This window comes from Cyrtonyx montezumae, unplaced genomic scaffold (assembly GCF_038088225.1).
Source record: "Cyrtonyx montezumae isolate F1298 unplaced genomic scaffold, pur_monq_1.0 scaffold_8, whole genome shotgun sequence".
Taxonomy (NCBI): domain Eukaryota; kingdom Metazoa; phylum Chordata; class Aves; order Galliformes; family Odontophoridae; genus Cyrtonyx; species Cyrtonyx montezumae.
This window is the reverse complement of record NW_027072089.1, coordinates 51,347,363-51,491,541: the sequence shown is the minus strand read 5'-3', so window position 1 is coordinate 51,491,541 and position 144,179 is coordinate 51,347,363. Positions and strand designations below refer to the sequence as shown.

At 35.1% G+C, this 144,179-nt stretch overlaps 1 protein-coding gene across 3 annotated transcripts; it reads left to right on the top strand.

Annotated features, from left to right (window-relative positions):
* The first annotated feature begins 30,940 nt into the window (after nucleotides 1–30,940).
* CDH19 (cadherin 19) lies at nucleotides 30,941–136,775 on the top strand. Of its 3 annotated transcripts, none has more exons than XM_065751933.1 (12): nucleotides 30,941–31,013; nucleotides 103,373–103,599; nucleotides 107,535–107,826; nucleotides 116,936–117,055; nucleotides 117,642–117,806; nucleotides 118,616–118,800; nucleotides 119,927–120,180; nucleotides 122,901–123,037; nucleotides 127,163–127,284; nucleotides 129,407–129,524; nucleotides 131,491–131,742; nucleotides 136,198–136,775. In XM_065751933.1, exons 2-12 carry the CDS (start codon nucleotides 103,402–103,404, stop codon nucleotides 136,686–136,688), a joined length of 2,334 nt encoding a protein of 777 aa, XP_065608005.1. In that variant the 5' UTR covers nucleotides 30,941–31,013; nucleotides 103,373–103,401; the 3' UTR covers nucleotides 136,689–136,775. The 3 variants fall into 3 exon arrangements, with proteins under 3 accessions (XP_065608005.1, XP_065608007.1, XP_065608006.1); XM_065751934.1 differs by lacking the exon at nucleotides 30,941–31,013 and adding an exon at nucleotides 79,546–79,643; XM_065751935.1 differs by lacking the exons at nucleotides 127,163–127,284; nucleotides 129,407–129,524.
* Nucleotides 136,776–144,179: the final 7,404 nt, after the last annotated feature.

Below are 144,179 nucleotides of genomic sequence, written 5' to 3'. Positions count from 1 at the left end.
CTGACTGTTCAAAATAATAGAATGAAATGAACATTGAAAGATTGAGATACTTTTTTTTTTTGATAGTCTATGAGTAGAGATAAGGTTCATTTGCTTCTGAGCTTTTCCATTGTCTTTATTGTTTTGCTTGCTTGTGTTTGCAGATCAAATATCCTCAACTGTTTTAGTTTCCAACTAGGTGATACTGAATTCCTGATGGTACTCACTCATCTCAGGTGACCTTTGATAGTTTCTCTTTCCTTGCTCAGCACTTCTGTGAATTTTTCAGTATATCAAATTTCATTCAAATTGTTACCAGATCTTTCTTGGCAAGGATCATTTTATCTACCACTGCTGTACTAAAATATGAAATTAATGGAAGAAGCTTTGCCAAATAAATTTTACTTTGATATTCTGTATCCTCTGTCTTGGATTAAAATTAATGTATTGAACCACTTCCTGCCAAGGATAAGGGTCATCATCTCTAACCATCTGATTTATATATTAAAATCCTTACCAATTTTGAAAGTAATAGACTTTTAATCCTTCATTCTTCATTGATTCTCTGTAAAGATATATCCAATCTTTCTCACAAATGATGTCTGTTAGTTATTTTTAGCCATTCTCAGTGCTTTTTGGTATATTAAGTAAATGTATAGGATTTTATTTGTTGTTTTTTTTTCTCAGTTCTGCACAATGTTCCTGCAGGTAGATGAGTGCAGGTAGATGGGTGCTGACAGAGGTCCTGCAAGAGGCGACCTCTTTGTGTAGAAGCTGGGGCTGCTCTTACCAGGCACAGCAAGGTCCAGTCAATTCCAGAGGCCTCTCTGTGGGGCACTGCAGGGCTGAGACAACAGCCATCTCAAATTAATCTTATCATAAAACAAATCAGTGCATCATTAGAAATTTATATTTTTCAGCATAGTAAAATTCTATCCGCGTATCTGAGAGTCACAGCACAGATAACAATATTGAAGGAAAAAGAACATATTGCTTTTTATCAGAGAACCAACTGTAACTTTTTATATAATAGGACAATAACATGTATAACTGTAAAATGTCTTTTACAAAATTATCCTCAAAGCAAATTCAGTTGGAGAAGCAAAGGTTGATGCACAGGGTTCTGAGGCTGTTTTAATTCAAATACTTTATTGAAATACATGAAAATAGTAATTAATAATCACTCTGTTATTAGCTATTCCACTTCAAAAACACATGAACATGCTTTCATTATGATTGCTGCTTACAATTCATCTCTTATATTATTTGATTGAAGAAGGAAATGTTTTCCCAAATGCTGCAAGAAATATTCTATGTGAACTATGCAAGAAAGGAATACCTAAGAATGTAGTTTATTTTCTTTTTTTTTTTCTTTTACTAATAGGTAATTACAGAAAAAAATAGAAAAGTAAAATAATCTTTGATATCAATTTCTTGTAGATTATTAGCAGGGCTTTCTTGTCCCATTCATTTGTGTTCTGTGTTGTCACCTGATACTGAAGTTCAAGAACTTCTGTAAATCACCCTTATAACCTGTCTGTTTGTACCTTCAGGCTGCAAAGTGATTAGCCGAGTGCCTAGAGAGTAATGCCAAATCAGAAATATCTTCTAGGACTGATAACTACAACACACTTGTTCCCACTCCTAGAGGAATACTTAAATGTTGCAAAAAGGCACTATATTTATTTATTTTATTTTTTCCAGAGCAACAAAGAAGTTCTTAGATAGTTGAAATTCTAGTTATAAACAAGTACTGAAAAATGGTTAGGTATCTAAACACTCTAAAATTTATGGAAGTTGTGGATTCGTTCGTGTCAAAACTTGTAAGCAAAGTGATGCAACGTACATTTCAAATGTCCAGCCTAGCAAAATTATTAACAAATGAAGGTAACCAGAACTGAATGCAATAGCCAGACTGCACTCTATCTGTCAATATCTACTCCAATTATAATTACAATTTATAGAATATAAATTTTATACCACTAGGAGTTATGTGACCTTCTAGATGCCTTTGCTAAATCCAGTCATTTACATATTTTGTCCTTCACACACCCACAAATATGACTGTTATTTTGAGCACTCTGATATTAACTAGGGCCAAGATATGTACTGAGAAAAACCATTCATAATGTCAAATGCTTTTCTTCAGTTTTTGCTGAATATTTCAGACAGAAAGGAATCATTTGCCTGAGATAATGGTTTTGAATTTTTTGTATTTTTTGAAATTTTGACTATATTCATAGACTCCAGTAGTATTCTAATACATACAAGGGGTAATGATTTAGGAAAATTGAAAAGTATGATACTGATCAGGCAAATATAAAAAGTCAAAAATAAATGAGTCATTACCAGAAGTTTTGATAATGTATTTGAAGTGTTATTCATGGACAGACTTTTAGTCATGGATGTTTAGATTGATAAGAACAAGCAGAACTCATAACTGTATAAAAGCAGTGTTAAGTATCATACTAATACCATAATTTTGTAAATAAACCTTTGATCTTGCTATTTCACTGATGTGGATAACCCTTTCATTGAACGAAGATTGTGTTTATGCTAAAAATGCTGTCAGTAACAAAGACTAAAATGAAGGATAAAACTCTTTCCATTTTGGGTGTAACCTCACTGGAGTAAACATATTTCTCACCCTTGCTGTCGGTAGTTCACATGCTACCTAGTCATTTGCAGATAACTGGAAGATACAAAATCTCATGTAGATACTTGACTGCTTGATGAAGAACGGATAGATAAAAGTGTTGGTGTATCATGTGACCAATTTCTTCAACTGTGGACAGTACTGCAGTAAACTTTTTCTTGACAGATCCTAAGAATCAGAGTGATGAAGCACTATAGAATATGGTAGGACAGGAAAAGGATAGCTTAGCATAGCATAGCATATAATGGGGTAGCATAACATAGGAAGTATACCTTCTAAGGAGTAATATATTCCTACAATAGACATGGAGAGGAGAACAAATCCTGCAAATCAGGAAAATAATTCTTCAAAGAAAAGCAGTAGGAAGTCTAAAGAATCAGTGAGCCACTTTCAGGATAATACAATTAGTCAGTATAAGCTTTTAGAAGAAAAAAAACCCATGACTAACCAATAACACTAGTAGTAACATATCTTTATTAATTACGTGAATTTATCTTTGAAATCTATTGGTAATACCAGGCTAATGCAAGCATAATATTTTTTATCAGCTCATCTTCTGTAAGATTCAAAAAAAATTAGTATTGCTACATATAGCTTATATTTTCTAGCCTCAGGCATACCATACCTAACCAACTCTGTGGGAAAAAGAAAAAACTGTTTCTTTTGAAATCATGGCTTTGTGAGTCATTGGCAGTGCTGTTTCATTGCAAACTACTGAGGGAAAGTTATATTGCTGTATCAGAAGTACTTTTTTAGGGTTTATTTCTGAAGAGGTGTTTCATTATGGCAGGATGACAGCTTAGAATAAAGGAAGGGGTGCAGAGTGTAGGCATTCCCACAACTCATTATCCTGTAAATACATGGATTACCACAGTGCAAAAGAAGCAACTGTATTCAGGAGCAGTCAACAAATCTCTGTGTGAATAGTTACTGTAAGAGGCTTGAAATGAGGAAAGTTGAAAGCGACTTTTGTGTTGCTCAAAGACTCATTCAGGCATGCAGGGGGTGAAGCTTCATTTCCCCAGCTTAATAAAGTGGTTCATTTTTAATTAAGAAATAAGATATGGTAGGATGTAAACAGTAACTGCATTAATTCATAGTTAGTGTGCTGTGGCTAACCATGAGGCTGAAGGATAACTCAACATCAGTGAAACTAGGCATGAATTAACACAACTGAGTGTTCATTTCAGAATGTCTTACAGCCATTGTAAATATGAAAATATTTATATTGGTAATTAAAGGTGTGCAGAAATACATTTTTGTTTCAAAACACACCGTTTATTTATTTATTTGTGTTCATTTATTTAGTAGGAGAGAATTTCACCTGCACAAAGCACATTTACAAAGAGAAAGTTGTGCAGGGGAAGAGAATAATTGCTCAGTTACATTCTGCTATTCCAGCATCTTCAGTATCTTCCTGAAGGTTTGAATGAAGAATTATCAGAAATGGAATAAAAAGGCAGTGACAGTAAAACCATTTAGATAAATTATGGAAGCTGAAGAGGTTTTGAAGGTTAAATTCAAATAGGAAAAGATCTCGACCTAATATATATTTAAATCTATAGGGTATTTACCTTCTCCTCATAACCTTGCCTACTGCAGATTTCAGTTGTACAATGTAATAGATTGTGAACACACCTAAACTCCCACTGTGCCTACTCTAAGTTAGACCTCAGACAGCTTTTTCCAATAGTACTATAGTCCTGTCACTGCAATGCAAGATTTTATCCCATACATGAAGGAACAACAATTAATAATACAGAAGAAAGCAAATTATTCTTAGTATTCTTTCACTGAAAGCCATATATTTTATTTTAAAATATAGACATAGTTTACTAAAACAATAAATTTAATGTAGTTTAATGATATAGGTGGGCATATAAAATACCAACAAGGCACACAAATAAAACTATGAAATAAATATTTCGGGTTTTTTCATGCCCTCTTGCAAGTTCTGTAGTAATTAAAGTTCCTTTCAATACCACTGTTCCTTTCCTTCTCTCATTTTTATCAGGTTAGTACCCAAAGAAAGAATTTCTGGCTTATTCTTCATTTCAGAGAGGGCATGCTAGTGCTGAGATGGGTTCTAATAATATAAGTTGGCAACTTGTTCTGTATATAATATCATAAAATGTCTATTTCTGTGATAATATGAGACCAAATGTATGGAGATACAGTGCATTTGGAGCACACTGCATGATTAGGTTTCTTTATGTTTCTGAAAACCAATTAAAAACACAATGAGATATTGTATAATACAACCACCCAATCCGGTAACAAAATAATTACTGTGACTCTTCCAAATATCATTTCAGGATTTTCTTTTCCATATGGTATATGAAAGAAAGTCATTGGCAGCATTGAGTTGCTACATATGACAAAAATGCTATTTTTTGTTAAGCTGTAATTCAAGTAGCAAATAAGCTTTATGTATAATTAGCTTACTGAATGACCATGTAAAATACGTGAAATTTATTGTTGATGAATAATTCATACCTGTGAATATATATTACTAGTAGTTTTGTTTAAAGTTAACCGTCTTTGAGCTAGTTAAGAAAGATAGGTATAATTTTTAATAATTGTGTCAAAGTGAGGAAGTGAATATAGAAGTGCAACGATATCTATTAGAATCACCAAGGTTTCGAGTGCCATGAAAACTGCACACTGTGTTGAATGCTCTGAGGATTTAATGCTTTATCTTCACAGGACACAGGAACATCTAGAAGTAGGAATGTCATTAAAAGGAGCAATTGTATGCTTTTTCATGATTATTTACATTGTGTCATTCACAACTAGAGCTCTTCTTCATAGGGTGTTGGATTGTAGGCCCAGTTTTAGATAAACATCATGTTTAAACTAAGTCACAAATACAATGGACTTTTAAATGGTTAAATGCACTTTCAGAAACTTCAGTAAGAATGATGTTAATGATTCTATTCAGTCTTCATAGAATTTGGAAACAAGAAAAAAATTCTTCATAGCACGGATATTATATGAAATTAGATTCACTACATGTAATCTTAGGAAACAGTTGAGTTTTACTCAGTAAGAAAGCTAATTTAGCTTCTAATATTTTATGAATATTCTTACTGCACAGTGAAAGGGATCAGTACATCTCAATGTTTCTCTCCCAAATAATCAAAATGCTAATTAATGGCAGTTGTTCCTAGTAATAAAGAGAATATACCAGGATTAATTTTCCAGCCAAACCTTAAAATTATCATTGTTTGAATCCCCGACTTTCACATTTTTTAATTAATCATATAAACTGCCAGAGCCATACATGAAGAAATTAGACCAGCTAACAGTCAAATTCAGACCTGGACTGGAATGTTTTTTCCCCAGTGGTGACCTTTATTAAAAGAAATAAATGAAAGATGGTCTGTAGCAGTACCAAATGCTACCAGTTCTCATATCTGACATGTTCAGGTCTAAAATAAATTCATTTTATTGACAGGAAATTCAGTGTCAGCTTAACAATTTCAAATGAATGGGTTTATTTTCAAGGGAAATATACTTTGAGCTAAAATTGATATATGATTTATAAAGGAAGCATATCAGCAAACATATATAATACCCAGTTAAGTATGCTAAAGCATAACATTTTCTTCCTGATATTCTGATATTCCTGTTATCCCTGATATTCCCATATTCTTCCTGAGATATTTAAGACTCTTCAAATTTAAAAGGTTAAAAAAAGGGAATAAAAGAAAAAGAAGTTGGTATATATATGTTTGAAAAGTAGATCAATAGTGTCTAGTTATGCCTACTGCTCTGGTTCATATCTCATTGAAGGACTGTTTATCAAATTCTGTTCCCTGTGTTACTAACATGATGCCAGAAGAATTTTTTAAGAATACTTTTGTGCCATTTTCACACAATTATATGAGAGTAGGACCAGTTCTACCATTATCTCTGTACTTCTAGCCTTGTGAATCTTTAACAGTCTTGACTGGTGCTCAGGCTATTTGTAATTATAACAAAGTCTGACTTGTTTTCCTTGTTTGAGAAGCCAAACAATGTGGAGTAAAATGATAATTCATAACCAGCCTTGCAATAACAGCAACCTAAATGGATATTTTAAAATTGTCCCTTCTGTTTATTGTACATGGTCATTTTATACATTAAACATAAATTCTTTATGAGATAATAATAGATTGATCATAGCTTGTAGTAACAAGAAGAGAAAAGTGGGGAAGAAGAGACAGAACTGCAAAAAAATAAACCAATCAGAAGCAATCACGTGAATTTTAATAAAGATGAGTACAGTCTAATGTGGCATTGATACTTCATAGACATTTTAACTTTCAAGTTAGCTATTACATGCAGCACAGTATCCTTCTCTAAGGCTGCAGAGTAGTCACATTAATGTCTCAACATCTTTAAAATAAAAAATCTGCAAAATTATTCACTTGCCATGCAGATTGAATATTAATGACTTTTAATACTGCAGTTTATTAACCTTTTACATCTGTGGTCAAAAATGAAACATGCTGGGGACAAATGTATGACAGAAGGGAAAAATGTTTCTGACGTCTATTGGGCTTCATTTGACAGTTAATAAAAGTCATCAAGTCCATATTATGTTAGATTAACCAAGATCTGGATTCCACTTGACAAGTCATTATTATTAAAGGCAAGTGGAGGGTATTTTCAAATACACCCTGGAGTGGTGCATGTTAAAATATGTATGGCAAACTCTTGAATGTCAAGGACATTTTGTGCAGTGTATAATGGAAAACTGCATGTAATGTGCAGTTTGGGAACTATTTTATGTACCTCTGAAGAACTCAAAGCATCACAATGAATGTTTTATTGAAAACTGTCATGCTCTGTTCTGGGACTGAGTATTGCCAGTATTTATGATCAGCCATCCATTTGCTAACGTGGCAGTTCTGCTAAAGAAGAGAAGGAACCAAATGTGACTGAATGGTACATCTCTGACTCTATGTTTTCTGTTAATTGCATCACCTTTGTTATCCTGACATGTCAATTTAAGACTGATTTTCACCTTTATATTGTGTACATTTGTAAATACAACTAAAGCTTACCAGTATTACCATTCGTGTTGCACACATACTACAATTTTCAAAAGTTTGGTGGGCTAATCACCCCTTTTTATGAGTACCAAGGTTTATGTTATTGAAGAAAATTACTCATGTACCACTCTTTTCTAATTTTAGGATTTTGGGAGATTTTACTTGCTCAATCTAAAATTAAAGAGTAGAGAATATGTTGCAGTAGTCTAGGAACTTAAATTTTATACAGAAAAGATTCAGTTTTCTAGTCAGTGTCTTCAAAAGAGAATCTCCCTCTTTTCACTACAGGAGAAAACACCATGCTGAATGCCAACTCTTCACTCGAGAAATTCACTGAAATTTCATTTGCTGTGAAAAAGTCGCTGAAATTCATTCATGAAGGGTCTAATTCTTACTCAGTAAGAAATGAGATAGCTTCATTGAAATACATGTGATTGTATCAATTCAACACCAATTGAAAACATCGCACTTTATATAGAATTCTTATAAAATTGATGGAAATAGTATAGAATACAGAGTATTCTCATACTGAGTAACCTTTGTCGGTCTAAATTTCTCATTGTATGAAAATAAGGCCTGTATGAGAATCTGATTTGCTCTGACAGAAGTTAAACACAGCAGTTATCAGCTAGTCTAAATTACATCTTTCCTCTGACTTTGCTATTGCCAAGGTCTAAGAAATGATTGAAGAGCAAACTAGTTATGATAGGCACTCATTGTGCCATTCTAACCAGATTTCATTTATTTTTACAAAGCAGAATTGTCTGAAATGTGGAACACTTTAATTTGTTAATATTTCTAGGTAAATACTGTCAAAATTCAGATTGAGATAGCAAAACTTCTAAAAAGAAGTGTTTGAAGAAGAGCTATAATTACCCCTTAGCTAATCTTTGTCATCCCAGAAAATTCATTTTCAAGGTTAAGACTGTAGTTATAGGTAGAGAGACGCATCTAGTTCGACACATTATATCCCACAATGGCTCATAATAAGATTATTAGAGAAAAAAATAAATAAAGGGAAAGCTGAGAGAAACTCTAGAGATCCCTTTTCAAGTTTTCTTTTGATCATATAGGAACTTCATCAGTAACATATTTCATCTGGACAATTATATGTAATGTCACTTATCAGTGAGGTCTATAATTTAATTACAAATTCTGTAAATGACAACAAATGTATATATATATATATATATATATATATATATAATTTCTTATGGCTTAGTTTCTCAGTTATGAGAAACAAAAAGTGATCATTCTGTCTTAGTTTCAGCCTAGACAGAATTATTTTTCTTCCTAGTGTCTGATATGATGCTATATTTTGGTTTTAGGAGAAAAACTGTGTGGATAACACACTGATATTTCTAGTTGTTGCTGAGTAGTGCTATAACAGCCAAGGACACTCAGTTTTTCCTACTGTCCTACCAATGAAGGGGGTACCCAAGGAGCTGGGAGGGGACAGAATCAGGACAGCTGACTTAAACTGACCAAAGGGATATTCCATGATACATGACATCATGCAGAAGGAAAGTTTTGAATAGGGTTGGAGTTCATCTCTTTTCTGATACTCAGGGGCTAGCTAGGCATTGGTTGGAGGATGGTGAGCAATTGCTTGTTCATAACTTGCAATATACATTTATGTATCTATGTATCTATTTATCCATGTATCTATGTATCTATAATCTATCTATCATCTATCTATCTATCTATCTGTCTATCTATCTATCTGTCTATCTGTCTGTCTGTCTATCATCTAAGTCATAACTATTATCCTTTTTCTTTTCTCTATCTTAATAAATAGCTTTTTCTCAACCCATGAGATCTTTGTTCTTTCTCAACTCTCTCCCCCATCCCAATGGGAAGGAGTGAGTCAGCAGACAGCTGCATGTGTAGCAACCTGCTGGGTTAACCTGCAACACATTCCTATCCATTTTTTGCAGACACGCAAAACCATCCTAAGTTAATTGTTTTTTTAGGAAAAAGAAAACTTTTCTTTTGAAATTTACACTATACTTCTAAGGATATGTCTTGCTCTTCTCTGTTCCTCACTTATTCTACTTCAGTGTCTTTAATAGGAGGTGATGAGCATTATGTATCACTTTCAAGTGTGAGCACGATATGAATTTATAAGTGATAATATGGTAATTTCTAACAATCTTTATGATCGTTGTTTGGATCTTAACAGTACTTTTTTCATAGACCTATAGACAACAGTTCTAAGAGTTATATCCTGAGTCAAAATAGAATCATATCATAAAATAATAGAATTAATTGGGTTGAAAGTTCCCTTAAAGATCATCTGATTCCAACTACTTTGTCATGGGCAGAGTTACCACAGGTTGCCAAGAGCCCCATACAACATGGCCTTGAACACCTCTAGGGATGGGGAATCCACTGTATCTCTGGGCAATTTGTTCCAGTGCCTCATTACTCTGAGTAAATAGTTATATTCCATCATCTAAACTGAATCAGAAGCCACTGACAACAACTTTGGCTGTTGTCATCTAGAGAATTACTTATCCACTGAGTAGTTCACCTTTTAAATTTCCAATTTATAGACAGGACCTTGTCAAAGACTTTACAGAAGTACAGGTAGATGGCATCAGTCAGTCTTCCCTGGTTGACTGGTGCAGTCACTTTATCTTAGAAAAACAGCAAATGGTCAGGCACAATTCGTCCTTGCTGAAGTCATGCTGCTTGTCTCAGTTAGTATCCTTGTCATACGTGTGCCTTAATATTGATTCCCGTAGGATCTGTTGTATGATTTTCCCAGGCACAGAGTTGAGGCTCACCAGCCCATTGTTTTCCAGATCTTATCTTTCCTTCTAAAAAAACTGGAGTGATATTTCTCTGTTTCCAGTCACTGGGGATTCACCTGACAGCCACAACTTTTTGAATATGATGGAGATTGGCTTGTCAGCTATATCAGCCAGTTCTTCCAGGACCCTGGAATGCCTGCATGACATCAGGCCCCAGAGACTTGAATGTATTCAGTTTTGTCAGGTCATTTTCAATCTGTGCTTCACTTGAATGGGAGAGACTTTGACCTGTTTTGTCTGCAAAGTTACTTAGTATGCATTCAAGTCCTGTGTCCAGATCATTTGTCAAATCACTGAAAAGAACTGGCCTAAAACTGAGACTTGAAGTTATGTTAAATTAAAATTATTTTCATATATATTATTTATATATTTATTTATTTATCATTAGAAAATATTTAATAGCTATTTCTAAATTTATGTATCTGGAATAATTCCAGTCTTTCTGAATTAAATACTAGAGATGTATGAAATAAATAGTTAGGTGAAATTGAAGATCAAGATTTCCAGTTTCCCTCTATATATTTGAAGCATCTAACATGAACTGACAAGTTCAATATTTTCGAAGGATTTGCTCTTTTGTTGTTGTTGTTGTTGTTGAAAAGTAATAGTCTGTAAGCATGGAAGTAGTAAATAGCAATAAAAGAGATTGAAATATATGACTTTCAGTTACACTGTGTTCTGTGTGAACACACAGACTACATATCTAGAATGTGATTTAACCTTCTTTAATGCTACTACAGCTTTAATTAATTAGCATAAATAGTGTCTAATCTCTTTCCCTTTATGTTCAGGTCTCTTTTCAGGAAGACATTATTGGCCTTTAAATCAAATCCCTCTTTCTCTCTCTCAAATTGTTTTTAGATTTTAAAATTTTATCTCAGTGGAGAACATGTGCTTTTGCATGCTGTTTTTCTTAGAAGTCACCAAAGTACCCTCATTCTTCACTTGTTATTTGTTCTCATTAAATATTTAATGTTTTCTCATAGCATTTCAAAATATCATTTCCATCTCTTTTATATATTGTAGTCATAGTATTCAAAAAGTATTAGAAGTCGACAGGGGGCTATGTAAATATATAGACACATGCAAACATTTTACTTCACCATTCCATCTCTGGGTTACTTAGAAATAAACTCTGATCTCCTGAAGGTTTTAACTGGAAAATGGAATTCTTTTTTCTTAATCCAAAGATCAGAATAAATGTGTTCTGTCAAACCATGTATCTATCAATTTGGAATGTTTTCCTGTGTCGGCATCCAATTATTGTCAGCATCTACTTTTATTTAATATTAACATTTATGAAGATAATAGACCTTGTTTATTAGCACATATTGTCATATTAACATCACATATTAACATAATATATTAGACTGTGATGTTAGATATCGAAATAACTGCAACAGTAAGATTGTATTAAAGCACCTCCTTTGCCTGTCCTTCAAATTATCCTTGCTGCCTCTCAGATTGTGCATAGACCTAGATTTGAGGGTGTAGCTGCAGTTATGCACACTGCTGTTAAATACCTTTTTTTCCATGAGTTCTTCATTGAATAGTGACCTTTGTAATAAAATTCTTAAATAAGAAATGTAGCACATATTGGTATGATAGAGCTGTTATTTGCAACACTTACCATATTCATAGATTTTTAAAAAGCATAATAGCCCTTACATGGTCCAGCATGATTAAACAACACAAAAAATACTGAAATATAGAAAAACTGAAAGAAAGGCTATTCTTTGCGGTTGGTGACTTGATATTTTACTTCCATTAAATTCAAATACAAATCTAAAAGCCTTGAACTTTAAAGTTATTATAAATAGAACAGAAATTAAGGTAAATTTAAAGGAATTAGAAATATAAAGACGTGTCAACAAAAAGAAAACTATGAAAAGTTTTAAGACTGAGTTCTCATAACCATTTCTTATTCCATGGTTAAAAGGATGGCAATTTCATTGCAGAAATAAACAGATTAATTTAGCATACTCAGTACTCTCACAATGTTGAATAATAGCCTACTCTAGGCATCATTAAAATTCTTTTAATGAAGGGAAAGAGATGCATTTCCTTCTGCAATTTAAAGGACTTAATTAAAATACTTTACATGTTATGTAATGGGCTTTTTTTTTAATTCCGACAAGAAATTTTTTTTAAACAAGCACTTAAATGTCAGTACTCCATCTTCAGAGACTGAGACTTCTTAATTAGTAACTTGTCTGAAAAATGGGGGAAAGTAGCATGAAACCATAGCAGAATGTACAAATCTGAAAATATTTCTGGATCAGTATGAGACTAGATACCAGAGGAGACTCTTTGCTTTTGAATTCAGTAGTATCGATGACACTTAATCAGTGCCCTCTGCTTGTCTTGAGCATACTTCATGTACACTCTTTCAGATAGGAGTACATGCCTAGAATGAATAAAAATCGTACCAATAACTCTTTCTATTTCACACTAAAAAAACTGTAGAAGAATACAATGTAGATGCATTTTCTTTTTTAGATACAAGCTTCACAGAATCACAGAATTGTAGGGGTTGGAAGGGACCTCAAGAGATCATCGAGTCCAAGTCCCCTGCCAAAGCAGGTTCCCTACACCAGGTCGCACAGGTAGGCGTCCAGGCGGGTCTTGAATATCTCCAGAGAAGGAGACTCTATAACTCCCCTGTGCAGCTGTGCCAGTGCTCTGTCTGTAAAGTTCTTGTGCACATTATGCAGAACTTCCTATACATTCATCTACAAGAAGGGCCATAAGAAGGATCCAGGGAACTACAGGCCTATCAGCCTGACCTCAGTACCAGGGAAAGTTTTGAGCAAATCATCTTGGATCAGATCATGTGGCATGTGTGTGGTATCCAGGGGATCAGACCCAGCCAGCATGGGTTCATGAAGGGCAGATTGTGCTTGACCAAAATTATCTCCTTCTATAACTGGGTGTCTAGTCTGGTAGATGAGGGAAAGGTTGTTGATGTAGTGTACTTAGACTTCAGCAGAGCATTTTACATGGTCTCTAACAGTGTGCTCCTGGGGAAGTTGATTGCCCATGGCCTGGACAGGTATACCCTTCTTTGAGTAGGGTACTGGTTAGAAGGCTGTGCCTAACCGGTAGTGATGAATGAAGTTAAGTCCAGCTGGTGACATAAAGATAGTAAACATGATGGGCCCCAGTATCAACCCCTGTGGGACCACCTTACAAGTGGTCACACAGGGGTTGATACTGGGACCCATCTTGTTTAATATCTTTATCGATGACCTAGATGAGGGGATTGAGTGTACCCTCAGTAAGTTTGCAGATGACACCAAGTTAGGAGGTGGTGTCAATCTGCCTGAGGGTAGGGAGGCCCTCTAGATGGATCTAGATAAGCTGGATCACTGGGCTGAGGTAAATGGGATGAAGTTCAACAAGGCCAAGTGCCGGGTCCTGCACTGTGGCCACAATAACCCCATGCAGTGCTATAGGCTTGGGGATGAGTGTCTGGATGAGGGTGAAGAAGAAAGGGACCTGGGGGTGTTGGTTGATGCTCAGCTGAGCATGAGCCAACAGCGTGCACACGTGGCAAAGAGAGCCAACGGCATCTTGGCCTGCATTAGAAATAGTGTGGCCATCAGGAGCAGGGAGGCAATCATCCCCCTCTACTCAGCACTGGTGAGGCTGCACCTCAAGTATTGTATACAGTTTTGGGCTCCTCACTACAAGAAAGACATTGAGGCCATGGAACATGTAGAGAGAAGGGCAAATAAACTAGTGAGGGGTCTGGAGTAGAGCCTTATGAGGAGCAGCTGAGGGAGCTGGGATTGTTTAGTCTGGAGGAGTCTTAAGGGAGACCTCATTGCACTCTACAACTTCTGTAAGGGAGGCTGTGATGAGGAGGGGTCGGCCTCTTCTCCCATGCAACAAACAGAACCCAAGGAAATGGTGACAAGTTGTACCAGAGGAGGTTTAGATTGGACATACAGAAGAACTTTTTCTCTCAGACTGTGGTCAGGCACTGGAATGCCCTGCCCAGGGAGGTGGTGGAGTCACTGTCACTGAGAGTGTTCGAGAGGTGTCTGGATGAGGAGCTATGTGAAATGGTTTAGTAGCCTGTGGTAGCCATGCTAATGGGTGGATGATTGGACTAGATGATCTTGTAGGCCCTTTCCAGCCTTTGATTCTATGATTCTAAGCGAGATATAAAAGTTTATATTTATCCATATATTAATTTTATAGACATTCTTTTTTTTTAGTTTTTTAGATGGTGTTGTAAAACCAAGGAAAAGCCCTGTGATAAAGCAAACAAGCAACAACAACAACACCAAACCACTGGTATTTCAAATACAGCATTTTCAGATGAAATTGGATGAAAATATGAATAACTGTGATCAAGACTGGTAGTATGCTTTTGTTGTGAAACTGTCTCAATTACAATCTCCTGTAATGCTAATTTAAATATTTATACTTTTAATTCCTCTACTGCATAATAGGCAAAAATAAACAAAACAGAGGTGAACTCAGGCCAGTTTTTTTGAATATTTTTCACACATTTGAGATAAGAGAGATGTTTTCTCTAGAGGTTTAGGGTTTAGACTTTATTTATTAAAGTTTGTTCTTTTATGGGTGATTTTAAATCACTGTGATTAACATGTTCTACATACAGTGTACATTAAATTGTGAAAAATCTTTTAATTGGTTTCTTATGCAGACGCAGAGATAAGATAGGTGACTGATCTTAAAAGTGATGGAGATGAAAGAGTATGCTGAATTCAATGTTTCTTACCATTTGCAGTTCAATTAGAGATGCTTTCTTCCTTTTGCTATTCAGAAGAAAGTCAAGGAAAATAGAAACAGAGCTTACTTTTTAGGTTTTTCTTGTGTTTATTTATTTATTTATATATATTTCTTTCCAGTTAAATAATTCCAGATAAATTCTGTCTACAAGTTATTTTTAAGATCTAATGCTCTGGTTTGATCAGAAGCTCTGGCAATGTAAAAGAAAAAGCTCAGGACATCCTAAAGAACATTAAAATCTTTGTTTCCTCTCTATACTTAGCTTTTCTGTCCTGCCACCAGGATTTCTTTAGACTGTCGGTACTCACTTGTCAATGCAAATCATTCTCCATGTACTCACTTGGAGACACACAGGATATCAAGAATGAAGACATGTGACAGATAAGCCTTTCTTCTGCCTTCCAGTCTCACATGCTTGGTTACACTTTTCAGCAATAGACACTATTAATTTTTTTGGCCAGAAATTTTCACTACCAGAAAATCTCTTGCTGTGTAAGGGCTGTCACTGTTAACTCACTAGGGATAGACACTTGGTTGCTTTTGCCAGTGCAGCGAGCACTCAATAGGAGAATATATGCTGCATGGCAGATAAAACAAGAATTACTGAAAATCAAGGAAACTGACAGATCTTGGCTTCATGCTGTTCCTGCTGAAAAGACATGGCACTAATTCTTGTTTTGATACCAGACATTTCAGTAAGTTAGATGCAAAATATATCTTGCTGCTACTTGTATTAGTGTTACTGATGTAGTGCTTCTACAGATCTAAATGAAAGGAATCATAATTTAATAACCAGATCTTTAGAGAACAAGTTGGTTACCAGTATAATACAGTATGAACCTCCAAAGTTTCCGTGAGAGTTACCGAAGCTGTGCCATTTCAGAAAATCTTATATGTACGGTGCTAAAAGTAACAGTGTTGAACATTAAAAAAATAGCTTTTTGTCACTGCTAACAATAGAATAAGGGAGGATGGTGGGTTTTTTATTATTATTTTTTAATTTCTATTCATTTTTCATAGCATTTACATGAAGGAGGAGTAGGAGAGCAGGGAAGGGCTGATAAGATTGTTCCAGAAACCAAAATGTCTCCTAAGGAGCTCTGACAGAAGACATGTTTGTAGATATTTGTTGCAGTGCACTTCCTTGTTCAGCAGACCATGTAAGTCTGTAAATACGGAAACATATGACAGCTGGAGGAAAGCTGCTAGCAGTTTTTACTTGAGAAAAATATAAACAGCATTTTATTTTTTGGTTAAAAAATAAATAAAAGAAATGTTAACACAGGCTTTCTGGTTTCTAAAATTCATGACCTCTGATAGCAGTTTTCAAGTGATGCTACAGATAAAAAGCAAAATTAATGTGATTTCAGCTGAACTGCACAGAATCTGAATCTAATCCAGTAGTCACATGCACTATATTGAAGATGCATTAGCACAACCCAACAGCCAAATTCAGCACTTTCTTGCTACACTGCTCTGTAGTTCCACTTTCAGAAGTAAGTATCATAACGGTGGCTGTATTAAAATAGTGCTTTTACAGATGAAATTATGTCAGCAGCCTACTAACAGTGTTTCAGTATGTCTGGACCCTACCATGCTCCCTACCATGCATAGAAATATTGCAGCACTGGTAGCAAATGGACCATTTAGAATAATAGAATCATAGAATTGCTCAGGTTGGAAAAGACCTTATTTTGACTCTGTCACGCCATGGTGCTTTATCTGACTCTGCCATAGTTCTTTCCTTCTGTTTTCCAGGTGATGTATCCTGACATGAGTGAGAAAAGACATTGGTAGCTGTTCTTTTATTAGCTTTCAGAATGTCCTGAATCTGTACCCTCAGGTACAGATATACCCCCATGTCTGTATTGTGGTGAGACCTCTGGCAGCGATTGGAAGCCGTAGGACCCATGGGGCAGGTGATGTTAACTGAAACCACCTGTCAGGAGAAGTGTTCCAAGATAAACACCATTTCTGGTCTTCTGCAGAAAAAGTGGAGGCCTAAATTCATAAAAGCCATTGCTTGTAGCATCACCGAATAGTTGAAGATGGACTGACAGATAACAAGGAGCTATCTACTATCATAGGTAACCTACTATCATAGGTTACTACTGGATGCTTGAATCTCACAGAAGAGTCATCTGGATATGTTTTGTTCCTTTCCTAGTTGACATAAATGCATCAACTTTTTTGATGTGATCAGAAGACAGTTGCTGAGATGAACTAAATCTTACTGGCCTATAGCTTATATTCTATGTGTTTTAACAAAGTCTATTCTACTAGTATCCATTAGTGACTTTCAAGATATCTCTTGCTTTAATTTTAGATGATCCTTTCAGATCTTGAATGACTTTCATGGTTATTTTTAGTTTGAGTAATCCAAATGATTAATGGGCAGCCAGAAAAATAAAAGTAGACATTCTCAAACCTTTTCTTACTCCAAGGATAAAAGAATACTGGAGTTCATATCTGTATGTGACCAAATCGCATCTGAAAACTGAATTGGGTTGCATAGTATTTAATATGCGAAATTGAGTATAGGATTGTATATAATAATCACACTTGAACCAATTCAGGAATTCAGCAAAGCCATTGTAATTGATAAATATTTGTAAGAACTGAAAACTCATTGATAAGTTTCTCACCATATGAATAATGGCAGTTAGAAGGCAACTATCTTTTCACATATCCTTTGTTAATGAATTAAAAAAAAACAAACATTATTAAGTCTTCCATAATCACAAATATATTAGTAATATTTTTAGCAATTTGAAGATATCTAAATAAGCCTTTTATGGAGATAATGATTTTTCAAAGCAAGATGCCATTTTCAGTATTATATATTGTATTAGAACAAATAATGGAGGAAAAAAATATTTAAGAAGTCCCTCTCCTGTAATCCTTACATGTCCCTCAAATATTTCTATTCTTTTGCATTAGCAAGTTTAAACTTGTTGATATTCTTTCTTTTTTTTCATTGTGACTCGAGCTATTGTTTGTTTGTTCTTTCCTTTCATTTTAGCATTTCATTTTATTTATCTTTCATATTCTGTCTCTCTTCTTTAATTTTTTTCCCCCAATTTTTCCTTTTTTTCTTTCTATTTTGGATGAGCATGGTGGTTGGGATTGGTGTTATTAAAATCAATCTGGAATTGTGATATAGCTTAGTTCCCATTGAGTATGACACTGGGAATAAAGTTTTATGTAACAGGAAAGCTAACATTTCTCTGATTGCATTGAAAAATTTGTCAACTACACTTTGCAAGGTAGACCAAGTCTCGAAGTCTCATAAATGTATAATTTATAAGTTTAATAGAAGCTTAGGAATAAGGCCTAATACTTAAGTGTGTTACTGTTAAGTTCTAAATGATTATGACGTGCAACATTTTAAATGCATTGGTATACATAACTGTATGCATATAAATATACGCATACAAACTTTTCAGAATTTAAAACTTATTTCATGGGGAAATAGTTGTTTAGAATATAAGTCAATGAGAGAGATAAATGCTTCTGGATATAAACAACCAAATTTTTTAATCTATTTTGTCCCAGTTCATTTGACAATGATATTCTCTTTCTGTGTCCACTAGGGTCTCCTAACCTGCATATTGCTTTAATATAAACTTTCTGTATTTTTTTCTGTTGATTGCCTTTTGATGAGAAAAAAAAAATCTCAAAGCTGAAATCCAAACAGATATATAATTTACCTTTTTTACTGTAAGTTTGTTCAATTTTTTCTAACTTCAGTCTTTCCTGTATGTGTGAAAATATATAAATAAGTAAATAAGGAAAGTCTGATCTCTTGAAAGATTTATTTTACAAGGATTTTAAATCGTTGTGCCTGTGATTAGCCCACTTTATAAAAATAGTACTGCTCCCACTACTATCATTCCTTTGGGCTTTGGCTTGTGGACACTGAAATTTTGTAATGTACAAAGAATCATTTATCAGGTTTAAGAACAGAGTGGCTTCCAAACATTATTGTAAAAGAAATGGGGTCACTACCATAAACTCTAAGACCTTATTTGATTTTTAAAATGGCTCTATATTTAATTTTATTGTTGAAATTTTCTTGCCCATACTTTCTGATTATTACAAAGAATAAATACCTGCCCTCTTGAGGTTGTATTTTTTTTTTTTTATCCATTGTGCCAATTTTCCTCTTTCTAGCATGGTCATCTGAGAACTTAAAGCAAGGACAGAGTGCCACATTTTCAAGCCTTTTTTCCCCATCGATCTAAATCCCTTTTTCCCCGCAGTTAAGGAAGACTGCAGATTATCTATTGGTACTTAAAACCTTCAAAAAGCTCCCAATACATTTATCCTCATTAACGGTTACCTCCGTTATTCTCATTCTTAGAGATGGCCCACTAGGGGATCTTTCCCTCCAACTGGCAAGTTCAGTTAGAAAAAATGTCAGCTTTATCATTTTTATTCCGAACTCTACACATTTTATTTATGAATAGTTCTCACAGAAGTCATTTACAAATGGTATTGCCTATGGGACATATATCCCACTGATGTTTTTTAAGACTCACAAATGGCTTAAAGGGATCCTATTTTTTACTGCATTTCCCAGCAATTTTCATGTCAAACATTCTCAAAGAGCAGACAAAAATCTGTTTAAACTGTTTGTCTCCTGCCAGCTATACCTGAGTTCTGAGAGCTGAGCTGCAGTTCCTTTTTATTTATTAGTACTCACAAATAATAAAATGGTAACAGTTTTGCTTCACAAATTATTTGCTAAATGTAATTATCATGGTCATGTTTATTGATTCGAAAATGGTACTAAGGTCCTTATTGTTCACACAGTGTACTTGTATCTGTGTCTTTCATAGATGGATTTCATTCTAATTCTAAAGCAGGACACTACTTAAAACTAATTTAACAAACAGAAGGGAAATATAATAAGAAGCAAGGAAAGGAAATAATATTGATAAGGAAATTCTAAGGAATAAAACAATAAGGAAAAAGTAAAGGAAGATTCTGTGCTATTTCTGAATCACAGAGAAAGAAAATTAAGATGCCAGAGTTGCTGTTCAAGTGCTTTTCAGCAAGTAAGGAAACGCAGCCACAGCTCCTGGATGACACAGAATTAGGAAAAGAGCATTAAGAGATTAAGAGCTCTACCTCTCCCTCAAACTGGTTTTCACTTAATCAATGAGTTCGAATGTTATTGAAATATGAGTGGTGAGAGTACAGGTGGCTCATGTTGACTGTGTACTGGGTTAGTCTTATTTCCACAGAAAATTAGGTTCATAAAATAGTAGAATCATTTGCTGGTCCAGTGAAAATCAAGACTTCCCCAGGAGGCATCTGTTCTTGTATTGAAGAAAATGGTGGTAGTCCATTGCATGTACTTGACAAAGAAAAGGAAATCTATTGATGTTTACTTCAGAAATATCAATTAGTTATTAACAGTAAGTCACAAACATATTTCATCACCTGGCTATCTCTTATGAGTTTAGGTGTGCAGTACTATTTATTTTGAAAGTAAAACTCTTGCCATTTATTTAATAAAAAACCTTCGGCAATGTGACTCTTTGGAAAAATAGTGGTACTTTTTGAGAATTATAGAGGGGGTTGGAGGCAATCTTGTCTTAAACAAGATGAGAAACTCTACAGCATGACATCAAGCTTTTTTCTATAAGAATATAAGACTAAGTTTCTTCCAGCTTTCACTAAATAAGAAGTTTCAGGTTCATGTTGGGAATAATAAACAAACAAAAAATCAAATCAATAAACAAACAAATAAACAAAACACTATGATGACAGTAACATTTTCTATAAAATTACATCAGGCCAGCACATCGCTGTCTGAGTAAAAAAAAAAGAAAGAAAAGAGGTTGTGAAGCTCCATAAGGAGTTTCTACATTTTTTCTGTCTTCTTAAGTCCTCGTTTTGGTCAAATTATTTTTCTCCTCTCTGAAATTACTTTCCCACCTTCCTCTTACTGCAGCTAAATCTACCTAGTCTCAGTTGCAGTAGATAACTTCCTAATCTACTTTTTCCTGACAACAGAATTTCATTGAGCTGACTCTGAAAGCTCTTACAGAGCTATAACTGGAAAAATCAGTTTGAGTAAAAGGGAGCTTTGCTCTTGTGAAGGACCCTGAAACCTCATGGCTTTAGAGAACTATACACAGGCCACTCTATGTTCTATAAAACCCACAACATTCTTATGCTCTGAAGAACTTGCAGTTACAAAACGAAGGTCAAATTCAGCATCAAGTTTAAACTCATAAATTTAAGTGTCTACACAGAATTTCCCATATATGCCCTAAAAATTATAGTTGCTATATTTTCCAGTTTTTTGAGTTTTTTTAGGTAATGGAAATATGTAATCCACTGGTAAGAGTAAATTATAGGTATCCATCAGAACCTTCAGACATTGGAAATAAATTCCCATAGTTCCCAGTAATAGTCTGTTGAATATTTTGATAGAAATATAAGTTTATGCATTTAGTTCTGAAACTCATTGACTCAGTTCCTATTATATCTGCCAATAAAACTGCTGCCATACCTGTATGTTTAATGTATACATCAATTTTACACTAAAATTCTGTGAGATTACTTAAACACTTTAAAGATAAATTTTATCTAAAAGAAGAATCTTACAGTTTACTGAAAATGCACAAAATTATTAGCATGCAATCTTCCTGATTAACAGTTAGTTTAGGTATCCTAAAACTTCAGATTTGAGTGTGGGAAGGGAATATATTATAGTAAATTTTAAAGTAAGGCATTTAAAAAATAGGAGCAAAACAAAGAAGAAAGAAAAGGAGACTCATTTGTGGAAAAATAAAAATATAAATTAAACATCCAGGATGATTTTTGCTTCCATCTTCTCTCAATCATTGTATTTTCTGGATTAAGAAATATATATATATATATATATATATATATATATATATATATATATAATAAGTTTCTAATTAAGTCTAAGAAATATTTGGAAGGTTAAAATCTTAATTAATTGTTTGAGTAATCTCAGCTAAATACAAGTAAATATTTGCATATAGAGAATTTTTTCAAACAGTTGAGCTTCATTCTTCACAGTCTGAGAGTTATCCAGCCTTGAAGTCTTCACAGTATGCAAGATGATAGTCTAGTATAAAAAAAACTGAAGCACAATATTTTCCAAGGAAAGCCCAGAAAGTGAGAATACCACAAGCATTTTAAGAAACAAGTTTTCTTAATGGAGCTGGAACAGCCTATGATATAGTCAGAAGAAAAAGACCAAACATTTAGCAAGATTTATTAAATTATAGAAGCCCATATTTATGCTTAATGATTATAAAATATATATTATTTGCACATATCTTTACAATGTTTTGCTTATAATAGTTTTATCAATGCATATTAATATTACTTTATAATCAACAATTAAAGAAAACAATCACTTCTAAATAGCAGTCTACAATATTTCATACTGAAGTCTAATTACACAGTTAGAATACCAGTACACTCTTTTATGAGACTGTAATTTTGTTATAGAATAAACCATAAGACTAAGGGACAAATAGGCTCACATGTTGAAGTAATAACAATGATTTCCTAGTAGAGAAACACAGTGAAGTTGGTCTGCCTACTGCACTGAGAGATTGTATCTTTTAATAATGCATAACCCTGACATTCTTCATTTCTGGTTCTGTACTAAGGTGACCTACGTATTTCCTGTCTCAGCTTTGGTGCAAATACAAGGACACTGCGTTGTTTTTTCTTACTGTCTGAAGAAGAAAGTCTGAGAGTTTACAAATCTCTTTGATCTCCCCCCACCTCCAGTGCTGTCAAATGGTTTAATATCTTTCCCTTCAAAGGTGAACAAAATACACTGAAGTTATAGCATCAGCAAATCACAAGTTTGGTTTATTTTAGGCTTGATAATAAAAAGAACTGGCATTGATTACCATCTTTATTTTAAAAACTAAGATCATTTATATACATTCTGTTGCTGCTGCAATTTGAAAACCACAAGAAAGAGACAAAGAAGGGTGGAGAACTGAAAAAAAGTATAATCTGATCTTTCACTGTATTTGCACCCTGAAGAATTATGGCATTCAGGGCACACCTTTCTATTTTCTTTTTTGTTTGTTGCTCATAGTTCTTTTCATCTACTTCAGCATTCTTATGAAATAAAGCATCTTACAAATATTTTAATCATCTAAAATTTTGTATCTTAGGAAGGATTGGAACCTCACTTTCTACTTACATTCTGTTCAATGAAGAAACATGATAAGTTGCTTTATGGGTACACTGAAAATACAAGGAAAAATGATCTGACATGGAATACTGCTGGCTGTGATTATTCTGTGTCTTTAGACAGCTTAGTTGCTCAAACAAACGTTTGTAGGATGCAAAATTGTTTTCTAGCAGGAGGAAGTGAATTAATATCTTGGGACAATTTATAAACAAAACATTCTGATCACCAAAAATGTTTTCACTGTTCCACTCCCATTAACTTTATGCTAAATGTGTCACGAGTAAAAATAAATTTATAAGAAAGGACACAAGATGTATTTGCAATCATAAGTTCACATTTTCTGAAGTTCATCTGCAGGAAATTTTGCATGACACTTCCTAGCTTTTCTGTTTTATGTGAGGAGAAAATTATAGGTGATTTTCCTTTTATCTAGCTGGAAACCTCAAACTTCAGAAAACTATTGAAATACTTGACAGTAGGGACTATAGGGCTCATATGAGGTTCACCTTGCTCTGCATTTGTTAGTATTTTTTCCCTCTAAAAATCTACACAGAACTTTGGCCAATTTTGAGCATCACAGTACTTAGGCAAAACACTTCTACAGGGTTCCTATTTCTTTTATAGAGCATACACAAATGGTATAACTGTTGAGATGTTGAGATCCTTAATGCACCTTTTAAGTTCCACTAGGGCTGAGTGAAAATTCAGTGGGTGTTTACAATGAAATTTAAAACAATAAAAGGCCTCCAGAGAATGCAATCTAATGTAACTACAGCAGTGAACTGCAATTCTTAATTAACATAAATAAACGGATGTGAGATAAAACAAGAACTGTTCATTTCATGCTAACTCCTCAGTGCTTGGAAACTGAGGGACTATTAAAAGGTATTTAATTACTTTCACACTTTACCATCAACTAGAGAATGCTTACTCTGAAAAATTCCAGGACGACCTGTATGTAACCTGTGCTGACCTGAGCTGGAACTAGAAGGAATATAATGGAAAATTCTAGGATGCTTAAAATATTGCTTCCATATAACTGATATTACAGACACGTGCCTCCTATCACTGGAGCGTCTAAGAGGTACGTAATCAGCATCTGAAGGAATTACCTTTTATATGTAGTTGTATGAAGACTTATTCACTACTAGGAAACATTATCCTTCATGACTAAAACAAAATAAAATCCATCACTAACTTAGGATTTTCAAAGTATTTTATAAATCATTGCACTTGTTCTGAAAATTTCATAAAATAAATGGAATTGCAGAGCTAGGTAAAGTCTGATGTGCTTGAAATCTTACCACATTTGAGAAAATGTAGCGTAGGAAAGAGAAATGAGAACATTTCACCTTTATTGTTTCTCTTTCGGATAAATCAGAAGAAAGCACTTTTAAAACATTTTTTTACAGATAGATACTCAAAAGCAATAAAGTACTTATGCCCCATCAAGCTAAGTTCTCTTTGTTCAGAGTATCTGAGCTGACTAATTACTGTTTCTGAGATTGTCACTAGCAGCCTAACTTACCAATAAACTGAGCACAGAAAAGAGATTGCTTTTTACCTTGAAAACTACATAAAATTAGTGGTGAAGAGGAATGTAAAATGAAAGCATTATACGTCTAGTATGAAGACTTTCCTGACTGTCAAATAGAAAATGCTGATAATTGCCTCTAAATATATTTAGGCGATAGATTCATTGTCCACCTTCATCTACCAGTCATCGTATATTTCGTATATTATCGTATATAATATATACCAGTCATTGAGTGATTAAAAAAGTAAAAGAACAAAACAGGATGTTTTAAGAGGCTGAGAGAACTGGGACTGATCAGTCTTGAGAAATCTATGATCTATCTTGAGAAATCATAATTGCAGCCTTTCAATACTTGGAGGGGGCTAGTACAGAGGGAGGGATACTTTTTTCAAGGGCCTACAATGACAGAGCAAGTTAAAGTTTTTAAAATATAAGAAGCTAGATATCAAATATTAAGAATAAATTCTTCACTATGGGGAACTGGAACAGTTTCCCCTAGAATCTGTGGATGCTCCATCCCTGCAGGTTTTACAGACCAGAGTGGATGGAGTTTTGAGTAACCTGGTATAGTGGGAAGGCAGGGGCATTTGTTCCTTTCAACTTGAATAATTCAATAATTTTATGAAACATAAGATCCCAAGAACCCATCATTTTGCATTAGCATAGAGTGGATGCAGAACCTGAGTAATCTGGTATATCTGAATGATAAAACAAATAAAAGAAAACAAAAATCCATGAACCATTAAGTCCAAGGAAAGGACTAGAAAGTTTAGGTACTAAGTGCTGTTCTTTAACCCAGTAGGCAGCTAAACACCACACAACTGTTTGCTCACACTCCATCAAATAGAATGAGAGAGATAATTGAAAACAAAATAGAACTGGTGGGTTGTGATATAAAGTATTTAATGAGACAGAAAAAGAAAACAAACACCTCAATGTTTCTTCTCTCTCTCTCTCTCTCTCTCTCTGTATATATATATATATATTTATTTATTTATTTTCATCATGCATCTACTTGCCATTTGCTGGCCCAATACCTTGCTAATGATACAACTTTTGCAATCACAGATAAATGTGCAGCCTGGGAGAAGAACTTGAGAGCAACCAAAAGGAACGGTGCAGCAAAGAAGAGACTGCTGCAGGGAAAGGGAGGTGAATGTCCCCCTCTACTCTACTCTTGTAAGGCTCCATCTGGAGCACTACGTCCAGGCCTGGGGCATTCAGCCCAAGAAGAATGTGGAACTGTTGGAGCTGGTCTAGAGGAGGGCCACAAAGATGATCACTGGACTGAAGCACTTCTACAAAAAATGGCTGAGGGAGCTGGGCTTGTTCAGCCTGGATACAAGACAGCTCTGTGGGACACCACTGTGTTTTCCAGTACTTGAAGGGAGATTATTGACAGGAAGAAAATCAGCTTTCTAGGCGGATAGTGATAAGATTAGGGGGAATGTTTTAAACTAAAAGTGAGGAGATTTAGATTAGATGTCAGGAAAAAATTTTTCACTCAGAGGTTGGTGAGGCAGAGGCACAGGCTGCCCAGAGAAGCTGTGGGTGCCCCATCCATGGTTCAAGGACAGGTTGAATGAGGTTTCTGGCAGCTTGATGTGGTGGGTGGTAGCCTTATTTATGGTAGGGTGTTGAAAGTAGATAATCTTCGAGGTCCTTTCCAATCTAAGCCATTCTGTGAACTAATCACCCAGCTAACAGTACAGTATTTCACCAATACTTGAACAGCAGCCCACCCAGTCAACTTTCCCCACAGCTTCATGGCCTGCTACATGATGTCATGAGGTGTCTCATGGCCTAATTCAGGGCAACTGTCCTGTCTTTTACTCTCCCTACAGCATTATGAAGGCACTTGCTCTTCTACACTGAGTAACTTGTCCTAGCCCTGAGTGTGCCTGTTATTTAGCAACAACCAAAACATTGGTGTTGCTAATAAGACTGTCTCAGCTTGAAACAGGACAACTACTTATCATTTCTACATCCAAGTTAGCATTAGCTATGATGACAGCAGCTGTTTGCTGCTCTTTAGTTTTTTATTGTGTTAAAAGTGATTGTAGGAGCAAGTCTCGCAGACACTATGATACGTAAAACTGAAATCTTTTCCAGTACTTTAAATATAATGTAGTAGAGTAAATGGGCTTGGGAAAATAAATAAATAAATAGATAAATAGATCCTCATACATAGCAAAAGGAAATGAGTATTTCAGTGTTCACTGTGCCTTTAAATACAGCATACTCCCCTCTAGGACAACTTGCATTTAGTGTTTCACTCTGGTAGAAGCAGGTTGTAATTTCTCTTCTTTTGCTTAATGCTTCTTTTGGTTTAGTTTGCTTGCTTGCTTCTTTATTAGTTTCCCTCAATGTAAAGTAAGAATAAATAAGCCTGGGAAAAAAAAAAAAAAAAAGTTTAGCAATATATGTATAGTAACTTAGCCATGACAAGGAGATTGATGTCTCTATTAAAGAAATAAGTGAAGGAAATCATAGCTTAGTTTTGCTAATGCTGTGCTTAGTCTTCTGTTCCTAAACATTTCACAGAACAATTTTGGGTTTGAACAATAAAATAGGGAAAAAAAATGACTCCTTCACCTGACAGTGCAAATTTAAAGCCACAAGCAGCTGAAGCAATTGTTTAGCTTTAAAGATCATAAAGAAAGCAGGAAAGTATTCATGTTGATACCAAGTCTCCCCACAGACTTTAGCTTCAATGATCAGAATCTTTTCATGTGATTACCTGTGATTCCCTTTTAGGCACTGCAGAGGATAAAAATAGCTCCTGGTTGGCTGATTGGTTGGTTGAAGCAAAAAAAATCCAAACAGCAAAACATCTTCTTTATACTGATAACTACACAGACAGCTACACCTACCGTGTTAAACAAACGTAATCTGAGTAACAGGAGTTTTATTAAATTGCTGATAAAAATGTGAAGAAACTGTCAGCAGTGCATTTCAGACCTTTGCTTACAGATAACCTCTCCTCTTTTTACCAGTGCTTCTGTTTTGCTATGGCCACTGAAATGAATTCATTGAAACCAACATTAACTTATAGAAGCACAGAGCTGCTCTGCAGTGAAACCGTTAGCATTTGCCTCTTACCATTCAAACTCCTCCAAATTGATGGACTTAAAACCCATTCTGAATCTGAAATGAATCTCTTACCTCTGAAAAGAAGAATTAAAAAATACTTCTAACTAAGCTAACCCTGTTGCAACTTTATAAATGAAAACAATCTTCAGAACGGAAGCAATAAATTGCAAGTAAGCATTTGTTAGTTATCACTGGAGTAGTCCCTCTGTCAATCAGACTGCAGACACTTCAGAAACTGAAGATCAGTGAGGAACTCTACGTCTCAGTCATTGTTTATAATTTGAGGAAAAGTAAAGTTGTGTATATGATTAGACTGCCTACCCGAGCCCATATTTTTGAATGTATTGGCCGATAGTCATAATGTGCTTTCAAACATATTCAGGACTTAAATACAAACTGAGGCATACAGTTAACATTTAAACATGTTTCTAGTTCTACTGTGTCCCTTATTAGTTTAAGGAATTGTGATTACAGAGCACGGAAATTGATTGCCTTATATGTGAGACAAGTCTCTTAGGTATTTTCATTTGTTTGTGTATCAGCAATCATTCAGCAATCGAAGCCACATGGTTCCACTGCAGGTTTAAGTGCAATTGAAATTCCTTTCTGAGTCAGTAACACCTTGTGGTTCAGGAATATTACTTCCAAAATAAAATTTAAAATATTTTTGTTTTGAGTTTTTGACTTTATGGGTATTTTTATGGATATTTATCATATCATTTTTGAAAAGAAAATATATATTATAATCTGTCTTGTCCATTTTTATTCTTCAAACTGCCGAAAGCGACAATGTACCTTCCTATCTGTATGAACATTTTTCACTCTGATAGTTATGGCTTACATTGCTTTACTTCTTATTATATAAATATGTTTTAGAGATACTTGGTCAATACTCACAATAAAAAAAAAAAGCTAATATAAATGGTGTAAAATATAAAAGTAAATGCTAAATGTATATGCTTAATTCATACAGACAAATTGAAGTTTAAATAAAACAAATCATTCAGGCTAGAATAGATAAAGGATGACTATCACCTCTATTGTATTCAGAGGAAAGAGAAAAAAAATCTGGCCTCATTCTTCCAGAAGAATTTTCTTAGAGGGTAAATCCAAGGTCCAGAATCTTTGTAAGCCATTTCCAAAGGCAGTAACTTTTAAAAACAAACTGAACTGTATCTCTGGAATAAGCTGGAAATATCCATATCCACAAACCAATAATGGGTGTGGATAAACAAATAATTATGTTTGAAAAGACTTTTTCCTTCCTCTTATTACCACTGATGTCAAAAGAATGATGTCATGTAATAAATGGTCATCTGACTAAACAATCTGATCTGAACCATGCAATGTTTACTTTTATTTTTATTTTTATTTTCCACATACAGGTAATAAAAATATATATTTTGCAGAAGTTCTCAATATCTACACCCTCTGTAAAAAAACTAAAAATCGTTAAACTCAATAAAGAAGTGCTGGAAGTAAATAATCTGCACTTGAGTGAAAATCAGAGAAATAACATGCTGTAAAAATAATTGTGTTCACCATTCTTGTTAGGCTTTTTAAGAGAGCACATGCACCCCCAAAAACATGTTTCTCTATGTTCTGAATTAGTGCAGTGCCTGAGAATGGACAGTAAACTACTCATCTATCCTATCCACTAATATCAATGCCTGCCAAGTTAGAAAAGTTGTTTTACTGTGCAAAAATATGTGTATTAGGAAGTACTACTAGATATGTGCAGGATTAAATAAGGATGGTGAATGGCAATAAAGCTTCAAAACAAGACATATGGTGGAAAGTGGATAACTATTTTAATAATTGGATATAAAGTCTACATCTTAATTGTATGGATAGTCACCAAATCCATGTTGGGGTTAAATTGGTCTGTATAGAAGCACATTCTTAACACATGCAATGACAGGGTGATTGTGAGCATCTAATTTTAGGAATTATTCCTCACAACTCTGTGTTCTTGTCTTCCAAAAAAAAAAGTTAATTTCCTATCTAAGAAAGGCTCCAAAAACTCCTAGTGTCAAGGACAGAATAGAAACTGAGGAATTACTCTGCTCTCTTGGTTTGGAATGCGTGTGACTCCCAAACAGGGAACACAGAGATCCTCAGGCAGTCTCCTTCTTATAGATCTCAGATGTTTTTCTTGTTGTCACAGCAGCCACAGACAGCTTGCTTGGACAGCATAGTGAGAGAAGAGTCAGAGCTCCCCACGCTTCAGGAAGTTTCCTCATGCCCAACACTTTTTAAGATTACATGATGCAGATTTGCACCAGAGATGCTGTAATAATGGGGTGCAATTTTGAAGGAAAAAATTGCTTCCACAGAAGGACAGCATGAACTGTTGTCTGCAGTGTATCTACAATGTGAGAACCTCTTGATTATGAGCCCTCAAGCCTGAATTCAAACTTGTCCACGTAGTACAGCAATAACTGGAATCAGAAGTGCCTAACTCTTTCTACTGGAGTTTAGGATAAAAGTGGTGTTTACTTAAATACTTTCTGTCAGTTAATAAAGTAAGCTTCTAATTTTGACACTCAAATTAAACAATGTTAAAACTTTACAATGTTTAAAATACAAATCCGCGTAAAGATTATATATAGAAGTAAGTCTGCAGTCTGCCTAATGTTTATTCAAAACCCTTTCTCGCTGCAGCCAGCAGAGTTGCTTCTAACTACCAAAGGCGATAGCAGAATGATGGGGTTTTAGAACAATTGGCATTGTTAAAGATAACAGGGAGGCCTTTCATTCAACACGCACTACATATTGCACAGATGCTGGTGTAGCTCCCAGTGCTGATAGTGGTAAGTGATGTACAAAGGGAGTAAATGCTGAGACACGACCACGCCTAGAGAAAAGGAATTATGAGAAGTTCCCTGACAGTGGGACACAGCTGATTTTACAAAGGGAGCAGGTATGACATTTATTTTTCACTTGAGCATCTACCCTCTAATCTTCAGCACTTGTTTTTGACTCCCTTAGGATATTATACTTAAAGAGAGATGGTTGGTCATGACAGCAGCACAACCTTAACTTCCTTGTGTGTAGGATGGGATTGTATGGAAGAAGTTGATCATCAGGAGTACATTATATGTAAAAGTGTCCAGCACCTCTGAAAAAGTGCTGTACATATTTATAGGATAAGTTTGATAGTTGGAAAGTAGCTGTGATTCACTGAACCTTCCTGTCACTTCATCATAATAGCTAGTGTAAACTGAGTTTTCCTCTTCTCACGTGTATTGTGAATGTATTTTCCTCAGCTTCAAATACTCTAGATTGCCCTAAAGACTGTTGTTTGAAAGGTAGTGTGGGTTTTGCAAACTAATGTGTATCATGTATTGATCTGTATAAAGAACATTTAGCAACGTTGAAAACACACATACACATCTCTCATTATCTTCAATTATGAATCTTGACTACTTCTATTCTTCAACATCTGATTTTGAAAACATCTTCTAATCTTGACTATAAAAGGTCCAGTAGTTGATGTAAGAACTTCAGGGTTTGTTTTTTTGAATAATGTCAGATCATAGTTATGATGAAACTTAAGTATTATAGTGTACACTAACTACAATAAGGCAAACATTAATTTAGAAAATTCATAATTGGCTCTGAAGCACAAGAGTGTGAAAGAAGGAGTCAAAATAGGTTGCAATATCTTGTATCAGGCTCTGATCTCATACCAGGAAGACTGGAAGAACTTTTGAAGGATATCATGGACCTTTATCAATCCTATTCTCCAGTTCTGAACCAGAAAATTCTCAGTATTAAAGTGTGACTCACTGAGACTGATGCAGGAGTCATAAGGACATTTAACAGTCATTTCAGTGCAGATTTGATTGATCCTTTTTATCAGAAGTGACAGCCTTCAACCTTGAGGATACACAGATTTTAAACATTTAAAAAAATGTGTTTTTAAAACATTCTTAGATTCATAGACTCATAGGTACATCAGGTTGGAAAGTACCTACAAGATCATCTAGTCCAACCATCCTCCTATCACTATCCCTACCCAAGTACTAAATCAAATCCCTTAGCATCTCATCTAAATGCTTCTTGAACAGCACTAGGGATGGTGCCTCAACCACCTCCCTAGGCAGGCCATTCCAGTGCCTGACCACTCTTTCAGAGGAAAAATGTTTCCTCAAATCTAATCTAAATCTTCCCCGGCGCAACTTGTGGCCATTCCCATGGTCATATTTTTACATTTTGTACAAAACTGTTTACACAATTGGTATCAACTAGCTTGAAATTTTCTAAACAATATTTTTTGAGGAAAAAAAAATAAAAGCAAGATGAATAGATATTTCTGTGCTATAAATGAAAAAAAAAGACTTTAATGTCATTAAAGTAACTAATTAAAGATTTTGAAGTTTTAGTTACTTGTTACAGATTAGGTTGTTTGATTAAAATGACCTTCCTCGCTGTAATTTTTTTCATTTTTGAAAAAAAAGACAGATCTACATTTTAAAATCAAAAGTTAATTAAAATTGTTAGATTACAAATCTTCTTGAGCATGGGTGTGTGTGCTTAATTTTTTTTTTTTTTAGAATTCATTTTTTTTATAACCAAGGATTGTGTTTTTTTAACATCTTAAAGCTAAGAATACGAAAGTGAATAAATTAATCAATATTGTTTCTACTTTTTGTCATATACTTTATTGCTTAGCTTAGCTTTATAATAAATAAACAAAAAGTATTACAATTCATATTATGCCTTCTCTGTTCATTAACAATACATGCAGTTTAAAACAGCAAAAGTATAAACTGCCCAGAAAGCAATTTGTCTGTTTACTGGAAGAAGGATACTAATAATCAGAAGATAGTCTATGTGTAGGGAATTTGGCAACAGCAAAATCTTTACTGCCTCACGAAGCATGAAGTCTTACTATACAGACAGCTGCAGGGTGGGGAGGGCTTTTTGCATATCCTCCTGTGTTATGATATTGCTAGTCTCACAGGATGAGCAACAAACACTGTATAATTCAGTCTAGTAACTGGTTTTCCATAATCTGAACATAGTACAGCCCTTCTGATGGAAGCAAAGTTTCATTTTCCGTAATAATAGCAGGCTTTTTCACATTACCTGCCTAGCTATGCATAGTCTTCAAATGACTCAATTTGCTTACTTATGTGTAAGTATGTACTTATGTGTACTTATGCTTACTTATAGCATATACTACCCACAAATATTTATTTTTTTCATCAACAATTTATTTGTGAAATCAACTGCTTATACAGTTGATAGACCTGGTGTGATATCTTACCATAGTAAAACATCATTGAGAAGAATGTTCATTGATCTTTCATATAATAAAAACCAATCTTAACTGATACCATTTACTATATGAATCCCTGATAACTTCTATTATTTAAGTTAACCATAAAATTACATTTCTGTATTAGAAGTGCTTTTCTTTGTATAAATTTCCATATTCATCCTTCCCAGTCTGTACTTTAATCAAAACTTACCAATTCATTGTTAATTCACATAGACTCTGTGGAGATAATGTGACAAATATGACAAAAAGAATAGAAGACCTAAATGATACAGTAAGTACCTTTTCCAAGGAAAAGGATTACTAAAATAAGGATTAGCAACATACTAAATTGCCTAAAAGGTGTCTTTTATTGGCTTAGAAAATGCATTGCTTTGTCAAAGGACAAAGCTTCAATTTTGTTATCTGAAGTAACATTTAAGAATACTGGTTTTGTTTGCTCAAAACTGTGAGAGTAAATTTGCATCTTTATGAAAGTGTATGTGCATGCATTACTTAATGTTAGTAGTATCTAACTGATACACTAAGCAGTACTGCTTGAATTTAATGTAATGTCAGAAGGGGAAGAAAAGTACAGCACTACCTCTCCCAGTTTGTTTCATTCTTGCAAACTGTAATTTTTGAGTAAAAAACATTGATCTTCAGGCTACTAGTGAAACAAATGTAATCAACACCAACATTTGTTTTTTTATTTTTTATTTTTTTGTAAAATTCATGGTTTGTGTAGGAAAATGGAAAACCAAAATCACATTAGCAAATAAGATGCCAAGCCTTTCAATACCTAGCATAGGTATAGAGAATATTATAATGAATTAAACAGTTTGCAGTCTGAACTTTTCCTTTAATGAAGAGAGCAATCTTTGCTTTTTCAATGTAAAGTTTAGTTTTCTAAAAGTGTTACCAGTATCTCCTGCAGAGGCAGGCAAGAACTATATAATTCCACAGCGTTCTTAGGCTGAGTAGGTGTACATTCTGTATGTAAAATACTCTTTTCACCTGAAAGATTGCTTTAATGCAGTAGTCAGAATTAATCTATACTTAACCCTTCAACATATGAAATATATATATATACTATAAATACTTTTCTTTGCCATTTCAGCCTACCCAGATTTACCAGATTGCTGCCTGGAACACTTCTGAGATTCTAGGTTTCAAAGATGCTGTCATGTTTGTTTTCTCTCTACACTGGATTGATAAACGGTCTCATTATCATTTGTCACATTCCACTGACCAAAAATAAGGAATAGCATAGTCTTGAAGATACTTGTATGTACCAACTTCAGTAATGAAAAGGGGTTCCTTATATTCTCAGTGTTCCCTTCTGTGAAGTTTCAAATATGACATGAATAACCAAAAGCTGTGTCAGGTGGAGTCCAAACATTCATGAAACACTCATTAAAGATGCAGAAAATCCAGCTATGATTTCCTGCAAGTCGACATAATTTAACCGATTTCGTCTTTCTGTATTTAAGGCTTTATGTGAAAATTTTACTTCTTTTTAAAGAATGATAAAAAGTGAAGGAAGAAGGCTGAAGTTTGTAGGATTGATTGTCAGTACAGTTTTAAGTATGTGAAACCTGGTGGTCTTTCATTCAACGCCTAAAGAAGCATTAAGCTGCAGGAAAATAATACTGATGATACGGCTTACCTGTTGTAGGCCACTTACGATCTGATTGCAAAGGTTGTTGTTGCATATACCCTGGAAACTTAAAATTACTAACATTTCACATAAGTCTGAAAGAAAAAATGAGCAGAAGATAAATATGCATTAGAAGACTGAAGAGGCAGTAAACAATTCTGAGGCCGTTTTTCTTCAGTGAATTATAAAATACAATTTAAGTGTATTGTGTGTAGTTGATTTTATCATTCTTTGCATGCTTTACAATGTTTCTGTTTGAATTTTTTATACTAGATATAATTTGGGCTGCTGAGCATAAATATCAGTTAACAGTCTGGGCTGGTGGCTGTAACTGTAAGATATGGTCAGATCAAAGATATAAATACAGCACGTAAGATAATATACAAATAATATACAAAAAATACAATTTATGGAATAATTCTAGAGTATAGAAAATATTTTCATATGGTGCTGGGAGATAATATTTTATAAAAATTATTAATCATTTTATTAACAATTTCACATTTGATATGTGTAGCTGCATGAAAAATGCAGATTTCCTGCAACTTCTGTGATTCAAACAAAGCCAATACTGACATAGTTCTTTTTTTATTTTCATTTGGGAATCCCATATTCACTATTTACTCTTGTTTATTTTCTCTAATCATCATTATTGAAGAAAATCTCAGACTTAGATCCCTGTAAAAATCAGACTTCTGCATGTACCTCCAACTGGTTGAAGAAGATTCCACAACCCCCCTGTGCAGCTGTGCCAGTGCTCCATCACTCTCACCATAAAGAAGTTTTTGCGCACATTCACGCAGAACCTCCTGTGCTGCAGTTTCTGTCCATAAGTATGAGTAACACTGCTAGCTACGTGTACTACACCTTACACTTGCAGCAGTACCATTTTAGCTTTGTACCAGAATTGTTCCAAAACAATAAAATTTTATTCACAATCAGCCAAGAATTATACTGAAGAGAAAAACAAGCTTGACAGCCTTGTAGTCAGCATATCACCAGTTCTAATCACTACATTTTGCCACAATACCACCAAATCACTTTGTGTGTGAGTTCGATTTGTGTGTGTGGGTTTGATTTGTGTGTGTGGGTTTGATTTTTATGCATTATTTTTTTGAAAGGCATCTCTGTGTACCTGTGATAAACCAGAAGACAGTGTCCATCTTTTACATGGTAGTTTTCTGAAAGTCTATATCATAACCGGTGTATGAAGCAGGACACGTAAGTAAAACTTACTACAACAACAAACCCAGACATAGGTGTTCAGGCCTTCTAAGCAGAAACAGGCAGCTGTTTCCCAGCAATCTGAATGCTGTTAATGCTAAATTGACATTAAGCTATACAATTTAAAGTAAATTTGGATATAGCCATGTCACTTATATTGCAATATATAAAAAAAAAATACAGTGAGCTATGGCTATTGCTATTAATACTCTGTTAATGCCTATTCATTGCTTGTTTGACTCAGGCTTTTTATTGGAGATAAAAATAGAGAAAATTGACCAACTATGATTAGCTGTTGAAAAAAGAAATATTAGCATCGTATAAGTTTACTCAAACTTTGAATAAAGGCATAGGTAACTATATAAGCCATAAAGAAATAAATGTACTGTGGCTTTAATTTAGTCTCTTTTTATTTATTTGTTATGTATTTTTTCTTTCCTCTTTGCTTAGAATACAAAATACTGAAATGTCAGTACATACCATGACTATGAAAGTGCACACCTATATAATATAAGGGAAAGTTTCTATAGTAAATATTTCTACACTTCCTGTAGCATAATTTTAGTTACATAAGAGAGATTACTAAGTTTGCTTTGACATTTGAGTTCAGTTATTGCCATGGTAGAAGACAAGCCGGTTAGGTCATTTGCATCATTTAAATGGAATTCTCAGTAATGTCACCATTCAGTGAGTAACTCAGAACAGAAAAGTGATTGTATTCCATCAAACCAGAATTTATAATCAAGCAAGTAGTACTTGGAATGTGTCATTAGTCAGTGCAGACAATAAGTTGGATTGGTTGATTTTTAGATAAAAGATAGACTTCAAATTTCACAAGGATGATTAAAGGAAATTAAGGAAAAAAAAAGGAGAAAAACTTCTCTCAAATGAACTACATTTACAGCTGAAGTTACCCTTAGAGTGATTTGAGATTAAATATTCTGTGATAAAGCCAAATTATATGTAAATATACATATACGCATCAATAATTTCACTTTGCAGATGTTACAGTTGTTTCTATCTGATGAAGACAGTGCAGTGGGTGCTTTTGATATACACTGGAAATTAAAAAAGTATACATTTTGTGCAAAGTTGCAACTTCTTTCTCCTTATCTAATTGAATTGCATTCATACTGTTACAGCTATGAATACATATCAATACATCCCACAAATCAATAACACACCTCAAAAGACCTCAACAATTGTTTCCATATGTTTTCTGCTGCAAAAATATTCAAAACATATATATTTCAAGTAGAGTAGTAGGACACACTATTCAAAACAGCTTTAAAAAAAACTTATTCAGGTACAGAAATATTTAACTTTGTCTGCCTGAAGCTCTTGACATTCAATCGGATCCAAATGGCTCAAGGTAGTCCAAGCTGTAAAATACACTTTCATTTAAAATGTATACTGGCACTAGAGATGTGTTGAATCTGTTGAATATTAAATCAGCCTTTGTCAGCAGAATATGGCAGGGATTTAAAAAATGTGTGTTAACAAATTACCTTAATTCAGAACACCAGCTTGACCTGAATCTCTTGAGTTATGAAATTCAGCATGATCAAAAAAAAAAAAAAAAAAGAAAGAAGAATGACAGGCTCAGTGAGATTCTTTTGGAATCGTAATATCCCCACTTTCAGTAGAACTGGCAAGAGTTATAAGTAGCAAGAGAATGTCTTTTACTGAATTGAATATGGAGTAATCCTGAGAATAATACTCTATTTAACCTCCCAACTATAAAGAACATGTATTCATACATCTCTGTATATCTTGCCTTAGGCCAGTGTTGAAGATGAGAGGGAGTTCAGTCCTGCAAGGTACTGAGCTCTGTGGTCACTGGCTGCAATCCAGCAAAGCACTCAACTGTGAGTTTAAGTATATGGGTCATGGCACTTATTTCAATGGGACTCTGCTTAAAGATAAACTAACCTTAAGTGCTTTGCTGGATCACGGCCAGAGTGTTCAGTGCTGGGTGAATGCAGAAGGATCAACCTCAGAGGATCATCTTCCTCTCTGTGTTTTCAGACAAAACTCACAAACCACATACAAGCTCTTTTCAGGAAGCAATGTTCATGTAATAGCCAGATCAAGTAGACTCAGAAGGCTGGAATGACTTACAAAACTTAGAATAACTGTACTGAACAACTAAAAAAAAAGCAGCCTGATCAAAACCAAACCAAACCAAATCAAACTAAACTAAAATAAAATAAACTAAAATGAACTAAAATAAAAAAGACAATGCTCTTTGACTTCCTTAGGTTTGGATATTTACTTATGCATGTAACATAAAAACTGAGTACAGTTATGGTATAGATAAAGCAGAAAAAATCAAGTGAAAGAGTAGAGATGGAATCAGTTTTCCCTATTTTTCTTTGCCAAATTTCTGTCTTGATTTTAGCTGTGGCCTTTGTTACTTCTGCAGCTGAAAAGAACAAGAAGTCTCTAAGTTTAACAGTGTATGTGTTCTCCTCAGAGAACACATGCCAATTGAAATCAGATAACGCAGTCTATTTAATTACACATAAGTGGTATGTCGAGTCTGCTTCTGTTCCATTTGAAAACAACAGGAAAGAGAGCTTAGGAAAAAAGGAAAAGCAAAGCCGTGTATTATATATTAAGATTATTATCTTCATAGTCTAATACAGAAATTTTGAATTTCCCTTTGCTCCTACTAGTGAAAACACCCAGTTAGTATTTACTGAAAAAAAAGATGAAGGACCCAAGTTTGCTGCCTTCCAAAAAGGGAAGGAAGTGAGACAAGGAAGAACAAACCATGTTTACAGTCACCTGTTCTCAGTGGCATCAAGAGGTGTTTTATTTTGGTCATTATTTTTAGGCCAGCTTGCTAACTCATTGAACTAATATCAAACTAGTAATTTTCTCTTCTGTCCCAACCTAAATATGTTGAAAATGAGCTGTGAAAGGCTCTATTTTCAGACTGGTGATAAGACTTGAACAAAAAAATAGATAATAGTGGCTCATAGACATCTTGATTACCAAAAGAAGATCAAGCCATATGAATTTTTCTGTAAAAAGAAGAGAAAATGTCCCCTGAAATAGCATGCAAAAACCTAGAACTGCCTCAGCTAAACTTGGCCCCATGTGGTTTTCTTGGAGGCTCGAGAGTCTTATTTAAAAATAATATGCAATACACACAATAGGGCACCATATTTCAAGGGAAATAATTAAAGACAGCATCACACTTTCTAGCTAACAGCTCTCATTGAAGCAATGGGCAGCTCTGGCAAAAGTCTGCCACAGTGCACCCTGCAGTAAGATCAAATCAAAGTGATAAAGAATTCTATCAGAGGTTAGTGAACATGAGACACTTTCGAAATATAAAGTGCCCAAGCAGCTCAGCATGTGTACTTTCCACTCCTCCCCACCCCCCAGGTTTATCTTATTCCCACATTTCAACTTACCTTTTCATCATATCCATCAATCTCTTCCTTGTTGAGAAACAATTGTGTCCTAGAAATCTCTTGAACTCATTTGTACTCTTTCCTTTATTCTCATTTCCTTGTATCTTGTTCTGCAGTTTTATTATCTTTTATATGAGCCATGCTCCAATTTTCTATTTACTCCTATGCTGTTAATGCTGTTAATGGTGGAAAATGTTCTTCAGATTCAAAATCTGTCACCAACACGTATCACTTCCTTTTGTAAGCTGCAATGCTAGATTTTGATTCACCTCTTGAAATTTGAAGAACGGTCGGTAGTCACGCAGGCACATTTCATGTTTTTGTCAAATATTCATAACAATATCCAGAGCAGGAATGTGTTTTCTCAACTATATTCTATAAACCTACTTTTCTAGATGCATAACTACACATAGTTTGGTTATAAACAGTGAACAGTAAACTGACAAATATCCTCTTACCTTTGTACACAGATTTTAGCCTTCAACTTATGCAACAAGTGATGTAATAGAAAAGAAGCTACTAGCTGCATTCAATATTAGAAACTCAATATGTAATTTTTTGTAAGGTCTTTGCAAATTAAGTTAATTTGATTTGAATGAAAATTTTGGTTGTCTGCAACATGTGGAAAGATTTGAAGTTGCAGATTGAGAGAAGTTAATTTTTCCACATTTAGTATCCCTTCCATAACACACATAAAATGACTGCAGCGATTGTAACAGCTGATGTCATAGGATGTATTAGGAAAACCACTGCTAGAATTAGCACTGTTTGGGAACTTCATCAATGGCACAGAGAATTAAATCCATTCATAAAAACAAATTTATTCTGTAGTTAGGCTTGAGTCTGGATTAAGGCATTTTGATAGAAGTTATCTAGAGGTCAATAGCTATTGCAGTGCCCTACTGAAGCCCACAGCAGCTCCCAGTTAAGGGCAATCTCAAAATTAGTCATTTACTTATCTTAATACTTCTTTTCAGTATGATGGCAATCAAAGCATTATACACTTTAGCCAACTCCTTTGCAAAGCCAAATAATAATTGTAATAGCAATACACAGTAACTTAGTTCTTGATTTTGAATCCAGAACATCACATGGGACAGCTAACTCCAGCTGAGGGTGCTCGTTAATTCTAGTGAGGTGTCTCCAGCTGTGAATATGCATAAAGATGAGATCAAAGATAAAGCCTGAGTTTACACTTCAGGAAGGAAAGGGAAAGGGAAAGGGAAAGGGAAAGGGAAAGGGAAAGGGAAAGGGAAAGGGAAAGGGAAAGGGAAAGGGAAAGGGAAAGCCCCTTCAAATTTCTCTCAGTTAAACTAAATCATAGGGGAATGAACAAAGCAAATCTCACACAGAGAAGTGAAGTTTTTTTCGGCAGCAAAATGAAGCTTTTTTTCCTACTTTACTGGTATATGGCTATGATAAAAATATGCTTGCTGTCAGTCTCATTGGGTTAGGGGTCTGTGTAATCCTAGTAACACAACTGAACTAAAACTCAGTTTTCAGTAAAACTAGAAAATTCCATTAATTTGGGAAGCAGTGGAACATTTATTTTTAAGTGCTGTTATTTAGAGTTAGTAACTAAACATGAGCGCAATGCAGACATCTTTCTAATATCAGATTCGAGTTTTAAGAACTGGGAAATTGGAACTCTAAATAGAAAATCTGATTTGTTCTTGTGTAGTTATTTAACAAAAATTACCTCATATAACTGAATTACCCCATGTTACCCCTTAATTGAAATTGAGGAAAGAAACAGTAAGCTATTTTGACATCCAAAAAGAGTTAATCCCTTCTCAGGATGCAGATCAAAGAGACAACAGATAAGACCTAACTGTTCTCTCTGCTGCAAGAATATATTTCTTCTCCCCCTCCTTTTCAACTCCTCTCTCACCATTTCATATGTTCTCCCATCTTTCTGTTGTCCTGCATTATCTCTCACCTGCCTTTCTCCTGAAGGCAAATTCTCATGAGTCTGAGGAAGAAAAGGGTGGATAAATCCATCTTACTTTTACTCCAACTTGCTTTTACAACAGAAAATTACTCGCTTTTCTTGTCTTTTGTTTTCTCTTTTTTTTTTTCTTCCCAGATTTAGTTAATCAAATTGGTCTACAACACAGAAAGTGCTTGCGATGTCTCAAGGTTGGGTGGAGCTGTGTGGGCAGGAGTGTGGTAGAAGCTGATGTTGGGAAACAGGATGTTGCAGTTTCCTTTTCAGAGGTAGCAAGTTATTAATATCTCAGTTTCTTGTATTGGTGCAACATGAGGAGTAGGTCTGCTGTAGCTCTGATACTCTGGTAAAGGTAATAGGGAAATTTAATGTGACTCTACCACATACAGATCTAAAACAAGGTCTAACTTTATACATCCAGCTTAAGCACCTCAAATAGAGCCAGCTCTCTAAGTACATTAACAAATTTGTCAAAAGATGACTCAATACTCAGTAAGGAACATACTAGCCTGCCAACTCCTAAATCAGATGACCGAAGTTAAATAGGGTTAGTGCATGAATATTCATTATAAACCTGATGGCCCAGTGAAGAAACAGGGATCTTCAGATTTCCCACAGGGCCGTTGTTTTTTAGTATATGAAGAAGCCATAGGGATCATTTTTGACCTTGCAGAAAACAGAATTGCAGAGGTAGGAGTCTAAAAATGCTATGCCAGCAACCGATATACTTTTGCTGAGAGGTGAACTCTTGCTGCAAGCAAAATGTAATACAGCCAGCTGACTATCTGTACGCTACAATAATGTAGGATTCTAGCGGAGCTTTGCTGACGCAAAACTGGAATAATGCAGTGCAAAACAACCCTCTACTAAAAACCAGGTCGAACCTATAATAAAACATCTCCTTATATGATTTTCTACCCCTTCATAATGGAATAGAAGAAATATTAGCTTTTTTGACCGCTTCTTAGCTTTAGAAGTCAAGTTTATTGTGCTGCTTGTGCCATTACACAAATCTTTTTCCTGCTAGGTGAAAACTAATTTGAAATACATTATTTCACATGGACTTGTTTTTCTCCTCTTTGTAGGTACATTGTGTTGCTCTAGACTACAATGAATATTATCTAGCATGCTTCTTAATTTTTGTTTCCAGGCAGTCCCCCTGCTTTTTGTTATCATCTGCCCATGTTAAGCTTTTGACAGTCTATTTGATTTTAACTCACTTTCCCTAAGCTTCCTAACTCTCTTTGCTTTCTGCTTTTGTTGTGGAGTTCCTCAAAAATGCATTTTTTTTAACTCGCCTGTAGCTAAAAGAGATCCTATCCATTCCCTTTAGCTTTATTGGTGTAATTGCTGGGTAGAACTATGAGTTGCCTCTCAGCAAGAACCTTTGAATGTTTTGTACAAACCTGGGTTGCCTTTGTTAGACATCTCCCACTGTGGTTATATTTCAGGGTCCAGCCTTTACATTCTTACCTCTTCCTTGCACTTGTTAAGGCCCAGTAGGATGGCTATTGTAAATGTTACATATTGCAATTTTATCTACAAGAAAAGGAATTCTGGTTTATATTTTGATATTTTATAATTTTAGGGTGTGTTGACTCTAATTTGGAAATAGACTGGTATTCAGTCTACTTCTTAATGAGTAAATTGATGTATGTTTGTTTGTAAGAGCACAGATATTTATGATTTGAGAGTACAAAAGATATGATCTGTAGTGTGATCTAAAGCCTACTGAATCAGTGAAAAGACTTTCACAGGAAGCAACTAATTCTGTATAAGATCCTGCATGCAGTATCTGTCCTCTCCTACTTATAGATGCCTTGTCTTGTGATATCTTTCTTAACAGCCAATATAGGATGCATCTCTACTAATTCAAAAATAAATAATAGCATTTCAGCAGTAGATGTAAATGTATTTGTAAAAGCAAAAGCAAAACTACAGACCTTTGAAATTAATTTATCAATATTTGCAGATTTCAGTCCATAGCAAAAGAAATGACAAATATTGAGCAAATGAAAGTATGTAAAGCATTTTAATAACTGTTTAAAAGAAAAGCAGCACAAATCTCTTGACTCTGGATGGTACCTTTTATCTTCCCTTTCTGTCTTTGATTGATGTTGTTGGTGCTGTTTAGCTTACAGTAACAAGCAGGTTTTTAATTTTTCTATCTTCTGCCTCTCTAGTGACAGTCTGTGATGGATGATATGACAGAAAGATTCATCAGAAAATTCTAAATCATGAATACAAAATAAATTAGCAATATAAGAAATAGATTTGCATTCTCCATTGACAACACTCCAACTGCATCAACTGCTCTCTCATTTTTTGCTCTTGTTTAAATGTGATGAAAATACTAGCTCAGCATATGGATATCTTGCATTTTTAAAATATGTGAGTGTAGAATACTGTCTTGATTTACTTTGTGTTATTATCTGAATTGCAGTATTTGGGTTTTGTTTTGAAGATTTAGCAGTTGAGAGCAATCTCAGAATCAAGAACTGGATTTCAAACCATCTGCATGCCACCAGCTTGTTCAAGCATTGTTATACATTGTGATTCTGATTTGCCAGTTAACATATTTTTCCTAAAAATTAATCACTCTTAACTTATGGATTATTTGCATTCCATCTATTTTTCTTCGCTTTAACTCTCCTAAGAGGCAACATTCACATTTTTTTTCCCCTCAGATTTAGGGAAATAAGGGTCTTTGAGGATAGCCAAAATGACCAGCAAAACCAATGATGAGGGTGTTGAGTACAAATGTGAACTCTCTTTCCAATGTAAAGATATTTTCTCTTGCATAAAAATTTTTTGTTGTTCTTTTTTGTTTTTTTTTTATCAAGGATAATCCTTTGCAGAATGAACTAGTATTTTAATTAGTTACTCTTGTATGAGACCTATGTTAGGCACAAACACATACGGAAAGGACACATACACAGACAAAACTGTGATACCTTCCTGAAGGAAGAAATCCCTATTCACAAACTTAAAAATAGGTACTTATGGAAGTTATGAAGGACTAAGATAAATTTATGCAACTAAAAATTGTAACAAGCTAAAAATCAATAGTGGAAAGAAATTGGGATGAATTTAAAACATTCCTTCTTACATAGACTGTATTTTCAGTAACAATATCTCAGCATTACAGTTATTAGTCTTGCTATAAATCTGCTTCAATCTCAGTAGCAGCTTGGATTCCCACTAAATAAAGGTTTCTTTTTGTGGTGTGTACAGCTTCTTCTGCAGTTGTTTTATGGCTCTTATAAAAAGTAAGACCAGGTTAAAAGGAGATAGCAAGGCATCTTATTCTGTCATCAATTTCCAGCTGCCGGATTAGAATTTGTAGTCACTTAATCTAACCTTTTGAATTGCAAAGGTGACAGATTTTCTCCCACAATTCTTATATACATCTTAGAGCTTTACACTGTCACTTAGTGTTATAGTATGTGAACATAGATAGCATCTGGTGGAGCTATAACATTTATTTTGGAAAGATTCTTAGTCTTAATTTAAAGAGTTGCAGAGACAGAGTTCAACAGAACATCGATTATAGGATTTCTGTGTTTAATTATTGTCAGTTTAAAAAATGAGACTCTAATTTCTAGCATTAAGTTTCTTTTCCAGCTAGTGGATTTTATGATAAATCATTGAATGTTTCTGCAAATCTGTAAGCCCTTATTGGCAGAGAGAATCTGAAACATACCTTTTTTGGCCCAGGAACAAAGAAACCAGCATGCACGTGTTCCCATCAGATAGTGGTTTATGACCTTGAGTGTCAGTTTGCTTCCAAAGGGATTATTACAACATCTGTCTCGGAGGAAATACATCTTTTGTAAGGCTAGAACTTGAGAAGTGAAAATCTATAGGACACAGAACGGCAGAAAAAAAAACAAAAAAAAAAACCAAACAAGCACATATTACTGTAGATTGAGGGATTGATAAGATTGAGTCAAAATTCACCATCTTTAGTTATAAAATAAAGTGATTGATTTGTGTGTCTTGGAAGCCATATTCTTGATGTAGAGAGAATGCTACTCTGGTTTAGCTGTAAGACCGGACATAACAAGAGAGAGAGTACAGTTACAAGCAATGATTCTTTGAAAACTCCTGAAATACAGAGGATATATCAGTTTATTTTGCTGAAAATATCCTGGAGCACTTCAGAGGAACAGGATCACTAAGGCAATGAAGTGTGATTTGTTACATACTGCTTTTGTCCTCTCTTCATGTAGTCTGACAGTAAGGTCTGACCATATGTATAATACGCATATCTGCCACATACTCTTGAAATCATAAAATGTGAAGATGAAAAAATTTAATCCTCAGCCAGAGTCACTTAAAATGCCTGGGGAAGGTAATAAACCTTGTTTCCAAAACATGGGGGGCGTGGACATCAGAACCATCAGAGTCACTGGCAGAAGCTTGCATGCTATGCACCTCAAGCAGAGAGAGAACATGTCTATATGCAGTACTGGAAAACTCACTGTTTATGAGATTAAACTATAAAACCTTGCATAGTGGTCCTGGAGTGTTCAAGAATCAGTGATCAATTAGATCTATGACATTTTTTCATTCTTGTGCCAAAAGCCATCTCCATAGCTGAGAATTTAACCTACTTTGAATAAAACTTTCAGATAAAATGTGTTAAGATCAAGTTTATGCACTCCTTGTTAATAGAATTAAAACCCATATGCATTCTTCATTAATTTAGCATATATGTGATACAGATAGAAAAAGGGCCATCCAGACAGCTCTTGTTTTTCTGTTTTTTCTTTTTTCTTTTTCCTTTTTTCCTTTTTTCTTTTCTTGGAATTTAATCTTTTTTCCCTCTGAGATACAATGCAGGCCAGATTATCCATCTTTCAGGGGTATTTCTCAGTTCCTAAAGCTAGCTATCATATAGCTTCTACATATCACTATCACATAGCTTCAACTCTATATGTTCATCTCTAATTCGTTCTGATAGTCTTCAATACAAGTGAGGAAACTGCAATACTGTATTTTAAAAGTCATTCAGATGTTCAGTGGGAAACAGACATTGTATGAAGTGATTTGTGGAAAAAAAAAACCAAACAACAACACCTGTTTGTTTCACAGCAATTCCAAAGATTAAGCATGAATTGTAGCTATAAATAACATCTGTGGACTACATTCCAAATGCTTTTGAATTAGCTATATAAAAGGAAATATGAATATGCAAAAAACATGCTAAGTAATTTGAAAAAGAGGTTAAGCTAAAAAAAATTTTAGAAATGGAGAAGAGAGAAAAACAAGTAGTATAGTAAAAGGAAAACTTAGAAAGGAGAAGCCAGTATGTTATGGGAGTTTGCCTTTTTCTTTTTTAAGAGAAATATGAATAAAAGAGAAAGGTGAGACAGAATTTTCAAAATAAGCCTTACAGGATAGTTCTAAAAATCTGAGAAGATAAAACAAACCCATTTATCAAGAGAAAATCTCAAGTCTGTGTTAGGAATACATTTAAGATAGCTTGTCATGATCTCCATCTTTCTTTCATTCTGTTAGTGAAGCAGATAGGAAAAAAAATATCTGCAACATACTGTGATGCTTTGTGATTTAGTTCATTGCTAACTCTTCCTTCTTTTTATAGATTTAGCCAAAGAAATTAAATTTGGGAGAAAGTGATATCTTTGAAATATTATTATAAAATTGTCATAGCTTTATCTATTACAAATAGAAGTATATGGGGAGGTCCAACTTCTTACTTATAAGGGCATTTATCATACTTCTTGTTCAGTGAAAAAGATTTGAAAGAAAAGAAAATCAACAACTACAACAAAACCATAAACAAATAAACCAGTCTCTTCTCTAAAAATGTAGGACTTTGAAGAAAAAGTTTATTAGATACCCCTTTTATTTGATAGTTAATCTCAAAAAAATATTGCTATCTATCTATCATCAATCATTATGTATTACTGGGGAAAAGTTCTCCTTTTACTTGAGATCTCTAAACACATCAGGCTTAGTAAATGACTGGCTATATCTCAAAGAAATCAATGAGAAATTTTCCTTGAGGCCTTGACTTGAGGTAGGAAGTGCACAACTCTCAGAATATTATGAAAAGCTAAAAAATGTCTACATGACATGTGGAAGAAGCAGTTACTTTCAGGTATCGCATTTGAATACAGAGTGCCTAAGTGCTCTGTTGAAGCTGTGAAATTCTAGTTTCCATATTAGCTTTCTTGTAGTAAGCAAGAAAATCCCTTTCAGTAACACTTCAGAGGTGAGGTCTGAGGAATACAACCTGTTTGACAACTGCTTTCACCTTTGTTTGACAACTGCTTCCACCTTTGTGTGTTGTCAGATGAAAACTAAAACTTTAGGAGTGTTCTTAATGACACCCAGTACCTCCATTCTGTTCATCTAAAATCTAAAAGTTAAGTCATTAATATGTAGTATGCCTTCAAACACAGAAAATCATTTTGTCTATCCTGAAGATACCATATTTTTATCCCATTTGGTAAGTTCAGTGTATGCTGATTACATTGTGTCTCAGAATGGCAATTTTTGTTAGTGAGGTTTTAGCTAGGTGCATAAAGACACTGGAAATCTGTCAGCAGCAGGCAAGGCAAAGCTTCATATAAGGATCAAATTTTATCAAGAAGATTTGTGTTCTGGGTGTTAACTTAGGGCACAAGAGAGAAAGGACTGAGTGGAACAGAAAGCTCGTGTGGATGACTTCAAGCCTCCGGGTCTGAGCTCAGGGCAGACCCTGTGCCTATGAAATCATTTTCTATTGTTAGCCTGCACAAAATGTTTGGCTGTAAGCCTACTGCAAAACTAAGCTGTTTTTGTGCCAGACTACTATTGTGAGCACAGTGTACGACTGCTACTTTGCACATGCAGAACAAAGGATTACAGATATAATTTTTTCTCCTCTGTGGAAGTCAGCTTAGTAACCATTATTGTCATTGTCTACAGCAAATCATTAAAAAACCTGTCAGGCAGATGTGTTTCCCTTCCCTAGTGATGGGAAAACTTGACTATCCTAGTCCTAAGGGTGAGAGGAGAGTTATTTCTATCCTTGGAACAGTGACCTGCCTCTGAACAGCTGAGCTGCTGTTTTCTATCTTGCCTTTCTGCAAGCCTTTACCTTTACCTGTACAATAACCCCGGATATCCACCACAGTGAATATGAAAATCATTTCTATATATTGAGGCAAATAGCTTTGATTTTTTCTTAGAGAACCATTGCACTCTGAGTAAATAATGGTAACAAGAACTTGGAAGACATTCTTAGAAATGTATTCTCTATTAACAATGAAAGCAATTATATGTTTAAAAATGTCTTATACGATATTTCAGTAAACTGTAAAATAGCGAATATGAGATTAACATAAAAAACTGATCCAAAATAATTTTATTTTAAAAATTGAACTATTTCATTCAATTCCTGCTTTTGAATATCAGCATTGGAGTTTTTAACAGCTGTTGAATGTATTTCTGTTATACTGGTTGTAATAAACACTCAGGTTGACATTCTTGCACATTGACAGTCATACCACTTTGTTTTAGGTCCACATTACAATTTCTGCTCATTGTCTTGAGGTCCGAAGGTGGAAGGCTATAAAAAGAGGAAGTAGAAAGTAGTTTTCATAGTTAATTTGATTCATCTCTGTAGGAAAGAGTGTGATGATATTGATCGTGTCACAAGCTCTTTTTCTGCCCTAACTAATCCAGTTTTACCTTAATTACAAAGCATTTTAAACGGGGAATAGGCAGGAGAAAGGCTAGATGAAAGAACTTAGTAAAGTGCTATCTTGGTTGACATGCATTTTTAACAGAAAAGTGCATTATCAACCTTGAATGTGATTCACATTCTGTCAGCATTTTCAGGAAGAGTTAGGTTTCTTTGTAGCAGAAGTAAAATCAATGTCATTCATAATGTGAAATAAATACACAAAACAAGTATCCTAAAACATTGTTTCTCCAAGGAAATTGCTCCTGTCAAAAGTCATAAATGATTTATCACGAAGAAGACCCTAGATAGTTTTGCTCCTTTCCTCAGGTCCAACTGACATTAATTATTTCCAGGAATCAAGTAAATGCCTCTAGGTAAAAATATGTTCTGTGAAATGCAGCTCTCTGAAAGCTCCACTTACATTTCTGTTGACACTGATCTTAAACTGAGGTTACGTGAGTAATTCCAGAGAAGTAAGATATGTAAATGAATGAATATACCACATGAACTATGTTAAGATGATTTTCCTTAGACTGAGATGACCATTAGAAGACATAGCATTTGGTTTTAGATATCTTTCAAAATTGACTTCAAGTTATGGTAAATTTTGGACTAAATAAAATGTAACCTCCTCAACATAGAGTTTTATCGAGATGAAACCATAGTACTCTTTCAAAATCCATTAATCTATTGGTGCTTGCCAAATTCTTAACAAACTATATAATTATTGATAATTCAGATGTGTCATCATATTAATCCTATATGTTGAAATATATATATATATATATATATATATATATATATATATATATATATATAGGCTTTTAAAGTACTCTTGGTGGTGTGACCTTTTGCATTGGATGAATGGATCAAAAGATCATATCTGTGTAAATGCAAGTTTTATCTCTGTTTGCAAGTGTCTACTCAGTATGACTTATTCTAGCACGAAGAATCTACCCTGACATGATTAAATTAGACTGAAAAGCAGAAGTGTTGGTTTAGCTTTACTGACATTGACTGTGTATTTTGCTGTTGCTGTTATTGTTTATTTGTTTGTATAAAAACAGATGCAATTTCTGTTAATTGGTCTCATATATCAGCTCTGGTAATTTTACAGATTAGCACTTAAACTTCTGCTATAAAGTATGGAAATTTACAATAAAATTCCATTAGGAAAGGCTTGCTTTATTTTTAGAAATTCTACCAATTTCCATCAAATGCAGATAAACAAGACAGAACAACAAAAAATAATTACAGTATTTCAAATTGCCATTTCTACAAACTGCAATCTCTTCATAGTTATGCCTCCATCTTGAAGGGTATTCTTCTGATTAACCAGTACTGAAATGTTTTTTTTCTAACAATATAGATGATGGGAAAACATTTTCCAGTATCAAGAAAGAATTTTAAAATGCTGTTCATCTTTTTGATGGCTGATGCCCTCAAGTATCAAGGGTTGTGTTGGCAAAACAGCATCATGTCTGCAAGCAGATGATGTAATGAGAAAACACTAGTAGATAACAGCTAATACACAGAGGGTGGAAACTTTACACCATGCCCCTGTGAACTAAATTACTAATAGATGTTATTTTCATGAGGTCATGATTCTGGAAAATTAAGGATTGCACCAAGGCTATAAAAGAAAGCAAAAATAAAAATAAAAATAAAAAAATAAAAAATATAGAGATATAGAAGTTGCTATTAATGGTAGAGTGAGGACAGTTAGTTTTTTAATTGTGATGGATTAATTTTACAGTGTCACTGGAACTCAATGTTTAAATCCTTCAGCCCTTCAGTCCTTCAATCCTCAATGTGCACTGTGTGCAGTTTTTCCATATCAAGCTATTAACCCTGTTTAAAAGGTACCCATTGTATTTTTAAATAACTGTTTTAAAGAGCTTATTTTTATATCATAAATCTCAGAGGGAGCCTTCCATAAGTGTACAACATTGGCATAGTCAAATAGTCTACAATTTGAGTGAAAAATCTGCAATAGATTTGAAGTCCACATACTAGTAGTATACGTGAAAGGCACAATCTGAAGGCCATCAGCCCAATAGTTAAGTGTCAGATATATGACTCAAGCATAGGGTGTCAGGCTGAAGGTGAAACTTATGCCTGAAGGGAGATTTTTACAAGTGCTGTGCTAACACTTAATACTGCATAATTTATGAGAAACTGATGTTTCTTACTAACTGAGATCCTGGTATTGCACATAAAATTTCGCTCAGCATTATCAAGATCCATTTTTTTCTGCTTGAATAAAAGAGTACATCGAGGTGTGTGTTGTAATGCAAGCTTATATGATCAAAATGAAAACTGAATTCTTACAAAGGAAATATTTTAACAACAAAAGCTTCAGAATTCCCCTGAAAGTGAGATTCAGTCCAATTTGACACAACAAATTGTTTTGCTGTTCAAGAGAGTACCACCACAAGTATAGATTACACATTTAAAACCCTGTTTTGCCTGCAGCTAATGTACCTAGAAGATGTATTAACTGTGCAGCTCTCCCATTTGTAGGCAGTAGAAGGAATTTAGCTCTATTAAAGTATAAGGTGAAATGGGGAAGAATATGAACAATATAGCTAAAAATGGCCAAATATTCAGAAACATTTACTACCGGTAACTACTTAATATTGCAGATAGACCAAGGAGGCTACACCCTTATCTGTAAGGGAAACGTGTTATTGTTTCCTGGAATACGAAATAAAAGGCAAGTCCATTAGCTACAGATATTAAAATGTCAGATGGGGCAAGAGGAGCCACTCCACACCTTCTGCAAGGAGCCTCCTCTGCACTATTAGTGCTTTGTGCTCTAACAGGCTGAAAACGAAGCACAAACTCATCAGTGTGATTCCTTCTCTTCCTTTTACAGGAGGTGTACTGAAAGATGGACATCTTTCACTTAATCGCTGATTATGTTTGTTGCAGTTGGAATCTGTAAAACAAGTGTTACAAATCTATCGCTATGCTGAGTTACTGGGTGGCCCAGTACTCTGTCCTCAAATCTGTAGCTCTGCTATATGAAAAACAGAAAGCCCTCTTTCCCTTGCTGGTGGTTTGAATTACTCTAATTTGCTCTGGTATTAGCACCAGATGTCATGGTACAAAAGGAAGTCCAACCCAGCAAAAGAGATTGCCATTCTGACCTTCTATTGAATTCTGGAACTCTTGCCCTTTTTTGACTTCTGAACAAATCAAGCTCTCACAAACATGCTGAATGGAGTGGAAAAAAACAGCTTGACTCTTCTGAAAGAAGTTACAAACAAAACTGAGATGGCCACTTGCCACTTTCCCTGTCAGGGTGACACCTACCACTATTTGCTGAGCTTTATTTCTGTGGGCGTGGGGGGAATGAACCTTCACACCAGCAGGTGCACTCTTTCCTCTGCCCCTGCACCTTTCTTGCTGTTTCTGTTCAGACAGAAAATGGCTTTTATTTTTCCCTTCAGTTTTTGGAGTCTATATTTTAGGGAAGATGAAAGCTATATCTTATGGGGCTTTTACTTCGTTAGCAAGATTCTGACACCATTTGTTTGTATCATACAATGAGTGTTTGGTTTATTGTATTTGCTACTCAATTTATCTTGGGAAAACAGATTTACATTTTTACAAAAGCCCAGCAGTATATATCAAAGTGAATGTAGTCATATGCCTGCTTGCATTGATAAAAGTCTGTATTCACGATAAAGACAGTAAGCTTCCACATGATTCACTGGTCTTAGCCTTTAAACTATGTTTTTAAGTAACTGATGTTTGGTTGTAAATCTGAAAATCCTCTTTACAGGAGGAAATAATAGGGATTAGGAGCATTAGTTTATAGATGTATATAGGTGTTCATATGTGTATGCATATGGAATGTAAATGCCTATGCGTGTCTATATATTTCCAAGTTCTTGGCAGCTAATCTATTTCAATCTTGTTTATACAAGACAAAATATGGTTTGCCACAGCACTGAATACAGAGCAAGATGTCACTGTAATACTCACAAGCAGAGTAAGGGTCATTAAAAGAAAAATGGGAAAAATTAGAAATCCTTTGCCTGCTTGGTAAGGACTCAAGTACCCCTGGCAATGTAGTGAGAATATAGATTGTGATCTTTTCCCCTAGCTGGCTCAGATAGATTCAGGGCAGATATGTACTGCTCAGCAGAGGGCATAATCTCCCAGTGTGATGTGTGTATCCCCTGAGAGCATAAAAAGAAGGAATAACCATTAGAGAGAAGAGCCAGTGACATGACACAATGTACAGATCACCAGTAACAATATTTTAGAACAGGACTATAGCACTTGTTCAAACTGATTTATATATTTGCTTGCTTAAGAAACCCAATAAGGGTGTACAGTATTTTATGATTATATTCAGCAAGCACAATTATACAGATATTTTGTTCAATATAAGATGTTCAAGTGGGAAGATTTTCTTTATGTTGAAATAAAATTTTTTCAAGCATCATGTTCAAAAGTCTGAAAAACAAGACAGACTTCAAATAAAGAGAAGTCTAGGATCTTAACATGTGAATGTCTTGGATATTAAAATATGGCTAATCAGTGACTGTTAAGTTCTACTAATTTGCCCCATGAGATTTTGAAGAAATTCTGTGTTATAGAATGTAATGTGGGCTTTGTTTTTCATCCGTATGTCTCATCTTTTTATGTATCTTTATAGCTAAATTTACATCTTCATATCTTTGTAAAAAATGTTATCATCACAGTTTAATTTGTTCAACTAGATCACTCATTTTGTGGTACTTTTCAATTTACACAGAAGAAGCAATTAAATGTGAACACCTTTAGATGTTCTTTGGTTGCCATTTTGATTTTTAAATGGGATGCAAATAAAAGATATGCCAGTGTTTCTGGTTTGGATCAAAACCACAACAAATGGTTTTGATGAAGGAACTTAGGATATAAGCTAATAATTCTCTTCTCTGCCTGATTTCTGGAGTACAAAAGAAACACTATCAACTCAAACCCAGAATGAAATAGTTTGGCTATTTCATCTTGTATTTGATATGATCTCTTCTCAATTAGAAAAACAACATTCCTTTTCTTGTCACAGCATTGCTGTTCATTCACTGCTAAGCTATTTCTTTGTTTGACTTCAGTGTTAGAGACATAGGAGTTCTGAATCCAATATTTCTTTCATCAGAATCATTCCTATTATAACAATTCATAAAGCATGGGAGGCCATACATAAATTTGAAATACACTTTTCAGCATGAGACTAAAGCTTCGTGAAATTACACGTACACACACATACACACAGAAAGAAAGTAAAATCGGCAAATATTGCACATGCTGTGCCAAGAGTCCTTCTCCAAGGATTCATACTGTTTGGAGATATGTTTCAAACTGTTTTTATTTTTTTTTTCCTCCCCTCCAGTCTCTTCTATTTATCACCAGTCCACTGCTTCTTTTTATTCTTTACAGCACTAACTGACACCCACCAGCAACTGCAAGTTGGGGTCACTAAGGCAATTGCCTGTGTCCTGCTAGAATTGATCATTGATCTGGGAGTATGACACATGTGACAGAGCAAGGTCACTCAACTCCTTTCCCTCAATTTTTCATTTCTAGGCAGGTAGCTACCACTTCAAGGTTCTTCCTCCTTCCTTGTCATGTTACTTCTTATTATACAACCACATGAAAAATAGAGAGTTCACCAACCTCTCTGAGATATTATTTCCTAAGTATTGCTCTGCTAACAAATCAGAAACATTCCAGTATGTGTCAGTGAGATGCATTATTGTTTAAAATACAATTTTAAATAGTTGCAACTACTAATATTACAAAAAAAAAATCCAAAGGAAAAAAAGAATCTAAATAATTAGGAACAAGATATTAAATCTTAGTGAAACTGTTGTAGATGAGTTATATATCTATTGGGATGATGTAAACAATAATCCAGTGTGAAGCAAAACTTCACTCACATGACTGTGATAGTATCTTTTGCTGATGTAAAGCACTTTAGGATATTCTGTAAGTGGAATAGTCAGTTTATCTTCAAGAAAAACAAGCATTTTAAGTTGTGCAGTGTCTTTTATTCAGTACTGATAAACCTGCACATTAAAAGTTAGCCTCATAATCTGGCATGAGTATTTAATTCTCAAATATTTAATGTAAAAATATATGTATTTACATGAATTTTGCAGCTTGTTGTTTTGTTTGGTTGACTTGACATTACTAATTAATTCTGGGTAGTAGTAAATGGCATATTTATTGACAGGCTCCTAAAACAGTAATTTCTTATCTGAACAGAGACTGAAGCCATAGGGATGTTTATAAATTAATAGTAATCCAGAAGTCAAAAAATTCTCAGAAGGAGGATAAGCTATTGCTTGCTCTATTTCACTGAATTTCAAAAACAGAAATTGGATAAAAATGCAACAGTGGAGGTCAGCCCTTGCTTGACCATTATCATGATCTAGAGAAGACAGAAAGTATTACAATTTTAAAGATGTAATCAACTCAGATTTTTAAATGAGGTCCAGCTGCTATAGGCAACACTCACTGTCCTTGTTAGCTTTGATGCCAGGTGTCACCGGTTTGCGGGACAGTTCGACCCGGTACCGTGACAATTGAGGCAGGGGACCCACGGGCCCACACCCCGGGGAAGGGGAAGGGGAAAGGGAAAAAGGAGAAGGGAGATGGGCCCAGGAACAAAACAGTGGCAACGATCTGAGGAGGAAAGCTAATTTACTAAATAAGATATCAGAAAGGAAAATAACACAATATAATATAATATAATTGGAATTGAGGCAAATGAATCAAATAAAATGAGCAAGAGAGAGAGTGTCCGATAAACCGAAGGCCTTACGCTAACGCTGAAGGCGGACGGCTGCAACAAACACCCACTGCCGAGCTCGGTCCCGAAGGGAAGAGAGAGTCCCGTGACTGCAGACAGTTTTTTATCTTTCCCTCTGAGCGTAAACACGTAAGAACGCAAAGCATCGCAAAGTCCTCTGGGGAATGGAGTTCTTCTTCTCTTCTGAGACAGGCATACCTGGAACTATCGATGGTCCACGGAGCTGGAACATTAACTCTTTAACTCTAAATGCACTACATGATGTTATGATGTGGAATACCAGTACCAAAAATCATAAAACCATGACATTCCACCCCTTATTCAACATCATTACATCATGCTTAATATATATATATACATAAACAATGATTAACAAGCATTAAATACAAACACATACAACATACATATATACATATATACATATATACATAGTAATAGAATTACTGAGGGCGCTCTCCCCACATCAAATTCCCTTGTGGTACACACTGAACATCCCCATTCTTCTGCATCACCCACCAGGTAGACCCAGGTCCCTGAGCAAAAACAGTCCCACGGAGAGGTTTGCCCTCTCCAGAAGCTGGAAGAACCCAAACCGCTTTTCCCAACATGTTCTTCACATGTACTACAGGAACCTTATCTCCTTCTACAGTGGGTAGAGAGCTGGATTGGGCAGGACCATCGCGATTGATGGATCCTCTGGTGTTGACCAACCAGGTGGCTTCTGACAAATTCTTCTCCCAGTGCTTAAATGTTCCACCACCCATTGCTTTCAACATTGTTTTTAACAACCCATTGTACCTTTCAATTTTACCAGAAGCTGGTGCATGATAGGGGATATGATAAATCCACTCGATGCCATGATCTTTGGCCCAAGTATTTACAAGAGAATTTTTGAAATGAGTTCCATTATCAGACTCAATTCTCTCTGGAGTGCCATGTCGCCATAGGACTTGTTTCTCGAGCCCTAAGATGGTGTTCCGGGCGGTAGCATGGGGTACTGCGTATGTTTCAAGCCACCCAGTAGTTGCCTCTACCATGGTGAGCACATAACGCTTACCACTGCGAGATCTTGGTAAGGTGATATAATCAACCTGCCACGCCTCTCCATATTTATACTTTTGCCATCGCCCTTCCTCCCAAAGAGGTTTCATCCTCTTGGCCTGTTTAATTGTGGCGCATGTGTCACAGTCATGGATAACCTGTGTAATAACATCCATAGTTAAGTCCACCCCTCGGTCTCTAGCCCACTTATATGTTGCATCTCTTCCTTGATGGCCTGAGGTCTCATGGGCCCACCGAGCTAGAAATAATTCACTTTTGTGTTGCCAGTCCAAGTCTACTTGAGCCACCTTAACTTTGGCAGCTCGATCTACCTGATGGTTATTTTGCTGCTCTTCAGTTGCCCGGCTCTTAGGAACATGAGCATCTACATGGCGCACCTTTACAACCATATTCTTTATTCGGGCAGCAATGTTTTTCCAGTTCAGCAGCCCAAATAGGTTTACCTCTCCGTTGCCAACCATTTTGTTCCCACTGTTGTAACCACCCCCATAAAGCATTTGCCACCATCCATGAGTCAGTGTAAAGATAAAGCACTGGCCACCTCTCTCGTTCAGCAATATTTAAGGCCAGCTGGACAGCCTTTACCTCTGCAAATTGACTTGATTCTCCTTCTCCTTCAGTGGCCTCTGCAACTCGTCGTGTGGGGCTCCACACAGCAGATTTCCATCTGCGGTGCTTACCCACAATGCGACACGATCCATCTGTGAACAGGGCGTATCTCTTTTCATTGTCTGGTAGTTCATTATATGGTGGGGCTTCTTTAGCACGTGACACCTCCTCAGCTGGCGTTGTTCCAAACGTTTTACCTTCAGGCCAGTCCATGATCACCTCCAGGATTCCTGGACGGTTGAGGTTCCCCATCCGAGCTCGCTGTGTAATCAGTGCAGTCCACTTACTCCAAGTGGCATCAGTAGCATGATGGGTAGAGGGAGCTGTTCCTTTGAACATCCAGCTCAGCACTGGCAGTCGAGGTGCCAGGAGGAGCTGTGTTTCAGTACCGATTACTTCGGAAGCAGCTCGAACCCCCTCGTACGCGGCTAAGATCTCCTTCTCAGTTGGAGTGTAGCGCTCCTCAGACCCCCTGTACGCCCGACTCCAGAATCCAAGGGGTCGGCCTCGGGTCTCTCCAGGAGCTCTTTGCCACAAACTCCAAGTGGGACCTTCCTTTCCAGCAGCAGTGTAGAGGATGTTCTTTACATCCTGTCCCGTCCGCACTGGCCCCAGGGCCACGGCGCGGGCTATCTCCTGCTTAATTTGTTCAAAAGCCTGCTGCTGCTCAGGGCCCCACACAAAATCATTCTTCTTCCGCGTCACCCGATAGAGAGGGCTCACAATGAGACTGTAGTTTGGAACATGCATTCTCCAAAAGCCCACTACACCCAGAAAAGCTTGGGTTTCTGTCTTACTGGTGGGTGGAGACATGGCAGTAATTTTGTCAATCACATCTGTAGGGATGTGACGACGTCCATCTTGCCACTTTATACCTAGGAACTGAATTTCCTGTGCAGGCCCTTTCACTTTGCTTCGCTTGATAGCAAAGCCAGCTCGTAGGAGAATTTGGATAATCTGCTCTCCTTTCTCAAAGACTTCCTCTGCTGTATTGCCCCATACAACAATGTCATCAATGTATTGCAGATGCTCAGGAGCACCACCCTGCTCCAATGCAGTTTGGATCAACCCATGGCAAATGGTTGGACTGTGCTTCCACCCCTGGGGCAAACGGTTCCAGGTGTACTGAACGCCCCTCCAGGTGAAGGCAAACTGTGGCCTGCATTCTGTGGCCAGAGGAATTGAAAAGAAGGCATTAGCAATGTCAATGGTGGCATACCACTTGGCTGCTTTTGACTCCAGTTCATACTGGAGTTGTAACATGTCCGGTACAGCAGCACTCAGTGGGGGTGTGACTTCATTCAGGCCACGGTAATCTACCGTCAGCCTCCATTCTCCACTGGCTTTACGCACCGGCCATATGGGGCTGTTAAAAGGTGAGTGAGTTTTGCTGATCACTCCCTGTCTCTCTAGCTGACGGATCAGGTTATGAATGGGGAGCAAGGAATCCCTGTTGGTGCGGTACTGCCGTCTGTGGACTGTTTTTGTAGCAATTGGTACCTGTTGCTCCTCCACTTGGAGCAACCCCACAACAGACGGATCTTCTGATAGGCCAGGTAAAACAGATAGCTGCTTAATGTTGTCTGTGTCCACAGCAGCTATTCCAAAAGCCCATCGGTACCCCTTGGGATCCTTAAAGTGCCCCCTTCTGAGATAGTCTATACCGAGTATGCATGGAGCCCCCTGTCCAGTCACTATAGGATGCTTCTGCCAGTCTTTACCAGTGAGGCTTATTTCTGCCTCCAACACAGACAATTCCTGAGAGCCCCCAGTCACTCCAGAGATATAAATCAGTTCTGCCCCTTTATAACTTGAAGGCATTAGAGTACACTGTGCACCAGTATCCACCAGTGCCTCATATTTTTGTGGTTCTGATGTGCCAGGCCACCGAATCCACACAGTCCAATACACTCTATTATCCCTCTCCCTCCTCTGGCTGAGGGCAGGGCCCCTCTATTGGTTACCTGTAGTGACAGGAACAACTTCACTGGTCGTTGGTCTGTGTTGTAATTCTCTCACCCGTGCTCGCAGTGCAGGGGTGGGTTTTTGATGCCATTCCTTCATATCTTCTCCATTTTCACGTAAGTAACTCCACAGAGCCGCGCGTGACATGAAGTTAGTGCTGTCATTTGCTCGAGCAGGACGGCGTTTGCTTCTGAAAGCTGCAATCTTTTCAACCCTATCAATCAGTCGGGATACTTTCTCTAACACGTCTTCCATCTGTACTTCTAACCTTGATATGGCTGAAATGGAAGCGTGTGATGGTGGAAATTTTTGTTCAAAGTTTTGAAGTGTAAGAATCAGTTCAAAAACTGGGGGTTTTCTGTCTTGGTCCTCATATCTGTTGAACGTTGTCACTAGTGTACCGGCGTACCTTTCTGGTGCTGTTTTTGAAAGCTTCTGACATATTTCGGGTGTACTCCTTACTTTCTCTGGATCATGGTCCCGATCTTCAGGATCAAACGTGGGATCATACAGCATTTCCGCCACAGCTGTTTCTCTCAAATACTGGATGCCTTCCTCAATAGTTTTCCATCTTTTCACTTTAGGTGCCAGGTCACTCTTGTAGGGATATCTTTCCCTCACAGCTACTAACATTCGTTGCCAGAGGCTGGCGATTCCATCCATATACCGGCTGATCCCTCTGTCGACAGCTGGGTCACGGGCAATGTTTCCTAGTTGGCGAGCTTCATTACTGTCGAGGGACACACTGTTGGCCCCGTTGTCCCAACACCGAAGCAACCAAGTGACAATACTCTCATCCGGACGTCGAATAAACTCTTTTCTTGAGCCTTGAATCTCAGACATTTTCATGGGTCGACGAAACGTGGTAACTTTGACTCTCTCATCATCCTCATCATCACTATGTCCATGCCTCTCACTTTTCTTTGTTGCCTTTCTTGGTGGTGGTGGTGTTGAGGACCCCCCCTCGCCTGGATCTTCCTCTTCTTTCGCCACCTCTTCTTTGCGTTCTAGGCGTGAGGACACACGTTTCCATTTCTGGCCTTCTACCGGGGCAACTGACTTTGATACTGGTGCTTCCTTTGGCTGGTCAGATGTGCCTGGGAGGTTTTCCTCTTTGGCCTGAGCCTCAGTTTGGACACTCTCTCTCTCTCTCTCCCGAACAGTATATATGCCTCGGTAAGCATAAGCCAAGCCCCAGATAAGCTGTTCCACCTCAGATCTTTCTGAGCCACAACACCCATTACTCAGATACAGGCCTAGCTCCTCAGGATCCTGCAAGTGTTCAGGAGTAAAATCCCATGGCACCGGGGGACCCCATGCTTCTAATTTCTTTCCTAAAACTCTCCACTTTCCCTGCCATTCAGCATTCTCTGTTTCTGGGAAAAGCTTCCTCCACATGGTGTAAAGTGCCATTATAAGGGATACATTCAGGAGGACCGATATCCCAATCGTTAACATAGTCCCTAAGCTGTAATCTTGAAAATTCATAAGGAACTGAGAGGAGAACCTGGACACCCATTCAAATGTTGTTTGGTTTGTTAACACGGTATCGTTTGTTACATTAGCCGGGGTGCCCAGGTATTTGGCAGGTGCCTCCATCACTGCTTTTAGTTTGTCATATAGGGACCAGGCTCCATAGATCAGACTGGCAAGCTTAACCAAGTTCCAGTACGTTTTGAGCATTAAAAGGGAAAAAGCAATGAAATACAATCCCTGTAAGGGCAGTTTTAACAGAAACAGTAAAAACATTTTTTTTTCTTTTACTCAAACAAGCTGGCAGCACCCAAAAAGTTTACAAATATTCCAGGAGAACTGGCAGTACGCCTGGACTTCAAGGTCGTGTTTTGCCGTACAGGACCTGCAGTACAGATAAGCTTCCGAACAAAAGACAGAGATTCACTCTAAAAATATGTCTCTGCCCGGCTAAGGTAGCTAGTCGTGCCCCACGTTGGGCGCCAAAATTGTCACCGGTTTGCGGGACAGTTCGACCCGGTACCGTGACAATTGAGGCAGGGGACCCACGGGCCCACACCCCGGGGAAGGGGAAGGGGAAAGGGAAAAAGGAGAAGGGAGATGGGCCCAGGAACAAAACAGTGGCAACGATCTGAGGAGGAAAGCTAATTTACTAAATAAGATATCAGAAAGGAAAATAACACAATATAATATAATATAATTGGAATTGAGGCAAATGAATCAAATAAAATGAGCAAGAGAGAGAGTGTCCGATAAACCGAAGGCCTTACGCTAACGCTGAAGGCGGACGGCTGCAACAAACACCCACTGCCGAGCTCGGTCCCGAAGGGAAGAGAGAGTCCCGTGACTGCAGACAGTTTTTTATCTTTCCCTCTGAGCGTAAACACGTAAGAACGCAAAGCATCGCAAAGTCCTCTGGGGAATGGAGTTCTTCTTCTCTTCTGAGACAGGCATACCTGGAACTATCGATGGTCCACGGAGCTGGAACATTAACTCTTTAACTCTAAATGCACTACATGATGTTATGATGTGGAATACCAGTACCAAAAATCATAAAACCATGACACCAGGTTATCTGATGTTGATGAGCACTTCCAAAGGGACAAGAAGAAGCAAACATAAGAAAATTTAAAAGATTTCAGAGAAGAATAAAGTAAAAAATAATAAAAGTTGTTCTATGTTTCAATTATTGGATTTAAAAACACTGAGAACTGAAAGATTTCTAACTATTCGGTGTTTTGTGAGGGATAATAAGATAACAAATAGAAGAACTGAGTGAGGATAATTATTGTAGTTTTGAACACTGATTTTTGAAACAAATTGTTTTGGCAACATTCTGATATGAAAATAAAAGATATTAGGAAAACCAGATCCTCAGACTCTGGGATCAGAGGAAATGAGGACTGGATTGGACCTTAACATGTCATTAGGTTTTCCTTTGCACAAAGACAGTCTACACTGAACTTAAAACATCACTCTAAAATGGTAGAACTTCCACTTTGCATCTAGACCTGTATCACCCTCTAGCATTTTCTTATTACATGAAATTGTTAACTGTTTCAATCACTCCTATCCCAGTACCTAGTATTTTATATCCAAGAAACAGTTCTTGTCTATTCTCACTCTCGGACGAGATATGTATATTGCTCTGATATCCAACCTTACACTTAATCAGGTTCTATTTTTTTTTTTTTTTGATGATCATGATGATCACTTTGAACACTTTATTCACTTCACTTTCTTTCATGTATAACTTTTGTTTTTATGTACATTCTTATCAGATTTTAGAATTTTACAAGTTTTTAAGTTCTATACTGTAATACACTGCCTTGCCACAATTAATGTCTTTATTAAAAACTATAATAGCTATGTAGGTGTTTCAAAGTATTCTATAGGATATGCTTTTTATCAGTTTTGTGGAAAGATTGCTCTATCTATAATATGCTTTTATTGCATTGGTGATTTAACAGTATTCGGATATAGTGTTCTTTACCTACTTACCTATCATTTTCCTGAAGTGTTGCCCTTACAATATTTTCATTTCATTTAAATTTTCAGACAGCTCACTTTCAATTCAAAGATTGCTCTCTATCATATTTTCCATGCTGCCCACTTGTACCTAAATTGTTACACTATTTATCCCTGAGATTGTGTGAATGGCCAAACGAGTTTTTTTTAATTTTTTTTTATGATTCGGTTGCATGCAGCTCCCAGAACAAAGAAAGAAAGGCAATTCTTCTTTATATGTTAAAATGTGACCAAAGTAAAATAACATATGCATACATGTTATGATAAACTACAGAGAGAGCATTTCAGGCTTGTGCAGTTATAATCAAGAAAATAAACCTATGTGGCCAGATTTCTCAATCTTCCCAAATTCTGCTTAAGAAAAACTCAGTGATAAGATGTGTTAATAAAATCTGAATTGTTTTGAAGAAGGATATCAATGTCTGTTGTCATCAGAAGCTTACTGAACACAAGAGCCCACATTTCCTCTCCATTGAGACCTACTCCATCAGTTACTGAATATTAGATTAAGGACCCTTTTAATTATAATCTGCAGTTTGGATATAGGTTGTATTGGTTCTTCGTTTCAGTTGATTTAATTTCTGTCTTCTTCTCCTGTTCTTTAAAATATCAATGTATGACCATTTTCAGAAGTTTGTAAAACTCAGAAATAGAGAAAAGATCTCACAGGAAAAAGAAGCTTAAGACATTTGCAGACACAGAGAAGTCACTCTGTAGACATGAGGGCAGTTTATCAACCTTGAAAACAATATTGTATTAAATTACATATAAAATAATAATTAGAATGTACCATGTGTATGCTAGTGATGAAGAAAGAAAGCAGAAGAAACAAACAGAAAAGTAGTTATGGCAGAAACCAGTTAAAGAACATAAATGATTTGCTAAATCTAAGGTAATATTAAAATTGATAGGGTCTGGATGAAAGTTTGGTTAGATTGCCTTAGAAGAAATAAAAAATGTTGCATCAAGAAAAATATCTTTATACTAGCCATCAAAGAATTAAGAAATGATATTGATAAAGCCTGACATAAGTTTTTTGTCTTACAAGACAGTAATATGCACTAGCATTAACAATTATAGGAAAGAAAGTAACACCTTCTAATGCCTTGTGCCATGGAAAGAAAATGAGTTCCAGAGAATTACAACAGAAAATTTCCCCTTTCCCTGTTCTCTACATTTTTCCTTTTCCCATAGTTGAGCTGCCTGCTTTGACATTGCTTGTCCATCCGCAAAAGCCATCCCCTCACCTTGAGGGTTCAAGTGCTTGTCAATAGATGCCTTGTTTCAGAAGAAGGCAGCCAGGCACGAACACATTGGGATGGAAAAAATCAAGATTATTTTATCTAAATTTCTGATTTACTTCTTTGTTGGCAGTTTGAAAAGACAATTATTCTCATCAGTGTTCATCCATGTGACTTCAGTAAGTAAAAAACTGGATGTAAGCATGTATTTTTTCTGATGGATGTTGTGGCTAAGAGAACATGACAGCAAGCTACAGGAGTCATTACCTATTAATTTTGCTGGTTTATTTTAGTAAGCAATTTATAGCTTTTCCAGTATGTCTTTTACATTTTCTGCTCATTAATTGAGTCCCATTTATACTCTTTCTTTTGCATTAAAAGATTGTATTGCACTATTTAAAGTCTTAATTTGGCCCATATGTCAAAACTATATCTAAATGAGCCACTTACAGCACTTTTGCATGAATTGCATTATGTAAGTCCTTCCCCTTCTCTCTCTTTTTTTTTTTTTTCTATCCTTGCAGAATCAATTTATTTAATAGAAAGTGGGAAAAGAACAAATTAAACATAATAAGCATTAATATGAAAACACAAACCAAGTCAACTTGACTACCAAGTCAAGTTCGGGCTGCAAAAGCTATTTTAAATCTCAGAGAAAAAAATGGGCTAAAATCCTACACAAAGATGCAATCTGATGGGGATGTCTATGAAAACTGGGAGTAGTTCAGTGGCTTTATTTTAAGTGAGTATATTTTGTTTCAGTGGCCTATAGTTTTGAAACTGGTATTCCCAGGCCCCTTCTTCTATCTATTTGTCTTCCTAATCTATTTACATTATTGCTACTAAAGGTAACTGTACAACAAAAAACTGTGTGCTCCCTAAAAAATCTTATTTTGTAAACAAATGGTAGAAAAAAAAAAACAAAAACAAAATATAAAAAACCCCCACCAACCAACTGAACATCAGCAATAAAAATAAAAATTAAAAAAAGAAAAAAAAAAGGAGGTAGAATTGAGGAAGACCATTACCACTGTCAGAAATTATTTTTAAAAGGTCACAGTGTTCTAGCTTCTGACGACTCTCAATTCCAGAGAAAGAAGAAACAACAAAATCTTTGGATCTACTCCAGGGTAGATGAGGTGAGAAAGAATTTTAATTTTTTTTTCCTCTGAAATTTTTCTGCACGTTTTGTTTGTGGTTTTTGTTTGTTTGGTTGGTTGGTTTTTGTTTTTTTTTCCTGATGTAATTCCTTATCGTTTCATTCGTTATCTGCATTAGGAGGTAGATCATCAACTAGTTCAATTTTTCATGTTGTTTCTTTGACATACCTATTGAATGGCCCAATGATTCTGAAACAGTATGTTTGCAACAGGGTATAGGAAATGTAGTTCTTTTCCTTGGTTGGCTATCAGCAGGCTGCAACATCTGCTTTTGGGGAATAATACCTTTGTACACTTCAAATGTGCATATAACCTGCATGATGGTATTGATCACAGTAATGACATTTGCAAATGTGAGAAACTCTTTCCCATTTAGCACTCCAAGGTAAGACTTGACTCCCACTGTGTACACTTCAGTCTTTATTCAAAGTATGATGAACTTTGTTACTGATTTAGCCACATAGACTCCTTTTCTGCACAAAGTGTGCCAATTTCTACTTTCTCTTTTAATGGGAAGAGCATGACTTTGTTAGATGATTTAAGGTATTTATTGTATTTTAAAAATCTCAACATTAATCAAGATACTTATTCACCCTGAAAATTGAGAATATTTTCACCATAGATTTTGTTTTCCTCCTACACTATTTTGTGTTAATATATTGTTTATTATAGGATACAATATCGCCAGTGGTTACTATAATGATCTTTAACATCTGTTCTTTACAAATAACAACTGTTTCTTAATTTGGCGCCATATTTAATTTTTTTTCCTGTTTTCAGCCCTCAATTTAATATCCAGTTATTTTTCTCGAAATTCTGTTTTACTCAGTAGCTTATTTTATTTCTTTTTTGTATACTTGACTCTTAGGTTATAACAATTTACCCCTTCTCTCATTCTAGATAAATTTGATGGAGTGAATAATTCTCCTAATTACCTTCTTCCACTGTCAACTTCCTCTCAAGATGTAAAAAATGAAAAAGAAATAAACCATCACACCATACTACCACAGTATTCTGTACAGGAATTTGTATCTAATACATTTGGGGTATACTGTGCATCCAGTGGTAATGTGCTTCCTAGTAACTACTCTTCTACCCAGAGCTAAATGTTACAGAATCTTTCTTACAAGATCTTCTTAAGGTAGCTGACAAAGCAAGAAATATATTTAAATTATTGTTAGACTAAGTAGGTGTTATTTTTTTTACTTGCATTCTGCAAGTATAACCAGCCTAGCTAATTTTCTTTTTTTCTTAAAGAAAGTCATTTGAATTAACCAAACTGAACACAAAGTAAATATTTTTTTTTCCACTGGAACAAATTCAGAAAACTGTAAATATCTAGTTTCCATTTCTACTTATTGTTACATTTCCTGAAAGGCAAAACAGAAAGTAAGATTTCAGATATTTTGGGGCATTTCTGACCTGCTTGAGTCACTAAGCAGAAGATTCAAAATCTTATAAAAATATAGTTGTTTTTTTTAAATCTCCAGCTTTTCATGGTTACTGGACAATTCACAGATGAATCCATTGTACTTGAAGTGCTATGTTCTGAAAATAATGACTTCTGCTAACTTTTTATTACTGTTGATAGAAGAATCTGTTTTTCTAAAACAATGAATTGCTATTAGAGTCTCTTAGACATTACTACACATAATATGAAAAACTAATACTACCACTGACATAGTAGTTAACACATCTGAATGAATTTAGTTCTTGCGTTGTGCCCCTAATTTCAACAGAATTATTTCAGGACTGAATATATTTTTCTAATAGATTGAAGGATATATGAAATAATATCAAGTGGTTAAGAAGCAGCATTAAGGAGTGAGTTGGTCTCTCTCAATATATTGGCTTTAGAAGGAAAAAGATTATAAAGCCAAATATGACTGAGTATGAAATATCACATCATTGACCTCTAGAGAATGAATATTATTCCTCATAATAGGGAATATTAACTTTAATACTCACAAATTATTTTTGAATAATTCTACATTCCCTTATATATTGCTTATTCTAAGAGTGATTGTAAAAATTTAAGTTAAACAGTTTATATGCTATGGTGTGCAGATTTTGTGTTATATAACAACAATAGAAAAATAAGACGAGAAAGAACTACAATCTTGTTTAATGTATCTTAAGATATTATTCTGTAAATTTTATTTCTGATTATGTTGATGGCTTTTTTGAATTATTCTGATTGATTTTACTTTACATACTGTTGTCAACATATGTTAACATAATGTTTAATTGGATAAATTAATTAAGAAATGCTTAATGGTTGTTTCTATCATGTAATCGTTGGGGTTTTAGGGACATAATCAGATAACTTACACTGGAAATAGTATCAGTCTACAAACTGAATTTAGTTACTGTGTTAAAGAATAAATATTTTACGGTTTTTAATATTGCTATCATGTAGGTTTTATGAATCACGAGAAAATATTTTTCCTTCAACTTGTTGTTGTGATGTACTATTTGAATTCTGTACTTTGAAGAACTTAGTTTTTTATTGCTGTCAACTTATTCTTTACTACATTCGTGTTTTTTTTTCTTGCATTCAGAATACATACTTTAAATTAGCAAAAGGTGCAAAATCAAATATTGAACTGTCTTCTTAAATTTTCCTCTCAAATACCTTAACCAAATTTCATTTATTATTTATATTGTGTGTATCAAGCCATTTTTTGCTTTGTTCCAAAGACCAAACAGAACAATATCAATAAGGATCCCCCTAAATTTGCTACTCCCAAATATTATTATAAACAAAGGGAAATGTACACATCTATTCAAAATCAAGAATTTGCTACTCTAGTTTAAGTCTCATCTGTCTAATGATATAATAATTACAATTACAATTATTAGAGGTTGTATTTCCAATATATACTATTGAAATTAATATCCTATGACTTCTTAGTGTGATTCCCTTTGGTCAAGTGTTCAGCAGTCTCCAGTGCCCTTATAACTGCTGAGGTTAATAGCTTCAGTGTGGGTTTAAGGAAATTTTACAGTGTATCTTCATCATCCCTATACCTTCACTGACAGGAGTGAGATGTTGTTACAGATAGTGTTTTCCTCTTCACTGATGGAGTTTGTTATTTTTTTTAATGTTTGTTGTAGCTTGCTCTATCTTCATTGGTCTGAATGTCCACACTACATCCAAATGCACCATATACAGTATTATTTCATGCTTGCCCAGCTGAACAGGTTAAATTCATTTGAAGGTATATTATTTCTGGTGTCATCTTATGCCAGTTATTTTAAGGCTTTTGCTATTATCCCATGTCCCCTCTCCTCTGTGCAGCATTTTGATCCAGGGTGATAGCTCATTCTATATCAAAAAGCTGATGAATATGAAGATCAAATAAGTACCAAAATTTCTATAGCTATACACACACATAAATGCATATATGCTGTAGTTATACTATTTTAAACATCTATGAAAAAAAAAAAAAGAATCATAAATCATAGAATAAGTTGGTTTGGAAGGGGCCTTAAGTATTATCTGGTTTCAAGCCCCATGTCATGGGTAGGATTTTCTTTCACTAGATCATGTTACCCAGTGCCTCATCCAGCCTGGCCTTGAACTCTTCCTGGGTGGGACATCCACAGTTTCCCTGAGGAATCTGTTCCAATGCCTTACCTCTCTCTGGGTAAAGAATTTCCTCCTAACTTCTAATCTAAATCTACCTCCTTACAGTTTAAAACTGTTACCCTTTGTCCTATCCCTACAGGCTCTTGTAGAACTTCCCTCTCTTTCTTATAAGTCTCCTTTAAGTGTTGAAATACTGCAACAAGGTCTTCCCAGAGCCTCCCCTCCTCTATGCTCAGCAGCTCCCTCTGTCTGTGCTCAGTCCTCTGATCATTTTTGTGTCTCTCCTCTGGACCCATTCTAACAGGACCATTTTTCTATCATGCTGTGGGCCCCACACCCATTACAGTACTCCAGGTGGGATCTCACAAGAGAAGACTGGAGAGAGTCAATCATTTCCCTTGCCCTGATGGCGTTATTTCTTTTTGTGTAGTGAAGGATGTGATTAGGTTTCTGGGCTGCAAGCACACACTGCTGTCTCATGTCCAGTTTTTCACCCACCAGTACCTCCAAGTAATTCTCCATATGGCTGTTCTCAGTCTATTCATACTCCTGTCTGTACTGATGTTTGAGATTGCCTACATCAAGGTGCAGTACCTTTCACCCAGCTTTGTTGAACTTCCTGAAGTTCACATTTGCACATCTTTCAAACCTGTCCAGATCCTGTGGCTGGCATCTTTTCATTCTTTCTTGCTAAGTAAACCACTGAGCTTGGTGTCATTTAGAAACTTGATGAGAGTGCGTTTGATCCCACTGTCAATAATAAGGATATTAAGTAGTACCAGTCCCAGTACACACCCCTGAGGGATTTCAATCATCATTGATCTCCATCTGGATATTGAGCCATTGTTCATAAGTTCATAAGTTCATAAGGTTGGAAAGGACCTATAAGATCATCTAGTCCAACCATCCTCCTATCACTATCTCTACCCAACTACTAAATTAAGTCCTTTAGCACCTCATCTAAACGCTTCTTGAACAGCGCTAGGGATGGTGCCTCAACCACCTCCCTAGGCAGGCCATTCCAGTGCCTGACCACTCTTTCAGAAAAGAAATGCTTCCTCAGGTCTAATCTAAATCTTCCCCGGCGCAACTTGTGGCCATTCCCTCTCGTCCTGTCATTACTTATCAGGGAGAAGAGACCTACCCCCTCCTCACCACAACCCCCCTTCAGGAAGTGGTAGAGTGCAATAAGGTCTCCTCTGAGCCTCCTCTTTTCCAGACTGAACAATCCCAGCTCCCTCAGCCGCTCCTCATAAGACTTGTGCTCCAGGCCCCTCACCAGTTTTGTTGCCCTTCTCTGAACACGCTCCAGGGCCTCAATGTCCTTCTTGTAGTGAGGGGCCCAAAACTGAACACAGTACTCGAGGTGCGGCCGTACCAGAGCTGAGTACAGGGGGATGATCACCTCCCTGCTCCTGCTGGCTACACTATTTCTAATACAGGCCAGGATGCTGTTGGCCTTCTTAGCCACCTGGGCACACTGCCGGCTCATGCTGAGCCGAGCATCAACCAACACCCCCAGGTCCTTTTCCTCTTTACATTCTTCAAGCCATTCTGCCCCAAGCCTATAGCATTGCATGGGGTTATTGTGGCCAAAGTGCAGGACCCGGCACTTGGTCTTATTGAACCTCATCCCATTTAGCTCAGCCCAGCTGTTCAGCCTATCCAAATCCCTCTGAAGGGCCTCCCTACCCTCAGGCAGTTTGACACATCCTCCCAGCTTTGTGTCATCTGCAAACTTACTGAGCATACACTCAATTCCCTCGTCTAGGTCATCAATAAAGATATTAAACAAGATGGGCCCCAAAACTGACCCTTGGGGGACACCACTCATTACAGGACGCCAGCTGGACTTAACTCCATTAACCACTACCCTCTGGGCACGGCCCTCCAGCCAGTTCTCCACCCAGAGAAGAGTGAACCTGTCCACACCACGGGCTGCCAGTTTCCTTAGGAGAATACTGTGGGAAACTTTGACTACAACATTCTGGATGTTGACTACAATTGACTACAACATTCTGGATGTTGCCATCCAGTCAATTGTTTATGCACCAATAAGTCAACCCTTCAAATCCATCTCTGCATTTTAGAGACAGGAATATTCTGTGGGACTGTGCCTAGGGCCTTACAGATGATGTCAGTTGTTTGTCTGCTGATATGGTCACTCCATCATAGAAGGCCACCAGATTGATAGGTATGATTTGCCCTTGGTCACGTCATGTTGACTGTCCTGAATCACCTCTCTGTCTTTTATATATCTTAAAAATCTTCCCAGAAGTCTTCCTTTCTACCCTTTTTTAGAAAAATGAGAGTGATGTTTTCCTTTTTCCAGTCCCTTGAGACTGTCCTGACTGTCATGATTTTTTAAATATGATAGAGAGTAGCTTGGCAGCTACCTAAGCCAGTTCCCTCAGGATCTTGTTGTGATGCATCTCATCAGTCCCATAGATTTATTTATATTCAGGTTTATCAGGCAGTCTCAAAGTTGATCTTCATTCACTGTGGGAGGGACCTCCTTCTCTCATTCTCTTCCATGAGGTTCTACAATGACTTGGCAGACTTTAGAGTGGAGGGAATACTGACTGACAATGAAGACAGAGGCAAAAAAGTTATTTGATTACCTCAACTTTCTCCATCTTGTTCTCTCATTTTATTTATTAGAGGAGTTGCACTCCATTTAGTATTCTCCTTCAAGCTAATTCACCTGTAGAATTCTTTGCATTCCTTGCCAAGTTCACCTTTTACCATGTCTTAGCATTCTTGATCTCATCCCCCCAAATCCAGCCACTATCGTTATACTCTTTTGCAGGCCACTGAGAAAATCATCTGATATTTTACATTATACATATATTATTTTTATGTGTAAACAAGTAAAATGATATTCAAAGAAGCCAAGGTTAGTCCAGACAAAGTCTGGCAATTACAAAGAAGTGCAGTTATTTCTACACAAACCTTCCATCTTGTTATAAGCAATGACCTTACTCTACTAAGCTAAAAGATGGAGTCTTGTTTGCTTTTGAGATGTTCCTAAGAAGCTTGAAGTTAATTAATGGGATTACACACTGAGTCATTAATTTTTCCAAAGTCAAGTCAATAGATCATTGACAATAAAGCTGATTAATTGATTGTATCAATAGACTCCAGTACATGAGACTCTTTTTCCAATTAATATAGAGCTATGCAGGGGACTAAGCTGAGAATTGTGTCTCGAGGTTAGGCCTGGAGCATATTTATAATGCAGAATTTGGAATGTCATATGCAATTGCATATTGTTTTTAGTAATGAAGTTTAAAGTAATGGGCTGTAAATTTAGTGGGAATTATGATGATAATTGTACTTGATTATCTTAGAAGTCTTTTCCAACCTCAATGATTCTGTGATTCTATGATTTTAAGATTCTAAGATTCTGGAAATTTCTACTTTCTCTATAGGAAATGCAGTCAAGATTGATGACATTAAAGATCTAAACAAATATTTCAAGAATTTACTTCACTGGGAAACTAAGATTCTACAGAGATGGTGAAATGAAGATACCAGTTTTCAATAAAACATTCCGACAAGTTTATATTATGCAGTACAGAACCATAAAGTTATGGGTATATCAGTTATAAAGTATAGACATAATATTACTCTTCATTCTGGTTTCAGTGATCTTTCATACTTCAACTAGGTAAATTTCATCACTAGAGCAGGCTCCACAGCATAAGAGGGACCCTGCATACCAGGAAAATTTTTCCTTGATAGCATACACAGCACTCATCACTAACAATGAGATGACAGGTAAGATAAAGAGCTGTACTTACCACTATTCTAAAGTTTATTGTTTTAATGCAAAGAAGATCAATCCCATCAGAGTGCATGCGATCACACAAGGTCATAAATGTACCCAAGAAAATAAGCTTTGCCTTCTCGTTAGTTTTGGTTTTTAGGTAACTGCAAATGAAGCTATGAATATATAAGTTTTGGATCTCAATTTACACATTTACTGACTGGTTTCCACTAGGTCTCCTGTTAAGGTACTGTTTTATGGTGTAAACACTGATTTCAAATCTACATATTGGCACACATAGCATTCTTACTGAGGAGGAAGCAAAGTTTAAAATTTACAGTTTATAAAATCACAGAATCACAGAATTGTATGGGCTGAAAGGGACCACTGGAGAACATCTAGTCAAATTTCTCTACTCAAGCAGGTTTTCTATAGGAAAGCAAGTCCGGAACAACTCCAGAAGAGGAGACCATACAACCTCTCCAGGCTGCCTGTTCCAGTGTTTTGTCACCCTTAAAATAAAGAAGTTTTCTCCTCATGTTTCTCTAGTGTTCATATGGAACTTCCTATATTCAAGTTTGTGCCCTTTAACCCTTGTTCTGTTGCTGGCAACCACCAAAAAGAGCCTGGCCCCATACACTTAATTCCTGCCTCGTCGATATTTATAAGCATTGATAAGATCCTGCCTCAATATTCTTCAGACTGAACAGTCTTAGATCTCTCAGCCTTTCCTCATACAGGAGATACTTCAGTCCCCCAGTCATCTTTGTAGCTCTCCTCTGGGCTCTCTCCAGAAGTTCCCCATCTTGTTGAATTCAGAACCCCAGAACTGGACATAGCACTGTCATCCACCAGGACACCCAGGTCCTTCTCTTCAGGGTTCCTTTCCAGCAGGTCATCCCCTAACCTATACTGATGGATGTGTTTTTAGTTTCAAAGTAAACATTGAATTTTATTTTTTTCCTTGTTGTGAAAAACAGATTAAACATTTTATTTAGTCAAATAGCAATAATGTTATGATTGTGACTTTTAAGTACTCTAAGGAACAGAAAGATTTGAGTGATAATAAAGAGCCTGTGATAACTATTACCAATGATTCTAAAAATATTTGGCAGTTGGATTAAATAGTATCATACATCTTTTCCATATTGGAAGGAAAGGTATTTAGCTAAGGTCGAGAAGAGAAAACCTTCTGCATTTTGTACCAAACAGAATTCAAGTGTCTGTTTTGCATCCTTACTGCATTTAGCTTCCTGAATCTCTAAGCCCTTTCTAAAGATCGAAGTCATCAGGCAATGACAATTCCTTTTCCTAACCACTTCCCTGTGTGAAAACTCACAACCCTGCTGGTTGCATGGGAGGTGGGATAGCTCCTGAAGGCAGTGGCCCAACTGCTGTTATGAGTTGTTCTCCATCTGGCTGCAAGTGAGCTGGCCAGCACCCATGGCAGTGCTGACCTTGCTCCTGGGCTTCCCAAATATTCATTTGACTAGGACTTTATTGTGCTACTCCAACACTGCTTTCTCCTTCTCCTGACTGCCAAAAAAGCTGGTCCTCTGCCTGGCTAGTGACCAAGCTGTGCAAGTCACAGTTTTTCCATCTGGTTTAATCTTGGAAAGACAAATTGACTGTTCTTAATTTAGAATGCAAAGTCTCTCCCTACCCTCTGTCCCCAGCCTACTTACTGCATCTACTGCGTATTTAATTTTGACTAATTTTTATATAATCTGGAGATAAGGTCTGACTGTTTCCTTCTTTCTCTCGTTTATTTATTTATTTTTGCCATCCTGTTTTTCTGTTCTCCAGAATCTAGCAGAAAGTTTTCAAAACACTTAGAAATTTTCACTCACGAAGTCGCTTCTCCATCTTTACACAGCTTTCCTATTTACTCTCTAGTCCTTTGTAAAAGTAACCTTTTCCCACATACCCAGAAACAGCTTAACCTATACATTTTTACTGTATTTTTATTGTCTTTCAAATAAAACTTTCTTCTCACTCAGTTGCAAAAAGCCCAACACACATTAACAAAAACTAATTCCACATGAACATTTTATATCTTTGGTGCCAAACTGTAGAACACATAAGCAACTGATGGTTTAAACAAACACTATGGATACTTCTATTTTACTATAAAATAATAAAATATAAGCAGACTGATTTTTCTTATATTTTAGAACCCGTTTGTTTGTGAACTGTGCTTCTTCCTCTTAGGGGACAACATATTTCTAAGCAGTTATTCATGTAATATTCAAGGCAGATTCTTCAGTTGCTCTGATTGGTGTGGACCACACCAATGAAGCTTACTTCTGCCCATCCTGTCCATAGATCAAACAGGAGCATTATACAACCAGCAGTTACTCAGTATTAACTGACCCATCTTTGCCTTTTAAAGGAAGGGTGAACTTATGTTATACCAGCTATGAATCTGTGACAGAGAGTGCCATGTTAGCAGTTATGGTAGCATTTCTTTTTTTATTTTTATTTTTTAAACAGAACAAAACAAACAAAAAATATAAAATTTGTTATTGTCTATGAACACAATTTAGGATTCTGAAGCTTAGACCACATAAATTGATCTGCTGGTTGCCTCAGGAGTTCCAGTCACTTCATTGTTTCTTCAAGCTGTCTTTTCAACAGAACATGCTGTTAATAGTTACATTTATACACAGGCATAAAAAAAGACTGACAATGAGGATATTATTGCGAGAACTGCAGCAAAATAAATAACATTGTAAGTCTGACTTAAGATATTTTACAGAGGACAGAGTGATTATTTCATCTGAAGTAATGCATTTGGCTCTTGCTTTATTTTTGGGAGGATGGGCAGGTGGAATGTTCTAAATTTTGCTTTTGTTTATTTACTCATTTATTCAAAAACAAACAAAACAAATAAAACAAAAACAGAAATTATTTCAGCTTGTGAGAAGTTTGAATGTGATGAAAGCAATTATCATCCTCAACTACCACAAGCTAGGATTAATTTTAAGACAGCTCAGGTTAAATTGCTGTCCCAGGAATGGAACATTTGTATTGACTTTTCTTATATCTACCTTTGAATCTGAATGCAAAACACAAGATGCGAAGAAAACATTTTTTTTCCCAACTGCTCCCTCCCTGAGTAAAAGCAGCAAATAGAAAGAGGGAGGAATTTCCCCCCCCCTCCCCCCCCCTCCCCCCCACATAAAAAAGATGTATCAATAACAGCATGGTTATTTTAGTTTCCTTTTTTCTGGGAGAAAGACCTTTTCTCAGGCTATGATTGAAAACTTTAGCTTTCATTCTAGAAAAGAAAGACCTCCAAGAAAAATTGTCTTATTATTTTCCATTCTCCCATATCTAGAAAGCCAAAGAAATGTAGAGTTGAAGGGTGGTCCACAGAGAAAAGATTAAGGGCACTTTGTCTTGTGCAAGCTTCATAGTTCCCATGGACAAAAATAAAATATTTTGTCCTTTTGCTTTCTTCTTCCCATGCAACTCTGCTTGGAAGCAGGGATGACAGTTGGATCTTTCCCTCACCCAGTGGTTCACCTCAAAGGCTTTTCTCTTTACACAGTTGTCTTTCAAGCCATCAATTTCTAACCTATGATTTATCCTTAGCTGGTAGGACGTAGGATAAAGCACTGACATTTTCAGATTCTTCAGACAGGAAATTCTTTATTTTATTTTTTTGTTGTTTTCTTAATGTCATATATTTTTGAATGAAAATGTCACAGGGATTAATTAAAAAAATAAAACACAAACATGAAAATGACAACACTTTGACATTTCTGAAATTGGAATATTTAATTTAGTTTTGTTGAACAAATCCAACAGGGTTATTTTTCATCCACTGGAATGCATATACAAACGTCTTTTCCAAATTAGGTAGATCTGACCAATTCTCAAACTAATCTCTATATCAATTCTTATCAAGAGAGATTATAATGGATCAGAACAATAGGTTGATCAGTCATAGCTACGGATTTTGTCTCTGTATTATTGCTCCATTAAATTGTGGTTAACATTTCTAATATTTTGCTCCTTTGTGCTGTTTATTTTTAATACATGTGAATGAGTATAAAAACACCTACATGTCTACCTACATACTGCAGAGATAGACCTTTTTTTTTTTTTAACTCTTGTAGTGGGCTGATCATATACGTGAATAAATGTATGAGGGCTGTACAGCTAACCACATGGGAAGAAATATACATCTTGTTATTCTTCACCATATCTTATAACAATTTATGACTGAATTGTGACTTGCAGTATGTATGATACTTATAAAAGGGGCTGCCATCCTCTTTGTAGATGTGTGTGTAAAGTCTCTTTCCAGTAGCTCTATGTTAACTCATTCATTTATTTAGATAAAGTTCACTCAACTTTTCCAAACCTCCCGCAAGATTTTGCTGAAGTGATCATGAAACTCATCACATGTTCCCTCCCAACTGGGCTTTCCATTTGTTCTGATTGCATTGCTAATTCTACCAGCAGTGAGCTGCAGATGTTCCCAGTGGAGTGAGATGATGTTAAGCTTTTAACACACCTTAGATGGAAGCTGTGTCAACAGGCAAAGTGATGATGGTTGCTGAAAGCTGCCATATTGCTGATTCATCTCTGCAGGAAACAACATGGTCTATGAGACCAAGAAAAAACTAATAGGATAAATGTTTTCATCGGTATGCGACAGTCAAAATTATCTCCCTCCACTGCTAATATAAAAAAGGCATGAACAGGTGCCTAGACAAAGAGAAGTGGAGACTGTTTATCACATGAGAACACTACTTTGCAAGTATTCATGAGTTTTTCTCTTGGTTGAGAAATGTTTTGTCAAACTTTGGAATTTGCCTTTTTTATACCTTCTTTTTTAAGATGCAGACTACACAGCTTATTTCTTTTGCTGCTACACGCTAGCTGTACCCTGTTAAAAGTCTCCCTCTCTTTTCTGCGTAATTTCCTCATCATTTCTTCAGCAAACACTTCAAGAAGTTTCTATTTTGCTTTATTTCCTGCTGCTCAATTCTATTCCTTCAGTTGGCACATCTTAACTTACACTACATCCTGTGAAAGACAGCATGCTCAGCAGAAGAACACACCTTGTTTAAGAACTGTCAGCAATGCTTTTATCCTTTTCTTTCTCCTATTTCTAGTTAATCCTGCTCTGGGAAATGAAACGTCACCCATTCTGCAGCACTAGAAAGTCAGTGAGATTAACGTATTACATATGCTGAAGAATCACATTTTTTCATATACTGTCTTTTGTGTTCTGGCCATGATTCCTTAATGTCTGAGTAAGATGTGCAGAGCTAAACTTAGTTTCCTTACTTTTTAGAAATAGCTGTTAAAAAACCACGATAAATAAACATATAAAAGTTTCTCAATTTCACAAAGGAATAGGTGCTATTGCTTGTTAGTCTGAATGAGTAGAAAAAGGAAGAAGTTATTCCCAAAGTCACCAATAGCATAAAGGAAAACTCCACAACTGTTTTAGAATGTTTTGTGTGTGCTTGGTTGTTTTTATATATTAAGATAGTTTTATCATAAGCAGGACATATTAAATCTGGAAAAACACCATGATTGTTGTTTTAACTTTTTAGATTTCTCAGAATCTCTTGGCTTAGACCTAATACTTCTGTAGCACAAGCACATAGATTATTTTACCATAAACTAATCTACTATAATCATTGCAGAAGTGTTACTGTAAGCCATAGCTTTTGTGTATTCCCAAAGTATCCTTAATGTCTTCTGAGAACAAAAAGAGTGCATAGTAAGTATATGAACTGTTGTTCAAAATTTCCTAAATTCAATTAACATAGAATTTCATTTCTCTGGAATAAATATATTCCTATTGAATGATTTTTTTAAATTATTTTTAATGATGTTTATACCATTTTCTTAATTTTTCAGGTGGTTAAAAAAAAAAAAAAACAACAGCAAACCATAACAAGTCTAGCTAATAGAGAAACATCTTTCATAGGCAATTTCAAGAAAAGTTGTCAAAGTATGTAAGAAAAGACAGAACTATATGTTGGGCATTGTTTTTGTTTCCTTCTCATTGTTGAGATTTTATGATTCTTGAAACTAAATTATTTTGGGGAAAATAAAAAGGCTGGAGTGAAAAAAATGAATTTCAGAAACTCTCTTTTTTCACTAACTTTTGTGACTACTCTAAATTGATCATTTGTTTCTCTGACTAATCTCTAAGCAGAGGGCATATCCTTTTCACTTGCAAAATACTCTCGCAAAATGAATTACCTTTCCCACCACCTTGGTTACTTGCCAGGGAGTACTTTATTTTTCCACTAGGAAAAGGAAAATCAGCTTGTATTTTTCTTGCTAGAGCCTTCTGCATTTTAATTCTGAACACTGAATGAACATCAGAGAGGCCTTATGATGTTTTGCACAAAAGTGCCTGTGTTCATAGTTTTACTCAGGGCACCCAAAATAGCATGCAGTATGCAGTGTTGTACTGTGAGTTTTCAAAACTAAAAGCAGGAGTGACTTAAACTGGCAGGAAGCTGTAACTCCTAAAGCTTTTCAAGGATCTGTGAAGTTAAAAAGAACTGCTTACTTCTCCTTATCGGTTGTTTAATTTGACTTTAACAGTACTCACTTCTTCAAACCTTGAAGGCCCCGAGTAAGGTAAGATCTTTTTCCTTTGTTATCTTCAAAAATCAAATTGAAAATATTTATCTGTCTGTCTCCAATGCAAAATACATGACAGACAAAACCAGGAGCCACCCAAAAAGTGTAAAAGAAGAAATCAATTTTTGCTATTTCCTCTGAATTTGTTGTGTACCTCCTATAGCTGCTGAAATTTAACTAAGTTGTATTTACCAGATACAGACATTGCTATGCCTGCAAAACTTGCTAAAATGTTCACGCTGATTATCAAGCTGTTTCTGCAAGAGCCCCACCTCTGACAGATTGTTTGTGAAGACTTCATCTACACTCATGCCAGTAATTGTCATTAAAACGTGCTTACAGTGCTTAGAGTGAAAACTCTTTTCTTACAGGAATACTCAGAAATACTTCTTGTCTTGCTATTCACTATTTTACTGTAGCAGTTAGGATCTTTTTCTTGAAATTACTACTTAACCCTAGCTTTACATCGAGTTTTTTTGTTACTCTTTATAATTCTACATCCAATAACTAAAAAATGGTTCAGACCACAAAGAAACAAAACCAAAACAAACAAACAAAAGATTCTTCTACTTTCATTGGATCTTAAATGAAAACTGTCATTTTGTCAATAAACACAATTTTCATGTAGTAGTGAAATATATATGATATCAAAATATTTATATTGCATGTTTCTTCCATAAGTATGCTGTTAGGAAGTTTAGTTATAATTTATTTTTCATGTTTAAACTCTTTGATTAGACTGTATTCAAGATGCATGCATTAAAAAATAGCCCAGAGGTATTTAATAGCTATTTATTTGTTATTAAAATGTTAAATATCTGTCAATTCATTCATTTTTACAGAAAATTTTGCTATGAAATTGATAGAAATTAAATGTCATTTGGATTATAACACTACTTTTTAATAAATTATACTTTAGAGTCAGCTGCAATTGTAAAAGCATTTAAGACTAGCTACTTCTGATTTATGAAAGGATAAATTTGCTCTAAGGTGCAAAACTTGGTCTGTGGATTCAGTTTTGAGAGTTAGAAAGATCCATTTCAACGTTCATTATTTTTCTCTTAGAAGTATTGAACCAACCAGTTACATAAAATGAACACAGACAGGGCTGTGTCTGGGGTTCTGAATTTATGCTTTTCAACAGTCTGAAAAACACACTGACGTAATAGCTAGAAGACAATGAAAACTCACTGTTGGATTCATTTTTAAGTAAAGACGATGGAGGAAAAAAGAGCAGCTTGCTCACAAAGTACTCTGTGAAAAGAAGCTTAAAATCAAATAATAAAATTACAGCCCTACCATAGAAATCTGCACAAATGTGAAGATTTATACCTTATTTCAGATAATTTATGATGTTTTAATGCATATCTTACATTCAGAATGTGCATAAAGTTGAATATTTAAAAATGAACTCAAGACATTGCCTCTTTGTTTCAGAATGATTTGTAATTTCTAACCTAAACTAAATATCAAGCAATGCCAGCACATTTTTATATTTAATTATTAAAGCACTATGTAACATATTAAAACACATATGTAACATTTAAGGTATCCTGCTCATCTTTTAGGCTGTTACTTTTCACTACGCTTTTCACCTTTGCCTCCCCACTCCCCCTCTCCACTTTTTTTTTATTTTTTTATTATTTTTTGCTTTGACACTTTATAACTCTGACATTTTTTTTCATTCTGTGGCCTTTGTATCAAACTGCTTTTAATTACATATGGAAAACTCTTTTTCAGATCTAATCCAAAAGATTTGTCTACTTAGATCCGTTTAATTACAAACTAGTAGTTTTAGCAACAGATCTAAGAATACAATAGTTAAAACTGAGTTTTAGTATTAGTATTAGTAGATAAAAAAAACATTATTTTTATTTATTTATATTACGAGTCACAGAAAGTCTTGTAAAAATGTATCGCACTACTGTCTCTTAATTTTCTCTGTATTTCAACTGTGTTCATAAGTCCTTCTGAGCCAATAATGCCAAGCAGTAGACATAACAGAATGTCTTCCTTATCCATCCTTTCAACGTACATACCTTAATAAAATATGTTTATGAAGCTGAACGAGCAAGCATGTGCTGTGTGGTCAGTTATCTTGGCCAGAAGGATCATAAGCTTTGTGGAAACTTTCATTCTGAGACCTGCTAAGCAGACAAGGTAGATAGCCATTACAGAGGAAGTTAATGAGGATGGAGCAATGTCAATAAGACCATATGGGACAGAGCTGGAAACATAATTATGCTTGGATACACAGATAAACAAACCTCTTCTCCACAGTGTCTTTGCCTGCAGTATAAAAAGAATTGCAATTGCTGGTGCTAACAAACAGCAACTGTTAAATGTTTGCAAAAGGACATTACTCCCCAGCCTTACTAGCAGGGACATAAATTTAGTGAAGACTTTTTAGATGAAAAGTGATATTAAATTGGAATCTTCAGCTCTCAGGCCACTGGTCTAGCCTTTATGACCTCCTTCTCAGACAGTGAAATTAGAGACATTCAAGTAAGCAACAGCACAATTGGAAAAAAAAAGAAAACCCTAACTCCACAATAAAAGACTGTCTGCAAATATAATGCTACAAATAGAAGTGCAGTAATACTTGAATTAAGATTGCTGAGAATATCTTACTCTGCTACAATGTTAAATTTGTGAAGCACAAACTTATTTTGCATTCCTACTATTGTCACTTTTCTAATTTCTGAGCAGCAAAATTACTAACAAAACATTAGAGGAAGAGTGAATTGTCACTTAATATCTACCTGGTTTACTTTTACAATTATGACATATTGAAAACCAAAACGCATCCTACTAGACTAAACTGTGAAATGTAATTAGCAAAAGAATAACTGAATTCAGTGCGATTGATCACTGACTTGAGGTATTTATTCTGATGCAGTAAAATCAGGATAAAATCTCTCTGGAGAACAAACTCTTTTTCAGAATTTTACAGATCTTTAAGACAGTGATAAATGAAACAGTAAAGAAAATAAGAATTTTAAGATCTTGAAGTTTAATTTTGATTAACAATTTTATGTGTAATGTGCTTTCCAGCTATGTTAAAATATTATACTAAAAAAACCCGAATAAATATTAAAAACACTGCTCTCATTCTCATACAGGTGTGATCGAAGTGAAAAAAATTGACATCTTAGGAGTTCTACACACAGTAGTTAAGCATGTTAGTAAAGCAAAAAAAAACAAACAAACAAAAAAAAACTTGTGAAATCATTAACCTGTGCTTTCTGGATGTCTGAAAGCATTTTAAAACTTTCAAGAAAACTGACAAAAAAGTTCATAGACTGAGCAGAGAAATTGTAAAGCAGTAGCATTTAACCATTTATATAATCTAGAATACTCAAAATATTATCTGCCTATTTTCAGAAATTGCATTGAAAACAGATGTATAAGTACACATGCCTACACAGAAAATTATGCATTGCATTATGTATTTCAGTGAGGATTTCCATGAATGTGCAGTCTGGTACAGAAGCCCTCTATTATCCTTACTTACATGTATTTTTAAGATGAGGAAAACAGCCTGGGAACAATCCTAAGTTGTCTTCTGACTGCTATCTGTGACATTTGAGAGGATATTAAATGGTATTTTTTTCTCCAAATGGTGCAAATTCTGACCCTCTTTCATCCTACACAAAGAATACAAAAAAAAAAATCATTGCAAAAATTACTTTTATACAGCCTTGGTAGTGAAAGTATGTTTCCCTGACACAAAGAATTACAAGAGAAATTCTATAATTATGAGAAATAAATAATGTGAGGAGGGTATAAAAAGGCTAAAAAGGAAACTGAGAAAATTGCAATTCTATTTAATGGAGTTTGGCCAACAGTCTTTTTTTTTTCCCTCTCTCTATATATATTTTTTTTCCATAGGTTGTTCTATTGTGGTGTTTTTTATTTTGATCTATCTATCTATCTATCTATCTATCTATCTATCTATCTATCTATTTATTTTTGTTACAGGAATCACAGACTTGTTTCTTTAAAGTTAAGGGGAGTCTCTTGATTCCTCCTCATTGTTAGCGCAATGATCTCAGTGGTGGCAGAGTCACTTATAAAAAAAACATCACAATAGATTAGCAGTTCTATCCATAAAACTACAAAAAGAGAGATTTCCCTGTTGAATGTTGGAAGATACACTGTTTTCCACAGTTGTTGTGATAGTGTTAGGTATCGTTAGCCAGAGGATGTGGAAATTGGAATCTTTATCCTCCAGTACTGCAAGCAATAAGAGTAGATGCAGGCTCTGTGTAGTTTTCTTTTGGTCAGTAGAGATAGAAACATGTTAAAGCCATTAAACTTTCATTTATTTACTTATTTGTCTGTTTGTTTGTTTATTCCTTTAAGCAGAGAGGAATTGTTCAAACTGCTAGCTGCCCCACTACTGAGCAGGCTCTAGTCCAAGGATTTGCAGCCCCTTTGACAGCAAATAGGAAAATAGTGCTAGTTTAAGTTGCTGCTAAGTTCGTCTTCCAATGACTTGATCTCTCACTCTTTCATCTTTCATGACATGCAGATAACAGTCAGAGTAGATTAGGAGCTTGCTAGTACTCTTTTTTATGAATTTCTGCAATATATACTGGCTGGGTCAAAATTTACCTTTAGCAGTAAATCCCAATGGTAGCTGAGCCAGAATGATTTATGTTACTTTATATTCCTTGTTATATCTCTGGAATATAGAAAGATGTTTTCAGACAAATTAAGATGACATCCAGACTTACACCACGAAAAAGTGGTAAGTGTATTGGTTTTCCCCTACCATCAAATTTAACATATAAATTGAATTGGTTTCAAATGCCAGATCATTAGATAGCTGGTGCACAAAACTATTTTTGTAAAAGATTGACCCATGAAATATATAAATAGAATTTGGAAATGTCATATGTAGATAAACTGTGTTGATTTCTCAGCTTTTCATATGAGCATTTTCAGGACTGTGCAAATGTTATAAAATTAGACCCATTTTCTGGTGCCTTACATGTAATATTATTCTACTCAGCTCTTTGACTCAGCTATTTTTTAGTCTCATGAAGAGATTTCTTCCCCTTTAATGATAACAGGAAAACAGAACCCAGTCTCAAAGACTAACATGGCTTAAGATCAATTTGATCTTCAATGTGGAAATTGAATAGACTCAGATGCTCCAACTTTTTAATCATTCAATTAATATATGCAATTTTTCAAGCAACGTGACTTCTTTGTTGCATGCTGCAAGAGATGGCAGTAGAAGAGGGAGATCGGGCAGACAAAAACAGCTATTCCCACTTGGTTGTGTGAAGTCCAAGATGAAGACATCATGAGGGTCTCCGGTGTCTTTTTATTCCCTCCTTGGATCTTCCCACTCGTATGCAAGAAGTTTCTCCCTACACATATGTTTGTGGCTATGCCTCTCTGGGTGACTGCACATGTAGACTGCATCACTGTTGTAGTAACAGGGCAGGTCTCCAGCATGGTGAGTTCAACTGGGTTTTACATCCTAGCACTGTTGATACATGGATAGGTAGTAAATATCAAAGAAATTCTTCAATAGGAGAAGTTAACACAGGTGATACTGCAAGCTATCTGCAGTGGAAATATGAACCTTCTCAGGTCCTAGTCCAAGATCAGATCCTGAGGCCTTGTTAGTTCTTATAGATTCACAGAATTCTTAGAGTTGGAAGGAAACTTTAGAGGTCATCTAATTCAATTCCTCTGCAGTGAGGATTATCTGCAGGGATATCCACAGCTAGATCAGGCTACCCAGGACCTGGTTTGCCCTGACCTTGAGCATCTCCAGTAACAGGGCATCTATCACACCTCTGGGCAACCTGTTCTAATGCCTCACCACACTAGACTTTCCTTCTATCTAGGAAACTTATAACCTAAACCTACCATCTTTAAGCCTGAAACCATTTCCTTTCGTTCTATCACAACAGACCCTGCTAACAAGTCTGTCACCTTCTTTCCTGTAGCTCCCCTTTAAATACTGAAAAGCCACTATCAGGCCTTCTCCTCCCACCAACATCCAAACAACCCAAATGAATAACTGTTAGCTCTTAGCAACCCAGTATTAACGTAACAACACAACAACAAAAATAAATTCCTGTTACACTAAGTCCTTAAGCAGTAAATAATAAATAATTTCCTGCAATTGAAGCAACTGTCTCAGAAGGAAATATCAAATCAAGTATTTACCCTCGAATGTTACGTCTACAAGTACAGATTTCTTGCAAGTAGAAAGCATTCTTTGACTTCATTTTATATTATGTTTTCTACTTTTGATAGTAGCATTCATTTTTCCACCTCATTGAGTAGTTTTATTTAATAGGCACTGGTTCTGGGAGCAGAATTATTTCACACAGATATTATTAACAGAAGCAGTGCAAAAGTAGAATAGTTACAAGTAGAGTTAAATAAAAAAAAAGGAAAATGGTACATTTTGGACATCATAACTTCGGTCAAGGCTCTGATATACCTTGTAAAAGTGAGAGCAGATACCTGTGGAGAAGAGCTGAATACTTTTTTACTCAGCAGAAACTGTGAATAAGCTTGATTTAACTGAGGCAGAAAGGCTGCAAATTGATTTCTTGATTCATTTAGGACGCAGTCAGAAGTAGTATAGAGAAAAACCTAGAGAGAACAGCATTATTGTTTCCTTCCTTAAAGGTGTAAAACACTGAAATTCTGTCAAGTGGTGGCAAGTTCATCTCTGTAAAAGACAATATAAAGTATTTGCCCATCAGATGCACTGATTTCTTGATGCAAGGGACAATCATAGGTAAGTCTCAGCAGCCTCTGATGGCTTCCTGCCTCCTGCAGCTGGACAAAGGAGATGAGTAGGGGATGCTCAGCCAGACCATCCCTGCTGCCAGTCACACCACCTAGATCAGGCAAGAAGGCTGCTTCTGCATCACTAGCAAATTGCAGAAGGTCTATTATTCACAGGTTATTTTGCTTCATGTATATTGCTTCATGAAGTTAACCATTAGATATATAAAAAAGTTCAAAATTAGTTCATGATTCATTATAAATCAGTTCAAAATCTCAAATTTAATGTTATATATACCCTCACCCCTCTCCCAATAGAAAAAAAGAATTAAAGAAAACAAACAAGCTTATTTGAGTTTTGAAAAACTAAAAAAGTACAGTATATAGTTTTTATATGCAAAAAAATAATAAATTTCCTCCCTTTCTATTTTCATCTTAATCAGTCGAAATAGAAATGCCTTTCAGGGATTGAGCACTGCAGACACAATCTTACAGCCTTCTAGAGTGCATAACTCAACTGCAGTTTACTAGGACTTCAGTAGTAGCTAGCTGGCTGTTCATCTGTATCTATAATTTTGCACAGAGATCGGTGACTATACCACTATTTATCTTTTATCATGTGCTGAATTCAGAGAACTATATTGGAATTTATAAACTGCAAATATGAGAAGGTAATGGGATTTGAGGGCACTCAGGCCCACATTCACTTTGCTTTTGAAGAATTCCAGGGAGACATCACAACTTCCCTGAGCAAACAGGGCGCAGTTACTCATGTAAAATACTACAACCTGGACTTGAAATGATATTCTGTCAGTGATATTAATGACATGCTAAAGAAACGTACTTCTTAGCATAGAACTTTGTTTGACATATTAAACATTTGAAATGCATTTAAAAATACATTAAAAATAGTAACTATATACGACTTCCACTTTGTTTTTTCTGTAGTCATAATAGTCCCCTAACTCTTCTAAATCTGGGTCAATTATTAAATAAAGAAGAAATTGAATATCTTGTCTTGCAGCCTTCCTGTAAGTTACAAACATAACATGGGAATCTTTTTAGTGGAATACCATATTTGAGATTAATTTGCCATTTGCTGATAACCTTGGGCAAATCAACATACAGAACTTAATTTACTCCATTACACTAAACGCAAAGTCCTCTGTAAATGTAAAGTGTAATGTAAAGTGTAAAAAAGCCAGGAAGAATCTTAATTAGAAACTTCAAATTTTTTTTTTTAGTTTTGTACTTGTTCAAATATTGAGAAAATATTTGCAATATTTAAGTATCAGCTAGAAAATTATACTAAAATTAGAAGATATTATCTGGAAATACATATTTTCTTCCAGCTCTTTTCATGTCTCTGCTTTATGGTCAGAATACAAACATTGTTCTGGAAGATATTCTCTTAATATTCTGAAGAGCAAACATTTGGATTTCAGTGTAGTGAGGTTGCATGTAGTTGTTATATATCATACTGGAATGCTCACTAAAGACTACACAGGAAAAAGCCCTGTGATATGAAGAGGTTAAGATTAGCCTTAAAAAGAAACAACTGCCTTCCTAAGGAGCTGAAGCATTATCATACCATAAGCATCTCAGTCTCCTTCTTACCTTAAAATGCATTTTCTCACTTCAAAAATTCTCCTCTATTGCTCTGGCACAAACAACCTGGGTTTTAAAATTATCTATCTCTTTGTTGATCTATCTATTTATTTTACATCTGTTCTATTCACGGCAAACAAATTCTTAGTTCTTAGGTGCAAAAAAGCAAGGAGGCTGACAGCAAACTGAGTGATGTAAGAGAAGGAACAGGTAGGCAGAATTTATGGTGTTGTCAAAAATATTTTAAAAGTAAGATTTAAGAGGATTGTGGATGAGCAAGATAGTTTTCTGTGAGATTAAAATGTCCTGTTTACAATTCATTTACTATTTAGTACAAAAAGATTTTTTTTTAATATAAAACTATATTGTAGTGATAGCTGGTGAAGGAAGTGCTATTCAATGTGAAGGGATTTTATTGCAGATGAGTTATGTGACTGGTATAGTGAACTGATTGCTGTTTCCACAGTTGTGATGCTGTAAATTCAAACAGATTAAATTACTAAAATCTTAGGAGTAGCTCATATTTTGCTTTAAGGTTGCCTTTGTACAAAGCCTTCTCAATCTCAACTTGATCTTTGCTGTAAATATCTCAGCATCCAGTTTCCAGTTTGATATCAATATTTGAAGGAAAAAAACAAGTGGCACAATCTGCTGTGAAATATTCCCTCTTATTCTGTATCTACTTGTTTTTGTATGAGATAATTTTTTTTTCCTAATTATTTTCTTTAACAAGGAAAGATATATATTTGAGGCATTTCAGATAATTTGATCAGCTTGGAATAATTCAACTTTGAAACAGTTAAGAGTTCCACCACTTTCTCAGGGTAAAATATTTTTCCAAAGAGAATTTTAATTTAAAAAATATTACTGCTCTATTTGTTTTAAATACTTATGTGCATTTGGAAATCTTAGCTGATATCATTTAGAGAGGATGGCAAGATATCTTGAAAGCCAAGCTCAGCAGACCTAAAATTTTTCTTCTCCTTGTTGGCATGCTGTCTCTTTTCCTTTGGAGAAGGTGTGTCCATGCTTCTTAGAATGTTTCTTTCTTTTTTACAAAGTATTCTTGGCATTACTTCTCCTTCAGTAAGTACTCTGCATATAAAAAATACATTTCCATTCATTATGTTGGTATATTGCTTCATAAAAGCTGTTAAATACATTCCTGGGATTTAAGCACTGATTTGCAGAACAGTCTTTCAAGTCTAATCTTCTTCAGGACAGATACTTTTATTAAAATCAGCTGTTGTTGAGTGTCTAACAGACTTAACTCTATGTTCATATGCATTTTAACATTTTTTTTTTTTAAAGGACGTAAAAATCAAAACAAAGAAACATATAACCTGGTTTTCTTTCAGAAATCCTCAATTATAGGATGTCATTTAATAGAAACATTTCCAGAAGAAATCTGTAAAAAGTCAAAATATACTGTAAAATAGAGAAGGATGAAGAAAGGAAATGAGAGGAAAACTACTATTAAGGAAGTTGTCTATGTTGTCTTATAGCTAATGAGAGCTTCCTGGAAAAAGCAGAACTCTAAAATCACACTCAAAAATAATAATAATAATAATAATAAGCTCCACACTACAAATCAAAAAACAACACATATCCTAAAACAGAAACAACTTCTGTTATTTTATGAGATACCAAAAGAAATTTATGGTAGTGGTTTACTAACTGTTTTCTGTTTTCTTTCCATTTTGTTAAGAATCTTTTTATTTCTCTGAAGAGCATTCCACATCCTGCTCCCTTTCAACCCACTGATACACCATTTGCAAGTGTTGTGTGAAAAGGGCAAAGAAGTTTGGCAGAAGGTAAAATACCTTAAGTTCCAGTTTTCTTCAGATATCAGAGGGATTGGGAGTGGTTGATCTTAGATTCTGAGAGATGACCAATTCAGCACGTTAAGACCAGTTGCATTCAGTAAATGAACTATCATGATTACAATTTCACAAATAGCTGACTGCCTGATTTGTCTAGTCACCTGTGATTTGGCTCTCACTACCACCAGAAAATTGTCTGCGTCCAATAAGAACTCTCATGGCTAGATTAGTGAATAGTGCAGTTTATTAAAGCAACAGATTACATGTACTTTTGGATTGGCAGAGCTAAATACACTGCCAAGTATGTGATGTTAACTAGGAACATGAATAATACATCCAACTACAGTTGCATGAAATTATTGAATAACTCTGTAGAAATTTCTAAGCTTCCCAGGGAAGCACTCAGTATAAGCAAGTGTGTGAATTTTACCCAATAGATGTCCTTATTATGGGGGAGAGAGGGTCTGTTCATTGACTGATCCCAGCTTGCCTGTGATGATATCTCCCTTGCTTGTCTGTGATGGTATCCTTCTGCCCTCAAATTCCTTTTTTATTAAGCCATTTTTGTACTATTTTCTTACTCTCATGTGGAGCTTGAGTGACTCCAGTCAAGCATACCTTTGTCTTGCAAATTTTACTCAAAAATATACTTTTAACAGAAAGGTACAAAACTGCTGTCTTATGTCTGGCTAAGGAAAACAAGATAGTTTATCAGTTCTGATTGTGTGATCAAATCTCCATCCCTGCAAGATGATCATGGAGTTTGGCCACAGGAGTGCTCCATATTCCATGTTTTATTTTTTTTCTCTTAGAGTCGCCATACTAGATCATAGTAATGATCCTATGGCTGGCCACTCTGCCCGTGGCAGGTGGATTGGAACTAGCTGGTCTTTGGGGTTCCTTCCAATCTAAGCCATTCTATGATTCTAGGCTCCCCTGGTGTTTGCTAATAGCTAAGGTCTTAGGTCGTGTTGCTTAGGGAACTGTCACTGAATGGATGATCCAGTGAATTCCAGCCTGGAGGATTTACCTTTTCTCAAAAGGGGGCATTCGAATAAATTATTTTAAGCAAATATTCCACAGATTCTGGGCAGGGTTGATTAATGGACTCAAACCACTTGGAATGATAGGAAATAGCTGATATCAAACAAAATGTCAAACTCAAGATAAAATCTCAAAACATGACAAGCAGTAGAATTCCATCCGGGGAAAATATATGTGTCAGTCTGCTCTTTGAATTAAATGTGCATGGAAAATGTTCAGGTTCAACATTCTGCTGAAAGATAGCACTGGAATTAAAATGTAAGAACAGAATGAAACAAAGCAGAATGGAATAAAATAAGGCTGTAATATCAATTAGCATCTTGGCTGTTCTTTTCACAATTGCGGTATTAAAATGAATAACTGATTAACTCAGGGATCTCATGGAAAGAGCTACAAAATCCATTAATCTAGCAAATTAAATTGTATAAACCTTCTATAAAATGTTGAAATTCTAGATAGGTTCAGTGAATGGAACATCTGTTCTTATTTACTCAAAGATCCCAGAGTAGATTTCTGGTATTTATAATACTACCCGTGCTACTTATAAAGTTGCAGTACAAGAGTCCTGATTTTTATCCTGCTCTGTTGCATAAAGCAGAAGATGTGGAGAAACTGCAATTATTCTCAGAGTTGGCAGGTGATCTCCATTCAGTTTAAAGCAACAGATTTTCATTCTTGAAATTCATCTTGATACCATTAAATATCACGGGTGACTGTGTAACCTTTTTCTTTTTTCTTTTTTTAATACAACAGAATGCAGTGCCCCTAAAACAATTGTACTGCCTGAGACATGGAGATGTGGTGAACAAAATTCAAGAGATTTTTCCTTCAGTTTTACTCCTTCACTTCTTTCTTGTTATGCCATCAGTGCCCCTGAAAAGCAAGTTTGTAGGCTGTGAACAATAACAGTTAACTTCAGGTCAGTTGGTCTCGTCAGTCTGCAAAATTCAAAGTGCAATGTTACTCTCAATCTACACAGCCTTTATGGAGTTTTGAAGCTCAGATTGAGAGTCTTCTTCAAAACAAGCAGTTAATAAGTTAATAATATAATTCATAGCTTCTCTTAACAAAAAAAAAAAAAAAAAAAAGAAAAGAAAAGAAAGCATATATGAAAGCACTACTGTTACTATACCTTAGTTTCTTGTTCCTTTTTATTTCCCTTGACTTTTTGATTGTCTTACTACCCAACACAATACTGGTCTTGAGTGAGTATGGGGCAGACAGAGCCCATTTTTCACTATTAAGGAATTGCAACCTATTAATTAAATACATATAATCCATTAGAAGTGGACTTTATAGACATACATAATTTATAACCATTAATGTCTTCAGGATATGAGTTCTCACTTATATAAACTAATGAATTAAGTCTTTGTCCATTCAGTTACTATGGCAATGCTATGGACTTCCCAGTTTCAGTTGGCTTGTAATGAATTAAATAGTCAGCAACTCTGACAGAATCCTGAAAGAAGGATAATTGTGCAGATGAAGTTTGAAGGAGAGAGGTACCCATACAAACATGTTTCAGTAAGAACTTAATTTGGGGGCAGTTTCAAACAGTATGTTATAGAGAATTAGAGCATCTTTCAGGGCTCATGCATATGTTTAAATGGATTGATGTTATCCACTCAGCTGCCTAAGAACAAGAGAATGGTCTGTAGCTCCAAGAAGGCCAAATAAGAACAGGAAATGCCTACAAAGTAGGCACGCTGGTTGCCAGGACCAAAAGGCTTCTTGAACAAGTATCCTCACAGTTCAGTGGACTGGAAGCACTTCCTCAGTACCAGTTTTCATGAGCTATTGTGAAGGGGTGAACTTTGAAATAAGTCTTATGCATCATTTTCACACACACAGATAGGAATATATATATATATATATATATATACTCATCTCTATAAAGGAGATATCATTCTAATCAGTACAGAGAACGCTGTTGGGTAGTGTAGTTAATTGCTTCCTACAGTTTGGTCTGAGCACCTAAACAGGTTGTCATAAAAAATCCACACAGATCATTATATGCTAAATAAACAGAAATGCACTGAAAGGAATATCTATGTAATCAAAAGCAAAACAAACAAACAAACAACTACAGTCTCTAAAATTAAAGGCAAATTCAGAAATTTCAGAATATTTTTAACTTAATTGTTTTGATTTTTTTTCTGTCAATTAATGCATACAAAAACCACGTTTAAAAATTACGTTTTATTCCAAATTCAAGCTTTTACCTATTTCCAAACTAATTTGATTTGTAGTGCTACTCATGTTTACTCTTCCACTCTTGAATTTTATTTAAATTTTGCTTACTAGCAGAAACACACCTAATTTACTCACAAATACTAACATATCCACTGAGGGATGGGAAATAAGATCCTTGCTTGTTTTTCCTGTTTTTCTCTATGAGTCTCTAGCCAAAATTTCAGTGTCATTTAAATAGCCACAACAGAAATAGCCCTTTTTCTATTTTGCATGCTAAAACCCAGATTTTTTTAGTTTTTAAAGGTAAATTTCCTATGTCAAACATTGGTTATAATATAGTGTATAATTAAGAAATTAAATACGTCAGAAAGAAAGAAGTTATAGAAGAAATGAAAAATGAGATATAGACAGTTTTATTTTCAAGTTTCATTCAGAGGACTTCTATTTTTCTTATTTTTTAACTTTACATTGTTACTTTTATTCTTCAATTAGAAAATTTATTCATGAACATAGATAGTATTTCACCTTTACACAATCTGTGGAATTATTTAAAAAACTCAGAAATCTAGGAGCTGTTACCTGTTCAAACATGCATCATCTGTGACTAAGTTTGCCATTTGCAAAGGCCTCATGTTTCTTCCTTAGATTAATTTCCAAGTCTTCTGCCTCCTGCTTTGCTACACTGATTTTTGTGGGTCTTTCATATTCTCTCAGAGAGATTCTACATTCCATAAACTCTGCTCATTTCTTTACAGCAAAACTTCTTTTGATAATATGTGTTATGCCACTTTATCAGCTAGGCCTGATCACAGTTGTGATTGTAATTTTCTTAATCCATTTTTTCACCTTTGCTCTGGAGAATCTATTTTTACCCTGCAATTAACGGTGCAAATATCACATTACCAGCACAATCTTCCAGAGGTTTCTATCCTTTTGAAACAACTGAGAGAGTACTTAATATTTATTTACTTCTGCTTTCTGCCAGACAGAGTACTCTTGTACAGAATTTCTACAGTTCACACATATTTCAACTAAAAGCATACAAAAACATTTCAGAAGTACTACCTTGCAATGGATTGAGCTAAAGTGGATATAGCTTTAGATTTTAGTTCATTCTGACTTTTAAAGCTGAAGAGAAAATGAAGATATAAAAAAACAGAATTACATTCTGTCTTTCCCTGCTCTGTGGCTGTGTGCAGAGATGAGAAGGAAATTCATCCGTCTTCAGAACATCTCCCATGTAATAAATGGCCCATGGCCAAAAACACAGTATTCTTTTTCAATCCACATTCATCTCCATGTCTAGTTTCTTACTATCCTAATCACTGTATGAAAATAAAATCATACCATTATCTTATTATGTATTTTAAGAGTACCAGACTCCATTGCTTCTCCAATATTACTTACCCTTCACTATGATTCAAATAAGATCGCTTTCAGTGTGAACTCCTGCTGTTTCTACCCTTCTTTACTTACTACTTGGTTTAAAAAGCTTCTTTGAATGAAAGAAACAGTAAGCAATGTAGCTTAAAAATATTCGGTTTCTACATTTTGACATTATAGTAATATATCACAGTATATCACATGAATAGGACACCTGTTGAGTTTGGAATACAAAAGATAAGGCATTCTTGAAATAAACAAAATTGCCTTCTGAATGACCCACAGGGACTCTGGCTTAATAACATAATACAAGACAGTTAATTTTTCACAGTAGACTTCTGTAAAGTCAAATATCAAAATAATCTGCATAGAGAGGTATGGCTGAGAAGCAACAGGGGCTCCTCACACAGGTGAAGAGGGGATAATGACACACAAAGATTATATGATTAACATACTACAGTAAGTTAAAACTGCTGAGTAGAAGAAAGGATAGAAGGATGAGTTAAAGATGCAGAACAGAAAACCTAGTAAAACAACAGAATATTTTGCCATGCTCAATTGCATGTCCAGATCTTTTAAATAAAGAGTATTAGTCCAGTAGATAAGTAATTTTGTCAACTAACAACAATAATTAGTTTAAATAATAAAAGCAGAATTTTTGTGGTGTTGAAGTCTTTGGCAGTTTTTAAATTCTCCAATAGAAAAAGAAGCAACAGCACAGTACAACCCAATGACTTTCAGAAATGCAAGTTCCATCAAAAATACTAGCTATGTTCCTGACTTTCTGATGAATGGATTTTTAGGTTAAAAAAATGGTGCTATAATTAATGAGAATGTCTGAAGATATTTTAATTCAATTCCAAGTAAGGCATTAACTGTGTTGAATGATTGCAGAAGCATAAATGGTAATTTCCCCCCTCAATTTACAGGAAGAGGCACATTACACGTACTAAGTAGCTAGCAAGAAGATTGGAGAAAATGAGACTTTATTTTATGGAAAAGCAGACATTCCTTTCTTAGAAGTAATGGTCAAAATTAAATCTCTGTGTTATCATGGGAGTAACTCACATCCATAGAGTAATCTTTAAATATAGATTTAAAATCATTACTTCTTGGAGTGTGAAATATCAATAGTCAAAAAAGGCATTCTCTTTTTAGTTGTTTTTTGTATTTTTTTTTAAATGTGTGTGGGCGTGAATCTCATGAGGCATTATTACATTAAAGAACTGTATGGGAAAATTTCTGCACAATTTTCAAATCTACTCGTTATAGGAGATTAATCTTCTGAAAAAATATACAAAGAGAACAAAACCTGAGGATGAATGTTATCATTTCAGCAAGTTGTCAATTAATTATTTCCCATTTGAATTTATACTGATTCTGAAAAGTGTAAATATTTCCTCTCTTTAAAGGAGGACAGATTCTTTTCTTCATATTTTTTTATATTACTTAACTTTTCTGAGGAAAGGTCTGTTCTTGCAGCATATTTCCAAGTGACATCCATTCTGGTGGTGCACAACGCAAGACTGCTAGTTGCTGAATGCTGTGGGTTTTTCTCTTTTTTCTTATAGATATGCAAGAGACACTGTCTGTTAATGAATTTAAATCCTATTATTATGTTGCAAATCAAAGCAAATTTGCTAGTTTATACTGAAAACTCTCCATGCTGTTAAAAGGGAACCTTCACTATTATATTTACCTCATCAGTATTTTATTAATAAACAAAGCACAACATTAGTTATTGAAAAAAAGTAATTGTATGAAAGTATAGTTATTTAACTGTTCATAGGGATTGTTTTCAGAATTGCTTTATTTACAAATACATCCTGGATTTTTTCCTCAAATGCAAGTATTTGCATCTGATTTAGTTCTACTTACGCTTGACATAGCTTGGATGATTTCAAGAGTGTTTATGTGGAGAATTGACTACAAAGCCATAATCACAAGTTTAGCAATACCTCAAAATATGTCAAAAAAGCATCAGCTTAACTGAAATGCCTAAACATCTTTTTATCCTTGTGTATTTCTTGTTTGAGAAAGTTAAATCTCTTCAAAAACATGGGAAAGGAGAATTCATTTAGTTACTAATATCTATAGCAAATAATTATGAATGAAAGCAAAAAAGGAACCAGTGCCTATAGAGAATTTTGGAACATTTCCTGAAGTGTTTTCTTGAAAATATCTGGCAAATATTCAAGTGTGAATCACTGAATGTGATCCTTCACATTGTTACACTGACAAGTGGTTCTTCAGTACCAAGTGGTATCCTGCAGAGCAGAAAATGTTCCAGTAGGATTTGCCCAGTGAATCAAACATCTTGTAATTGGATTTGCTACTTCTCTACAGTAAAAAGCAAATGCCAGAAGACAAATATTTTTGTTTTTCCTGCACGTGTGTGTTGGTCTTTTTAGTCAGCAAAATATTTATGCTAAAATAATGTATTTTAGTCAATTTTCAATCGTGCAAACTATGTTAAAAATAAATAGTAGTCACAGTTAAAGAAATCTGTAATTAAAACTAAGCATGTATCTATTTATTTATGTATAGAGCAGTGTACCACAACTATTGTCCTCTCAGCATATTTTTAAATTTATTTATTTTTATTATTTTATTCTAAATACATATGGCAGCAGAATGGCAGCAGAAGAAGAACATTTCAACTTTTCTTCATCTTAGGAATACTGGAAGTAAAATAGGATGTAAATGCACAGCAGAATAGTTTGTAAAATAGAATAAATATATAGTAATTCATCAATATCTAGAAAAAAAAAAGGCAGATAATCCTACTTCATTTTCTTGCAATAAATAGAGGAAAAATAAAGTAGGAATATCTACGCCTCCTGTGTAAGAAATGTTCACCAACCTCTATTTAGTTGATAATACATTTAGAAGCTATGCTTTCACAAGGAGAGAAGATGCCAAACAAACTTAGGAAAAACTTTTAAGGATTTATCACCTGTGGAGAATCTGCTGCAGTTTCTCTCTGTGTGTATCAGCATGATACCATTTAAGTATTTGAGTAAACTTCAGAAGTCTCCCTTAAGTTATCTTTATTCCTTTTTGATGTTCCACATTTAATTTTAATGTTCTTCAGATTCTATTTGAAAAAAAAAACATGAAAAATCATATAGAATCCAATTGATTCTTAGTTGGCACTCCAAAATGTCACTTCCACAGAATAAAAGCAATCTGTCTGAGTCCTGCAGTCTGAAATTTTTCCCTCCCCACAGGGCTATGCTCTGTTAAAGGGAATAGTGTGGGTGATGCTTTCTGTGCCCCCACAGACTTTGGGGATGGATATTTCTAGTCTGTAAACTCCAAAGAATTGCAACTGGAAAAATTATTTATCTTTCTCTTATGCACATGACTGAAGTATTTGAAGCTGCACTTTCAGGTCCATGTTATACAGCTGATAAAAGTGAGTAAAATGATCATTTCATGTTTCCAAAATTCAGAGTCTCACCAGTCACCTAAGGGACAAACAGGCTTCTGGAACTAGACTGGTTCCAGCTGCATGTGTATCTGCAAAACTGCAGATTGATAACTAATTACTCAGTTCTGAAAATACTGGTGGACCAGGACTGAAAAGGGCAAAAGGTGCCTATCTCACCTTGTGTGTTCACAGGCACTAGCAAATAAGTATTTTGTAGCCAGATATATGTGAGAAAATTCATATGGAATATATTATGTGAAGATGAATAGTCGCTAGTTTGAATTCTGAAAGAAGTCTGGCTGTAATTCTCCACATTAATTTACTTATGTCTTTAAATGATTAGTATAGTTTCAGTGAAGGAATGAGAAGCAAAGATATATTATATCGTAAGATTGTAAAACAGAATATGTCTTTCCATCCTCTGTTTTATCTACTTTGGTGTATGGGCTGAACAGGGCTCTCCCACTTGTAGTCTTCAGACACTGTAGGAAATGTTATCATTCAATTTTGACCTTTCCTTCCTGTAAGAATGAATGTCCTACCTTTCTGCATATTCCTTCATGCTTTTAATAATAGAGATAGCACTTGAGAAAGAAATATCACAGTTTGATACTGTAAAAAAATGTTTCATCTATTTAGTGTATATAGATTTCTGCCAACAGCTTGCCAGGGTTTGAAAGCTCAGGTTTTTGACATCAGAAATGGCATTTGAAATTTTTGTATAATGCAGTATATATACTAGTAAAACACTGAAGTCATTTGGTATGTGTTAATACACCACCTAAAATAATAATCAGTACATAATTATGAAAGAATAGCAATAGCTGGATTTCTAGTCAATCAGCTCTACATTGATTACAATACACAGACATAAAGGCACTAATCAACTAAAAAATTAATTTTTCTAAAACTATTTTGTTCATGTATAACAGACAGATAATTACTGTGGCAATTCTATGTAACAGTTTGAAGTCTTTCCCTAATGGTATAATAGCATATTTACAAAATGAAGAAAATAATGAGTCAATTAGAATAAAGTGAAATTAATGTCACATTCATAACATCTAAGTAATTGTTCTCCATGTAACCGAAGTACTGGGTGACTAGTGGAGACACACACAGCTGTTAATGTGTTAATATGCAGTACAAGTCAATATGATTTGGTCAAATGTCATATCAAGACGTGTTAAAGAGGACACTTCTCAAGGAAGAATAATAGCTTTTAAAATAGCCAGGAATGCATTAGACTAGCAAGGCTATTGTTGATATATTTCTAATTAACTGACTGAAGATATTACATTTTAGATATTAGCTCTAGTAACCAGAATATAATTATATTTGGCATATTTGTAGCAGCCCAAAGTCATATGAAATTCTGCAACTGTAAGAAGTAGCAAGGATAGGACTAAGTCCACAGTTTTGCAAATATATGAATATGTTAATTTTCCTCTATCTATTTTACAAAAACAAACAAACAGATAAGTTTTAAGTATCAAAAACAAACAAACAAAGCCCACAAACACAGGCACTAAATAACTGAATATGATGTATGCATATAAATATAACATAGATAAATAAATCCATACACACAACAATTTCATTGTGTGCTATAAATGTAACCAAGTGTCTATCACAATGGGTGGAGCCTGAACTGGCCAATACGAATGAGTCCATCTACAACCTTTTCTCGAAGGGTTGTGGAGCAGCAGCATTGTAATCAACTAAGATTACCTGTAATCAGTCATATAAAATAAAGTGGTAGAAATAGTAGATATACTAAAAATGAACATATATAATGTTGAAAATATGAAGTCTACTGAAAATCTGATCTTCTAACACTCAGTAATCACAGAATCACAGAACTGTAGGAGTTGGAAAGGACCAAACCCCCTGCCAAAGCAGGCTCCCTAGACCAGGTTGCACAGGTGAGCATCCAGGTGGGCCTTGAACATCTCCAGAGGTGACTCCACAAACTGAGACCTGGACAACCTGATCCAGTGCTCCGTCATCCTTATTGTGTAGAAGATCCCATGCACATTTGTGCAGAACTTCCTATGCTTCAGACTGTGACCATCTCCCCTCATCCACACATTGCAGAGAAGAGTCCAGCCTCATCCCTTTGCCTCCCGCATCTTAGATATTTATAGACATGGATCAGATCACCTCTGTGTCTTCTTTTTTCAAAGCTGAACAGATCCAGGTCTCTCTCCCTTTCCTCATAAGAGAGTTGCTCTAGGACCTTTATCATCTTTATGGCCCTCCACTGGACTCTTCTGAGGAGATCCCTGTCTTTTTTGTATCAGGGAGCTCAGCACTGGACACAGTACTCCAGGTGAGGCCTCACCAGAGAAGAGTAGAGGGAGAGGATCACCTCTCTTGACCTGCTGTCCATGCTCTTTATAATGCACCCCAGGATGTCATTGGCATTCTTGGCCACCATGGCACACTGCTGGTTCACGGCCAACCTGTCATCCACCTGGAGACCCAGGTCCCTCTTTTCCGAGCTCCTCTCCAGCAGCTCATTCCCCAGCCTGTACCAGTGCATGCAGTTATTCCTTCGTAGGTGCAAGACCCTACACTTGCACTTGTTAAACTTCATCTGGTTCCTTGGTACTCTCAACTTTTTTCAAAAAATAAAATCCTTTCCTAGTCTACAAGAGTATCATGGTTTTCATTAAGTCTAAAAGGAAGATGTTGCTTTAAAAGCTGTAGCCTACTTATTCTAATAGCAATTGATGTTTTTATTACTCCGTTCTAAGTATTAGTCTTTATTAAAACAGTTCAATCCAATGCAAGTGAGAGTGAAGATATACTACTTCCTGAAGAGTGGAATAGGAGCAGAAATATGGTCCCCATTTATTTCATACACTTGGGAAATTATTAGTGACAGCTCATTTGCTCATCTCTCAATATACATTTGTCTTCTTTTTAATGAGGGATTACATTATTAAGAATTTATCTATTTGTTCGTTACTATATGACCTAAAAGCTCAGTGCTTTTAGTAATCATCCCTTCTGCTACATACTATAACGCAGACTATAAGATCATTTCATTTACAGTGACCATACAAATTAAGGGAAAAGAAAATACAAGCAGTAGATAGGAGATGATAGAAGAATGCAAGGGAATAGTGAAACAATACTTGTCACTATGATAGGAATCATTCTCAGTATAGAACTTCCTTAAAAACTGTGAGCACTTTTTGCAAATAAGAAATGATACTGATTTCTATTTATTTGTTTGTTTGTTTGCTAGTTTATTAAAGGAAGACTAGAAATAGAGAGGGAATAAGAAATCAGTTTTCTGGATATTTTGCAAGAGTTACTTTCAAGATTGAGTATGGAGAATAGAAAGAAGATGATTGCTTCACAAGGAAAATATTAGATATAGAAAGAATTTGCTCACCAAAAGCTGGAGGCACTGTCTCAAAATCCAAAGATGTTGGAAGCAAATTTACTTTCAAATACCTTGAAACAGATTGCATATGTTTGATTGAGTAGAAAAGGCAAACCAGAAAGACATACAACTCTCAGTTTTACTACATAGCCTTATGTTCTTTCACAATAATTTGCTTAGCATTTTCAAGAATGTCACTTTATACGCGTATCAAACAGTGTGAAAAATCTCAAAATTAGAAAATGTTTTTTTTTTCCTCTAATTGACAAGAAGTGTGATGTCTGAATAGATGTATAATAGGCTATTGACATAAATTAGTAATGAAGAGACAGGGAAATGGACCAAAATGCTAATTATGCTCTCTAAATTGTTCACCACTGATGGCTAACTGCTTAGAACACTGCTGAAAGGTGGGCAACAGTAGATAAGTGTAGTCATGTTTGGTATTCTCAGTTCACAAACAGTGTCTTGTCAGATGAGTTTGCTGAGTTTCCATTTGCTGTTCAGTCTACATGAAATAATACTCTACAAGCCGGAAATACCTTGTTGACATAGGTATGCAGTGTCAGAATAAATGGCTGAAACACAAGATCAGAAGCAGTTACTACAGGCCAGACTGAATGTCTGTCTCCTCATTTAAATACTACTTAAAATAACCTTTATGATTCCTCAGAACAATCTTTGACTATTTCTTCACTTAGATTGTTTGACCTTTGCCATACATCGTAGAATCAAATAATGGTTGAAGTTAGAAGGTCTTTAAGTCATTTGATCCAACCCTTTACTCAGGAAGGGCCACCCAGATTAAATTATTCAGGACCAAGTCCAGATAGATTTTGAGCACCTCAAGTGAAGGAGATTTGCCAACCTCTCTGATAACCAGCTCTAGTGTTTGACCACTGTATTGTAAAGAAGAGCTTCCTGATGTTTATGTGGAACCTCCTGTACCCCAGTCTGTGCCTACTGCCTCTTGTCCTGCCTCGGGGCATCACTAAATTCTATCTTCTTTGCATCCTTCCTTTGGATGTTTATATATTTTTATAACATCCTCTTTGAGCCTCCTCTTCTCCCAGTTGTCTCTTCTCATGGGAGAAGAGGTCTAGTGTCTTTATTACTTCAGTGGTCCTCTGTTGGACTCTTTCCAGTATGTCCAGGATTCTTGGTACTGAAGGGCCCAAACTGAGCACAGTATTCCAACTGCAGTCTCACAGATGCTGAGAAGACAGAAAGGATCACCTCTCTTGACCTGCTTGCAAAATAATGGGTGTTGATAGCACTATTATATAAAATTATCATTTTAAAAGATATATTAGTTTATATCTTATCCTGAACAGACAAAAGGTCTCTGAATTTTTCAGGCCTAAATAAAAAGCAGACAAATGCATAAATTTTTTTTGGTAATTAAACTAGCTACTGGAATATATGGCTTTAAATCCATGTATCCTTTATCAGTTCAAGGACGAGAATGTTGAAGGTGCTAAAGGCAGATAAAACTTTTAATTCCTATAGAACAGAAAGGAGAAATATGAACTTTTTTACCATTTCCTCATTGTACTCTTGTGTCTTTGGCATTTCTGTAGGCATTTTGATGAACTGGGGAAGAGTAAAAGAAGATATAAACTATATACACTGCTCAGTTTCAGTTGTCAGTCACTGGGGCCACTGAGGCTAGTTGTTCACCCTTCTGGCAGTTCTGTGACTGCAGTTCAAAATGAGCCCTGTCTAAGCAGAAACATACAATTATTCTGATCAAATTATTCATAGGCTACAATACAATTACCCAGCTTAATTTGGAAGATGAATTAATTGGAGGATGATTTTCCTTTTTTGCTTAAGAAGTCCCTGTGTAGGATATTCATAAAGGAAAGCTGAACACTTGATGTTCATGCCAGAATCTCTTAAAGAATTTCCATTTTAATCAGAAGCAGACTTTGTTTCAACTCTTTAGTTTCTGGGAGGGGAGGAGTTTTTAAGATTGCAAATCATCTCTTACATTAGTACAGACTATATAAGTAAAAGTGGGAAGTTCGAAGTGATGCTTTGTCAAAGATTTTTCTTTTTTTCTCCTTTTCCACAGAGGAAAACTGTTTGAAAAGAGGTTTCAGCATGAATTGTTCCACTTACCTCTCTCTTGTGCTGGCACTGGTTCAACTTCAACCCTGTTCTCCAACCATGCAGAACTACAGTGCTCAAAAGACAGATAAGTCTTTCAGAACAATTCCAAGATTGAAGCGTGACTGGGTCTGGGAGCCACTTTTTGTAACTGAGGAAGAGACCTCAATGATGCCTATGTATGTTGGACAGGTATGACAAGTCACAATGACAAGGTGACACAAGGTTATATTTAACATGATGATTATCATCTTACAACTTTGACTTGGACCATCAAACATATCTAGTGACCTGGAAATATTACAAAAAAAATAGGAAGAAGAGGTAAGATAGCTGCAATTAGGCAGCACAGCACCTCAGCTGTACTGTGACCATATAATCATAGAATTGCTCAGGTTGGAGAAGACCTTAAAGATCATTGAGTCTAACCACAACCTAACCATACTACCCTAACTCTAACAACGCTCCTCTAAATCATGTCCCTGTGCACCACATCCAAATGGTTTTTAAACATATCCAGGGATGGTGACTAAACCACCTCCCTGAGGAGTCTAGTCCAGTGCTTAACATCCCTTTCTGTAATGAAGTGCTTCCTGACATCCAACCTGAACTTACCCTGGCACAAATTAAAGCCATTTCCCCTCATCCACTTGCCCCCAGTGAGAAGAGACCAACCCTGCTATTGCTGTAAGCACCTTTCATATATCAGAAGAGAGCAATAAGGTCTCCCCTCAGCACCCTTTTCCCCAGACTAAACAGCCCCAGTTCCTTCAGTCTCTCCTCATAGGGCATGTTCTCCAGCCTCTTCCAGGGCTAGAGGTCATGGCAGTAGTTAAGTGCCTTCTATCATCTGGCTCCACCATGAATGAAACGCTAAAACTGCACAGAGCAAGTAGAGCTACCAAAATGAAAATTTCCTTCCTATCTTCTGAATGAAAATTAAGGACTCATTTATCAACATCTGGCAATTTGCTTGTGCTATTTTTGGCATTGCATCAAAGCAGCCATACTGATTGTAGTGTAGTTTACAAACAGTATTTAGCATGATCTTCTATTACACTAAGTAGCAGCTGATTCATCCCTCATTAATTTTTAATGAAGCAGATTAATACTAAATCCTTTTACCACTGAGAAACTACAGGAATCTGCATGGTTCATTAGATTAACGTAGCTTTAGCACAATGAGCAATTACTTTTCACCTTCCTTTAAAAATGTTCTTTAAGATAATTGTCTTAATGATACTTTATCTACTCCTTTTTTTCCCTCTTTGCTTACTCTTCATATTATTTATTATTATTATTATTTATTTTTGTAAACTGGAAGTAATTGTAATATTGAGATCTAGTTTTCTTTAAGGCACTTTCTAGATGAATGAACCAAAATAAGTTTAGCTGCTAATTAACTAGCACTAAAATTTAATTGGGCCCGAAGGGTGAAGTGCTCAAAATTCATTAATTACATTCTTTCAGTCCCTTCGAAGTAACTACTACAGAAGTGCAATGTCTTACTTCTAAAAGAACAAGTATAGGCGTACTGATTTTTAATCATTATTACTTTTTCCCATAGCTAGAAAAAAAATAGTTTCCCATTAAAGAAACTTCATAAATATAATACATTTTCACCTCTAGACTACTTTAATAATATAGTGTTTTTATTTTACACAGGTAAACTTTGGGGAATTGTAATTGAGAACTATTGTTAGTTTACTTCAGTCTAGCTGCTCTCTAGATCAGACATTTACTTGTGGATTTCTGTTGAGTACAAGAAACTCTATTTTCTGTAAATAAAGTGAAAATCTGTGATCAGAGCATGACTTTTCAGTAAATAAAGCCCAGAAGAAACTCTGAACAAAAAGATAGAGGTAGACAGTCTCTGTTAATTGTTATTCCAAATTATAACTCTTTATGCAGTCAGACTCACAGCTCAGCGTTCAAATTTAACGTAGATTAATGAATACTTTTCCATTATCCTGATTAAGAAAAAGAAATGCATTATGATGTCAGATATATAAAGATAAGCACATCAATTCTTTGTCCCAGGTTTCATTTGCAATTAAAAGACCATTTATTCTATTGCATCTAGCATAAAAAAAAATGTCAGCTGAGAACCCTCTGTATATTTTCTCAGCATCTGTCATATTTAAGAGAACTCTCATTTAATATCATAAAAATATTTTAGGCATAGTTGTATTGAGATAAATGGTTCATTATAGGCTATGTCTAAAAAATCAATCCCAGTCAAGCTTCCAGATGTTTATTATCTAAGGATTTGATGTATTTTGTTATCATATCCCAACTGCATCATAAGATGAAGATCCAGACACCCATTTACCTTTCCCGTGGTCTAATATTCATGATAAGAAAACCAAAATATATATATCCAATATAATCATATAATCATAGAATGGCTTGGATTGGAAGGGACCCGAAGGATCATCAAGTTCCAACTCCCCTGCCACAGGTAGAGCCACCAACCTCCAGATCTGGTAGTAGATCAGATTGCCCAGTGTCCTATCCAACTGGGTTCTTTAACACTTCCAGGAACAGAGCATCCATAACCTCTCTGGGCAGCCTGTTCCAGCATCTCTCTGTAATAACTTGTGATGCTGTTTAGCCAGCTGCCAAGCTTGAATGACATTAAAACAAGTGGGACTCATAGAGAGATCCTGCCTCCAGGGTTCACCACATACAGGTGAACCTGCCCCACATTTCAAACACAGCTACATACACTGAAAACTTCAGAGTTTAAGATTTTTGTATGTTAAGGGATTTGAACATCATAATCCTAAAAACGAACTTTCATGTTTTTAGGTGGAATTAACTGCAAGTTTAGGACTTGAATACTCTGACAAGACTCAATATAGGAACTCAACACTTCATCCCTCATACCTCAGAGCAGTATCCCAAACACATTTTAAATGAACTGTCAACTGAATGGATAAAATTGAACAAATATACAATTCGAAATACAACTTTCAAAGAGAAGATGAAACTTTTTCAACATCAGCAATTATCACAAAATATTTTTTGTAGATCTAATAGAAAAATGTGCCATAGTTATTTATTTTCTAACATATATTCTACAATGAGCTGTAGGGTCAGTAAGAAATTAAGAATTAAGCAAAACAGGAACATTGTTGAAGTGAGCAGCTAGACATATTATTTACTTTTAAAATGCTACTTTGTAGGAGAAGCAAGTGGAATATATTTATATAGATATATTAGATTAAATTATTCAGTACTTATCCTAACCCTTAGATATTTTGACACCTTTTGTTCAAAATCCAAAATAAATTAAAACAAAGCAAAACAACAAAATAATGGCATGATGAAAATTGCTGTTGTCAAAAAAAAAAAAAAAACAACTGTAGATGACTGGCACATAAAGTGTTCCAACCCCTGCCATCACAGAAGTGCTTTTGCATATTGTTAACATTAATAGAACAATTTTATTGACATAAAAAATGCAGCTGGACCACAGTAGTCTCCACGGCTCAGCTTCATCAGAGGAATCATCATCATAAAGTTCATCTTATCAAGATAAGAGAGGATGCAGATCATCCTGGAAGGAAATGGAAAATGTCTGTCAATTTATTTCAGAATAAATAATACAGACCTATATTTCAGAATGGCTTTTCATCTCTTTAATACTATGATAAAATTGAAACACCACTCTCCTTCATGATTACACTTAGTGTTGCTGAGTATAAAAATAATACATGTATATTTCTATAATAATCATAAGATAAACAACATTTGTAATAACAAATAAGATAATTTTTAAGGACCTTTGTAATGTTCTCAGCAGAAATCTATGCGTGCTGAGAAAGCAATAAGCTAAAATGTGAACTTAACATTCATTCCTTTCATTCCACAGTGGCTGAAGCACCCTTTTTCAGGTTTACCGTATACTTACATGTCAGATATATCAGTATTTTAAAACTGAGACACAACTGGCTAAAAATGTGACAGTGCCATCTTTCAAATATTAGTTTCCAAGAATTGTCACCAGTGAGGGGTACCCCTGTAGAATGAAAACATGAAAACCCAAAAACTGATATTCCAAACTTTATTTCCACCTCTATGGGAATTAAATAATAATACATTTTTCTGTTTTTCACTTACAGCTGAAATCAGATTTAGACAAGGATGATGGCAGCCTACAATATATTTTGACGGGAGAGGGAGCTGACAGCATTTTTTTCATCAATGAACATGGCAAAATTTATGTGAGGCAAAAGCTGGATAGAGAAAAGAAATCCTTCTACATTCTAAGAGCACAAGTAATCAATAGGAAAACTCGTCTTCCTATTGAACCTGATTCAGAATTTATTATCAAAGTTCGAGATATCAATGACCATGAACCACAATTCTTAGATGGACCTTATGTGGCTACTGTTCCAGAGATGTCACCTGAAGGTATGATGTGCTATGAACTCTTTAATTTCCTGATAATTATTATTTTAATAGCTATATTCATTTAAAATTTTAATTGAATATTTCATAGACTACTTTTCAGTGTGAAGGAAGCCATGCTATTTTACAACCTTGCAAATTTATGAAGGTGTATATTTAAAATGAATTTTGTGAATAACTGCAATTAACATACTTGCCTTTCAATATTTAGAAACCTACAGGTATCAGATTAGTTTTACAGATTCTGGATTCATGCTTGGATTGAATATAGAAACCTTCATTTTCCATAATGATTCAGCCTTGAAATTTACATTTATTAAAATAAAAAAATAAAAAATAAAAAATAAAAAATAGCATCACACTTCAGAATAGGTAGGCTAGTCTGTAGCCAGATGGTACTACAGGGGAGATTTCAGTCAGACAGATTTCACTACTTTTTTAATCAAGATAGAACCTTAGTGTCTGTTCATTGTATGACTGTTGTTCCAGCTTGTCAGGTTGTCATGGTTTTATGATTTTTATTATTGGTATTCCACATCATAACATAATGTATTGCAGTGGGAGTTAAAGAGTTAATACTCCAGCTCCATGGATTATCGACAGTTCCAGGTATACATGTCTCAGAAGAGAAGAACTATGTACCCCAGGGGATTTTGCATTGCTTTGTATTTTTATGTTTTTCCACTCAGAGGGAAAGATTAAAAATTGTTTGCTTGTCACAAGACACGCTCTTTCCTTTCAGACCAACCCAGCATCAGGTGCTTGCTAGCCGTCTCACCTTCAGCGTTAGCGTAAGGCCTTCAGTTTATTGGACACTATCTCTTGATCATTTTATTTGATTTATTAGCTTCAATTCCAATTATATTGCATTATATTGTGTAATTTTGCATTCCAGTACCTTATTTAGTAAATCAGCTTTCCTCCTCAGATCGTTGTCGCTGTTCTGTTTCTACGCCCATTTCCTTTTTCCCTTTTTCCCTTTTCCCTCTACCCCCTCCCCTTTCCTGGGGCATGAGTCCCCCATCCCAGTCATCACAGAACTGGGCTGAACCACCCGATAAACCATTGACACAGGTCTTCAGGCTTCTACCAATGTGATGGAAAAATAACATCCACTTAAACTTTAAATGCCTCTGACCTTGCTTGACTCTTTAAGCACATAAATATAAGCTCAGATGAACTGAAATGTACTCAACAGCCTTCTTCAGTCTCTTATGTTTTTACTTAATAATTAAACAATAGACATTTATTATACTCCACATAGTAGAAATCATACCGTACCGTAACTGAAAAAGAGTCAAATGTACATCAAAGCACTCATGATTTTCCCCAAATTTAAGGATAGTTTATTTCGTGTAAGTAATGAGTTCAGAACAGGAATGAAGTGGGCTGATGTGATGATCATCCTTGTATCATGTATGATGCCTACCTATTTCCACAGCCAAGTCTCTATTGCAATTGGTAAGCTTCCATTTGTTTGGATTAGATGATGGACAAGATAGTAGCACTTCAAATTCATAAACAAAATAATTGAAATTTTCACATCAAAAGCAATGACATAAACTCGGGATCACTTCTCCCACATATCTATATGTAAAAAAAATCTGGATTATGTATCTGGAAGCTTGTGTGAAAACAGCTGACACAAATGAGCACATTACTGATAATGTTATTACAAAAAAATATCTTCTTAAAGAAAGGAAAAATAGATTTTTTCAAACTTACTGAAAGAATCCCACTAATCTTTTAAATTCCTACTACTATCTCTTGGTAGTTTCTATTACAAATAAAATTGAAAAGAAATTCTAATATTATGTCACTTAAAATGGTATGAATTAATGAGCACATTAACTTAACAACATAATAAAAAATATGTTTCATTCATCATCCAACTTTTAGGGCTGATTTAGTGAATCTTCCACAAGGAGCTGTAAACTTTATCATCTTATGTCATCCTGGATAGATTTTGCAAGTCAGGTATACTCTCTTTTGAAGTTTAATTAAAGGAGAGGTTAATATTCTAATTCCTGCAAGAAAGTAGTTCATAGTAACTATCAACAATAGCTTCAAAAGACATCCATTTAATCAACTTATTTCCTGGTACCCCTGCTTTATAACATGTACTATTCAGGAAATCCTTCTGTGTGTGTGATTATTTCTTCACTACTACTTTATTCCATTCAGTCAGAACAATTTTTCTCAAGTTATTTTCATTTGAGCTCTTACTGAAATAACTTTCTAACAAAATTCGTTTGTGGTTCAGAGAGTACTTCTGGCCTTATTTTCTCAAGATCAGAGGCAAAAAGATGGTCATTTTGTCAGTTATTTATAGTTTTTTATGTGCTCACAATTAAATTTTACCCTCAGCAAGTTTGCTGATGACACCAAGCTGAGAGGTATAGTTGATACAGCAGAACGAAGGGATGCAATCCAGAACCTTGATAAACATGAAAGGTGAGCCTTTGTGAACATAATGAGGTTCAACAAAGCGGAGTGTAAGGTTTTGCACTTGGGTCAAGGTAATCCCAGATATATATATGAACTGAGAGAAAAACTCCATGAGAGCAGCTCTGCGGAGAAGGACTTAGGGTTCCTGGTATATAAAAAACTTTACATGAGCCACCAGTGTCCACTTGCAGCCTGGAAGGCCTATGGTATCCTGGATTCCATTGGGAAGAGATGTGGCCAGCAGAGAGTGAGAGGAAAGGTGACAATTGCCCTCTATTCTTCCATTGTGAGGTCCCAGCTGGAGTATTTCATCCAATCTGAGGCCCCTAACCATAGAAACATATAAGTTAAGGTTGGAAAGACCTCTGTGATCACCTAGTCCAACTCTCTACCTACCACCAGTATTGCCCACTGACAATGACCCTCAATGCCAGATCTCCATGGTTCTTGAATGCCTCCAATACAGGAAAGATGTGGAGCTTTTGGAAATGGTCCAGAGGAGGGCCACAGAGATTGTTAGACGGCTGAAGCACATCTCCTGTGAAGATAAGCTGAAGGAACTAGGCTTCTTCAGCCTGGAAAAGAGAAGACTGTGGGGAGACCTCATTGCAACCTTCCAATATTTAAAGGAAGTTTAGGAACATGAGGAAAATAATCTATTTACACAGGTAGATAGTGATAGGGGAATGGTTTTAAACTGAAGGAAAGGAGATTTATATTAGATATCAGTAGAAATTTTTTTTACTGAGAAAGTGGTGAGGTGCTGAAACAGGTTGCCCAGAGTGGTTGTGAATGTCCTGTCCCTGGAGGTGTTTAAAGCCAGGCTAGATGGGACACACTCTCATTTTATTTTATTTATTAACTTAAATTCTAATTATATTATATTATATTATTTTGCATTCTGATATCTTATTTAGTAAATTAGCTTTCTTCCTCAGATTGTTGCTGCAGCTTTGTTTTTAGGCCCATCTCCCTTTTTTCCCTTCTCCTCTTCCCCTTTCCCGGGGCATGGGTCCATGGGTCCATGGGTCCCCCACCCGCACCCCATCACAGAACCAGGCTGAAACAGCCCATAAACCACTGACACTTGGGCAGTCTGGTCTTGTACTGGAGCCAGTGGTTGGTAACCCTGGCTGTGGCAGTGGGGTTGGAACTTGATGATCCTTGAGGTCTTTTCCAACCCAAATCATTCTATGATTCTGTGAATACTAAGGAACACAGTTCATTGTCTAGAATTAGCTGGATATTTTTATCTGGGGTTACACAGATTTTAAGATTCTGATAATGTATTCTTTCAATTTTTTTTTCTTTTTAAGTGATAGTGGGTTATTTATAAGACACTTGGTCTCTTATAAGAATGATTTTAAAGTAGCTTATTATTTAATATGCCTCAACTTACACTCACCCAGACCTGTAACTATTTACACAACTGAAATTCAATTCTGAAATTCTTCTATATTATCTTCCTGTCTTACTGATGAGTTCCTCTCTTACTGACAAAAGGATGATTATATGAAAGAAAAATTGTAGGCAGTAGGGTCTAAATGGCAAAGAACAACAGTGGTATTCTTTTCTCAATACCTCTGTTTTTCACCTAAAGTCAACAATAAGCAGTTCACAGGTATGAAACCTCAGTCTATATTGACTTGACTTGCCTATAAACCGAAAACCTAAAAATGCAAGGTTCTGCAGTATCTAGCCAATTTCCTATCATCTACTACATGTTTGAGAGGTCCAGACTGTAGCTGTTACTGTCCGTGGGGATCCGTGTGGAGTAGTACTGGGAGTGCTGCAGCCTGTGGAAAGCCCACATGGGTTCAGTCCAGGAAGAACAGCACTCGTGGGTGGGACCCATGTGAAGAAGGGACAGAGTGACCATGGAGGAGCCATAGAAACAAAGCGATATGTAGGGTCTGATTGCAGCCCCCGTTTGCACCAATTGTGGAAAGGAGATAGAAAAAACTGGATGGAGGGAATGTTTTTGAGTTTCTCACTCCTTTAGTCTTCCAGGCAAATTTACATTAATTTCTCTACTCTGAGTCTGTTTTACCTTGTGATAGCAAACAGTGAGTGATCTCCTTGTCCTTAGTTCAACCCATGATCTTTCTTTTAATCATATTTACTTCCCTTGTTCCTTTGAGATCAGGGAGTGAGAGAGGAGCTGTATTCAGCAACTACCCAGGTTAAACCAACACAGTGGAAAACTTATGTGCATGTCTGTCATATAAAATCATAGAATCATATAATGGTTTGGGTTGGAAGGGACCTTTAAGACAATTTTGTTCCAATCTCCTTGCTATAGGCAGTGATCACCTCCCTCTACATCAGGTTGCTCACAGTCCTATCCAGCCTTGTCTTGAGTGCTTCCAGGGAGGGAGTACCCAAAGCCTCACTGGGCAACCTGTTGGAAAGTCTCACTACCCACAAAGAATTTCTTCCTACTATCTAGTATAAATATACCCTCTTCTAGTTTAAAGCCATTTCCGTTTGTCATTACTACATGCCCTTCTAAAATACTCCTGCCCAGGGAAAGGATGCTATAAGTTCTCCTTGGAGCCTTTTCTTTCCCATGCTGAAGAGCCCCAGCTCTCTCAGCCTGTCCTCACAGGGGAAGTGCTCCAGCCTTCTGAACATCTTCATGGCCTTCCACTGGACCTGCTCCAGCAGTTCAGTGCCCTTGCTTTGGGGGTTGCAAAACTGGACCCAGGACTCCAGGTGGGGTGTGTCTCACCAGAGCACAGAGTATAAGTGGAGTGACATATACTGATATTACATCTTCCAACAGCAGTTGGATCCAATACGAGGAACTGTTGAGGCACACCTCTTTGAGATCACTTTCCCTGTTTCTACAAGGGCAGTTGTACTTCTGAGATGAAAGCTCTTTTGGTGTGTATCCTAAGGCATTAATCCTTAGAAGGAAATGTCTAACCTCTAAAAAGATGGAAATAATAACCAACCAAATTTGCAACATCAATAACACAGTGACTTGTTATATCACTGCTTTTCTTCCTGTAAAATGCAACCTTCTGCATAGTAAGCACATAGACTGTAAAGAGTTTAAATTACATAGTACTATAGTCTTGATTTTGCACTGTTTCAGAGATCTTCAGCAGCTGTTCAGCTCAATGGCACTTGACCTGGAATCTCCTAACGATTCGGTTAAAGAAAACTTGGACAATAGTTGAAAAACAGTCCATAGTTACTAAGTATTTTGTCTAGAAGTAAGAAAGCAATGAAAAAATATTTCACAGCTGATTGTGTATTACTTGCTAAAGAGAATCACACCAAAAACAGGCACTGATCATTTTACCTAAAGTTAGGTACAAATGTCAGTACATATACTCAAGTGGCAACAAATTAGAATACATTTTACTTCAACACTATATTTCATTAGGATTTTATATGCAAGTGTCACAGTAAATGAACAGTGTGTCAGCAAATGGACTCCCGTCTAAGAATATAGATCTGCAGTTTTCCCTCAGGCATTTGGCACAGTTTTATAATATGTGTCTCCCATATAGCTGTTAAGCAGTTATAAATGCAGTATATCTGCTGGAATGGTTGAGTCAGATGTTTAATGTTTTTGTAGATTTCAAGCTCTAGTTAGAAAAAATGAGTAACTATTGTGTACCTGTCCATCACAGAGGGGTTGGAACTGGATGATTTAAAGGTCTCTTCTAACCCGAATCAATCTATGATTCTATATGATTGCTCTCTAATTTGTCTAATAGGCTGTAATGCATTAGTGGCACAATTATGTTTTCCCCAAAAGGAGTAATATCAAAAATGCAGGAATACAAAGAAAAATCTTCTACAGCAGTTGGAAAAATGTTGCTTGACTCAGATAGAACCTTATGAAATGCACAGAATGTGGAAATATATTTACTATATAGGTTAAGACATTTATGTGTACATACAATACATATTTGGGGCTAAACTTTACACCAGAGTTATACACAAACATTCAGAAAATGCATATTTGAAAACTCCCAAGTATATTTAGTTAATGTCTCTGGCATCATATACATTTTTACTATATTTAGTAAGATTCTCATTTATATAATTTCATAGCTGGAATGTCTTAGTTTTTGTTTGTTTGTTTGTTTAGGTAAAAAAAAGATTTTTAACAAATAAATTATTTATTTTGATTAATTATTTTTCTCCCAATCACGTACTTACTAAGTGGCTGAACAACTTTCTGTTCAGGGTTATTGGGACATAATATTACTTCTTTAATTTTTGTCACTCATACAAAAATGTCTACATAAAAACATAGCTCCTTTCAGCAAATGGTTTTGTTTGATGTGAGTTAATTGCACAGATACATACAGGCTTCATGATAATTCTGAAATCTTCTGAAGTTTTATAAACTGATAATGAAGTCTTTGTCCACAAATAAGGTGAGAAATCGTAACCCCTCATTTATAAGGTCTCCTGTCACCCCAGGTTTACAATAATTCCCCCCTAATAAAAGAGGCCTATCTTCTTCCTTCCCTTCAAGTCTCTTCTCTCTTTACTAGACAGTCCTTGCCTGCTTCACCTTTCCATTATGCTCCTGCTCCCTGAGCCCACCTGTGGATATCCCATACTTCTGACTTCTGTATTATTATCAAATAGCTAATAGGCAAGCAAAAAAGTAGTTTGGGGCTTACAGAAGCAGAAAAAGCCATTATAGTTTCAATATTTCTTTATAATAGGGAAGTAAATCTATCTTTAAATGAGTGAGATACCAAAAGCTGTAGTGATAACCTTGCAGTCTTGCATTTTTCGTTTGTTTGTTTTTTGCCCGATCTTATTTATAATTTCTTCAACATGGTGCTGTAAACAAATACATTTTTAATTTAGTTTTTTTGTTCTTAGGTTTCTTTATCAGAAAACTGCACTTATAGGCTGTACAACAGACTGTACCTATTATATTATCCACAGTGCTTTATTCCTTCCTCACAATTCATTTCTTTCAAAACATCTGCATTATTTTCATGCTAACATGTTCTAAAAGTTGAATTTCTGGTATTGGTTAGAACAGCTTTCCAGAAAATGTTTCTGTTCTGAATTGAACATCCATGTAGCTGAGGGCTTCTATTTACTTATCTGTTGATCTCGTTGAAAAATACTGCTATTTCTGAAATTGTAATATTTCTCCATAGCAATAGGGAGTGATATACACATATGTGACACACAGCTAATACATGCATGTCAGAAGGTTTGTGTTATAGTTTTGATTTGAAGGATATATTGCTCCAAAAGTTGGTGATAATGAATAACCTCTTAGCATATCTCCACTCTGAGGGAGGATAACATGCATTATAGAGCCAGTTGAAGTGATGCTGACTAAACTAAGAGTAATGGAAAGGATGAATACTTTTGAAAATAATAAAAATATTTCATTTGCCAAGTTCAGAATACTCTTGTATGTGAAAATCTTCAATTCTTCGAAAAATGAGCTATTGAAGTAAGTTCAGAATTGAATACATATCTTTACTGGTAAAAAATATTTGAATTTGCTGTGAAAAGTACTTCATACATAATTCCATTATTTCTTCTTTTCTCCTCTAGCATAACTAGCATGTGAATGACTGCCAGAAAGTTTTTAGAAAGTAGCTTGATTTCCTTTTTTCCTCACAAGAATATTTTTCTGAGAGTGGCAAGGAGCTGGAACAGGTTGCCCAGAGGTATACTAAGTGCCCCATTCAAGAAGATCTTTAAGGCCAGGTTGGATGGACCCCTGGTCCATCTGATCTACTACTTGATCGAGTGGCTGGTTGTCATACCTGTGGCAGTGGGGCTGGAACTTGGGGATCCTCGAGGTCCCTTCCAACTCAAGCCATTCTATGACTCAGTGATTATAAGAGATATTTGAGTTCTTGTGTAGAAGTTAGGTGATGAAAAAAAGAGACAGAAATGAAGGTTGCCTAAGGTGACTGTACAATAAATGTTTGCTTTTGAAGAGTAATTAATTACCAATGACACCATGAGTTTGTCGTCATTCTTGTGTGTAAGATATAGTCATCTTTCAGGCAAAGATGAAGTCTTTGCAAATTGATTCTGCTGTGCCTTTTACGCTGGACTAAGGTCATTAAAGATTCAAAGATATAAAACATTATCAGAGACTTATTATAATTATTGTCTTCTTCACTTGCTAATTAATTTCTTTCAGTCACGTAGTATGCTTTATTATTCCTATAAAAAACTTCTATAAAGTTCTAGGAAAATAAAACCCAAGAGAGGACAAGAAAATTTCTCTACTTCATTTACATACGAGAAATAAGGGAAAAAAGGCCTAAAATATCTAAAATTTTAAGCAATATAAAGTTAGTGTTGAAAAGCTGTATGTTATTTTTATTTAAATTGAAAGTCTAAATGAAGTCAAAAATAGTTGGAAAATAAATGTTTACCTTTTTGATGATGGATTTTAGAAGGCATTATGTACACTTTTATATTGTCAGGTGGGATTGATAATAAAACTGATGTGTAAAATGTCATTAAAGAATGTGCACTTTCTAATTATGAAATAATCTATACAAGATGAAAAATACTGAAGAATAAATGAGGGCAAGAGGCAAGTAGTTTAAAAATAACCCTGTAGACCATTACAGTGGTGTTCAATAAGTAATTTGTGTGTTTTTTTAGAAATTGAATAATCTATTCTCTTTTTTTCTTTGAGGTACTTCTGTTACACAGGTAACAGCTACAGATGGTGATGATCCTTCCTATGGGAATAATGCCCGCCTGCTTTACAGTCTTGTTCAGGGTCAACCTTATTTCTCTGTGGAGCCAAAGACAGGTACTAGAGAATGATCTTGTCACCTCAAAAAATCATAAGCTAACATAAAATGGATGAAGGCAAGTATTTCATTCTTCATTTCAGCAAAAATAGCATCTGATCTGACCCCATTTTTATATTTTGCATAATTCCTACACTTAAAAAAAACTCTTCCTCATAGGAAGTTGACATTATTTAAATCTCTTTAGAAAATCAGCAATTTAGTTAGGAAATTATCATGCTTAAGAAAAGATCTGGATTCTGAATACCTCATCTGACAAGAGGGCCCAGGAAAACTTCTGGGTTAACAGCTCCAAGATTAACTATGTGACTATTTCTACCTCTATGTTGGAGAAATCACATGTATTTCTCGGAAATAAAAATGCTTACATATGACATAGGAAATATAGGGTGTGTTCTGCTCCCTAGAATTCTAAGCATGAATCTTTGTAACAGAGTTTAGAAGTTGCCATAAGTATAGCCTAGAATGTATGTAAGTCAGAACTGTGTCCATAAACACATTTTAAACCCCTATATTATGGACAGATATTGGGAAAAACACGAGTATTGTATGTCAGGGACCTAAAAATATATTTTTCATTTTCAGGAGTCATCAGAATGGCTTCTCAAATGGACAGAGAAACAAAAGATCAGTATTTGGTTGTCATCCAAGCCAAAGACATGGTTGGACAACCAGGAGCATTTTCAGCAACGACCACTGTTACCATCAACCTCTCTGATGTCAATGACAATCCACCTAAATTTGAGCAGAGTGAGTAGAGGCTACTTTACAGTAGTTGAAGGCATAGGGAAATACAGATCTACAATAGCTCCATTAAGTTCAATTGCAGATGTTTTCTAAACAAACAAACAAACCAAAATGAAAAAAGCAACCACACAAAAAAACATGGAACAAAAATATAATCGAACATCAAAGATAAAAAAGAAACAGAAGACCAACCACTATCAAAAGACTTCAGGCTTGCTTTTCTTTTTTGCATGAAGCTTTGATGGCACATTACTTACTAAACTGTTTTCAATATATTTTGCAATACCTATACTTAATATCTCAGCAGTAGGATTCCTAGTACCATTTTCATGCACCTTCCTTCTCTACTCTCTTCATTTTAAATATATATATATCTATAATATATTATTATGTATATATTTATAGTATTTACCATAATTATATATATATATATAATTATGGCAAATACTGTAATCATATTGACAAATGAGGTGAATGTCTGTCCAGGCAGTTTCTTGAAGACACTGGAAAATGGGCAAGCAGGAGAAATGAATAAAGTGTGGTTGGGAAATGCTGCCCTCCTCTGTTCTTCACCCTGCTATAGCTGATTCTTCTTAGCCTTTTATTTATAACTGAAGTGGAACTCAGAGAGACTTATAGGAGGAACAGTTGTCTTACCCTGCCCCTGCAGCTCATCCATCGTTGGATTAGGTACACTGCTCTAGTAAAAGCTGGGGGCTTTCCCCAGTTTTCTAAGAGCCCCAGGCCACCATAGCCTCAGAAGCTATTAACTATGATGGATCACTTACCTGCATCAGTATTTGTTTCTTTAGGACTCTACTATATGAATGTCTCCGAGGAAGCCCCTGTGGGCACTACTGTAGGCAGACTCCTGGCAGAAGACAGCGACACAGGGGACAATGCAGCCATGAACTATTTCATTGAAGAAGATAGTTCAAATGTTTTTGACATCATTACTAACAATGAAACTCAGGAAGGAATTATCTTACTGAAGAAGGTGAGACTTCAGAAACAATCTGAAAAATAGCTAAATATGGGGAAAATCTTCCTCAAACAAGTATATTTTATAAAATGACTATTCATTTGTATTCTACTACTTTTTGTTGTTGTTAATTTTTTGTTCTTTTTTCTTTTTTCTTCAGGCTATGTGTTTTCATTTTTGTCTCACTCATATAACCATTAAATAAAATATTGGCAATCAGAATATCTTAGTATTATTCTTTGCAGTGCAACACATTGTCCTGCATTGTGGCAGTATATTCAATCTCTTCTTTACATCATCTATAAAAACTTCATTATTAAAATGTATGCAATATTTTCCATCACTTCCTTTTAAATTTAAATGAAGAAAGAATTTATAACACGAATGTAGACAGTGGATTTTGATTGCAATTGCATAGGTTTATAAAGGCTCTAAATACACGATTATGATACTAATTTATGGATTAAGATACTTCACAAGCTTTCATACTATGTGATATATTTTTAAGAAGAAGCATTCCAGGCCACCTAACAGTTCATCTGAAGTCTCTAGTGAAATTCAGGAGCCTGAAGAACTGAAGGTTTTAACATTTTTTGTTGTTTCTGCTGTTTTTTTTTGTAATCTGAGTTCATTAAAATTCTGGAAAATTTTTCCTTTTTTTTCAGAGAGTTTTGTTGTTATTCATTTTTTTGCTATGTGTTTATTACATTCTTTCCATTGTGTTCTAATTATTTTTATTTTAGACAATAAATTCTAACAAGTTCAGCTTAGTTCCTGAAGACTGACTGTTTTCCATTATTTATGATATACACAAAATAGTGCTCAATGAATTTACATACGCATGAGAAGTCCAATTACAAACAGATGTTTTTCTTATCTATAGAAAGACTTATTTTACAATTTTATTAAATGACAATGTTAAAACTTGCCTACATGTGAATGAAACAACAGCATTATACTGTTTAACTATTAAAGTGTTTTTAAATTTAAAAAAGAAATCTTAGAAGTACGTACTGTTAAAACACTCCACGAAAAAAGGGGAAGCATTATTTTGCATTTCATCTCACACCACTTGTGAATTTGTATTTTAATTCATATGTGAAAAAAGAAATATTCTTCATCTCATTTTCTTTCTTAACAGAGAGTGGATTATGAGAGCAAGAGGAAACACATTTTTAGAGTAAAAGTTGTAAACAGGTACATTGATGATCGTTTCTTAGAAGAAGGACCATTTGAAGACAAAACTATTGTACAAGTCAGTGTGATAAATGCTGATGAACCTCCAGTTTTTACCTTGGAGAGCTATGTGATGGAGATTGCTGAAGGAGTTTTAAGTGGCTCATTGGTAGGAATTGTATCTGCTAGAGATGTGGACAAAGACAACAGCCCAGTCAGGTACCTACCTCAAAATCTAAATGATTCAAAAATAGTATTTCCCAATGTTAATTGTGTTCCTTACTTTGGCTCATGATTACAGTTCATCATGCTTTCATTGTGATAACCAAGATTATTCTAGGTTAAATCCTGATCCCTATCCAAAATATAAATGAAATAGCTTCATGCAGATTTAGGAGCATTTTGAGATAGGTCAGTAGATTAAATAGCGGCCTGGAAGAGGATGTGCATAACAGAAGTGCCAAGGTACCTCAGACAAACCTGTAAGTGCACGGAAAAGTTCCAGACTGTTTTCCAAAATTCTGGAGATGTGTAGAGATGGTTTTACTGCTTGGAGGAAGAAACAGAACAGCTCCACTGGCATCTTCTCAGCTCAACGTGATCAAAATTTACCAATTCCCTACATCTGCTTCAATAACCACAGAGAGATATTATATAAAAAGGAATCCCCCAGGCTTTTAATTTTACAAATTAATTATGGTGTATCTTAAGGAAGAAAACAGGTAATTAATCTTTAAAATTGGGTTTATAATTAAAAATTGCTTCTTGAGTTACTTGACATTACTCTACTCAGCAGTTTAAAGAAGTTAGGATAAAGGGACAAATGAATGACATACAAAGTAATTTATGGCATTTAGATTAACTTGTTAGGTTCCTAATAGCAAAATCAAATACACACACACACACACATACATATATATATATGTATATATTCAGAAATATTGTAAGTGAAAACCCATTTGCCATGTTTTCCTATTAATTTACTACTATTTAGTAAACTAGTTCGAAGTTATATTAAATAAGAATAATTTAAAAAGTACTTTTGTTCAAAGAAATTGAGCATGGTTTGTTTAGATGATACTGCAGCATCTGCAATAAAATATGTAAACACTGTGCAACTGTTGAATGTGAAATATTTTGATGGATGTGCCTGAATAGCCTCAGTACAGTAAAGCATACATTGTATTCCTGAATTACTTTAAAATACAGCACACCACTCTTCACATATAGGCATAAATCTGATTTTGAAATCCTGGGGGTTAGGGTATCTGATTTTGATATCGTAAGTTATGACAGGAATATAGGAAACTAGCTATATTGTATTAGGACACCGGTTTTTAAGTAAATAAAGTGACGGTATGCAACAAAAAATGCAGTAGAAGTAGTACAGTTGTAAAAAATAACTAAAATTATCCATCCTACATTGATTTTTTGACAATTGTTGATGATGAATCAGATTAACATCAACAACAAAACAAAAATAGACAACAACATGAAAAACAAGTGTCAGAAATCTTCCAACAAACTCTGGGTACAGAGGATGAGGAATACTCATGTAATTTGTATATCTCCAAAAGAAATAATATTGAATTATAAACTATTGAAATTGAAGTTTCCAAATAGTAAGGCTTTGGCTCAAACAAAAAATACTATCATTGGCTTTGTGATGAGATTTCTTAATTTATTCTCTTAGAAATATAATAAAAATTAATAAATAAAAAAAGATCAGTCAAAATGCTGACACATAATCAGAGCTACAGTCGTAAGTGCCAATAAGTGATAAAAGAGGGAATACTTAGACTGGATATAGGGAAGATATATATATTTTTTTAAATAAGGGTGGTGAAGCACTGGTATAAGTTTACCAGAGAGGTGGTGGAAGCCCTGTTCCTGGAGATCTTCAAGTTTAGGCTGGTTGGGGCTCTGAACAACCTGATCTAGGTTTTGATGAAAAACCTATTCTAGGTTTTCTTATCTAGCTGAAAGTGTCCCTGTTCATTGTAGAGAAGTTAGACTAGGTCTTTAAGAATCCCTTCCAATTCAAATAAATCTATGATTCTACAATAAAAAGACTTTATCGAGCAGAAATAAAAGTGCAAAAAAAGACGGAACAATTAAACTTGTGAATTCCAAACAGAAATTTTAAGAACTTTCCTATCTTTCAGATTTTTCTTCTCTGAAATTGGCTACTAGGATTTTTGACACATTTTTTTGACTTTTTTCAATGTCACAAATAATATTTACAAATATTCTTCCCATTTGAACCAATACTTCTGGTCTCTTTTTTCAGTCCATCTCTGGCCTGTGACCAGTGGTTAGACTTTAACAATTTGAATGGTATGTATGTTTGTGTGTGCATGTGTATGTCTGCATATAGAAGCATCCTCTGTAGGATTTTAAGTGACAACTCAGGAGCAGTGGACTGATTTGCATTCATCTTCTACTTTAGAATTTTGTACCCTGCCTAGGTGACACCTCATTATAGATAGTTGTCTTTCTTTCTTTATAATGCCCATTCCTTCAGCATCAGAGCATGTCAACAATGATAAAATAGATTTACCATTATACATCCGCTTAACTGTTAGCGTTATTCATTTCACGAGTGGCACTTTTGCTGTTTCTTTTCAGCAAAGTCATTCACCTGCTGTGAGCCTGAAGAATGAATAATACAATTCAGATTCAGTTCACATTAATATAGATCTGAGATATATTTAGTTTTATAAAAAGAAGAGCTTTGATCTTGACGTCTTTGATTTTTAAATTTTTATAAGTGTACATTTTTCATTATTTCTAAGTTGTTGCAGCACACATTTATATGTATATATGCACAGTTCTGTTTTTCTCATCTGACAATAGCTTTACATGTCCCTGTTTCTGATGGAGCTTTTCAGTATTAGGGAATCTTTTTTCTTTTTTTTTTCCTTTTCTTTTTTATGCAGGTATTCTATTGTCCAAGGCATGCATTTAAAGAGATTGTTCAGCATCAATGAACACAATGGAACAATCATTACAACTGAACCTCTGGACCGAGAGAAAGCTTCTTGGCACAACATAACTGTTACAGCCACAGAAACTAGTGAGTAAGAAAACTGAAGAACACTGTGTTTTGTATATTGCAAATTGTAATTATCCTCTGAATATGCCTTCTTTTAAATAAAAAATATATGCTTCCTTGTCTTTGTATTACTATTGCTTGCTACATGAAGAAGCATTATTAAAATGATTAGTTAAATAAGAGTAGAATATATTTCAGCTCTAAGGCCCTCTGCTCTTTCATAAAAGATGACCTTATTAAACACATGTATATATATATAAAAGAAATTATAATAGGATTGAAAGTGTAATGCTTTCAAGTTATACTGAAGCATATGAATTGCTCCTATAGTGAAAGAACTTATGTTAAATTAGACCCTGATTAATTTCACACCAGATTTTTGACTAGCATGAAATTAGCCAGGGTCTAATTTAACACCAATCAGAAACCCATGGCTGAAATTAATTCTGAATGTAAGGCCTAAATCAGTTAGACTTCTCTTCGGAGCCAATTTAATCTCTGAAATATCCTTTATATAGATTTCACCTGTCGGTTTGTTTGAAAGTCAAAAGCAAATTGCCTGTGTTTGTACTTCTGGTTATCTGCTTGCTCTAACTCTGAGACAATGCTCCAGCAAATTAAGAACTACTGACTTACAAAGTGGTTTAATGGGATTATTGGGATAGTATTTAATAACTTTTCACATTTACCGTTGAGAAGAAACATACAAAATTGGAGGATGATCAGACGAAGAAGGATGATTAGACAAATTGTCTAAATACTGTTTATTCTTGAATCTTGGTAAAATGTTATTTATTGGTAAATCTACTTTAAAAATATATTCATCTGTTGCACTCCTCCCCAAAAGAAGCATCTCCAGTATGTATGTCAAAATAGTACTGCTAGAAGTTCAGTGCAGCAGAGCTGGTATCAATTTTCACTCAAGTCCTTATTTTGTATTTGGGAATGTATAGTACTATCTTTCTTTTCAGATTCTCTGGGACTTTTAAAACATAAATATATCTCATTTTTCATGTTGCTGGGCAGCTAGCAGGTGATGTTTAAACTGATCTCTGACATATTTTTGTAATGTCTTGAATAGCGCTATGGAAACACAGCAGGATGACTTTGGTCTGGATTTTTCTGTTTAGCTAAACAATAAAAAAGAAAAGAATCAAATGTTACAAATGAATAAGTCTCTCCTGCAGTAGGAAAAAGTGGGTCTTTCATTGCAATGAAAGTTATTGTAAAGAAATGGAACCCTCATTATTTTCATACACTTATTCTTTATTTCTTTAATGATGATAAGGTCACTGTCTATAAAACTATATTCAGAAGCACTGAAGTTAGGTCACCTTGGTATGGTCATATCTGAAATGATTTATATTGTGAACTAGTATCATTTTATTCCTTGAAGTATAGTCATAAAATACACTGTGTGCATGAGACATTTTGTGGATGACATTGTATTTCCACTGAAGGCAAATCAAAATGACATTAGACTTCATCTGCATTAGATATTAATTGCAGTTGAGATACATCTCATAACTTCATTGCAGAAGTAACATCTCAAGAGGTCTATTGATGTCCTGGCATTTGAACAGGACCCAAACCTTTTGCCTCTGTTGTAACAAGGATCAGAGATTATTGAGAGGAGTTTGCCTTCTATTGCAAGACTTGCGTCTTCATCATCCTATTCTCACATTGTTGGGATAGAATATTTTAAAGATACCCAGAAGCAGACCTAATTCACTGGACTTTAAACACAAGCAGAAGAAATCTGCAATGTATTGATTCATATTCTACATTATGCTAAAATATGGTTCCAGATCAAAAGAAATCAATCAAAATTTGATCAGCTTTTACTTGTTTTTACCCAGCTTTCACTGGATACAAGGCCAAAGCATAAATAGAAAATTCTAGCCATTCATGAGAGCAAAAAAATCCTTAAGCAATCAGATTTACTTGACAATGATTTATTAACTCGTATGATTAAATATTTTTTTTAATTTGGAATAGTAATATTTCTCTCAACTTCTTCTCAGCTGAACTAGAACTGAATGACAGATGTTCCCAGTGATAGCAATTGACTTGAGCTTACTTTGATCCTCATTTATCTGTATCTCTAGTGATAAAGCTAACTATTAGATTTATGTAAACTTACCATAAAGAGACAAGTGAAGAGACTTCTGCAGATGTTCATTTACAGTGTGTTTCAAAACTACTGCATGACTGAAGAATGTGCAGCTCTTTGAGGGTCTCACTCTTGAAGCATATAATGAATTTTCACTCCACTTTGTCCGTATATACTTTTGTTGATAGATTTACATTTTAGATTTGTTATTTTTTCTTTTGTTTTTCCTTTTTCTTTTTAATATGTTTGCATATTATAAAGTAGGAACTAAATAAACCTGCTTTAGCATTATTATTAATATTATTATTAATTAATCCAAGTTTCCTTTTACTGGCTGATACCAATCCCAAACTTTTTTAATACCCTACAGATATTGCGTTCTATTTTTTACCTCTACCACTGTCACTGCTTTTTTACTTCTTTTTTCTTTTTTTTTACAGACAGCTCCAAAATAAGTTGGTAAATTATTTTGATTCCCAGTAATTAGACCATGAAATTCATTCTTGACACTGACTCAGACTATTGCATTTGACATTCAGTTCTCACAGACTTTTATTTTCAAGTTGTGATCTCTCTTAGATATTATGACAAAGATCTTTAGGTTAATGTAGGATCTGAGTACAACAATTGTATTCAGATTCTGACAACTATTTTTCTGCATAAAGTATAAAATATAAAATCACTATTGCCCAGTATTGAGCTCCTATGATTTCAGAAGGATTTGAATCACAGAATAGTTTAGGTTGATAGGGACCTGAAAGATCATCTAGTTTCAATACTCTCCTGTGAACAGGGCTGCCACCCACCAGATTAGAATGTTCTGGACTCCATCCAGTCTGTCCTTGAACACCTCCAGGGATTGGGCAGGTGCTGTAAATCAGTTGTCAGTGTAACAGCAAAAAGCTAATGATCTGTTAGGAAGCACATTATATTAAAATAATAATAAATAAAATAAATTTTAAAATATACTAAATTTAAATAAAATAAATTTTAAATACATTAAATTATATTATATTTAACTTCTAGTGCTTTCCCCACTTTCCAAGAAAAACAGACTTCTACCACACTGTTATTTTCCAATGGCAATATGGGGAATTTCTCTCATGTTATTTTAACATACATTGCAAGTAAAATAAAAATCCCAAACAAAATCAAATAAAAAAAACATACAAACAAAACAAACAAAAAATACACACAAACTAATAATAATAATAAAAAACCAAATCTAATGACAAGATAAAAAAGTATATAGGTTAGCTGATGAACGAAAATAGGTGGGAATGACAGCTTCATGCTGCAAGATGCTATGTTTGTTCAAGTATTTGACAACAGGCATCCAATATGGAATCCATGAATTTTGGGAGCAAGCAAGTTAGGAACAGGACAAAGTTTTTGGTCTCTTCTCATGCCAATTTGTATATGTCTGAAGCAACCAAAAATATTCCCTGACTCCTATTAAGAATCACATAATTTTCCTTTAGGTACCAGTCCAGTCACATCTCTTCCTTATACATCTAATTCTGATCTACTTAAAACAGATTCAGTGTATCGTTTCTAAAAGGGAACCAAGCATTGTTTCATTGCCTATTATGTTATCTAATGATTTCACAGGAGGAATAGCAATGTGAACCTGCTGAGCACCTAGCCCTTTTTTTCTCTGTGTTAGTAACTTTTACTTTTGCTGTCATTTCTGCTGGCAAAAGACTCAAAAGTTTCAGCATAAATTCCATAAGATCCAAAAAAATACAAACATTTTCTGCAAGTAATGAAATAATAATACATTTCAAATGCAATATAAGAACCACTCAAACTATACAGTTTCAGTTAAGATAGAAAGGTTTTCTCTTTAATGCCCATTTGACTATTTTAAGAAAATTCCTTCAGGTCTTCTGAAAGAGTTAGAAGCAGTGATACTAACACACATTGTAGAACCATAGAAACACAGAATGGCCTGGGTTGAAAAGGACCTCAAAAATTATCTAGTTATCTAGTGTAACAGTTATTTATACAATTCTGCCTTTTTTAATCATTAGGAAATCCTGAAAAAATTTCAGAAGCAAATGTATATATCCAAGTTCTTGATGTTAATGACCATGCGCCAGAATTCCCCAAACATTATGAGACATTTGTTTGCGAAAATACAGTGTCTGGCCAGGTAAGTGTGAATAAGTTAGCTGTCATTTTTCTCATTATTATGAAATTTTGACTGGAGATATTACCGTTTCCTCTAATATTGATTACTTCAGTACAACAAGCATAGGATGTCTTTTGTCTAATTTTAAAAATCAGTTCTGTTGACATGTGTATAGTGTGAAATATCAATTTCAGAAGACTGGTGTGTGTTTTCCCTTCTTAATTGAAACAAAATAATATGGTTAATTCTAAAAAGTTTCACAATACTTAAAACACAGATTTAATTCATGTTCATGTCACGGATCTAAATTCTAGACCCAGGATTTTCAGCCCAAGCATGACATTGTCTGAAAGAACCAGACTTAGAGGAGAAACAGACCAGATACTTTTTCTTAGAATACTATGGTTAAAAATCATTTTTTTTTCATAGCCTGTCTAATTCAGTATGATAACCTCTAAATCGCAATCCTTGCACCACATTCCTAAGCTTTAAGAATTTCTAGATTAAGCATTCTTATCTGGATTTATTATTATTTTCATTTACTCTTTACTCCCAAGGTGATTGGTGTTATGTGAGAAAACTGTCTTAATTCCCCCATTTACAATTTTAGCTCTTCATTTTTCTTCACGCACTTCCTTTCAACATTTTAATTTTTGTAAGTGATCCAGATCTACTTCAAACTGTACAGTAAGAGTACAACCAGAATCCAAACAAGAAGGATTTTAAAAGCTGGAAAAATGTGCAAAATGACCAATAAATACCTGCAGTCATAAAAACACATACAACTTTTACATCTTGAAAGCATTCTTATGACATAAGAAAGAGTACCTTTGTAGAATCCAAAATGGTTCTGTTCAAATTTTTTTTTTTACATGAGATTGGTGACTTTGACCTTGATTAGTCTGCACTTACATAAGGATTTTCTGTTGCAAAAGTAATTTATTTATATCTATCTACATCCATTTATGTTTCCATGTTAGTAATCATTTTATTTGTTCTCCATGTGGTAATTTTATCTTCTGCAAATGCCAGTTGTGGTTAAAAGTACGAGTCATGTCATTTCCCTTGGTCTTCAGCTAGCTAACTATCAGGTCAAGGTACAGGAATTAAAATGTATGGCACTTCACAATCCTTGTCTTAGAGGCATCATCCTTCAAAGCAGCTGATGGAATCTGCAGTCATTTTATTAAATTCCAGTTTTGTAGTATGCAGCAGAATTGCCAGGTCACAGCCTGAACCACTGGTAGTGGTATCCTATTGTATCCTATTAAAAGGCACTGTCGTTGCTTTCTTTTGCCATAGAGTAGTAATAATAATATGAAAAACAATCAAAAAAACAAATAAAGAGTATACCAAGATAGATTTCTTAAATCATCAGTCTTGCTATGTTAATGCTTGAAATTAAATAACTCAGTACGTATTATATACTTCATATAATATGAATACTATATGATATATGCTTTATCATATCTTCAATACTATATGCTTACTCCCTGGTGACTAATTGTTTACTGTTGCAAGTAAAGGAAAAAAAAACAAAAACCTTTGTTTTTAGCAAAAATGTATTGAATGTATTAAATATGAAGTTGGCATTTATTAACAGAGATAAAATATATTGGACATTATATGTTAATTTTGTTTTTATTTGATTGCGGCGTGTTTGTAAATTAACAATATCAATAATTCAGCACATGAATTTGTAAACATCTCTTACTGCTGCTACAGTATATCGTATGAGTGGTATCAAGGTGTCTGTGGGTTCAAAGGAAATGAATTTTGTATAGAGGAATTCATTGAAGTGTGTGATTCTTCTGTACTTTTATTTCAATGGAAACCACATCTGTCTCTTTTCTTTTGATCCAGTAAATCTTATATTTTCTGAAGGTTTTAATACCCATCTCTCCCAAACTGATAAAAAAAAAAAAACAACAATGTAAAATATTTGTAGAATACCAGTCTTGATTAGACTGCTCGCGTGTGGAAGCTGTATATTTGTGAGCACATAAGACGTACTTAATATGTATTTACAAATCTGATTTCTAGCATTAGCAGTTTAACATTATATCTGATATATCCTTTTACAGTGTTAAAGGAGCAGTAGAAACTTAAATTCTTAAACAATTGTACTTATCTATGTTTCCAGCTAATTCAGAACATCAGTGCAGTGGATAAAGATGATTCAGCAGAAAGTCACCATTTTTACTTCTCGTTGGCTCAGGACAACACAAACAACTCATGTTTTACTGTCAAAGATAATCAAGGTAGAGTCATTAAAAAGTTTCTAATGGAGACGCACACTTCTAATGATCTTCATTTTAGCAATTAAAAAAATATTCAATTAAAATGAAAATGTTATTGTAACTAAACAGCAAAAGATGATTTCATGTCAAGGAAAGTAAAAATCAAGGATGGAAAATATAGTTATTCTTTAAAATTTATATTCTTAATGTAAGAGATGATCTTAACAAGAACAATGGTACAACCCATTACTACTTATCTATGAAACAAGACTGCCAAGAATAAACTGCTGTTAGTACAAATCTGGTACTTCATCACTTCAGCGAGAAGCGAGGAGAAGGCTCTAGGGAGACCTTGTTGCAGCCTTCTAGTGGTTGAGGGGAGCTTATAAATAGGAGATTGACTTTTTACAGTCTGATCATGATAGGACAAGGGAGAAGGTGGTGAGGCACTGGCACAGGCAGCACAGAGAAGTTCTGGATGCCCCATCCCTGGAGATCTTCAAGACCAGGGCATTGATCAAATCTTGATGATTGGATGGGGCCCTGGGCAGCCTGCTTTAGTGGGTGGTAACCCTGCCCACAGCAGGATCTTTAAAGCCCATTCCAAGCTACACCATTCTAGGATTCTATGCTAAATAGGAATGTGATCACTTTTATTATAAGAGTTTAAACTACATTCGTTCATTACTGGTGCCATGAAACATGTGTATCTTAGTGTTCTGCCTAGGTGAATAAATCAATGGAAATAAACTTTGGAAAGTTTAGATTATGTTAAATGGCAAACTGCTTTTCTCAATATCTCCACAGTTAAATTCAGTGTTTTAATATGTTTTTATGTTATATATGTTTTATATGTTATCTCCCACCTTCATTAATGTCTCACTCAGTGCCAGGAGGAAATAACTTCCTATATTAAAATCAAATTCTACAAGTAGACAAAGCCATTCTCATCTTTGCTCATTCTGCTCAAAATCCAAGCAAAGCAATGCACATGACAGTACATCCAGTTCCTTTTCATGGCTACTAGTGAGAAGAAAATTTTTAAACATCTTATGTTCAGTCAACCATCTCTAGAGTTTTACTGCATTTCACATAAGTAGTGAGGTGAACTGGGAGAGGCCTAGGCCTTAGAGAATCAACAGATCTGGAACATTTTATCTCCCTAAACTTTGACTAAGAAACATGAGAAAACTTCACTATGTTGCTTGTATAAATATTTTATAGAGATAATTGCAAAAATGTGTAGGGTTTTTTTGTTTTTCTATCTATAAATCGAGTAGTAATTCATTCACCCTGCCATGACATATTCACACCTGAACTTTTTTCTTTTCTTTCAGTTATACACAGGTTTAGTTAAGGTTTTTGTTTTCCAAGCCAAGTTTCAGATTCAAGTTTGAATGCAGCAGAAGCTGCATAAAGCTGCTTACTGGGCTTTATACAAAACTGATTTCTAAATGCTTATAGATAAATACAAAGCTAGGTGAAAGCTTCTAGCAACTTTTCATTCATTTAGATAATAGGAGCACTGCTAGATCGAGTTTTGAATTAGGGAAAGAAGTAAAAGATTATTTTAGTGGGCTTCTTTGCTTTCTGTTTTATCCAGTTTCCACCTGCTCTCTCTGTGTGCTGTCAGGCATACTTTTGGAGACTTATCACTGGTAAACTGTCTATATTTCATCTGCAAACTGCTGTATTGTCTACGTGGAATTATTGTAAGAACCAGCTAATTGTACAGAGCAGTGGGATTTTTTTTAGCTTTGAACATTACAAATAGCTTTAAAGACAAATTTTATTAGTGAACCTGGAAAATATATGACAAATAAATGCATTTACTCATAGTTCACACAAGCAAAGGGTACATGTCCATAACTGGACTTATATTCTTAAAGTCAGTAATATTTAACATTGTTTTTAAATAGGTTGGATTCCACTGCATTTTCATTGCTCCAAAATGTAAAATGTATATCATGCATCATTCATCTTCTAGATAACACAGCTGGAATTTTTACAACAGTAAGCGGCTTCAGTAGACAAGAGCAGTTTTATTTCTTCTTGCCGATCATAATTCTGGATAACGGATCCCCACCACTTACAAGCACAAATACACTCACTGTCACTGTCTGTGACTGTGACACTGAAGTGAATACCTTATACTGTCGTTATGGAGCTTTCATGTATTCCATGGGTCTCAGCACAGAAGCTTTAGTGGCTGCTTTGGCTTGCCTGCTAATACTCCTGGGTAAGTACGAGTAAGATAAATTGTTAGTTTTTTACAGTGGCTTTGATTATGTGGCAAAGATGTTTCCTAGACTGGGGAATAAAAGAAATATTGTCCTATTGAGAAAAAAAAAAGTAATAATATAAATATTTTATTTATTTTCTGTTTTCTAAAACAATGTTATTTTTTTTTCCATTTTTTCATAAAATTTGAAGTCTAACACAACGTCTTAAAGTTTCTTTTAGTTGATCCATTATTCAGCTTATTTCTCTGGCGTTAATTCCAATAAAAATGTAGAAAGGCAAAGTAGGTACTGAGCCTAGACAGAGCTGAGAAATAATTGTGAAAAGAGATCAGTTACTATAAGAACAATTTAGGTGGAGAAATACTCACTCAGCCTTAGTTGTGCTAAATATACAGCTAAGATAAATGCAATTTAAAATAGAAGGAAATTCTCTCAAATCAAGTCTATCTCTAGAAACAGGCAGGGTGTTCTTCTATCCAGGAAATAGGGCACAGTATCCCAGAAGTGTTTGACGAGTGATTTGACACTGACATACTATAACAGCAGATCCACTGTAGTAATTATTCACCAAAGATTAACTATCCATCCTGAATCTGTGCCTGAGCTGTGGTTAAGATATGGTAGTTTGAGACCAGGAAAGAAAGAATGGTGATAGAGCTGGGTAGGTTTGTTTTATCATTCAAGCTGGTGAGAACAAAGCTTCAGGTAAGGACTTGCAGCTCCAACTCCAGCTTCTCTTATTTGTGGAATAATATGGTATATTCATGCTATGCTTTATAATAAAATATCACAGGAAATATCATACCCAGAAGTATCACCAAATAGACCAAAGACCTTAGGGAAACAATTTTTCAACTAATATTGCAGCTCTACCAACAAACAATGAAAATGAAGGTAAAACCAGATTTCATTGATATCAAATCATCATTTTAAATTGTAAAAATCTATTATAACCCTGTCAAGGGTTTGTGAGCTGGTTTGGCCCAGTTCCATGACAATTGGGTTGGGTGACCCATGGACCCATGCCCTAGGAAAGAGGAAGGGGGAAGTGGAAAAAAGAAAAAGGGAAATGAGCCTAAAATCAAAACAGTGGCAATTAACTGAGGAGAAAAGCTAATTTACTAAATAAGATATCTGAATGCAAATTAACACAATATAATTGGAATTGCAGCTAATAAATCAAATAAAATGAGAGAGAGTGTCTGAGAACTGAAGGCCTTAAGGTAAACACTGAAGGTGAGATGTCTAGTGAGCACCCCCTACTGCGTCGATCTGAGAAGGAAAGAGCCTGTGTCTTGTGATATGCAAGCAATTTTTATCATTCCCTCTGAGCAGAAAATGGAAAAATGCAAAGCAACACAAAGTTGTCTGGGGTACGTAGTTCTCTTCTGAGACAGATGTACCCAGAGCTATCGATGATCCATGGAGCTGAAGCATTAACCCTTTAAGTCCCAATGCACTACATTATGTTGTGATGAGGAATACCAATATCAAAAATCATAAAACCATTACATACCTATTTTTCAAAAACTTTTAAGAAATATGGAAAAATATAATCAGAAACTAAACAAGTAGGAAAACTGAAACAAACCTTCTCACAGCTCAGATAAAATGTCAGGAAGGAAAGAAGCCATAAGAGCAGAAGTCATGTTGTCTTATGAAACATTTTCAGCGATAACTGTTCTCTCAATGTATTTGTTAATGAGAGCAAATACAGTAGTAACATATTTAGACTTTTACATCAGTGAAAGAAATACAAAACAATTGTAAATAAGCACCATTTTTCTTTTGTTGTTTGTTTTCCAAACATACATATGCAAAGAATATTCTCTCATTTACCCTCTTTATACGATATGACCTTATCTAATCTAAGATTAACAGAATACAAAGCGTGTTTTCACTAAGCGTAAGAAAACAAGACTGAAAATGATGCCTGGCAACTCTATTCTGATATAGTATTTTGATCTGCTGTAGTATCAGGAAGATAAGAAGTCAACAAGCATCAACAAGAAAAGAAGTCCCAGACAGGTCCTGTAATTATTTTAATGTCAGATTAGGGAAAAATTAAATTGAACAAGCTAACATCACCCATATTCTGCATTCTGTCCTCAAGCTTATGGTTTTATTTACCTTAACAGAGGGCATAGAAATTGGATCTAATTGTTTCCTGTTATTTTAGTTTTGATCTTCCAACTGAATCTCTGGGCGAGGACTCACTAAAATTTTTCTCAAATGTACCACCAAAATATAGTCCTACAACAGCATGAATTGCACAGCAGCAGCATGCTTATGAGTTATGAATCAGGAGTTTTATATACCTTTGGACTCTCAAGATTATATGACATTCAGGAAAATTGAGAAAAAAAAAAGATCTACAAAAAAAAAATACTCTCAGAAGAATTTGAGTAGGTAGGGTGATTATAACAATGAAAGAGTATCTCACTATTGTTATGTCTAGATGGAAGTGATCTTGACAGACATCAGCTAATTCTTGACTCAATAGTAAAGTCCAGAATATAGTAATTCCCCCACTTCCAACTTCTGTCTTCCAGAAGAGAAAACAGGATTATGTGATTGGGATTTGTTGTTTCTAGACATCCTTGCACTTCCAGACTTGCCCTATTTAAATATGAGCTGAAAACTGGAATGCAGCTCTCTTGACTGAAGTACTTAACTTTTAGTCTGTTCAAGCTTACAAGTGGGCCAAAGCGCTTTTCAAAGCTAGCTGCAGGACATATGAACCTGGTCACTCTGTGCTATGCGTGAACAAAGTTGAGGACCAGGCAAAGTATGTCACTGCTTCGTCTAGGCCATAAATGAAATTATTCATCAAGGCCTTCTTGGTCACTTGCAGAGATGTCTTCTCTCTGAAGAAAATAGTTGCTGTCAACTGGGGCTATGTATATCAAAGAAGTTAAAGCAGAAGTATGGAGTAAAATAATAGAAGTTAATATCCAGTTTTTACAAATACAAGTATATTAAATGAATTAAACCCTCTCATGTATATTTAGAGCAATTCAAAATGGAATAATAAAAGATTGAATACATTATATATTTGCAACTTACAGATGAGTACTAAATCTTATTTATTTTTACTTTAGCTAGTATTGTGATATTTACTATTATAACTGTTCACTATGCCAAGGGCTTTGAGAACTTCGAGTACTACATAGTTGGTTTTTTGTTTATTTTTTGTTTTAATATATAATAATATTGTAAAAGTTTGTTTCCAGTGCTTCCAAGTTTTATGTTAGTTTTTCAAGATCTCATGAAACAGTATGTGGGGAAGTAAGGTGCCTCATATCCCTAAGTGTGATAAAACCCTGTCATGATTGGCAGTTACGTTACAACCTGAGTAATAACTTACAGCACTTGATATCCACCCTTTAGATATTTATAAGAGTTTATAAGATCCCCTCTCAGCCTTCCTTCCAGGCTGAACAGCTCCAGGTCTCACAGCTTTACTCATAAAGGAGATGCTTCAGGCCCCAAATCACCTTTGTGGCATTCTGCTGGACTCTATCAAGTTGTTTCCCATCTTTCTTGTACTGAGGAGATCAGACACGGACACAACACCTCAAATGCGGCTTCACACAGACAAAGCAGATGGGGAAGGATCACCTCTCTCTACCTGCTGGCCATACTCTCTGTAATGCACCCCAGGATATCATTGACCACAAGGTCATACTGCTGGCTCGTGGCCAACCTGTTGTCCACTGGAGACATTCAGATTCTTCTCTGCAGGGAATCAATTATCTGTGTGGATGTCATAGAGAATTTAAACTGAACTGATCAGTTAAAAATTAAATGGCATAGGATTAAAAAAAAACCTCTTTTAAATATTTTTAAACAATTCCTTTATGTTAAAATGTGAGCTATTCTTATTTATAAGCCTCAACTGCTACAGCATTACACAAAATTTAGTTACAGTCCTCACATTTCTAAATCAACATCACATAAAAACTTGAGCCACACCCATGATCTACAGAACTGAATTACTTTCTACCAAATGAGGAGGACATCTCACTCTTTGCTTTATTTTTTCATCTGTTCTTGCTGGGGCTTTGATCTGAAAGTAGGAGAAAATTAAAAACTTTAAATTTTGAATATAAAATTGATATATTATGTAATAAAACAAAGCAGTTTAAAAAAAAAAACAAACATAATATGTTGCCATCATTTCTTCCATCTCTCATCTACTCAAAGAACTGCTCCATTTCATTCACCCATTTTATAAGTCCCTTTGTAGCAGTTTTTCCACTACATACTCTACTCAGTTCTAAACCATACAATCTGTGAAAATCACAGCTCTATAAATTTGATAAGATAGCTTCACTTTGCAAGTGCATTGATATTAAGAATGATTATTATTTTTAAAGGCTGTCTAGACTCATTCCAATTCTCTTGCTCTGTTTATATTTCCCCTTGCTTTGTTTCTTTTGTCTTGTCAGTGTTCTTTTTGGCGATTATAGGCATAAGACAGCAGAGGAAGAAGACTCACTTTTCAGAGAAAGTGGAAGAATTCAGAGAGAACATTGTCAGGTATGATGATGAAGGAGGTGGTGAGGAGGACACAGATGCTTTTGATATTTCAGCACTGAGAACACGCACTGTCTTGAGAACACACAAACCTCGGAAGAAAATCACCACAGAAATTCACAGCCTTTACAGACAGTCTCTGCAGGTTGGTCCTGACAGTGCCATCTTCAGACAATTCATTTCAGAAAAGCTTGAAGAAGCCAATACAGACCCTACTGCTCCTCCATATGACTCACTTCAGACATATGCATTTGAGGGGACTGGCTCTTTGGCAGGATCTCTCAGCTCCATAGACTCAAACACATCAGATGTGGATCAAAATTATGACTACCTTGTAGGCTGGGGACCTCGCTTTAAACTGCTTGCAAGCATGTATGCTTCCCAAAGCTGTTCTAGAGATTAGTTATTGTTTGATCTTTTATTTTTTTTAATTTTTTTATTTTTTTATCATAAATTGTCAGCAACCAAAATCAACTTAGATTTTTAAAAGGAGGTCTGTCCCACATTCAAGCACAAATAAATCATACCAGTCCTATCATGAGTTGAGAGGATAGGCACTTATTATTCGAAAAAAAAAAAAAGTAAACTAAGACTGTACTGCTTTGTATATCAGGAGCTCATTCTGAGCACAGACAACCTGGGTCTTGCAAGTAGAGAAGGAGGAATATAAGCCATAAATGGTTATTGTATATATTCAGTCATCCACAAGCTTTAAACTATTTCCAAAGTTAACACGGACTTTTTATGCTGTAGTTGAATATATTCATTAAGCAAAGTTACATATGCATATTTGTATAATGCTTTGTTATATACATATACCTGTGTGACAAAGTAGAATGCAATTGCCAGAAGCGCTTAATAATCTATTTATTGTTTGCAAGATGATAAAACTAAAGACAAATTTCGTTTCCTATAAAGATTAAAAAAATAACCTGCTACAACATCAGCATACTAATTTCTGTAATGGAACTATTGGGAGATACATAAAACCAATACTTATTTTAGCAAATAAGATTGGAAAAAAAAATTAGTTCAAGTTAGGATCAATATTCAACTTAAAAACTGCAATCGACCACATTATATTACTGCACTTATAACAAAATATTATCCAAACATAAGTATTTATATTTTTATTAAGAGTTTAAATATGACTGATTTACCAACATAGATCTATTTTTTTTTATTTGAAATATAAAATTATCTGAAGTAATCGATTTTACTATAACAGTATTAAGGATCTTTAAAATTCTTAGCTGATGGTTATAAAACTTTATGTATAGCATTGGATAATAAGCTAGTAAAATGTTTTAATGTTAATCCACTTCTTCTGAAAACAATTATGTATCATTCTATTAGACTAAAATAAAATGACAAAATTAAATTTCCACTGTGTTTTTTACAAATAGTCTACAGTGAATACAAGGATATCTTGGATGATTTTCATACTCTTATACATAGCTACTCAGCGGCAGTTTTTTTATCTCAGAGTCATCAAATAATCAAATATATTCAAAATGATCTATCTGGAAAAAGGCACCCATTTGATTTTTATTTGTCTATTTTCTATCAGCTCCTTAATTTACAGATATTTTATCAATGTTTTTCTTCTATTATGTTTTCCTTAATCTCTTATATAAAAATTACTGTTGAATTAGAAAAAGCCATGTAAATCTTATGAAAGAAAAAAAAAACAATGTGAAAACGTGCACAAAACATGTAATTTCTGCAGTGTTTGCTACAATTGCTATTTACCAAGGAAAAACAAGAGATATAGGTTAAGTGGAAATGTGTCAGTATAGAGTTCAAATTAATGTCAAGTAAAAATAAAGCATGGAGGTGTCTGAAAATCAGGAGAGAGAGGCAGTATGAAGTCTGAGAAGAGCAGAGAAACTATTAATGATCTTAACTACTGGAAGATACTGGAAAATCATGAAACCAGGTGCAGATAAGTAGCATTTTAAGGAAAAACTGGTTTTCTCCAGGCTCATGCCAGGCCTCCAGTATGAATGAGTGGCTGCAAACACCTTTAAGAGATGCATGACTATAAAATTGTACTGATGACTCTAATACCTGTGTTCAATGGCTCTCAAGTGGTTGCAATTTTGAGTGTTTGATTTTTTTTTTTAGATAATACTGTGCATATTAATTATTTGCTCCAAGTAGCAAAGAGAAAGAGTGAGCCTGTACAGTTTTAGTATTAGGTTTATAGATTTACACAGATTTACCCTAAAAAAATTCACAGATAGCTACTGTGGCCTTAAGAGAATTCCTCATACTTTGATGTTGTATTTAGTACAAATAGGATAAAAATGTCTGATCCTTTCTCAGAATGGATAGTTTCACAGTTTTAATGGGTAAATAGGTTTGAATACCTAATCTGGTTTCCTCTGACATTATGATTTCTACTCTTGACTGTAATGAGCTGTAATGATAAACAGTTTCTGTAAACAGTGTATACGTATAACCAATGTTGTCGTATCCAGTGTTTTCCATATAAAAGATAACAATGGGGTTGGACTAGATCTCTAGAGGTACCTTCCAACCCCTACAGTTCTGTGATTCTGTGAAAAGATCATTACCCCAAAAGCCCTAAGAACACATTCATACAACAGGGAAACTGTGTTTTGCTCTGATGAAAATATTCTTAATGGTTATGTGTACACATCTTGTTAGGTTCTTGATATTCTATGCCAATCCTATTCATTTATTTTCAAGTTAGAAAATCATCATTGCATTGACCATGTAAGTTTGTATTTCATTTGATATTTTGTACTTAATTTGGCTGAAAAAATTCTGCAGAAAAGTTTTATGCAGGTCTCTGTTTACTTAAAGGAAATAAAAATTCAGAGGAAATCAAAATACTTGAGAGATCCCAACAATTAATAGAATGAAATTAATAAAGAATAAGTTATAATAACTATGTAATAAAACTATGTAATTCCTACTGGAATCCTCCATTACCTTTACCATTTAAAATTCACAGTAACTAAAATTAGCCATGCTATGGGCTGAAGGGAAGAGTGAAAATGTAGTAACAAAAGATAAATACATATTCAGCTGCTCTTGACCTGCCAGAGTGAACATAAAGAAATGTTATCAACTTGTCAAAGGAAAAGATCGTGAAAACTGTTTCCTATATGAATACTCTGGAGAGATTTTGCTGTGTTTGTTGTTGTTGTTGTTGTTTGTTGTTGTTGTTTTTGTTTGTTTATTTGTTTCCTGTAACAGGTTAAGAATTGGTGAAATACATGACTAAATATAATATTTTTTATTCAGTCCTCTCTCATAGGGACTTTAGAATCATAGAATCATAGAATCATAGAATCACAGAATCATAGGGGTTGGAAGGGACCTCAAGAGATCATTGAGTCCAACCCCCCTGCCAAAGCAGGTTCCCTACACCAGGTCGCACAGGTAGGCGTCCAGGCGGGTCTTGAATATCTCCAGAGAAGGAGATTCCACAACCCCCCTGGGCAACCTATTCCAGTAGTATTTAGTATTTAAAGGAAATTAAATCTATGCATATCTTAATAAATAATGTTCATCTGTTTGAAGATAAAAAACAAAAGAACCCAAAATCATTTGTTGGCATGCTTTAGTTTTATACTCATTGCTGTGACTGGAAAAAGGGAGGTTTGTTTATTGGTTCATCCAAAATAAAATGGCTTTATTTAATTTTCATTTTGCATATCAGGATGCAAGGGGTTTTTATTATAGCTCTGAAAAGCATTCCCGCTTGCTACACAAGATAATCTAGTCTTTAATTTTCTCTCTCTTTTTTTTTTTTAATAGTCTTTTCTCACAAATATCATTACATTTCTTGCTTTGCATATAAAATTAACACTGGGAGTGTGGTTAACACTCATTCTTAACTGTAGGGGGTACCCCTGTCAGATTAGAGTAAAATATTTTTGTCAGGACACTGTAAATTCTATGTTTAAAATCGAATATAATGTATGCTCTCCGAGGAGCAGAAGTTGAAGGAGACTATGTGCTTTCACATACTGACAAAGGATATATTTACCCTTGATCCAGAATATAAACAAACATAAAAGAACTTAGATGAAAAGTGTCAGTAGCTACTTAAACAGATTTCTGTCAGAAATTTATAAAATAAAACAAAACGGATACATATTTTGTAAGTAGCTGATGCATTTTGTATCAGTAGTTTTACCCTTAAAAAAATACATCATCATCTATGTGTCTAAATCACCCCTATGTCTCATACAGAGAGTCCAAAGAACGGTGAAGTATAAATATGTATAGATAGGGTACAATATATATTTATATATATAAAGATTACTTAGATATGTATGAAACACTTTACTCACAGAAAATCGTTTATAGCAAAATGCATAATACTCAAGAAACGGCACTTCTATATATAGAACACTAAAAGCAAATATTAATTAATACATTGGGAGCCAGCACAACTTCAAAAAAAAAAAAACAAAAAAACTCTTGGAGTATCATTTTCTAAAAATGCCTGAACAGATAAATTGTGATTTAGAGGGTGGTTCAATATTTAGTTTACAATTTGAAGAGTATTTTATATGCAGTTATTGAAGTAACATTGTTTTATAGAGAAACAGTAATATTTACATAGACATGCCTGTCCAAAAAAAAATATGGCAAGATATTAGATTAAACCATAAAAGTATGTAAATCTATGCACAGATGTATGATGTACCTCTTCAGACATTGTTCTGAGTTAATGCATTTCTGATGTTACAAATTCTACAGCAAGATATTAACTTTACAAAGGATGTCTTGAACAGTTTGAGTAGCCTACAAGCTGAAGTAATATTTTTTTGTATACTGATTCCATGTTTGCCTTACAAATGTCATGAAAAAAATTCATATTATATATACTGAGGATACATGAGATAAAGGCAAGAACTAGATAACCTCGAAGAACAAACAATAGCAAACAGACACAATTACATGTCACAAAAAAGAAGATCATGTACTCTAGTACTAGATTTTAAAAAAGATCATCTCTTATACTGGGCATTTATGCAGAGTAATTAAGCAAGACAAAGGACATCTTATCTCTTAAACTTACTATGAACAGCCTGAAAGATGCAGCCCAAAAAATCATATATAAGTTTTAACTGACATTTCATTTCTTTTCTTTTGTCAGATTGGCCAATCACACGAATTGCACTAATATTGGTTGTGACAGTCACATGTGCACTTCAGAACAAACCAGAGGTAGCTTTAATATTAGAGAGTTTTCAGAGGATAAAGTAAATTTCTTCTGTACTTACAAACATTCTGGCAAAGACAAACATGGTGCCCAATAAAATAAAATAAAATTAAAAAAAAGAGATAAAAGCTGTTATCCTTAAACAACTCCTTTTATAGTCTAAGTCAATATGCACACATTTCATTATGCATATGGTGAACCTTATTTCATTTGTTACAAACCACACTTTATTTACATCACCCTTAAATTCAAAGCATCATTTAAAAAGGCTGGAATTTTATGTAAATCAGTGACAATTGTTTTTTTGTGAATCATTAAGGATTACTGCAACTTTAGTAATACTTAACTGAAGTTCTTTTCAAAACGTCCTATCCTCACAAAAATCTTATCCCACTGCCTCTATGGAATATAAAAACATCTTAGCTTCTGAAATGTTTGCATGCACCGCATTTAACTTCATCTATGCTTAACTGTCTAAAAATTGCCCCTAGTTCTCCAGTGCCCCCAAAAAGACTTCTCATTATCTCTGCCTGGATGTGCCAGTCTTGTGATATTGAATGGTTTTGACAATAGTAGAAGACTAAAAAATACTGAGACTCAAAATCTACACTTTAAGGGATTTAAACTGAGATTAATCTGCTTTCCTATTTTGTGTTCCCTTTTGATGGTGAATCCAGTATGCCTATCCTGTCAAAATCTCAAGCTTCTGAGATAGGCTGGACATGCTCAAGAACTGCAAAATGATTGCAACATCCTTTTTTATTGTATCAGCTTATCCATAGTAAACTTTGCACACAAAAGAACTCCTGTGAACATATCTCCACCATGTCACAGAGGACATGTCGCTAATTTGCCATGTCACTAATCCATGTCAAATCACTCACAAAGCTTTGTCTGTTTTCCCATTCTGATGGTTATGTAAGGTTCTTGCTTGTCTTCTTGCCTTTCTGTATGACTGGGATTATTTTTAGGAACCCAATACATATTTTTCCTTCTATTTCATTCTTAAATTATTAATATTGCTTTATTCTCCTAAGAGCTAAATACTTCCAATAGCATATTTTGGGAAATGCAGAGAATGGAAAAGAATTCAAGGCCAAAAGAGGTCAAGTGATTAATGTACCTGGTCATCTCCTGAGATAGAAACTAGCTGTGAATTCTGAAATTTTCAGTCCAATACCTAGACTAGTTTTTTTTCTTTCTGGAAGCTCTACTTGTGCTTCTTTTTTATGTATATAAATAATAATTTAACATAAAATGCTCTGAAAACTGGAGTTCACCTGTTCTGTATTTGTAGGTGACTTGGAATAATTTTTTGCATATAACCACTGGCAAAACAGGGGAAAGTAATGAAACTTCTATTTTCTTGTTTATTTAATCTTTTTCCCAGAAGTAAACATAAATGCATAGGTAACTTAGAGATAAAAAAGTGAGGGCATTACTCAGTAAACAAACCCTGAGCATGCTAAAGTAAATCTTTTCTTGTAACTTATGTGTAACTTATCTAATTCTACCTTTACCACATGCCATAAAGGGAATAGAAAGCTCTAGCATTTGGAGATGTCCCTTCTGTTTTATAGATACTTTGCAAACAACAATCCATAACTAAGAGTAAATAAACAACAATCCATAACTAAGATTCAACAACTAATCAGGGAGAAATAAAAATTAATGGGAGATATGAGTTTAAATGGTTACAGAATTCTTCATTGACAACTGTCAAACAAAACAAAAGAACAACAAAACCCAACAACACAAAAGAAAAAAATCAAATATCAACCAACCAACTAAAAAATAAATTATCACTATCAATACTTAGTACATCTTGTTTGCCACACAGATCAGTTTTAGCTTTCCAGGTTTCCTTCCCTTACAGAGCAGCAAGACTGTAGGATTCTTCCATCTGTGCACTTTTTGTCTGAACATTTTACAGCTGGAAGAAATGCCACAGTAAAATTCAGTTTGAATCACAATCTGAAATAGGATTTTACCAACATTTCTACAACTTAAACTCTAATAAGGGAAGAATTTGAATCATTATTCTCTCTTTACAGGGAAAACAAAGTACTGTTGCAGACACATGAAAACTCCTGCTGTTACAGAGGACTAAAACATCACAGATGTTTTTTATCTTCTTGTTCTCTTAAGCTGAGATAATTGTGTTGGGAAGTAGTTTGTAACCCTGAACAGAGAGATTATGAGAAAGATATTTCTAAGATAGATGTTAACAGAATGTTAGCAAACAGATGATCAGTTCCCATATGCCTGCTTTTTGATTATTTCATTTTTAATAATTTTAACAATTTTTCAGTTGAAGTCTGACAGTTTCTTTAAAAATTTCTAAGAACAAATTTTAAGGAAATGAAAAGTAAATGTTTTGTTTATACCAGTTCAGACAGAAAATAAATAAATAAATAAATAAAAAGGCAGAAATCCAACTGGATCTCATAGGGAACTCTTCAGCTCTCCCAATATCTGTTCTGAGAAATATAATGGAGTACAGAAACAATCCATATTTCTATCATGCCAGGTAACAAATCACTGATGCACAAGTTGGATGAACCAGTTATGGAAATATTCTGCAAAACAAGGCATTTAAGTAGGAGCTACTCAGTGACCCGATGATTCATGGAAGCCATTTTAATGTCACCATTTGAGGACTCTAAATTTCTGGGGTTATTGAGT

Bases quoted from the DNA above. Each gene is read 5' to 3' on its own strand.
- CDH19 (XM_065751933.1), top strand. From the start codon at position 103,402: ATGAATTGTTCCACTTACCTCTCTCTTGTGCTGGCACTGGTTCAACTT. The intron at 103,600-107,534 runs GTATGACAAGTC...TTTCACTTACAG, and splicing joins TGCCTATGTATGTTGGACAG to CTGAAATCAGATTTAGACAA. The intron at 129,525-131,490 runs GTAGAGTCATTA...TTCATCTTCTAG, and splicing joins TACTGTCAAAGATAATCAAG to ATAACACAGCTGGAATTTTT.